The sequence below is a fragment of the Schistocerca nitens genome, chromosome 4, assembly GCF_023898315.1.
Source record: "Schistocerca nitens isolate TAMUIC-IGC-003100 chromosome 4, iqSchNite1.1, whole genome shotgun sequence".
Lineage (NCBI taxonomy): Eukaryota > Metazoa > Arthropoda > Insecta > Orthoptera > Acrididae > Schistocerca > Schistocerca nitens.
In genome coordinates, this window is record NC_064617.1 from 266810393 (window position 1) to 266954571 (window position 144179).

Here is a 144179-nt window from a genome sequence, read left to right on the forward strand (position 1 = left end):
GTCTGGTTTGAAAACGATTGTCACTGACAGGACTAGACGCTCGTGCTGGTCCGTGTCAGTTACCATCTTTTCACGAGTCCTTTTCGCACTCCGTGTTACGTGACTGAGAGGCACAACATTCCTTATAAACATGTTAGATGGGCTGCGTTGATACGCCAACAAATAGCGCAACTTCATTACGGTGTTGTCATGGCCACGTATAAACATGATAGTTCCTTTCTACCATTCTGCCACGTCTTCACGTCGAACAATCTTACTGTGCAAATAAGCACCACTTCACTGCCATGCATTACGTCGGCTGTTGGAAGTTCACATGCCAGCCTGGTACCAGTTCTACACCATCTACAGTGCTTCAAAGCGTGCTCTTTTAAGGGGATGACTCAGTATCGGTTGAAGAAATTCGGAATTTTGTTGTAGGACGTCGCGGATTATTCCCGCTTCAGCCCCTGTAGTTTCATGAAGTTCACATAGATAGCGGCGCTATACATAGATTTCAAAATGGCGTCTGTAACGGAGGTGCGTTCCAAATAGAGAGCTGTCATTGAGTTGCTTTCGAAGGAAAACCAGAGCACTGCAGATATTCCTGGGCGCTTGCAGAATGTCTACGAGGATCTTCCACTGACCAAAAGCACGGTGAGTCGTTGTGCGAGGCGTCTGTCATCATCGCAACAAGGTCGCGCAAACCTATTCGATCCCTTGCGTGGCGCCCGGTGGCACGCAGCTGTGACTCCTGCAATGTTGGAACGTGCGGACACTCTCTCTAGAGTGATCGACAGATCAGAAACAGAGACCTCGCTGCTCAACTCTGTTGGTAGTGCTGACACACTGATCCACCAGTTGGGGTACTTAAACGTGTGTATCCTCTGCGTTCCTCACGCCTAACAGAAGACCATAAAAAGCAACGAAGGTCCATCCGTGCGGAATAGCTTGCACGCTACGAGGCTTACCGTGACAATTTTTTGTCGATCATCGTCACAGGCAATGAAACATGGATTCATCTTTTCGAACGGAAAAGGAAACGGAAATACATGGAGTGGCGCCACACCACCTTTACTCCGAAGAAAAAGTTCAGAGCTGTAGCCTCAGTCGGTAAAGTCGTGGCGATGGTATTCTCGGACTCCGAAGGTGTTACTCTGTTTGATGTCCTCCATCATGGTGCAACTATAGTACTGTGTTACCCTCAGGAAATTGAAGAAACGACTTGAGCGCGTTCGTTGCCACAAATCTGCAAACGAAATTCCCGTTCTCCATGACAACACAACGCCTTACAAAAATCTAGTCACACGAGCGGAGTTCTCAAGACTTTATTGGACTGTTCGTCTTCATCCAGCCTGCAACTCTGATCTCGCAAATTCCGACTTCGCACTGTTTGGCGCAATGAAGAATTCACTTTGCGGGAAGCAGTACGTTTATGAGGGGGGAGTTATTGATGCAGTAATACATTGGTTCTGACGCCGACCAGTAGAGTGCTACCTGCACAAAGTCCGCCCTGATAGTTGAATGGGCAGCGTGACGGACTGCCGTCCTCAGGGGCCCGGGTTCGATTCCCGGCTGGGTCGGACTGGGTGTTGTGTTGTCTTCATCATGATTTCATCCCCATCCGGCGCGCAGGTCGCCCAGTGTGGTGTCGAATGTAATAAGACCTGCACCAAGGCGGCCGGACCTGCCCCGTATGAAGCCTCCCGGCCAATGACGCCAAAAATGGCTCTGAGCACTATGAGACTTAACATCTATGGTCATCAGTCCCCTAGAACTTAGAACTCCTTAAACCTAACTAACCTAAGGACATCACACATCACCCAGTCATCACCAGGCAGAGAAAATCCCTGACCCCGTGACGCCAAACGTTCATTTCCATATACTAGCACAAAGGCCCTCCCAATAAGTTGGCGTAAGTCCGTCGCACAGAACGGAGATCCTGTTGAAAAATTGGGTTTTCTATTGGAATCCTGAATAAAACCAACCTGCATTCAGAAAAAAACGTATTTCATCACATACTGAATACTACTCGTATTTCCGTCTCCATCATGATTACTGTTCGAAGGGGTTTTTAATTATTATGTAGCCGGTACAACTGACATAATCTTGTTAAGCTGACCTCCCTGGCGGCAGGCCAGACACTGCCTGTCACGACCCTTTGTGAAGGAAGAGCGATGCAAGAGTAACATCGCCTTCAAACAAGCTGTCCACCTGGCCTAGCTAGTAGCACCTCGTAAGGACTTCTTGCCAGAGCTGTGATGAACACTGCAAGACTTGTGAGTCAAACAGGACCAGGCGATCGCTGTACGGCTCATAAAGCGGAAACGTAAACCGTCTCTATCAGGGTTGTTTCACAGAGGAACTTCATCCTGGAGGAAAGTAGCAGTTCCTCCGGTAGTCAAACGTTGGCGGAATCAAGGGAATTGGTCCGAAAATTGCGATACATCCTGCAGGCGTGGTCGTGACGGTTTTAACAGCCACTATACTGTGATGTGGATTGGCTCTGAGCACTATGGGACAACATCTGAAGTCATCAGTTCCCTAGAACTTAGAACTACTTAAAAATAACTAACCTAAGGACATCACACGCATCCAGTTCACTTCAGTATAGTATAGTATATGTACGGGTACGACCCTCTGAGTAGTTATTCATTTGCGATTACATTTGGCCCAGATTGCTGCACATCTTTTTCACTGACTTAATTCTTTGATGAAGGCAAATATTAGATCATGCAGTTTTACGAAAAAAAAAACAGTGCTTGTATAGTTATCTACAAGGAGACAAGTAACTTCGAGAACAACATTTCTTGCTGGTTTCGTCCATGTGAATGTGGTGTCAACACAAACTTAGGCAGGCAGGATTCGAACCTGCGACCGTAGCGGTCGCTCGGCCACACCGGCCGTCCTGTGATGTGGAAGGCAACGGCACACCACCTTCCCCAAGTTCATACAGTAATACGATGCACTGAAGAATTGTATCAAGTTATTCTTAGGGCTGATGACCGAAACAACGAAATTACATTAGTGACGTTCACAACACTGTGGAAGAATGTACTGTTGTGTCAGCATAATGATACATGAATTTTAAGTTCAGAAAGGTTCACTTCTCTGTAGACTAATAATTTTTCAGTACATCCCACGTTAGTGAAATTTTGGATTCAACACTAACGTTTTAGTAATTTTTGACTGGTCAGAGGTATTTCTTCTCATAGAACGTTGGTAATCTTCGTCTCTGATAGGACCTGTCCTACGTTACTCATTTGTGGGCCAAGCAACAGTAATGCTGCAGTGCTTTTTTATTACTTTTTTCCTTCTGTAATTTCGTCTGCTTGCCTTTCAGTTCTTTATTAAGGTGTTGCATTCCTTTATAGTATAGTATAGTATATGAACGGGTACGTCCCTCTGACTAGTTATTCATTTGCGATTACATTTGGCCCAGTTTGATGCACATCTTTTTCACTGACTTAATTGTTTGATGAAGGCAAATATTAGATCATTGTGAAAATTGCGTTTCGTTCCAACTAATAAACACACTGTGAAATTCTCTTTGCAACTTATCTCTAAAAATAACAGATTACCATCGTATGAGGTCAGTGAGCAGTACCTCGTAATTTTTACGTGTTGAACTAGTTTTTTTAAGCCTAAGATGCCATCAGATTCGTGGAAATACGTTACCAGCCTTTTGTGAAGTGGACTTTTTTATGGATCTCTTCTACGACAGCTCAATCAACACTCTCGTGAAGCATTAATGTGGGCTCGACGTTCACGAGTCGTGTCAGCCAGCATTTCCTCTTTTGCGTCGATTTCACTCCAGACTGATTGAAACCCTGCATAAGTCAATGTTTTGCAGAAGCCTATAACGCCATGGTCTTACTCGTAGTATTTACAGTTTTGACGACATTTTCTCATTACAGGCGATGCAAGAATAATAATCAAGTGAAGAAGAGATCCACCAGTAGATGATCAGGTAAACGAAATATTCTGTGTAGTCATTTAGCAGTTTTATGAAAAAACAAAACAGTGCTTGTATAGTTATCTACAAGGAGACAAGTAACTTCGAGAACAACATTTCTTGCTGGTTTCGTCCATGTGAATGTGGTGTCAACACAAACTTAGTTTACCTAGTTCAAGTTCAGTCATAGTAACAAAGAGAATAGCGAAAGGCATCCCACGCTTAAACATGCAGTTCGCATATGTGACGGAATTCGCTGATGATGGCCATTCGACCCTATTCGGGGTACAAAGTGTAGAAAGAATGTGAGACCCATAAGCTGAAGGGCCAAAGAAACTGCTATATGCGTGCGTATTCAAATACAGAGAAATGTAAACAGGCAGAATACGGCGCTGCGGTCGACAATACCTACATAACACAACAAGTGACTGGCGCAGTTATTAGATCAGTTACTGCTGCTACAATGGCAGGTTATCAAGATTTAAGTGACTTTAAGTGTGGTGTTATAGTCGGCGCACGAGCGATGGGACACAGTATCTCCGAGGTAGCGATGAAGTGGGGATTTTCCCGTACGACCATTTCACGATTATACCGCGAATATCAGGAATCACTTAAAACATTGCATGGGGGCTTAATTAAATATTAATGCAAATATTTTTTTTATTTTTCGTAGCTGTCTGTCCGATTACGAAGTTTCGTAAACGGTTGGCCCTGACTAGTTTTAGTACGCAATCTGACTGCATAGAATAACAACAAAGAATGAAAGAAAATTTCCGTTAACACAATTAATTAATTAAGTCCCCAACAACTATAAAACGTACGAAACCAAAGCACAAGTGTAGCTGTTCTGTGTGTGGAAGTGTGATTCAACGTACACATCTGGCACGGTTCTTCTTCAATAAAACAAGAAATTTTAAATACCATTTATACTGAAGTAATTTAAAAAAACAGAAATACTATAATTGCGTAAGAAAACCAGAATTACACTCTAATACAAGAACAGAAGCCAGATGCTTTGTTGACTGAACCTGTAATGACACATTATTTAAGACATTGAAATAATAAAAAGAAGGGAATTTTTTACCTTCATATATATTGCCGAAAAGCACACTCTGATCATTAAAGCATCCCCAATCCAACAACATCTGGTGTCTAGCCCATCAAAACAATACTACAAGTTCTGAACAAGCACTCTCCATGGCGGGGTCAGGGATTTTCTCTGCCTCGTGATGGCTGGGTGTTGTGTGCTGTTCTTAGGTTAGTTAGGTTTAAGTAGTTCTAAGTTCTAGGGGACTTATGACCACAGCAGTTGAGTCCCATAGTGCTCAGAGCCATTTGAACCACTCTCCATGGGAACTTCTCAACAACGGCTCGCTACTGCAACATCTCAACAAGCACTCTCCACCACGACTTCTCGACAAGAACTGCCAGTGGAGGCGGCTCAATAATACTCTTTGGCGCAATCTCTGGCGCTGTGGCTCAGTGTAGCCACCTTTCAACATCAAATCTCCGACATCGCTGCGGCCGGACCAACGACGACTGAAGAGAATCGTTCAGCGTGACAGAAGTGCAACCCTTCCGCAAATTGCTGCAGATTTCAATGCTGGGCCATCAAGTGCCAGGTGCGAACCATTCAACGAAACATCATCGATATGGGCTTCCAGAGTCGAAGGCCCACTCGTGTACCCTTGATAACTGCACGACACAAAACTTTACACCTCGCCCGGGCCCGTCAACACCGACAGTGGTCTGCTGATGGCTGGAAACATGTTGCATGGTCGGATGAGTCTCGCTTCAAATTGTATCGACGGATGTACATGTACGGGTACTGAGACAATCTCATGAGTCCATGGACCTCGCATGTCAGTAGGGGACTCTTCAAGCAGGTGGAGGCTCTGTGAAGGTATGGGGTGGGTGCAGTTGGAGTGATATTGGACCACTGATACGTCTAGATACGGCTCTGACAGGTGACACGTGCATAGGCATCCTGTCTGATCACCTACATCCAGTCATGTCCATTGTGCATTCCGACGGGCTTAAGCAATTCCTGCAGGACAAGGTGACAAACCAAAACTGCTACAGAGTGGCTCCAGGAATACTCTTCTGAGTTTAAACACCTCCAGGGACCACCAGACTCCCAGACATGAACATTATTGAGGTTATCTGGGATGCCTTGCAACGAACTGTTCAGAAGAGATCTCCATCCCCTCATACTCTTACGGATTTATGGACTGCTCGGGACGATTCATGGTGTTAATTCCCTCCACCACTACTTGAGGCATTAGTCAAGTTGCGACACTTATGCGTGCTCGCGGGACCCTACACGCTATTAGGCAGGTGTAACAGTTTCTTTCTCTCTTCAGTGTATAATTATTGCTCAGAGTATATTCCTATCTGTTTGTGTTGTGGAGAGATAAAATAAGGAACGAATGAATGCACTAATTACTCTATTGATTAATTAATTGGTTCAAATGGCTCTGAGCACTATGGGACTTAACTTCTGAGGTCATCAATCCCCTAGAACTTAGAACTACTTAAACCTAACTAACCTAAGGAGATCACACACATCCATGTCCGAGGCAGGATTCGAACCTGCGACCGTAGCGGTCACGCGGTTCCAGACTGACGCGCCTAGAACGGCACGGCCACACCGGCAGGCGATTAATTAATTAATGGAGGAAGAAAGGAAGTACGAAAATATGGCTGATTTCTTTCTCTAACGTATTCCAAGCTTGTGCTCCATCCCTCATGTCCACATCGTCAACGAAACGTTAAAACCTTACCTTATTTCATTCATTTTCTTTCCACCGTAGTTGAATTCGCTCTTCGAAATGCTTACGTCGCGGTCTCACATGGATTTTATTAGCAGCCGCAGACAGAGATATGCTACGTTGCGAGACCTTTGCCAGCGAGGCGGAACGAGCGCCACTGCTGGACTCCCTGTTCGGAGATAAATCTTGGCACGGCGCTGTGGTCGGACCTGCACCACCACCTGGCGGTAAGCGAGCTACGTGCTGTGCTGTTTCTGTGCCGCCGCTGTAATCCTCGCCGGACGCTGTTTACTGCCGCGGAGCGCGCCGTACACCCCGCGGGCCATAAAAACTTCTTCCGTCTGCACAACGGCGCGCTGCGCTCCCGACAAGCCAAGTTATAAACTCGTTCCATTACTTGCTCAAACATTCGCTTCTGTATTTGCAGTAAAAGTAAACGCTTCCAGGAATAACTTTGCCGCCGCGGGTTCTGTCCCTGGTTTACCCATCTAACTTACCCTCATTTCTTTCGCTCGTGCTGTACGTCGCAGTATTACGCGAAAAAAAGGCGCACGGTACAGCCCCACACCCCATTATGTATCACGTCTGCAGCTCGCTTCATTTCCTAGTTGAACGTGAAAGCCGCATATTCCCAACACGTCACTTAGGAACAACATTGTATACTCGTGGAAAACTGAATCAGTGAAGCTGATATGTTCGAGACAGCTCGTTGCTATCATCACATATCACGGTGGCGTAAGAAATATCGTAAAATAGATACCGGATGATATGAGCGAAAATAATATGGAACACTCTTTTCAAACACTTTGTTGCAGAACGGCTTCCTAAAAACCACTCAGGAGAAACCCTAGTTAAAAACCCATACAGTTCAGGAAGATGGTTAAATTAAAGGGAATCCCAACAAAAGTAAAACGAGGATAATGGAATGTAGTTGAATTAAATCGGGTGATGCTGAGGGTATTAGATTCGGAAATGAGACACTTAAAGTAGTCAAGGAATTCTGCTGTTTGGGAAGCAAAATAACTGATGATGGCCGAAGTAGAGAGGCTATAAAATGTAGACTGGTAATGGCAAGGAAGGCGTTTCCGAAGAAGAGAAATTTGTTAACATCGAGTATAAATTTAAGTGTCAGGAAGTCGTTTCTGAAAGTATTTGTATGGAGTGTAGCCATCTATGGAAGTGAAACATGGATGATAAATAGTTTATACAAGAAGAGAATAGAAGCTTTCGAAATGTGGTGCTATAGAAGAATGCTGAAGATTAGATGGTAGATCACATAACTAATGAGGAGGTAATGAATAGAATTGGGGAGAAGAGGAGTTTGTGGCACAACCTGACTAGAACAAGGGACCGGTTGGTAGTACATGTTCTGGGGCATCAAGGGATCACCAATTTAGTAATGGAGGGCAGCGTGGAGGCCAAAAATCGTAAAGGAAGACCAAGAGATGAAAACACTAAGCAGATTGAGAAGGATGTAGGTTGCAGTAGGTACTGGGTGATGAAGCAGCTTGCACAGGACAGAGTCGCATGGAGAGCTGCATCAAACCAGTCTCAGGACTGAAGACCACAACAACAACAACAACAACAACCAGAAGGCGCAAAAGTAACTAGTACTTCTTATTTCATTTCTTGCTATAGGGAGGGGAAATGCGTAATTTTTCTTTTGAGTTGAGTCCGCTTGCTGATTGTGGGAACATGAAGGGCTGCAGGTAAAGAACGTCAAGCTCGTCATGAATGGGTTAGCACTGAAAGCCAGGGCCCGTGGCAGGAATGCTCTGAGCTGCATCCGCTGTTTTCGGCCAGCGTTTCACGTGACAGTGACGCTAAGAACAGCAGACAAGGAGGCGAACTCTGTAAGTTGTGGAAGTGCATCCAGAAAATCAAGGTAAGATCTGGTAAGGGGTGAGGCGACATGTCACACTCCGAGGAGCTCACTGTTTGTATCAGTGTCCTTCCAAGCATTTAATTATTGCCTAAAATTCTGTAAGTGCCAAAATAAGAAAGGAGTGGGAGAAGCAGAAATTATGTGGCTAGGTGCATGAAGTCTCATTGGCAGAGACATGAGAAGAGACAACAAGTAGTGAGGGAAATTTTATTGCTGCTTATCAGCTCCAGCAGACAACTGGTTAGCGATAAAAAACTATATGTGGATGGGTGGATGCTGGCTCACTAGGAGAGATATAATCGGTCAGTATTCATAAGATCTGCTGCCATTTGGAAATCTAAAACAATCTCAGAAAAAAAGGGGGAGAAAGGCGAGATAACCAGGAACGGTGAGATTAAGGACTTCCAGGTCCCCCGTGCCATGTCCACAGATTATTAGCGGTGCATAAATTTTCAAGTAACACTGCAGTCGTTCTCTGCCTCTGCTTGGGTAAACTATGATAAGCACACTCATAAATGGCAAGCGATGTTTCGAGGCGAAGCCAATGATTCGAAATAAGTTTTAGTATCGTAGTTTGATGCACGCACCAAACAAATTCAACTCAGTACGCTCTTAGGCATGAGAACTGATGAATGTATGTACTTTTCTGGGTGTGATCCTTCATTCTTATAGTTAATTCAGCAATCACTGACGTTTTACGTGTACATAATTAATTTACCCCTTATAATCACCTTCATTCCAAGTTGATCCACTATTAGCAAGGCATTATTTGCCAACGGCCTTGCCGCAGTGGTAACACCGCTTCCCGTCAGATCACCGAAGTTCAGCGCTGTCGGGCTGAGCTAGCACTTGGATGGGTGGCCATCCGGTCGGCCGAGCGCTGTTGGCAAGCAGGATGCACTCAGCCCTTCTGAGGCAAACTGAGGAGCTACTTGATTAGAGGTAGCCACTCTGGTCTCGTAAACTGACAAAACGGCCGGGAGGATAGTGTGCTTACCACATGCCCCTCCATATCCGCATCCTGTGGACTGAGGATGACACGGCGGTCGGTCGGTTCCGTTGGGTCTTCATGGCTTGTTCGGACGGAGTTTAGTTTTTAGCAAGGTATTATTATGTAGGTTGATATAATTCATTCGTAACCTCAGGAGAGTACCAGTTACTTGCTTTATTCATTCAATGTCCAAAAGCGAAGTCCATGCATTTCGATAATAAACAGAAATATATTGTGGCCTCTTGTTTCATTCTATAGCTATATGAAACCCAGCCTATTATATGTTCGTGTGGTTAGGTGTCTGTGTTTCATGCATTACTGGATATCCCCCGTATAGCTTCTGATGTGTCTTACAATTATAATTACCCATTGCCGAACTTTCGTTTAATAATTTGCATGGTCTTACGGGGAGATATCTGTTCACCACAAAGGTCATCGGGTTCAGGTCGTAATAGCAATAAGCGGTATGCTTAAAGCACAACAGTAACATCACACTGTCGTATATTTCACCACCAGGTTTTTATCCCTCTACCACTGACAATACAGTGACGTAAATGGAAGATGTTAGACTATAATACCTAGACCGAAAGCTACCAAGCAGATACTCCAGTATTTCAAAGTCCGTGCGATATGTTGATACAAATTCCATGCTTATACGAGATTATTTTCAGCACTGAAAAACGCCATTATTACATTTGAGGAATGGTGTGAACAGATTGTCGCTATGGGAGCATGTAACGTTAGTGGAGTTGTTTCGGTGGATATCACAACACAGTATATCCGCAAGACCTGCACTTGCAGATTCAGGCTCTTAGAAAGGTCTATTCGCTGGCACAGACACAGTGCAACGACTGCCGAAGGGGTGGTATCGAAATGCACTCAGGACAACAGTCTGGTTAGAAGACTAGACACGGCATTTCAAGGAGAAAGATAGCAGGATTGTTCGACCGACTCAAGAAAAGGTGTATGACAGCAGCTGAAACAGGGGGAGACGTTTCAGGCACAGTGTCACTACAAATCGTCGGGGACAAATTGCTGGGTTGAGATCGCTAGTTACCAAGCATCATTTACCGTTGACACTATACCACAGAGAACAGAATTAGCATGGTCTAGAACCACCCGGACATTTATTGGCCTTCTGCTATATTCAGCGAAGAGCCTCTGTTTCTGGGCGGTGAACGTGTCTGTGGATGACCTGCTGGAAGGTCACAGAAAGCAGCGATCCTCGAGTCCCATACCTCTGCAGGTCCTGTAATCTTGATGTGGGGAGCCATTTCAGTATGCCGAAAGGAATTGCTGACTGTTGATGGGTGACTGAATGCTCACCAGTATACGGCAAAAAACGGTAAATTCTCCCGTGTCGTAACCAGGGTACCAAACGGCATATTTCAGCAGAATAATGCAATATCCCACACAGCAGTTAACATCACAAACACCGTTAGGAAGGTTGGATCCTTAACTGGCCTGCCTGGTCCTCTGATATGACACACACAGAGTACGTCTGGGATGCGATGAGGAAACATATACTTTCATACCAGCCTCCAACAAGCAGTCTTCGTTTACTGACACAGCGTGCGTTTCAGACTTGAAATAAATTCCTCAAAATGACGTTCAGAGGCTGTTTGTTTCCAATCCACAGCGAAGACAGGAGTACATTGTTCTCCGTGCAGGTAAATGTAAATGTCGTGTGATTAAGGCCCACCGTCGGTTAGACCGTCCGTCGGGTGCAAGTCTTTCGATTTGACGCCACTTCGGCGACTTGGGCATCGATGGGGATGAAATGGTGATGATTAGGACAATACAACACCCAGTCCCTGAATGGAGAAAATCTCCCACCCAGCCGGGAATCGAACCCGGGCCCTTAGGATTGTTATTCTGTCGCGCTGACCTCTCAGCTACCGGAGGCGGACTGGCGGACTCGGTGGAGGTCATATCTCTTATTAATGTTGATGATTCCAAATGAAATGAAAGTGTAATCATATTCATACCCATCACACGATGAGCCTCTACAAGAAGTTTGGACGAGGGTCGTCCACAAAGTAAAGAACGATTGCGCTTCACGTCCGACACCGATCCCTCACCACTGCGATCGCAAACGTGCCAATTATTGTCTTCCCACGTCTCAATGTGAGATGAGTTTTGTTGCCGAGCCGCAACGCCTCTTTGTTCTGTAACCTTTCGAAATGGCGGCGCCCACCGAAAATCCCGCCAAATGCGAAGTGCCTATTGTCATTCGTTTTCCGAATACACAGAATGTTCAGCCTATTGAAATTTGTAGCCAAGTGAAGAATATTTACGATGATAGTGCAACGCTTAGGTGTTCAGTGAGGAAACGGTGCATTATGTTTAATCAAGTAGGAACCACTGTTCACAACGAAGATCTCTGTGGAAGGTCATCAGTCGTTAGGGATGAATTGAAGACAAAAAACCAGGAGAACTGGCGTTTCGCTTTAAGTACGTTACGTGAATCTTTTCCACAAATTTCATGTTCGCTTCCACGTGAAATGGTGACTGTGCACCTTGCTCACTGGCTGCCTCAGAATTTGACACATGTCGACAATACGAAACAGATGGAGGGAGCCCTTGACTTTTTGTCCGAATTCGACAATTTCTTAATCGCATTGTAACTGCAGATGCAACTTCAGAGCACAAGCGTCAGCCCATGGAGCGGCATCTGTTTAATTCCCCCACAGAACCCAGAAAAGAAAAATCAAATCTCAATACGAGAAAAGTGCTGCCTATAGTTTTTTGGGGTCCAAAGGTTTTGATCCGTGTGTTCATGACAAGAGGAGAAACAATCAATTCAGAAGCCTATTGTGAAACCCCTCAACGAATTCAGTGTGCCATCGTGAACAAGGGACGAAGAATCTTAGCGGAAAAGATGTTTTTGATTCATGACAGTGCGCGGCCTCATACACCAGCTCGATCACAGCAAGAACTTCACCGTCTGAAGCACGAAATGTTTGGACAACCTTGTAACAGGCCCCACTTGGCACGGATTGATTTTCGCTTGTTCCCGAAATTAAATGAATTGTCTTGTGGTTAACTGTTCGCAGAAGATTATGACCTCAAACAAGCAGTGATATCCTGGCTCAAATCTTGGCGGCAGAGGAATATAATATGGAATTTGAAAAAAATGCTGTCTTGGCATCTATGGTGTCAACGTTGTAAAACAGAACACGTTACTGTAATTTTGTAAATAAAGTTTTGTGTTCTTTTTTCGTTTTTATTTAGTTATGCAAAAAAGTTATTTACTTTCTGGACCATCCTTATTATGTGTCACTAGGGAAAACAGACAGATTAAGGTCTGAAGCCCCAATGAGAACGAGGTTATTTCAGCGGAGCGGCACTCGAATAGCACAAGGATATGGAAGAAAATATCTCCAGTAGGTCATGCTATTATAAAGGAACCTTGCTGGTATTCGCTTTAAACGTTTTAGAAGAATCACGCAAGTCGTAAAGCCTAGTGACGGGATGGAATTTACAGCCAACTGCACTGAAACGCGAGTCACGTGGTGTAACCACTGGGATACCTTGCTTGGTTAGTTAGCAAATCTGTCTATGAAAGTGGATGTTGGCAAATATAGAACTGTTAAACAGCTTAGCTTCGAACAGTCCCATTATTTCATGAGTGATGCGCTAATGGATTGCGTAGTGTTTCGCTGTCTACGTGGGTGGCGTTGAGTCTAGTTTTTCATGTATAAGGCTACAAAAAAAGCACTTTTTTATGGTATTCGTTAAAGGTGTGACCTGTTTTATGTAATATGAACCATTAGATTAGATAGGAACAGATAATCCAAACGTCAACGAGAAGTACGCTTTCCGAAACTCTTATGTTGGCGAATGGCGACGCTGGAGAACTCTACACATTAAAACAGGTCACAGTAAAAAAGAATCCCTGTAATACTTCACACGCAAGGGTGTACCCAGTGAGGCGCAGAGTTTGCAGCTACCAGACCCTAGGGGGAAAAAAATCTTCGGAAACCGTAATCGCGATCTGCCCCATGTGACAGATGGAAGTACCATCTCAGTATCAGTTTGCAGAAAGCCATGACATGTAATAAATATTAAGTAGTAGCTGGTCTACCAAGAGTCATGAATTCTCAAAACTATTCTTCGCGAAATGAGATGCCAGTATTCGGCTTACGAGGCTATCGTCAGGCAACTGAATACGGAGGTCAAGTACAATGCAGGACCCACACGGGTAGCTGAGAGCGCTGACGAGCGTGCTTTCGAGACGTGGGGAGGCGAGTCATCCCCGGACCGAATCCGTCTTGAGGAATTGAGACGAAACGAAGACAGCTCTTGAGCCAACCAGCCGGGATGCTGTTTTCAGGCTATCTCCCACTTCCAGCTCTGGAGGTTCTGGGCTAGAACCCACGTACCATCTCGGGTACTCACCACGGAGTCAAGTTGTTGTTGTTGTGCTCTTCAGTCCTGAGATTGGTTTGATGCAGCTCTCCATGCTACTCTATCCTGTGCAAGCTTCTTCATCTCCCAGTACCTACTGCAACCTACATCCTTCTGAATCTGCTTAGTGTTTTCATCTCTTGGTCTCCCTCTACGATTTTTACCCTCCACGCTGCCCTCCAATGCTAAATTTGTGATTCCTTGATGCCTCAAAACATGTCCTACCAACCGATCCCTTCTTCTAGTCAAGTTGTGCCACAAACTTCTCTTCTCCCCAATCCTATTCAATACCTCCTCATTAGTTACGTGATCAACCCACCTTATCTTCAGCATTCTTCTGTAGCACCACATTTCGAAAGCTTCTATTCTCTTCTTGTCCAAACTAGTTATCGTCCATGTTTCACTTCCATACATGGCTACACTCCATACAAATACTTTCAGAAACGACTTCCTGACACTTAAATCTATACTCGATGTTAACAAATTTTTCTTCTTCTGAAACGATTTCCTTGCCATTGCCAGTCTACATTTTATATCCTCTCTACTTCGACCATCATCAGTTATTTTACTCCCTAAATAGCAAAACTCCTTTACTACTTTAAGTGTCTCATTTCCTAATCTAATTCCCTCAGCATCACCCGATTTAATTTGACTACATTCCATTATCCTCGTTTTGCTTTTGTTGATGTTCATCTTATATCCTCCTTTCAAGACACTGTCCATTCCGTTCAACAGCTCTTCCAAGTCCTTTGCTGTCTCTGACAGAATTACAGTGTCATCGGCGAACCTCAAAGTTTTTACTTCTTCTCCATGAATTTTCATACCTACTCCGAATTTTTCTTTTGTTTCCTTTACTGCTTGCTCAATATACAGATTGAATAACATCGAGGAGAGGCTACAACCCTGTCTCACTCCTTTCCCAACCACTGCTTCCCTTTCATGCCCCTCGACTCAAGTAGAAAACGTTATTACACTAGAACGTGAGATGAACACTAGTGAGAGTTCCGTCATGGGGGCAGGCGGACCGAGGAGGGTGGGGGGGGGGGGAGGGGGTGGAGGGGCTATAGAATGGCACCAAAGTCCATTAACACTAGGAGGGCCGCAAGCAGGCTACTACCTTCATGGACTGACAGGGCCAAATTGGCCCCATGTTTATTTTTGTTTATTTTTGTTTATTTGCTCAGATTGTGATAGGTAATGGAATGTAACACACACATATATATATAGCTTTTTTGATTTTTATTAATAAAATAAATACATTACACACACACACACACACACACACACACACACACACACACACCGCCGTAGGTCACTCCTGTTTACTGCTGCACTTGTCACACCACACTCGTCTTCTCTTCTCACATTTGCCACATACTGCTTTCTCACAACCTGAACAAACAATAGCTGTATGGTTTCCTTTACATGAGGTACGAATCGAATTTGACACTTCTCTCTCTTAGTTGCCCTCTGTGGTCCGCCTTTAGTGTCTGCATGATTCTGGTCTGGCTCTTTATTTCTTGAGGATACATACTGCGCTCGAAGCTCTTCACACAAATCAAAAATGTACTTCCGCCTGCTAAGTCGCGTACCAATCTTTTCCTTATACAACACCCTGGAATTTATGGCAGCCAAATCAAGAATGTTGTAAAATACATGCATTGGCCAACGTCTTGTACCGGCTTTTGTGGAGTACATCGTTGTCATTTGATCGACAACGTCGACCCCATATTTTGTTTCATTGTAGAATTGCACTGTTTCAGGAGTCTTCTTCTGACTATCGGACAGGGATACACGAGAGTGAAGTGAACTCGGTAACAAAACATTCTTATTTGTTTTTCCTTGATAAACTGTTAGTATTATTCCATCATCATTTTTGTACACAATAGTCGAGTGGAGTGGTTGTTTTCTGGTCTTTGCAGCAGGAGGCACTTCACTTCGATTACGGTTCAAAGTACGTACTAAAGTTGTGGATTCTGCCCTCAGAGACGGTTTGCAAGGCTTAGCGAAGTAAAGTAACTGTCATTAGTGACATTCAAACTTTTGCGTAAGTATGGTCCCATAAGCCAAAGAACAACAACTTCACCTACGCCTTGGTCAGCTGCTCGAAGGGGATCAGCACCAGTGTATGGGAATCCATTCATTATGTATTTACTAGAAACACCTACAAGTAACCAGAATTTTATGCCAAACTTACCTGGCTTGCTTGCAATATATTGTGTGAACGGGCATTTTGTGTTAGACGGCAAAAGTTGTTCATCAACTGTAAGATAAGGTTCAGCTTTATCGCATGACGCACTGTTTTCTATGAAAGTATTGCAAGTATCTGAGACAAGAACAAATTTGTCAGCCTTGAGGCGTTCAGATCCAGTGGACTTGGTGTCAAACCTCGCATACTTCATTATTTCGATAACTCTGTTTCGTTCCATAGTTTGTCTGAAAAACGGAGGACCCCATACTGTTGACCATAGGCTTTTGAGAGGAAAATTCTTTGCCCCATACACTCCTCTTGCATACATTATGGCGACAAAAGCATCCAGTTCTTCTGTGTCTACAGTCCAGGAATCGTCTTGCGTTCGACTACGAGCCTCAGCTTTAGTACAGTGCTTGATGTGGCGCATCATGGAAGCACTGAAAATAACCGCCAAGCACTAAGAAGTTTCCCACTTGGAATTTTCCTTTTAGCATATGATGTTGGTCCTGAGCTCTCCCGCAAAATGTTATGACGTTGTAGACGACCTGAAAACACATGAAAAAAGAACAGCATTTTTAGAAAGTGTAATGTACTGATATTATATGAGTATATCTGTTCTTGTAATTTTACAAACTAAAACTCTACACAAAGAGCATAAATATTACTGACCAGCATTAGAACCCACTAGCACAGTTTTCCACACAGTTCCATCTTTTGCTGTTTCTTTTTCTTCAGTAGGTTGCTCAGTATCAGTTTCTGACTGACTTCCAGGGGGAAGCAAATGTTGCCGGGTTATTGATCTTATAGAGCTAGAATTTGGAACATCAGAAGGCACGCTGGATGTAGAAGCTTCATTTCCCCGTAAATTTAGCGGAAAACTGTCCTGGGCTGTGTTTACATCATCACATTCGTTGCACGAATCACATTCTTCATCTGCACACATTGGAACTACTACACTTTTTTCATTCCCCTGACCGCTGTCGGTAACTCAAATTCTCCAGCTGAACTTTCATCTTCTATTTTTCTCAGTTCTGCTAGTACTTCAGCGTTTGTTAGCCGCTTCTTGTATTCGTAGCTCATGACTGCAGGGACGACTCTCAGGTTCCGTCAGAACAGACAATAACTGAAATCCTTGCGTCAGCTAACCAACAACCAGCGCTGGATTGAATGACGTTGTTGTCGCATATTTGAATAACAAAGGGACAACAGTTGATGTGATTTCATACGCAGTATTGCAAAGAAGTAGCCTCTAAATACAGAGAAATATTGGAGGGCCAAATTGGCCGCGCCGTCCTTCTAGGTGGTAAGCTTCAAATTTCACAACCTAATAAAAATAGGACACCCCAAAACGCGGTGGTTAATATTTCATATGACTGATGAAAAGTCACAAAATATCAGGTCAGTCGAACTTACGATTGGCTCAGAAAACAAGAAAAAATATCGAAAAGGGGCCAATTTGGCTCCTCGGTCCTTCTACATTACCAAACCGATAAACAACAATGGCGACCCCGTAGGGAAGCGTCAAAAGGCAAAAGGAAAAGATGAAGATGATGACGAAGAAGAAGTTGTGAAACACGGTATAGTACTCGCAAATTATATTTATCTAAAAAAATATGCAGAACTTGTTGAATGCAATTTTCAACAGCACTTTGTAAAATAATTAAAAAGTAAATTAATATGAAAGAAACGTAGCAGAAATATTGAAATTGTAAAAGTCGCGTGAGCGTACGTCCGGGGAGAGAGAGAGAGAGAGAGAGAGAGAGAGAGAGAGAGAGAGAGAGAGAGAGAGAGAGAGAGAGGGTGATGATACAAGAGGAGGAAAATTGAAAATTTGAATGAAAGGATAAAGTACCACTTTCCTATCTACCCTTACATTCATGTGTTAGAAACTTGATCCACGAGTGAAATCAATGGACACACTGTAAAGAAAAGGACAGTGCAAAAAGAAGTAGAGGAGAGGCATGGAAAAACAGAAGTGCTGACAAGGAGAGACAGCTGGCTCTCTGCTGCATCGGGGCGGAAATTTGCAGACAGATCCGCGGAGACTTGCACACGAGAGAAAAGAAAGCAATGCAAGCATGTAGAATCCGTTCCCTCCTCACTCATACAGACTGTAAGACTGTGCTTCTAGAGCGCTGCTTTTCTTGCAGCCGGGCTTACATTAAATTTCCTTGTACAGATTGATAAACATTTGAATATTTTCTTAACAGTGTGGCCTTTATTCGCTGTGATATATTATTTGGTGTTGTAGGCCAGCGAGAGCTCTGTGCGATACGATTGCACTCTCCGGTCTGTGTGACTGGGGAGGGCAGAAATTTTGCAAATAGCATCAGCTGCAAAATATGTTGACGAGACCAAACTGGAAAACTAGCAGAAACACAATCCGAAACAAGCACGTTACCATTTATGCAGGCAAGAGATATCCTTCCGCAGAAACAGTTTTTTCTTCAAATGACTGAACTTTCCGCTAGCCACAGCCCATGACTATGCTGAAATCAGACTGACCAACGACCCCGTGTTTCTGGGATCTCCCGTATTATGAGCATTTTTTTAATCCCCCCACTCTCCCTACCCCCCTACCTCGGCTCTCTTATCACCCGCCTGTTCCTCCAGTACTATCATATATCGTATATATCACACTGCATGTGTAGGCCCCACATTTCAACGCGTGGAAGCACTTGCATAGTTACCTGGTGTGTGAATCAGATATATAGACTGTTACTTCTGAGAATGTCATTTTTTCGCAGCTCGTGGTCTAGTGGCTAGCGTTGCTGCCTCTGGATCACGGGGTCCCGGGTTCGATTCCCGGCCGGGTTGGGGATTTTGTTTGTCCGTGGACTGGGCTTTCGTCTTGTCCTCCTCATTTCATCATTATCATTCGTGACAGTGTCTAGAATGGGTTGTGAAAAAAAATGGACTTGTAAAAATTGGGAATTTGTACGGGCGCTGATGACCACGCAGTTGAGCGCCCCACAAACCAATCATCATCATCATCATTATCATCATCATCATGAGAACGTCACTTATCTAAATAATCTGGGCTATTACACTGTGATCAGATTAATTTCTTCTTTGAACCCAACTTTTCATCCCTATCTGTCGTGGACATTTTCAAGGAGGGTTGTAGCTTTTTCAGTCAGTAACGTACTACAGTGTGCTTCATATTTTTGTAGAACCTGCAATCCACAGATGAGGATGAAACATTGGTTTCCAACAAGAAATTCACCTGATCACATACAGTAGCAAGGAATATTCCAATAAGTGTGCGTCACAGATCCAAAACTTTCATATCCAGCTTATCCTATAATATTTCAGTATTCTCAAAATTGCACTCGTGAACCAATTCTAGCCTCTAAGGAGCAGTCCTCCAATGACAAGTGTCAGTTCTCCTGAGCGTCCTCCCACTTCTCAATAACTTTCCAAAACTTGTACGTCAGACCAAGCTGACCAATGAAATTTTCGCTCCCAGAGGCCTATGTCTAATGAAAGGAATTTGTTTTGGCTCTGTCCTGTCGGTGCCTGAAAGATTCATGTTATTGTGTTACAACTTGTTGTTTCCTACGACGCTTCTATGATTCCTATCTCCTTTAGATATGTGAGAGGAAGGCTACAGGTATTTTTGGCACGAGGAATTTGCAGTCTCATACTAATAGAATCCTCACACCTTGCCTGCCATGTGCTGCTGAGAGCATAGAACAATAAACACCTGCCGCATGGGATTACCCGAGCGGTTTAAGGCGCTGCAGTCATGTACTGTGCGGCTGATCCCGGCGGAGGTTCGAGTCCCCCCTCGGGCATGGGTGTGTGTGTGTGTGTCTGTCCTTAGGGTGTGTAAGCATAGGGACTGATGACCTTAGCAGTTAAGTCCCATAAGATTTCACACACACAATAAACACCTGAAGCTTCCACAGAGCCTGCATAGTGTCCGCTAGTGTATTGCTCCCCTGTCAGCAAACTGGAGACATCTTCTCTGTTTTCCCACCCAAGGATTATTGTTATCTGTCTTCTGGGACCTTTACTGTACGTTACAACACTATCAACAGAGAAAAACTCTTTAGGAACGTTCGGTGAACGTTGTTCTACCTGGAGTTGGCGTTACCTTTTAAAACCTGTGATAAGGTAATGGTAATGTTTGAACTACTTTGAGCTGGTGTCTGTGAAACTACCAGTCCAGCCAAACGTGTTACTAAGAAGTAAAACACTTAGAAGTATTTCATGTATTGGCAATGACTATTGGACAATCTTTAAGAAAAATTTCAAATGAAATTAGTTTGATCTACATATCACTTATATAATTTTTGTATCAATATCGATAATGTGAAAGTCGACGAAACAATCAGTTTCACCATATTTCAACATTGTGGAAAGAATGAGTAAATCTGCACTGGATAGGCTTGTGTCAGACCGCGCTCCATAATCACACTGGGTCACCAGAGGGCGGCCAGAAGACTAATATTGAGAATTACCCCTCATAACCCAAGACTGGTCGCTCCTGATCCTTTTCTTTTCACATAACAGAAAGAAGGCGAATATTGCAATCATTCTGAGATCCCGAAACAAGGTGTGTGCGCTTAAGAAACACGATTGCAGGATAACGACCTAATGTTGGAAACAGCATCAGACACAGAGCACTTCATTTGGAGAAAGTTTCAGAAGGAAACTGGCCATAGAGTGTTCAATTACCATTCTCGCCTTTTGACTGAAGCGATTTATGGAAACAAAGGAAAACTAAATATGAATGGTCGGAATGCATTTGGCTCATGATTCTTCCTTACTCGAGCACACTGTCTACATTTCAAAGAAGCTTTCATGAACGCTTCTTATAAGGTGGTATTGCATAAACCTCACTAACTCGCTGGAAGGGAGGATCCAGTGCAGCTAGCTTGAAGGAGAGAAACTGGGAAGATATACGAATAAGGTCTCAAAAATTCAGTAATCCGCATCAGTTTATCAAAGCTATAATATTTCATGGATTCTTATAATTGTCGAATCCTTTGGTTTATCACAATATAAGCATGTCATAGCTTTAGAAAATAACTTCGTTCAACTATTTATCATCTTCACTGGTCTTCAAATAAATGTATTGGTTATCTTCAAATAAATAAAAGAATTCCAGAATGAGATTTTCACTCTGCAGCGGAGTGTGCGCTGATATGAAACTTCCTGGCAGATTAAAACTGAGTGCCGGACCGAGACTGCCAGGAAGTTTCGTATCAGCGAGCACTCCGCTGCAGAGTGAAAATTTCGTTCTGGAAACATCCCCCACGCTGTGGCTAATCCTTTCTTTCAGGAGTGCTAGTTCTGCAAGGTTCACAGGAGAGCTTCTGTAAAGTCTGGAAGGTAGGAGACGAGGTACTGGCAGAAGTAAAGCTGTGAGGACGGGGCGTGAGTCGTGCTTGGGTAGCTCAGATGGGGCACTTGCCCGCGAAAGGCAAAGGTCCTGAGTTCGAGTCTCGGTCCGGCCCACAGTTTTAATCTGCCAGGAAGTTTCAAATAAAACAATTGTTTGCTGATATTCTATATATTTCAAATGAGTAGTGTATTGTCACAAAATATTATATATCTGAAAACCAAATGTTACAAGTATCTGTGGCTTAGTAAGCAATTTTTTTCTTTTACTTTATAGCAGACCACTGAAGATGCCTATAACCGGAAAGAGGTTTGGGCAAAAACAACAGTAATAGTTTCGTTACAATAAAGAGTAAACGTTATTCTTGTCTACAAGACAAGCAGAACAGAGAATAACTTGAATCTCACTGGCACCCAACATCATAAACTCAAAATATTCCACTACATTACTTTGGGAAAGAAACAATTTCTCCAACCTGTAATGAATAATAGAAATCAACGACATCTTAAAATGACGTTAAAAATACGATTAATGAAGCTGAAAAGGATGCGGACTCGATACCAATCCTATGCACTTAATAAACAATGGTATTCCAAATACTCTGCTAAACAGTGCACTCGCTCCATGTTTATGGAGCTTCGGTGGAGGATAGATATTCAGCCGTCGTTCTCCAGCGCCTATGGCATACTGGGCAGAAATATTTCGCAGCGCCAGAGCGCGCCGCCACTTCATTTCGCTTCGCTCACCCCCCCCCCCCCCCCTCTCTGCCCCAAGCCACCATCCAGCGAGGTTCCCCGCCTAATCGCATTTCCCCCGATGAAAGCCAGCGCCCCGCTCACTCCGGCGCGCTACCTAACATCTCAGAATAAAAATTCATGAAGAGCTACCACTCCTAATGTTACAAAAAGTTTTTTTGTAGGCCGCCCTAGGAGGAACACGATAAATCACTCACCTCGAAGTACGCAGACTCCTCTTCTAGCCTGGAATATTCTTACTTAGTAACTGGTTACCAAATAAGGACAAATATTACTATTTTCCTCCATAATGTGTTAGAGGAACTATTGTAGTAAACTCTAAAGGTAATTTTAAGAACTAACCTAAAGTCGTTAGCGATGGATGTAAAATCTGTTCCTTTGAAACTGAAAAATTTTTTGGTCCTGTATGTAAGTTAAAATGCAAAGCAAGCTTCTATCTTTATTCATGCAGATAATATAGTCTTGCGAAATGCCCTGCCTTTACTTCAATCTGACCACGAGGGCGTAGTAGGTCTAAAGATTTTAACTGTGGACTAGTTTTCCGTTTTCTGCCTTTACTTCAATCTGACCACGAGGGCGTACCAACTGTAGTCCACTAGGACCAGACAGACAGAATTCAAATGGCACGGTAATTTTAAGTTTTCATTTGACAAAATAGATCAGTATCAATTACATTTTTAATTACCTGGGATTATACTACGAGCTACGCCCGAAATTTTAAATGTTGGTAACAGCCTGGTTGTTTTGAAAACGAGAAACAACTTATGCGACCTTGAGATATTTTAAACATGGAGCTGTGAGGCCATCTGCTTCTGAACAGAAACTCGGTTGTCTAATCCTGTTGACTGATGACCTCAGAAGTTAAGTCCCATAGTGCTCAGAGCCAATCCTGTTACCTCATGTAGTATCTATTAAGAAATCCTAACTGAGTTGCACCTAGGTTACAATATGTATATCGTTGTCAAAAACTGGGGAACTGCGCTGTCAGTGACATATCAGACTATGTGTTGAGATCTCAAAGTACAGTAATCCTTTCCGTACTTAACGGACTGTGAACGTGTCAGAACCACTAAAATAACATTTATGATTATAAACACTGTCCTTGTCATTTTAATGAAAACAAAGTGGATCAGTGGCGATTACGGGAGGTTTATGAGAAACAAATAACGAAAAACCAATTTCACTTAGCCTGTGTAGCACCCATTTAGGGACCCTATTAAAGCCCACCATTATCGAATTTAAACCCTGTTATGTCGTAATTTGGTGGTACGACAGTTAACGCTTACTATTAAACTTTGTTATTTCATTGTCTTTAACAACTTTAATGAATTTCCGAGTATTGCTGTTTTGTAGCTTGCTATGAAACTTCCTTGGTACTTAAGTGAATGAAGTGCACATTTAACTACATTTATGAACGCTGAAACAGCAGACGAAGCCTTTAAACGGTTTAGAACGGCTTTTCACAGAATGCTTATTTTAGAGAGAGATTTTGTTTTAGAAATAAATCACAGCAAGTTTAATATCAGAACAATATTTTCTTATAGTACAATTAACCAGACACTGTTTCATTTATTGTTACATAGAAAAACATGTATTTCATTCTTCTTAAATTATTCCTTCTGATTTCTACGTCAGAATTAACAATATTCAAATTACATGAATTCTTTCACGTTTTCGCTACTTGTTTATGGAGATTCTATTAATTCGTTATGTGTCTGTCAGGATGAGCTCGTGTCTGCATTTTTGCAATTTTCAAGTATGATAAAATTTTGATGCTTATGTCTTAATATAGTAGAAATATGTGGCTTGCGGATATGTCAGTAGTTACCCGTATCAGCAAAAACTTCGAATAATTTATGTAATATGTCGTTCTTCGACCTCAAACGCATTGTGGGCCCGTCAGAAAGGAAACTTTTGGATTTAATATTCGTGTAAATTTAAATTTAGAAGCAACCTTTGTTCCTTTACTACCATCTAACGACTTCAGCCTCTTGTAAAACAAATTGTGCTTGTATGCTATTAAACCAAAACCAGTTTTATATATAGTAAACTATTACAAATTTAGGACGTTTTATTTACGTGCATTCAAATGACAGCAGTAGATTTTAAGCAGTTTTTCTTTTTCTGCACCATAAGACCATAAGATTTTCGTACACAGATGATCAACATGCATTCGTAAATGCAGCGATTTTCGCTTTGCTTACACAATATTCTTTGAAGATTAGACACGTCTCTATAGCGCTCAGCCCGCAGCTCGTGGTCGTGCGGTAGCGTTCTCGCTTCCCACGCCCGGGTTCCCGGGTTCGATTCCCGGCGGGGTCAGGGATTTTCTCTGCCTCGTGATGGCTGGGTGTTGTGTGCTGTCCTTAGGTTAGTTAGGTTTAAGTAGTTCTAAGTTCTAGGGGACTTATGACCACAGCAGTTGAGTCCCATAGTGCTCAGAGCCATTTTGAGCCATTATAGCGCTCAGCTAACAGCGGCCGACAGGAAGGGCGTCGAATGTAACTAGGAACAGCTCTCTCCGTCTTTTTATATGGCGCATTTGGCTAAGGTGACACAATCTGTGGAAGAGTCGTCGTGCTGTACTTGCGTAAATGTGTAATAACAAAGCGCGCAGTGCATGAAAATAACAAAATACACTCCTGGAAATGGAAAAAAGAACACATTGACACCGGTGTGTCAGACCCACCATACTTGCTCCGGACACTGCGAGAGGGCTGTACAAGCAATGATCACACGCACGGCACAGCGGACACACCAGGAACCGCGGTGTTGGCCGTCGAATGGCGCTAGCTGCGCAGCATTTGTGCACCGCCGCCGTCAGTGTCAGCCAGTTTGCCGTGGCATACGGAGCTCCATCGCAGTCTTTAACACTGGTAGCATGCCGCGACAGCGTGGACGTGAACCGTATGTGCAGTTGACGGACTTTGAGCGAGGGCGTATAATGGGCATGCGGGAGGCCGGGTGGACGTACCGCCGAATTGCTCAACACGTGGGGCGTGAGGTCTCCACAGTACATCGATGTTGTCGCCAGTGGTCGGCGGAAGGTGCACGTGCCCGTCGACCTGGGACCGGACCGCAGCGACGCACGGATGCACGCCAAGACTGTAGGATCCTACGCAGTGCCGTAGGGGACCGCACCGCCACTTCCCAGCAAATTAGGGACACTGTTGCTCCTGGGGTATCGGCGAGGACCATTCGCAACCGTCTCCATGAAGCTGGGCTACGGCCCCGCACACCGTTAGGCCGTCTTCCGCTCACGCCCCAACATCGTGCAGCCCGCCTCCAGTGGTGTCGCGACAGGTGTGAATGGGGGGACGAATGGAGACGTGTCGTCTTCAGCGATGAAAGTCGCTTCTGCCTTGGTGCCAATGATGGTCGTATGCGTGTTTGGCGCCGTGCAGGTGAGCGCCACAATCAGGACTGCATACGACCGAGGCACACAGGGCCAACACCTGGCATCATGGTGTGGGGAGCGATCTCCTACACTGGCCGTACACCACTGGTGATCGTCGAGGGGACACTGAATAGTGCACGGTACATCCAAACCGTCATCGAACCCATCGTTCTACCATTCCTAGACCGGCAAGGGAACTTGCTGTTCCAACAGGACAATGCACGTCCGCATGTATCCCTTGCCACCCAACGTACTCTAGAAGGTGTAAGTCAACTACCCTGGCCAGCAAGATCTCCGGATCTGTCCCCCATTGAGCATGTTTGGGACTGGATGAAGCGTCGTCTCACGCGGTCTGCACGTCCAGCACGAACGCTGGTCCAACTGAGGCGCCAGGTGGAAATGGCATGGCAAGCCGTTCCACAGGACTACATCCAGCATCTCTACGATCGTCTCCATGGAAGAATAGCAGCCTGCATTGCTGCGAATGGTGGATATACACTGTACTAGTGCCGACATTGTGCATGCTCTGTTGCCTGTGTCTATGTGCCTGTGGTTCTGTCAGTGTGATCATGTGATGTATCTGACCCCAGGAATGTGTCAATAAAGTTTCCCCTTCCTGGGACAATGAATTCACGGTGTTCTTATTTCAATTTCCAGGAGTGTATAACGATGTGTAGAATGTGTTTGTAGCACTCAGCTGCCTACCTACTTAGGCGTCAGCATGTCCGACATAGGATGGTGGTATTCAGAAAACGTCGTGACAACGCCTCCGTTCTCATATTCCGATCTGAATCCGTGGTCAGTGTGTTGTGACTTTCACACCCGATGAACGCTGATTATCAGTTGTACAATCCATCTCGTTTTCACATTATGCAAGTATTCTCTCTTTGTCAGATAATATCCCAGGTACACACTATCCAAGCGCGGAAAGTAATCTGCAGTTGTGCTACGTCACGGCAAATCCAACCCTGTCCCAGCTATTAAATAAGGAATGTCTTCAGGCTTAGACTGTCACAATTTCTTATCTTTGCTTAATTCGAAGTGCCTATCAGTTACACCATGCAGATGGATCGCTACTTGCGATCTAATTATTTCTAAGTCTGCTACGCTATGCTTCTGAGAGGGAGTATTATTTGCTTCTATTGTATTAATAATTATATCACAGATGTAAAAATTATACTTTTTGTGCGTTATAATAACACTGTCGATATTTCAACCCATTTCAGAAATTAACAGAAAACTGATATCAGTTACTAAACCAAAAGGAAAGTTTCTCTCGCTCATGAAACTTCCTGGCAGATTAAAACTGTGTGCCCGACCGAGACTCGAACCCGGGACCTTCGCCTTACGCGGGCAAGTGCTCTACCATCTGAGCTATCGAAGCACGACTCACGCCCGCTCCTCACAGCTTTACTTCTGCCAGTATCTCGTCTCCTACCTTCCAAACTTTACAGAAGCTCTCCTCCGAACCTTGCAGAACCTTCGCAGGAGAGCTTCTGTAAAGTTTGGAAGGTAGGAGACGAGATACTGGCAGAAGTAAAGCTGTGAGGACCGGGCATGAGTCGTGCTTCGGTAGCTCAGATGGTAGAGCACTTGCCCGCGGAAGGCAAAGGTCCCGAGTTCGAGTCTCGGTCGGGCAAACAGTTTTAATCTGCCAGGAAGTTTCATATCAGCGCACACTCCGCTGCAGAGTGAAAATCTCATTCTCTCGGTTATGTTTGTCAAATCACAAGAAATCCAAAATAGGCGGGCAGCCCTTCAATTAATGTTACTGCTACACATCAGAATACGTACGTTTTCCATTTGGTGATCGTCAACTAACAGGAGAGCTGACGAATGCGATCAGGAAAGTATCGTAGGTCACTCCACACAACAGAAGACATACGTTTTCCATTTGGTGATCGTCAACTAACAGGAGAGCTGACGAATGCGATCAGGAAAGTATCGTAGGTCACTCCAGTTCAAAAACAAAAGGGCCGACGAAGCCATTAGCTGTGCTTTATCTTATCAAGTGACACTCTTTCTTTCCACTAAAGGCCTTATAGCCAAAATTTTAGTTGTACAGTAGAAAGTTAATGTCCTCTCCAAGATTTCTAGTCTTCGCTGGCGGATTCTGAGGTGTGCTCGTCATCGTATGATGAGCCATGACGTTATGCCTCGTAAGTAGAAGCGGTATGTGGCAAACAGTCGTGCTGCACATCGTATCAAGGATCGCGTAACTTCAGTTCAAAGATTTTTGATCAAGGCTCGTTTGACGTCGTCATTTGCTAATATTTTTGAGAAGAGGCTTAAATTTTAAAATAAGAAATACGATAGATAGTCAGAAAGGCTACTTGCATTGTTGTTTTACGACATTACTGGAGGGACGACGTACTGTACTTGGCCGACCGCATTCGTCTGCATTTGACGTCACCTGATGGTCGCCAAGTGGAAGATGTAGATCTTATGTTCTGTGGGAATAACATTGATCCAAGCCCTGCAAGCTTTATTTTGGATCTCTCGTGGTTTGAGAAAGCTGACAGAGAGCAACATTTATTTTGGTTTAATAGCTCGTACAGATCCTTTGTTAACTCTCCTGATGAGATACCGGTATCTTTATCAGAACAAAATCTATATCTACCTGGTTGAAAAAAGATGTTATTTTGATGATATCGGAACTGTTGGTCTTTCACACTGCGATAAAAAATGGTTCAAATGGCTCTGAGCACTATGGGACTCAACTGCTGAGGTCATTAGTCCCCTAGAACTTAGAACTAGTTAAACCTAACTAACCTAAGGACATCACACACATCCATGCCTGAGGCAGGATTCGAACCTGCGACCGTAGCGGTCTCGCGGTTCCAGACTGTAGCGCCAGAACCGCGCGGCCACTTCGGCCGGCCACTGCGATAAGATTGCCTTCTAAGTCCAGACTAATACTGATGTTAACGACTGCTACATGTCTGTCCAAGAATCCAGGCAGCCCTCCGATACATATGTATCTCTTCCACCAACGACTTACTGAGCCAGACGCAGAAAGAATCCGCGCGGTGAATTAACGACTGATAGTGTAGTACACTGGTCTGCTTCAATGTGCCGCTTTGTGGTTTTCTACGATCAGTTAGGCATGTTTCCAGAAGCCGGGTATGCTGTCAACACGACCTCCTGTCCATCAGCTGCTCCGTGGGTATGCGGACTAGACTGATGTTGAATCTATTACCTCAGATCATATAAAATGATAGATTATCTTGATGAAGCTGACAAGCTAACTGAAAATAAACTGCTGTGCACATCTGAGAACGTTATTTGGTAATTTCCTGAACTTGCCAGAGGCTTCAACCATTGCTTGTGGTTGGTAGACCTACGCATTTAACTTCAATAAATTACTTTAATTGTTGCTCAATGATAGATTTTGATATGGTAAAATAATATTTATTTAAACAATGTGTAAAATTTACACAGGGCCCATAAACTGCGAGAGTATAAAACAGGTTGAGAATTAATTTAAAAAAGAAAGAACAATGATAAGAAAATGAATGGTTGTTATGGTCGCCACCAGGAAGATGCTGGAAAATTACGGTTAAGATGGTTCCCAGACACATAAATGACATGAATTACGCTTTCAACATTGATTCCAAAACTTCAGAATTACACAAAAAAGATGTGAATTCGAACAGAGCATACAACATATCGATGAATAATGTGTGGGATGCGATGAGTTAAGTGGATAGCAAAACCAAACATGAGAGTTTACGAGAAAAATCCTCTTCGAAGCAAGAATTTGACTACAAAAAAAATGGTTCAAATGGCTCTGAGCACTATGGGACTTAACATCTGTGGTCATCAGTCCCCTAGAACTTAGAACTACTTAAACCTAACTAACCTAAGGACATCACACACATCCATGCCCGAGGCAGGATTCGAACCTGCGACCGTAGCAGTAGCGCGGTTCCGGACTGAGCGCCTAGAACCGCTAGACCACCGCGGCCGGCAATTAGACTACAGAAAAACTTGCATATCACTGCGTGAACCGCGTAGATAAAGTTAGGAAGACTGAAATACTGAAGACAGGGATAAACTTCTCTTCACTCGTTAATTAGGTATTTCGAAATCCGGAGTGTTCACTGCAAATCCGACCCTACCGTGACTGCCACTGAGGAGATTACCGACAAGTCGGTGTGTGGCGAACTGCGGCCGCTGTTAACTGTTGCTGGGCTGAGCCGATATGATGTGATTGCGAATCGCGGATCTCATCATTCTCCTGATTAATCATCGCAGATGCGCGTAAGTGCAATGTGAACTTCGAAGACTTGGCAGAGGGCCGTAGTCAAGAGAAACATGTCGAGTGCAGAGTCCAGAGTAGCAACACCAAGTGGAAGTTCGAATCGGAATATCCATATGAATCCAAATGAGGATACTCTCTGAATTTTCGTAGCCTTCCTTCAGACCTTAGAAAGGCAATCCGCAAAACTTGTTGTAGCCAATCATAGAAAGGGCATAAGTGCTCTTCCAATCAGGGATCTGGAAGTCCGTTTCCTAGTTCCCACCATAAAGTTAAACTGTATGCTGATAAGTCGAAATATTATGACAACTGCCCTCGCGACGTTCGATGCCGCATTTTGCGTTGCGGGCACGTGGCGCAGTAACAAAAGTATGTAAGTGGAGCAGACACGGACGGGGGCTCACCATAGCGAAGATATGGGCTGCAAATGGTGAAATCCAGTGCGATAAGCGACTTTTACAAACGGCAGATTATTATGATGCAGAGCCTGTATCTAGGAAACGACGAAGCTGGTCGAATGTTCACGTGCTACTGCCGTGAGCATCTACGGAATGCTGTAAAAGGACGGTGAAACTACCACTAGGCTCTAAATGGTTGGACGTCCACGATTCAACATAGAACGTGGGTTGCGGAAGTTTGACTGCTGTGTAAAGTAAGATAGGTGTTGATCTGTGGCACCTCTGCCGAAAGAGCACAATGCTGTTGCACGCACAAGAATTTTCGAACAAACCATTTATCGCATACCGTTGAATATGGGGCTCTGCAGCGAACCACCGCTACGTGTTCACGTGTTGACCTAACGACATTGTTAATTACGATTGAAGTGGGCATTGGTCCATGGAGATTAGACCGTCGGTCAATGAAAATGTGGTGTCACCGCCAGACACCACACTTGCTAGTTGGTACCCTTTAAATCGGCCGCGCTCCGTTAGTATACATCGGACCCGCGTGTCGCCACTATCAGTGATTGCAGACCGAGCTCCGCCACACGGCAGGTCTAGTCTAGAGAGACTCCCTAGCACTCGCCCAGTTGTACAGCCGACTTTGCTAGCGATGGTTCACTGCCCACATACGCTCTCATTTACAGAGACGACAGTTTAGCATGGCCTTCAGCTGCGTCATTTGCTACGACCTAGCAAGGAGCTATATTCAGTTACTATGTCTTCTGAACAGATAATATTGTGACTCATGTACCGTCAAGAGCGACGTTCATCATTAATGGATTAAAGTTAAGTATCAAACTAATTACGTCCGCTTTCTGAATTCTAATTCCTTGTCATGTTCCAGACCTCACGTCAGTATAGGTCTTCCCTCCTCACGCCAGCCTGCGTGAGCTAAAACGCGTGCATTTCGGCCTCCTCTAGTAACACGGTGTTGGCTCTTCTGTCAACACAACATAAAACATGTCGGCTCTTCGGGGGAATCACATTTTTGCTATACCAGGTCGATAGTCATCTACACAAACGCCGTCGTCTAGGTGAACGGCAGCTCGAAACGTACAGAGCGCCATTGACGCAGGGTTGTGGGACTAGTATTATGTTATGGGAGACATTCTCCTCCAGTTGCATGAGACCGGTGGTAGCAATCAAAGACATACTGGCAGCTGCGAACCACCTGCATGCCTGCGTGCTTGATGTCCCCGCCGACTGCGATGTCATCTTTCCGCAGTATAATTGCCCGCGTCTTAGAGCCAGAACCGCGCTACAGTAGTTTGACGGGCATTATAGTGAACTCAGGTTGATCTCCCTGCTGCCAAATTAGTCTGATGTAAATCCTATGAGTCGCTATCGGGCTCCATCACCGAGTACGCATATCGGCGGTCCGCTATATACTCGAATCATATGACCTGTGCATAGACATCTAATGCCACATATCTCCACAAACCAACCAACAAACTGTCGGATCCCAGATAAGCAGAATCAGTGATGTATTTCGTTCCAAAGACGGACAAAGAAGCTATTAAGCATTTGGTCATAAACATCTCCGTATCTGCCAATGAGATACATGTTTATGGAAATGGGACACGAGTGTCACCCCGTTCTTACGTCCAGATATGTTTGTCGGAAATTTTATGGGCTCTGCACACCGTTATCACGGGAAGAGCAAAGCTTGGAAATTTGCTGACACACTAGTGGCTATATATTTTGCTTGAGGAAGCGTTTCTGGATACTACACACAGGAGCTTCACGGCAAGTGGCTGAGGACTCCATCCGAAGTTTACTAACAAAGCAGAGATATCACCTCTTCCACCAGTGATTTCCCGTTTTGCCATTGAGAACACCAGTATTTGGTCCACTCATTGCTACTGGAAGCTGAGCCAGGAGGATATTCCCTTCGAAGTCTCGTCCGACTGTCCATACGGCCCACAAGTCTGATCGCTGCACTCTAAACGACCGGCAGCTCTCCCAGAACGTGAATAAGTTCCTCTTGTTTTCGCCCCAGTGAAAAGGAGTTGCCCTGGTCAAGACCAGAAGCATTTAAGGGAAAAAAACTACCAAAAGACTGAAATATTTGAGGGGTGGTTACCTACATTGGTACACGCCCCCTTCTAGGCACTCTTCTATTCAACACGCAATACGGGTGGAAACTCGACATATAAAACTGAATCGGAGAGTAAATGAAACGCCCGCCGGTGTGGCCGAGCGGTTCTAGGCGCTTCAGTCTGGAACGGCGCGACCGCTGCGGTCGTAGGTTCGAATCCTGCCTCGGGCATGGATGTGTGTGATGTCCTTGGGTTAGTTAGGTTTGAATGGTTCTAAGTTCTAGGGGACTGATGAACTCAGATGTTAAGTCCCATAGTGCTCAGAGCCATTTGAACCATTTGAAGTAAATGAAACAAAGAGTCTCTACACAAATTCAGTATGCAAACAGTACAAAATCTGAGGAGAAAAGCTTGAAACTGGCCGCTGCTTCACAAGGTATCGTACTGGTCCCCAATCTTCGACACAGGAAACACGGTAAGACACAGAACTATACTATGGCCGATACGACTTCTCTTCCTTCAGTTATCTGGACGTTGTGGGTACAGAAGGACATCGGACCATAAAGTTAAAATTAAACGGTTTTGTCAATCCAGAAGAAGGTGAGCCTCGTGCCACGTGATAAATGTTAAGAAAGAGATAGGAAGTACCACCTTTTACTGCTAGCAGTAGTCTGACATGCTAATTGTCAAGATATTTATATAACTATAGCTTACTAGTTAAATAATATTTGATTGAAGGTTGAATAATTATCCGAAGTGGTTGTTGTTCTAGCCTCTGGTTTCCTAGTTGCACCATCGGTTTAGATAAAGCAGCGCATGTTGGACACAAATCAGTCAGTTAAGATAGTTATCCACACCGAGTCCATCGCATCCTCCAGGGAGATAGTGCACCGCATCGTGACTCCGGTTTGCCTGCAGCGACCGCGAGTAACGCCTGCTACGTGCGATAAAGCTAAACTGCTGCGGTAAGTCATTCGATAGCGGGCATGTACATGTACATTCTCATGCCGTGAATCAAATGTTTTCGCATCTGCAACGACGTGATTCGCCTGCTGGGCAGGACCGTCCGATATGCAGATAAATTGCTTCGATAAGTCATCTGCCAGCATCCGGTATTCGTGGTATCACAGAGTGCTACACGTTGCTACACGTTTGCATTCTCTGCAGTTAATGCTATCTGACAAAGAACTCATAAGCAGGAAAAATCTAGCTTCTTTCCTCAGTGGAAAATAAATTCTGCCCTAAAAAAATTATTTTTTATTTCTGGGGGCTGTAATGAAAATTTAATATCTCTCGCCTGCATTGTTAATTTCTTCTTTTATATCCCCCACACACTTAAAAAAAAAACCTAAAACTCTGTTTCCTCTGCCCACATTATTGACTGGTGAGTGATGTGATTTGTCACATAATTTATTAGAAGGAAAGGGCTTTTGAATTTATAAACAGAATATTTACACAGCTACTGTGGAAAATAGCCGCATAAACTTGCATCGTACCATTGGATTCACGTGTTTACTTACTCGCACAATCCTCCTGAATTGATGAACTGCGTTTCTCTAGAACCCTACAAATTCATGGTCCTCCTTAATATTAAAAGTAAGGCAGTTAAGACAGGCCATCCCAAAAGTATCTAGAACGAATAAAATTTAGAGGTTCGAATTTCACAAACTAAGGCGGTTTTCTAGAATAAAATTTAGAGGTTCGAATTTCACAAATCAAGGCGGTTTTCTAAAGCACGCAAGTAATTTTTTAACATCAAAGCTACCATGCAACGAAAAAAAGGAGTAATTTTTTTCCTATGGTATTGTGAAGAGTCTTCGAAGAGTACATGAACAACATTAGTTCTGTAGAACTTCATTAGATACTAACAAAATAACGGTATCAAAAACCTCTGCCTAGACGTTAGGAGGTTCCACGTATGTCTGCCCAACGGTACTAAATTCGAACAGACATCAAGTTTGGCACGGTTCATATGCGCACCTGTGCGCTTGGAGCCCGTAAGACTGGGCTCTGCTGCTGCAATGATCGTAAAAATTGATTTTGAAGCTATTCAGACTGTTGCATTGTAGACGACAGTCGAAAAAACCGATATGGTTTTCATATTTATAGCTAATGTCAGGAAACAGTTTAGCATGCGGTTGTGTGGTGAAAAATATTCTGGTTGTGATTAGTCCAAATAATCTGTCTTTGCAAACATCATAAAAGTATTTTAAAATTATAAGTGGGAAGAACAGTATACGTCACTGAACAACAACAGCAACTTGTTGATAGAAATACCATCAAATTTTAGCAGCGGTGGTACGCAATCCATATGCCACTACGAGGCAGGTTCAGTGTGCGAGTCAGTTGCTGTTCTCCGAAGGGTGCCTACGAAAAGTACAACGCGACGAGGCGTTTCCACACAAGGCTTTGTTTACGGATGAATAATCGTTAACAAGTCAAGGATAATGAAACCCTCGCAGTACGCGCTACTGTTTACTCGAAAATCCGTGCTGGGTGAGAGAAGTGGATAAACAGCGTGGTCTTTCTACGCATGGTGCGAGCTTTTCACGAACTGCACAGTCAATACCTGTTTTATTGGTACTGTAAATAGCCTTCAGAACGTACAGTTCCTAACAGATACGCTATCGTAGTTACTGGATGCCATCGCACTGGTCACAAGGAAATCCATGTGATACCAGCATCGTGGATGCTGCCCATTACACGCTGATGCTTACAGACTTAAAAAAGCATTTAGAGTTCGTAGTATCGGTCGTCTGGATACCAAAGTCGAATAGCTCGTTGAGCAGACTTTTCCCCATAGGCTTTTGTCTGTGGGGAAAATTAAGTCTTGTTAGTTCAAGGAAGCACCAATGACTCTCGAAGACATGAAATACCGTACAACAAGGGATCATCCTGTGGTAAGTCCATACAAAATCCAATACGCGGTACTGTCTGTTAGCGTTCTAACATGTACTGGTGCTCAAGGCGAACGTATTGGGCACTCGGTAAGGTAGTCAAAATAATCACCACTCAAATAGTTTCTGAGTTTCGTATTTGCTAGCATTTCGTGGAATATGGCAGATGTTTCTCAATCTCTTCTCCTGATGGATGGATGTTAGTTTTCAGCTCTGTTGGCGTGTTAGTGTTTCATGATGTAAAGCACGGTTTTCGTTGGAGTCATTTTCGAAGTCTTGATTAAAGTGGCACAGGAAGAAGTATATACTCGTAATTCCGTTGAAAAAATAAATCGGTGTCGTAACACGGTTGCCCTAAACTGTACAATCACTAGTATACATCAGAAAATTCGCCACATTGTCAGCTAAAACATACTGAAAATAACAACTCTATATTATTATTCGTTCTGGATGTATTTGGGTGGCCTTTTTTCTGATTGAGTTGAGTGTTACGATGAGGCCCGCCACGAATTCCTCTCTTGTCCTCATCTCTTTATCTCAAAGTAGCTCTTGCAACGCGCTTCCTAATTAATTCTGAAAGTACTGAAAATAACAACTCTATATTATTATTCGTTCTGGATGTATTTGGGTGGCCTTTTTTCTGATTGAGTTGAGTGTTACGATGAGGCCCGCCACGAATTCCTCTCTTGTCCTCATCTCTTTATCTCAAAGTAGCTCTTGCAACGCGCTTCCTAATTAATTCTTGGATATATTTTAGTCTTTACCTTCACCTACAATTTTAATTTCTAAAATTCCCTCTAGTAGCATAAGATTTATTCCCTGATGTCGTATCACACGTTCTACTATCCTGACATGGCGCACAACGTACGGGCATACCTAGTACGGCTAGTATGCCCGTACGGGATAACGCAAAAAATCAAAAAATGAAATATGCAAAAACTGACAACGCCCTTGCATAAACATTCACAATAACAACATAAATACCAAATATTAAATAAATCGAACAACAATTTGCAAACTTATTAAGGAACAAGTATTTCACAGACTAAGTCCCATAGGGAATTCAGTGTATAAGGACTTTAACTTTCGTCTCTTAATTGAAACGCAACTTTTCTAAGTCCAACATCTGAAAAAATGAAAATGCAAAAAACCTTAAAATAACAATACGTGCACATGTACCCTTGTCCCGGCATAGCATATACCACATTTCCATTAGATTGATCAACAACACTGATAGTAGCGTAGCCGAGAACCGGACAAGGGTACATCTAGAACCTGTCGGTCATAGAGCGAGAACAGCATGTTTAATTAAGTTATTGATCATTTAATACATTCATATAGCTTGTGGAGGGTTAAGGGGGTGCACAATATTCTCCCCCCACACTCATCGCTACACCGATGACGTCACTCGCATATACTCTGACATGGCGCACAACGTACGGGCATTCCTAGTAGCATAAGATTTATTCCCTGATGTCGTATCACACGTTCTACTATCCTGAGCCTTCTCCTTATCAGTCGTTACCATACGTTTATTCCCTCACCTATTCTGTGGAGAACCTACTCATTACTTATCAGTCCACCTAATTCTCAGCACCCTCCTATGGCACCACAATTCAAAATCTTCGATTCTCTTCTTTTATAGTCTTCCCACAGCCAATGATTCGCTTCCATAGAACGCTAAGTTCCAAACTTATATTCTCGTAAATTTCTTTCTTAGATTAAGGCTTATGTTTGATATAAGTAGGCTTCTTTTGGCAGGAACTCTATCTTCATCTGTGCTAGTCTGCTTTTCTTATACCCCTTGCTTCGTGCGTCATGTGCTACTTTGCTTTCAAGAAAGCAGAAATCCTTAACTTAGTCTACTTAGTTGTCACCAGTTTTGATGTGAAGTTTATCGGTAAAATCATATTTTGCTACAAATCATTATTTTCATGTTTATTAAATTTTTTCTCAAACCATAAGAGTGTGTTCATCCCATTTAACAGATCCTGCAACTCTTCCTCATTTTCACTGAGAATGGCGATATGATCAACGAATCCTGTCATTGATACCCTTTCGCCCTGAAATTTAATCCCACTCTTGAACCTTTCTTTTATTTTCGTCATTGCTTCATTGCTGTTTATGTCAAGCAGTATGGACGAAAGACTACTTGCATGTCTTACGCCTTTTCTTATACGAGCACATCGTTCTTGGTCTTCCAGTCTTACTGTTCCCTTTAGATTACTCAGACCTCCTTACGACCTATACCGTTCTTCCTGCGAATTTAGAAAATCTTGCTGCTTCATCACTGTTGAACAAATTTTCTAGATCTAACAAAAAACCGTGTACGTATTCTGATACTTGTATGTCTTAATAGTGTCCTTCGGGGGGTGCTTTCGTGTCGTCATTTCCATTTTATGCACAGTAGTTCGCCGACCGTGCCAGCCATCTTCTTCAGGTGGAGTCCAGGCAGCGAGTACACATACTGTAACACCTCTGCAGAACACCCGGTTCCACACTAATAATCAATCGCGCAGAGGAAACCTGAGAGATCACACTTCTGTGTCTTGGTTCTATCTTCAAGCTTAGCGGCAGAACCGCCTGTCCGGTGTCGTCATGTTTCCTAAGGCCAAACTAATCATCATATTTTAGTGTAGATGGCTCCAAATGGGTGCAAATAGTATCTTATACCATCGACCAACTATTTATGACAATTTCTTCGCCCGCATCTCGTGGTCGTGCGGTAGCGTTCTCGCTTCCCACGCCCGGGTTCCCGGGTTCGATTCCCGGCGGGGTCAGGGATTTTCTCTGCCTCGTGATGGCTGGGTGTTGTGTGCTGTCCTTAGGTTAGTTAGGTTTCAGTAGTTCTAAGTTCTAGGGGACTGATGACCATAGATGTTAAGTCCCATAGTGCTCAGAGCCATTTGAACCATTTGACAATTTCTTCACATGTCTAGCATCTCATTCAACTTCCTCTTTTACTCGCACAAACACACACATTTCGTACGAGAAATACGATAAACATGCGTGATTTCCTTGATATCCGAGCAATATTTTCGAATGTTTGCGTTTGCTTTTTTAAGTTAAATTCTGGAATTTACACTGAGGCGATGAAACCCATGGAACAGTCGTATGAACGAACCTACACAGATGGCAGTAGTAACGCGTACACAAGGTACACAAGGGCAGTACATTGGCGGAGCTCTCATTTGTATTTTGGTGATTCATGTGAAAAGGTTTACAACGTGATTATGACAGCGCGATGGGAATTAACAGACTTTTAACACGGAATGATAGTTCTAGTTAGACGCATGGGACATTCTGTTTAGGAAATCGTTAGGGAATTCAGTATTCCGCGATCCACAGTGTCCACAGTGTGCCGAGAATACAAAGTTTCAGGCGTTACTCCTCAACACGGACAAGACAGTGGCCGAGGGCCATCACTTAATGACCGAGAGCAGCGGCGTTTACGTAGAGTTGTCAGTGGTAATAGACAACCAACACTCCGTGGAATAACCGTAGAAATCAATGTGGGACCAACTTCGAAGGTATCCATTAGGACAATACGGCGGAATCTGGCATTAATGGGCTATAGCTGCAGACGACCGACGCGAGTACCTTTGCTACAGGTATGACAGGGCCTGTACCGCCTCTCCTGGGCTCTTAACAGTATCATTTGGGCGCTGGCCTACTGGAAAACCGTAGCGTGGTCAGATGAGTCCCGATTTCAGCTGGGAAAAGACGATGATAGCATTCAAGTGTGGCGCAGACCCCACGAAGCCATGGATCCAAGATGTCAACAAGGCACTGCGCTATCTAGTGATGGCTCCGTTATGGAATGGACTGTGTTTACATGGAGTAGAGCGGATCCTCTGGTGCTACTGAGCCGATCATTGAGTTGAAATGGTTATGTTCGGCTACTTGGAGAGCATTTTCGGCCATTCGTGGACTTCAAGTTCCCAAACGACAGTGGGATTTTTGTGGATAACGATGCGCCATGTTACCTAGCCACAAATGTTCTCGACTGGATTGAAGAACGTTATGGACAATTCAAGCGAATGATTTGGCCACCAGATCGCCGGACATGAATCCCATAGAATATTTATGGGTTCATGCACGTGGTTCGTGCACAAAATCCTGCACCGACAACACGTTTGAAATTATTGGCGGCTGTAGAGGCAAAGAACCTCCAGCGACTTGTAGAGTCTATGCCAAGTCGGATTATGCACTACGCCGGGAAGAAGGAGATCCGCCACCGTGTCAGGAGGCATCCCATGACTTTTGTCACCTCGTTGAATGTGCTTTCCCACGATAACCTGTCACCTCAGCGTATAAGCCCCTTCCCAAATATTCTCAATAGGGGCACGCCACAACTCCCGCCCTCGATAATTTGATTCGGCTCATAATTACCGAGCTCCTCAGAAGGCTGAATCTCAGCCAGCTCGTCCTAATGTAGGATGAAGAAATAAACGTGTAAAAGAAGTGTCTGGCAACCGCAGTCATACAGAATGTTGCCTCTTGGTACTTCTCCCGCCCTTTCTCTGGCTTACTACCGACACGTGAGACGAAGCACGCTGTTCGTCACTGCTACGGCTGTGAAGTCCGTGTCTTCTCTTTTTTGACGTCTCATTTTGTGATCCATTTCCGGGTTTACGACTCATCCGGTTCCCTTGTGCCCAGGTCTAGTACATACTCATAACTGTAGCAGCATTCTACGTAGCCCGTACGAGCAGCAGTTTCAGGATAACGACAAATGACATTCACGGCGTGATACTTCGAGGTCTCCTCGGCCATACGGCGCCCTTTGGCATTGACGAGCTCTTCCGCAAAGCATCTACCACTGGCGAACAACGATACACAATGTTTAAGGCTCTTCTACGGCTCTTTCTACACACACCCAACACGATCGGTATGACGGAGCCCACTAAGTCGTTTTTGTCCTGAAACACTACAGTCATTTTCGTGTAACTCGCAACTTCGAACGCTAGGTGACTTTTATATGCTTCGTAAGACTGGCGGATAGTACTGTAGATTACGCAGACAGTTGTCTAGTAGCATAATGTGCATGAATGAAATGCCGTTGAACAGGGTACACGCGAGGGTGTGAGGTGACAAGGTATCACTACAAGGCACACATATTAGAAAATTACCTTTTCTTTCTTGTTCCACTTCCGGAAAACTGCAAGTGATATTTTGGTTTTAGCTTAAGATCTTAACTATGCTTCTCCGCAACAATTTTTACAGAATTTAATTACTTCACAAGTTCATGCAAGTGAACTGACTCAAGAAATCATGATTACTTCACGCTCATGTGCTAATACAAATGAATATGGTAACCAGTTTCTGGTATTTCAGTACTGTATTATTTCCAAAAGATAGCCAACCAAAATATATAATACTAAGAGTAACGAAAAAGATAAACAAAATGGCGGAAAGGTCCTTAAAAATCGTTTCCATTAAAAAATATTTCGTAGTTTTTTAATATAGCTACTATGAACAATTTTATTTTATTTCATCTGTTTAGTATGTTACATTAATACGCTAATTTAAATGTATAATTTGAGTCAAGTACATACATAAATATGTTACGTTAATTGATGGATAAGCACAAATAGAAAGTTCTCTTTGGATCCAGAAGATAAGCATATCGTTTCCAATTAATGGTGGCAGCCGCGGTGGCCGAGCGGTTCTAGGCGCTTCAGTCCGTAACCGCGTGACTTCTACGGTCGCAGGTTTGAATCCTGCCTCAGGCATGGATGTGTGTGATGTCCTTACGTTAGTTAGATTTAACTAGTTCTAAACTATAGGGGACTGATGACCTCAGATGTTAAGTCCTATAGTGCTCAGAGCCACTTGAACCAATTAATGCTATTCATTAAAAGCTCTTTGTTTATTTAGTTTATCTCGTCTGCGATGTTTTTCACCCGTTTGCCACCTTGTGTGTGTTCTCCGACTCTTTTTAGTTCGCTCAACATGTGGAGCAGAAAGCTGCACGCTTCACAGGAGGCTATTCGCTGGTTATCATCAAGACTGCTCTTTCGCTAAAAACCAGCAAGTCGACGGCCAATTAGAACACCAGGGACTTACTGAGACGAAATCAGTATTGCACTGACACTCTTAGAGCGATGCACATAGGGCATTTCCGAGTTGATTTTAACGGACGTTATGTTGATGATTCTATGAAATCATCAACACGTATAACTTTTTGTATTCTACTCTCCAGATACATCAGTTTAAAGAATAATAAATATGCATGATGTATCAGACAATATAAGCTATACATAGAGGTGAAGAAAGTCATTGGGTACCTCCTAATATAGTGTCGAATTTTCTTTTTCCCCGAGTAGTGCAGCAGCTCTACGTGACGTGGACTCAACGAGTCGGATAAGTTCGTCATACCTCCCACACTGATTTCTGTGCTTATTTCACGCAGTTTTGCAGGCATATTGACTCATGCTGCCTCTACAGCCATCCAAAATTGGAACAGTGTTGCCGATGCAGGACAGGATGTTGTGCATGAACTGACCTCTCGATTCTGTCACACAAATGTTCGATGGGATTCATGTCGTGCGATATAGGTGGCCAAATCATCAGCTCAAATAGTGCAGAATTTTCTTCAAACCAGTTGCGAACAATTTTGGCCCGGAGACACGGTGCACTGTCATCCATAAGAATTCTTTCGCAAAGGCCAGCATATGGTCTCCATGTAGCCTAGCATAACCATTTACAGTCAATGATCGGATAAGTTGGAGCAGAGGACCCAGTTCACTCCATGTAAACACAGCGACCACCAGCCTGCACAATACCTTGTTGACAACTTGGGTCTTTGGCTTCGTCGGGACTGCTCCGCACTCGAACACTACCATCAGCTCTTACCAACTGAAATCGGAACTCATCTGCCGACGCCACGGTTTTCCAGTCGTATAGGCATCAACCGATATGGGCAGGATCCCAGGAGAGGCGCTAAAGGCGATGTCGTGCTGTGAGGAAAGGTACTCGCGTCAGTCGCTTGCTACCACAGCCCATTAACGCCAAATTCACCGCGCCGTCCTAAGGGATACGTTCGTCTTAGGTCCCACATTGATTTATGAGCGTATTGCATAAATGTCGCTTGTACAATAGTACTGAAAACTCTACGCAATAGATGCTGTTACCGGTCGTTAAATGAAGGCCGTCGATGACTGCGGTGTCCGTGGTAAGAAGCAGTGACTGAAATTTGGCACATTCTTGACACTGTGGTTCGTGGAATACTGGATTCGCTAACTATGTCGGAAATGGAATGTCTCATGCATCTGGCTCCAACTACCGTTCCACGGTCAAAGGCTGTTAATTCCTGCTGTACGCATTTCGCTATCTCATGGCTTTTGTGACCGCTGTGTATGTCTTCTTCTTCTTATTATTATTATTATTACTAGTATTATTACCTCTTTCATCTTTACTCATGAGACCTTGGTGGCCTGTTGAACTTTTTAGAACCAAATGGACCAGCAACGTGGAAGTTATGGTGAGGGACTCCCACCTGGGGATAATTGAGAGGGCGAAGAGCATGAACGAGCAAAATGCTGTTCTCTTGTGAAATATTTTTTTCCAACGCAAAACACATCGAATACAGTTTCAGTTAGCACTGCCGACCGATGTTTAACAAGGGTTGCTGGACGGGTGCCTGCAGTTCCATCTAAGTGAGATTAAATTTCTGTGGAATTGTGGAACACGTTTTCCACTCCTGCATCATGGCTCTTTCTGAGGCCAGAAAACTCCTGTGTGGAAATCAACACTGACTGCTCGAAACTCTACGTTCTGAGTTCGTTTCCGAACCTCACAGAGCTGTAGATGTCGAAGTCCAGGTCAGTGTTATATTTCTTAACTTACAAAGACGTCACTTGTAAACCCTTTAAAAAATGCGAGAAGACGTCAAGCTGATTACCGTTTGATGCAAGAACTAGTAGATGACTCTCAACATGAATAAATGTAATGTAACACGCCTAAATGCCCTTAAAGTCTAAACAGAATTTGGTGGCACGCTAAATATCGGTGAGTAGATTTTATTTAGGTTATGTACATCTACATCTACATTATTACTCTGCAACCTACTCTTAAATAATTTGTAGAAGGTTCATAGGACCACTATTCTCGACCTTTCCACTCTCTAATAGTAAGTGGAGAAAAGGAATACCTGTCCTGCATCTTTCCGTACAAACGCCTATTTGTCCACAGCTATTTACAGTAACAACTAGTTTAATCCACTGGTGGACAAGGCAGAGCATACACTGAGATTCGTGCACAGAAGAAGAAACTCTTTAACATGTTTGCGGAATGCAATTAATTTATTTTCTGTAGTGTCACAGTATCGATAAGCTTGATTTATCATTTTCTTTCGGAAAATTCAGACATATCACTATTCATATACTTTTGGAGCAGCGATCGAAAAATAATTGATCTGTATGTGATCCTGTCGCATACAAGGATCAGCTGCAAATAATTGTTTGTTTACTCCTGTTCTAAATGCATAATGAGAATGTTTCAGAATAATTATTTCATTTCACAAATGGGCGCGTATGACCCCAGTTGTGTTTTTCGCCCTAAAGCAAAACAAAACAAAACCATTTCACAAAATTTGTTTTCATAATTTTAAATTATTGTAACAAGGAAACAAAATTCTTAGAAGCAAGCAGTTTGATTTTATATTAACTCAAACACCTCGTTATATAATACTTTATTTTTATGTAAAATATATATATTTGTTTTACGTCGTGCCGGGAGCTAAGACGGGAGAGGAACATCTGTCCTGCATCTTTCCGTACAAGCACCTATGAGTCCACAGCTATTTACAGTAACAACTACGTGAATTCACTGGTGGACAAGGCAGAGGGCACAGAGAGATTCGTTGCAGAATAGTGAGAAACCGCTATTCGTGCATAGAAGAAGTAATTCTGTAAAATGTTTACGGTATGCAGTTACTTTAAATGACTATCGATCTCTCTGTTTTCTGTAACGACGCAGTATCGATCAGCTTCACTTATCATTTTGGTACGGAAAATTCAGACAAATCACTATTGATTTATTTTTGGAGTAACGATTGCAAAAATAATTAATATGTATGTGATCCTGTCGCATACAAGGAACAGCTGCAAGTAATTTTTTGTTTACTCCTGCTCTAAATATGTAATAAGAATGTATCAGAATAATTATCCATTCCACAAAATTCGTTTTTATAATTTAAAATTATTATAACAACTAAACAATATTCTTAGAAGCAACCAGTTTGATTTTATATCAACTCAAACACCTCGTTATATAATACTTTATTTTTATGTAAAATATATATTTGTTTTACGTTGTGCCGGGCGTTACGACGGGAGAGGTTATTGTAACACAGTGATATGATGGGAAACAATGTGAACAGTTATAATATGGGTAGAACTGGATAATAAAATTGTTGAGGAAGCAGAGTGCAAATACGTGTTCCTAAAGTTATGTGCGTAAGTTAATGTGAGTAAATGGAGATATTATTGAATCTGCCTGTTGAAAATTATTCTAAGATCACCAGTTCCACATGTTGTACGCAAAATAATAAAAATCCAGGCCGTTGATGGAATAACTACAATCGACAACTGTTGAGAGCATCGATAAAAAAGAAGAGTACAAAATATGTCTCGCTTTCTGCTTTTGTATAGTTTTATATATATTACAACACACTCTTTATATTGGAGTAAACTGCAATTAAGATTAATTCTTAATAGTGTCGTGATAAGGAGCTTTAAAACTAGCAAAACTGTGGATCGACCAATTCCTTAATACTATTTGTCGGTCTCACCCCTTTACGAGTTCCATGAACGGAATCAGAAGACAAAGAGGACATCGAGCCTCATCACGGGCCTGAGAGTGTAAGAAACAGCAAAGGTAGACGCTATTAGAAAAGTAGCGTGTATCGCGGAAAAAATTACAGTACTTCTGAGAGGCCATGCTGCAAATGATTCAAGAAATTTAGTACTTCCTAAAATTTACCTCTCGCACAACTGCTACATCTGTACTCCCAATATGTTTCTCCTCAAACACCACATGAGAATGAAAAAACAAAATTGGTATTGTTTGAAGTAACGTGAAGGGCGATGTACCGCTAACGCTTACTTGCAAGTGTGATAATAATTTATTGTGAATCAGTTAAAATTTACTCCTGTAATGAGCTTTTTGATGTGGTAATGATATTCAACGCAATTGTAGACGATGAACAGTAAGTGAACCATGAATAAAAGAAGAGTGAAGTGACATGTGAATTCTGTACGTTTCTTCTGTGTACCTATGCACGGATCATTGGTACCACCTGAGTTGCTTGGTTACAAATGTAGAAACAATCTGGACCACAATGAATAACTACAGGACTTTCATCCAACACACACAAGTGAACAGAATACTTTCTCTTAGAAGAGAACCACTTGTATGAATATCAAGAGCTCAGATGGCAACCCAGTTCTAAGCAAAGAAGGGAAGGCAGAAAGGTGGAAGGAGTATATAGAGGGTTTATACAAGGGCGATGTACTTGAGGACAATATTATGGAAATGGAAGAGGATGTAGATGAAGATGAAATGGGAGATAAGATACTGCGTGAAGAGTTTGACAGAGCACTGAAAGACCTGAGTCGAATCAAGGCCCCGGGAGTAGACAACATTCCATTAGAACTACTGATGGCCTTGGGAGACCCAGTCATGACAAAACTCTACTATCTGGTGAGCAAGATGTATGAGACAGGCGAAATACCCACAGACTTCAAGAAGAATATAATAATTCCAATCCCAAAGAAAGCAGGTGTTGACAGATGTGAAAATTACCGAACTATCAGTTTAATAAGTCACAGCTGCAAAATACTAACACGAATTCTTTACAGACGAATGGAAAAACTGGTAGAAGGGGACCTCGGGGAAGATCAGTTTGGATTCCGTAGAAATGTTGGAACACGTGATGGAACACTAACCTTACGACTTATCTTAGAAGAAAGATTAAGAAAAGGCAAACCTACGTTTCTAGCATTTGTAGACTTAGAGAAAGCTTTTGACAACGTTAACTGGAATACCCTCTTTCAAATTCTGAAGGTGGCATGGGTAAAATACAAGGAGCGAAAGGCTGTTTACGATTTGTACAGAAACCAGATGGCAGTTATAAGAGTCGAGGGGCATGAAAGGGAAACAGTGGTTGGGAAAGGAGTGAGACAGGGTTATAGCCTCTCCCCGATGTTATTAAATCTGTATATTGAGCAAGCAGTAAAGGAAACAAAAGAAAAATTCGGAGTAGGTATTCAAATTCATGGAGAAGAAGTAAAAACTTTGAGGTTCGCCGATGACATTGTAATTCTGTCAGAGACAGCAAAGGACTTGGAAGAGCAGTTGAACGGAATGGACAGTGTCTTGAAAGGAGGATATAAGATGAACATCAACAAAAGCAAAATTAGGATAATGGAATGTAGTCAAATTAAATCGGGTGATGCTGAGGGGATTAGATTAGGAAATGAGACACTTAAAGTAGTATAGGAGTTTTGCTATTTAGGGAGTAAAATAACTGATGATGGTCGAAGTAGAGAGGATATAAAATGTAGACTGGCAATGGCAAGGAAATCGTTTCTGAAGAAGAGAAATTTGTTAACATCGAGTATAGATTTAAGTGTCAGGAAGTCGTTTCTGAAAGTATTTGTATGGAGTGTAGCCATGTATGGAAGTGAAACATGGACGGTAAATAGTTTGGACAAGAAGAGAATAGAAGCTTTCGAAATGTGGTGCTACAGAAGAATGCTGAAGATAAGGTGGGTAGATCACGTAACTAATGAGGAGGTATTGAATAGGATTGGGGAGAAGAGAAGTTTGTGGCACAACTTGACTAGAAGAAGGAATCGGTTGGTAGGACATGTTTTGAGGCATCAAGGGATCACAAATTTAGCATTGGAGGGCAGCGTGGAGGGTAAAAATCGTAGAGGGAGACCAAGAGATCAATACACTAAGCAGATTCAGAAGGATGTGGGTTGCAGTAGGTACTGGGAGATGAAGAAGCTTGCACAGGATAGCGTAGCATGGAGAGCTGCATCAAACCAGTCTCAGGACTGAAGACCACAACAACAACAACAACAACAACAACAACACCTGAAAAAGAAGGAATGATATAGAAGCTGTCATCAAATGTTAATGCACTCCTTACACACACACACACACACACACAGCCACACCATCGATGCGTGTATAGAGGGTTATTCAGCTGCCCCTACCAACAGGTCTAACGCAACCCGCAACGCCTTCAAAGACTATGTGCGAGCTTTCCTTTTTTTTTCTGCCTGGCTGTGCACAAACTATTAGTCCTACAGAAAAAATTAACTGGACCTTTTTGTAGGAAAATTAATGTAATTAAATTGTTTACTGGGCTGCGTTTTCGCCGGAGGGTACGGTTTTCGAGTTATTCAAGAAAATCGCATCTGCAGGTAACTTTTGTATGGTTGTCTTGAAAAACTGGAAAACTACGGCCTCTAGTGGAAATATACCCCAGTACGAAACTTAACTATATTAAATTTCCTGCAAATAGGTCTTGTTCACAATTTATGAAGGACTAACAGTTTACATGTAGTTAGCAAGAGAATATAAGAATCTTGCTAGTGGTATCCGACGTCGTTGCGGGTTGCATAAGGTCCATGTGTAGGGGCAGCTGAACACCCTATGTAAATGGCAACAGTTCTAATTCTTTGTGACTAGTACAACGACCACCAGAGTTCGTTGGTGTAGTTGGTCTTTAATGTTGTTACCTGGCCTAGTAGGGTATATAAGGGGTGTAAACAGCATCAGATGTTGAGTGATCATTGTGAAAGACATGGAGATGTTGCTTACTCGCATCAGACAGAGTTATCAGCATCTGACAGAATTTCAAAGGAGCCTCCATTCGACAAGCTGATTGAATCGCGCCATATGCAGATTTAAGGATAGTTCAGATGTGACAGTGGCCCTATGTTGCATTCCAGCACTGTATGAGACTGCGACGGCAGGCGTACTCGTCGTTAATGTTTCGGACGACCATGTCTGACCACCAGAAGGGAGGATCGCCGTATTGTGCACCAAGAATTTCGTAACCCTTCCTCATTTCCGCGTGCCATCCGAGAATAAATAATGGACTCCAAGCAAAATTCTGTGCCATTTAGCACCATTGGCCAGAGACTAGCAGCCACCAGACTACAAAATTACTATCCCATGTGCAAATTGCTGATGACGCACAACACAAACGCCTGAGTTTGTGGTCATGCTGGAGGATGGCGGCGCATTGTGTTCATCGATGAATCGCCGTTCTCCACTACTGCAGAAACCGTCGTCGTCAAGGAAGGCGGCGACCTGCGGAGAGGTTACACTCTTCCAGTGGAAAGGCAAAGCATTGCCCTTGGCACCATGATGTGGGTTTTATGAGTTCAGGTCACGGCTGGTGGTGATTGAGAGAACCCTAAGGGCACAACAGAAACGTCACGGAGATTCTGTTCAAATGGTTCAAGTGGCTCTAAGCACTATTGGACTTAACATCTGAGGTCATCAGTCCCCTAGAACTGAGAACTACTTAAACCGAACTAACCTGAGGATATCACACACATCCATGCCCGAGGCAGGATTCGAACCTGCGACCGTAGCAGTCGCGCGGTTCCAGACTGAAGCGCCTAGAACCTCTCGGTCACACCTGCCGGCATTCTACTAAATTGTTTGTAAATGCGACTCGGGTTTGTAATCGCTGCGGTAATATCACATAGCCTGAACAGAAGAGAATCGAAGCATTTGAGATGTGGAGCTACAGGAGAAGGCAGCAAATTAGGTGGACTGATAAGGTAGAAATGAGGAGATTCTCCGGCGAATCGGCAAGGAAAGGATTATATGGATAGGAAAGAGGGACAGGATGATACGACTTCTGTTAAGACATCAGGGAATAACTTCCCTGGTACTAGAGAGAGCTGTAGAGGCAGAAACTATAGGGGAAGATAGGTATTGAAACACGTTCAGCAAATAATTGAGGACGTAGGTTGCAAGTTCTGCTCAAAGATGAAAAGTCTGGCACAGAGGAGGAATTCGCGGCGGGCCGCGTCAAACCAAACAGAAGACTGCTTGCTCAAATACAAAAAGCCTCTCAGATATTTCATTTCGTTTCCTTCTTCGCTTCTGATTGGTTCATATGGTTCATTTTTTTTTTCGGACAGTGTATTTGATAGAACACCGCAGAAACGACACTTTTCCTAACAAGGAACACACATGAACCATCCTCTCCTACAGTATCATCTATATTTCCTTAGAGATTATAACAGGAAATCAAAATTAGCTGTACTTACTAGAAAAACTCTCTCTGCCTAATATCAGCACAATTATTACGTAGCTGGATAAGTTCTGAAGCAGCTGCTAAATACTGCATTGAAGGCATATCCGCAAACTTGTAATATTCCTTGCTGCTACCACTTTAGAACTAAACATTGGCCGGCACTTGGATGGGTGACCATCCAGCCGCCATGCGCTGTTGCCATTTTTCGGCGTGCACTCAGCCTCGTGATGCCAATTGCGGAGCTACTCGACCGAATAGAAGCGGCTCCGGTCAAAGAAAACCATCATAACGACCAGGAGAGCGGTGTGCTGACCACACGCCCCTCCTATCCGCATCCTCACCTGAGGATGATACGGCGGTCGGATGGTCCCGATGGGCCGCTTGCGGCCTGAAGACGGAGTGCTTTTATTGATAAAATACGTTACTAGTATAACGACTTGCCCCAGGATAAGTAATATTGCTATAGTTCATGCGGTTCGTTAATCGAACAATGTGATAACATCTACCGACCAAATTATGTTCCTACTGTCAACATGCGTTAGTTCAAAGAGTAAGAGATTGCACGAGGGTTAGTCATAAAGTTTTAATTATTACCTCTAAAAAAAAATCAAAATGCAAACAGGCATTAGTCCTTCCCTATATATTCAACTTTTATTTTATTTAAGTTTATTTTTATTTTTTTAATTAATTAATTAATTTTTTTTGAGTCATTAGTCTTACGACTGGTTTTATGCGACCCGCCAGGAATTCCTCTCCTGTGCCAACACCTTCATTTCAGAGTAGCACTTGCAACCTATGTCCCCAATTATTTTCTGGATGTATTCCAATCTCTGTCTTCCCCTACGGTTTTTGCCCTCTACAGCTGTCTCTAGTACCATGTAAGTTATTGCCTGATGTGTTAACACATGTTCTATCTTCCTGTCCCTTCTCCTTGTCAGTGTTCTCGACATATTCCTTTCCTCTCCGATTCTGTGCAGAACCTCGTTATTCCTTACCTTATCAGTCCACCTAATTTTCAACATTCGTCTGTAGCACCACAACTCAAATGCTTCGATTCTCTTCTGTTCCGGTTTTCCCACAGTCCATGTCTCACTACTATATAATTCTATGCTCCAAACGTTCATCCTCGAGAAAATTTCTTCCTCAACTTAAAGCGTATGTTTGATGCTGGTAGACTGCCCTTTTTGCCAGTGATAGTTTTCTTATATTGTCATCCTTCCTCCGTCCGTCATTTGTTATTTTGCTGTCTAGGTAGTAGAATTGCTTAACTTCATCTACTTCGTGATCATCAATCTTGATGTTAAGTTTCTCGCTGTTCTCATTCCTGCCACTTCTTATTACTTTCGTCTTTCTTTAATTTACTCTGTCCATATTCTGTACTCATTAAACTGTTCCTTTCACTCGGTAGATCATGTAATTCTGCTTCACTTTCACTCATAATAGCAATGTCATCAGCGAATCGTGTCATTTATGTCCTTTCGCTTGGAATTTTAATTACACTCTTGAACCTTCCTTTTATTTCCATTATTGCTTCTTCGATGTACAGATTGGACAGTAGGGGCGAAAGACTACATCCCTGCCTTATACTGTTTTTAATCCGAGCACTTCGTTCTTGCCGGCCGCGGTGGTCTCGCGGTTCTAGGCGCGCAGTCCGGAACCGTGGGACTGCTACGGTCGCAGGTTCGAATCCTGCCTCGGGCATGGATGTGTGTGATGTCCTTAGGTTAGTTAGGTTTAAGTAGTTCTAAGTTCTAGGGGACTGATAACCACAGCAGTTGAGTCCCATAGTGCTCAGAGCCATTTGAACCATTTGAACTTCGTTCTTGGTCATCCACTCTTATTATTCCCTCGTCGCTCTTGCACATACTGTGTATTCTGATTCTAATCCCTTACCTCTTCTAAATTGACTCCTGTTTCTTCTTCTATCGCATCAGACAAATCTTCCCCCTCAAAGAGGCCTTCAATGTACTCTTTCCACAAATCCACTCTCTCTTCTGCACTTAGCAGTGGAATTCCTCTTGCTTTTAATTTCACCGAAGGTAATTTTGACTTTCCTAAATGCTGAGTCAATCCTTCCGACACTCATTTCTTCTGCGATTTCTTCACATTTCTCATGCAGTCATTTTGCCTTAGCTTCGCTGCACTTCCTATTTATTTCATTCCTCAGCGACTTGTATTTCCGTGTTCCTGAGCTTCCCTGAACATTTTTGTACTTCCTTCTTTCATCGATCAACTGAAGTATTTCCTCTGTTAATCATAGTTTCTTCGGAGTTACCTCCTTTGTATCTATGTTTTCCTTTCCAACTTCTGTGATTCCCCTTTTTACAGATTTCTATTCCCCTTCAACTGCACTATCTACTGAGCTATTCCTTATTGTTATTATTGTTGTATCTATAGCCTTAGAGAACCTCAAGTGTATCTCATCATCCCTTAGTAATTCCGTATCTCACTTCTTTGGGAATCGGTTCTTCCTGGCTAATCTCTTAAACTTCAGCCTACCTTCATCGCTACTACATTGTGATAGGTGTCTACATTTGCTCCTGGATACGATTTACAATCCAGTATCTGATTTCGGAATTTCTGTCTGACTGTGATGTGATCTAACTGAATTCTTCCTGTGCCATCTGACCTTTTCCACGTATACCTCCTCCTCTTGTGATTTTTGAACAGAGTATTCGTTATTACTAACTGAAATTTATGACAGAATTCTATTAGTCTTCCTCCTCTTTCTTTCTTTGGCTCAAGCCGATATTGTCCTTTTAAACTTTTCTTCTACTCCTTCCCCTACAACTGTATTCCAGTCCACCATGACTATTAGATTTTCATCTACCTTTGCATGATTTATTACCCTTTCAATATCCTCGTATATTTTCTCTCTCTCTCTCTCTCTCTCTCTCTCTCTCTCTCTCTCTCTCTCTCTTCAGCTTCACCTTACAAACTCGGCAAGTGTACCTGAACTACCGTTGTTGGTGTTGGTTTTCTGTCGATTCTGAAAAGAACAACCCTATCACTGAACTGTTCACAGTAACACACTCTCCGCCCTACCTTCCTATTCATAACGAATACTACTCCTGTTATACCATTTTATGGTGCTGTTGATATTACCCTATATTCATCTGACCAGAAATCATTGTCTTCGTTCCATTTAACGTTACTGACCCCCATATCTACCTGAGCTTTTCCATTTTCAGATTTTCTAGCTTTCCTACCACGTTCAAGTTTCTGGCATTCCATGCTCCGACTCGCAGAACATTATCCTTTCGCTGGTTATTGAATCTTTTTCTCATGGTCGCCTCCCCCTTGACAGTCCCCTCTCAGATATCCGAATGGAGGACTATCTCGGAACCTTTTGGCAATGGAGCGATCATCATGACACTTTATCAGTTACAGGCCACATGTCCTATGTATACACGTTATGTCTGTTTAGTGCAGTATTTCCATTGCCTTCGGCATCCTCATGCCGTTGATCATTGCTGAGTCTTCCGCCTTTAGGAGCAGCTTCCCACGTCCAGGACAAATGAGTGCCCTGAACCTCTGTCCGATCCTCTGCTGCTTGGTAAAGCCGTTAGCTGAATGGGGGGTGACTTCTTCAAGTGGTTGCAGGTTTCGAACCCCGGACCGAAGTCAGTCGGTTTGACTACTAATCAAAGACGCTACCCCTAGACCACGGGGTGCCCTTTTATGCAACACAATTTTCCGGGCAATGGTTGATGTGGCGGAGATCTTGATTGTATAGGCCTGCATTTTGGTTGATCAGGAAACCTTCTACATTGAAATCACCTCGTCGTCATTCTGGAGCCTCCCGAACGTAATGGCTTTTTCATCCAACTATAGAGGAAGGAGTAACTGGGGACCATGTCAGGAGAACATGTGGGTGAGACAATATGTGACTGCCTAAAGAAGCGGTATGTGTTCTGTGTACTGTGCAGAATGAGTTGGGTCATTCTCGCAGAGCAAAATCACTCCACTGGACAACCTCCTGTAACCTCATCAGAGATTTCGGCAATATGCTGCTGTGACAGTTTGCCAGTTATGAGCATAATCTGTAGTACCACGCCATGCCAGTCCGAAGAAAGAAACACGCAGCGTCACCTTATCCAATGACGGTTGTGTTCCCGCATTTTTCGACAGCCGTGAATGCGCATTTATTTTTTTTTTTTTTGTTCCTGCATTGCTTCTTGGTCTCTGAGTCTCCCTTGGAAATTAACCAGCTAAGGATGTCATATCAGTTGGTATGACACAGCTACAATGTTTTTCATGCTCGTTCTGTTCGGCGACGTTTTCAAAGGGTGTGAGCACTCGTGACGAACTTTGTCATAGGCGAACTGTCCTGCAAGATCTTAAAAACTGATCCATGACTGTTTTTCACTTATTCCACTATCACCTCGTTTGTGATACACCGATCTTCGATCACCCAAGAACCTCACTCCTCTAACTATTCCCAATTCTTCACAGACAGGTGGTCTGTCACTTGGGGCTTGTTTCGCTAACCTCAAGACGTCAGCACCACCTAACCACTGACTCTTATAACGGTGCATTGCTGTCGTTCCCTACCACCGATTCCGGATAGGTTACTGTAACGTTTTTCCCTTTCAAATGCAGTAAACTACGAGTTTCTGCACAAAAGTATCCATAAGACCACAATAAATAAAATTAAACTTTACATAGATCTTATTCATCACCATCACCTTCAAAGTAGTCCCCTCGAGAGAGTATACACCCCTCCATGGAATAAATTTTTCGTGAGACATTTTAGTACCACTTGCAATTCTGCTTGACTCTGCTCAAATAGGTGAGATCTTTGGCCTTATACTTGAGTTTGATTCTGAGGAATAAACGAAAGTCTCTTGGCGCCAGATCGGGCAAACACAGCTGGCGAGAGACAACTGAAATTTTGTTTTTCACCATGTAACTGGGTAACCTCTTTTGATGCTAGTCAATTGTCAGGATGAGCATTACTGCAAAGAGAATTTGATTCTAAAGCATAATGTCAGGGTGAAAAACACTAAAAAAATTACTTTTTCTCTCTTAACAACATGTGGGCAGGGTGGGTTCTTCCTTGGCTCGGGTATGAGGTAGAATGAAACAGCATTTTTACATAAGATAACTTTTATTGAATGATTTGTACGCTGGTTTCCTTATTGGATTGTTCTGGCTGCGAGAGCGGCAGCTGTGTCGTTTGCGAAACCTTCTGCTGCGTGAGCGGCGGCGTCTGATTACGCCTGACGGTGTGTATCTCGTGTCGCTGTTTCGTCCAGTTGACTGGAGACGCGCAACGTGAGGTGGCCCGTTTCATTATTGAGAACAAAGTCGTGAATCGCATGGTGATACCTTGGATGTGGCGTCCTAGTGTTTCTCTTCTCTATGCGGCCACGTGTGTCAGTGTTGTGCGTCAGCCAGCGGAGCGGCGCGGCGCGGCGGGGTAAGGCCAGTGTCCCGGACTCAAACAACGGACCCCAGCTTGCCAGTGTTTGGTTGTCAGATCTTCATCACCAGCTCACAGGTGACTGCTGATGTGAGGCCGTCTCCTTCCCGTCCTCACGAGCCACCCGGGTACGTAGAAATCAGTCTTCAAATATCTTCTAACTTCTGTCTTCTGGCAGCGAGGCTGCTGCTTGCTATTCCATTACAGCGGCAGACTTGGTGCTTCTGTGTACGATGTAGTAGAGACTACATGACGGTTTCCAGCACCGACTGGACTGTACTGGAACTGAACTTGAACCGAAACTGAACTGAAAACTACTGTCGGGCCCACTGCGCCTCGCATATTTATTTACTTCAGTTCACTGGAGGTGAACGACTTCACGGTCATTGCGTCTTCTGTTCTCGAAGAATCTTCTTACTGTTGGTCATTGGCTCTTGGAATGTAGGCGAGGGCCTTTGATCACATGTGACAATTGAGAAACATGTGAGCCGGTCGGGTGCGATGCCCTGGCGGCTGAATCGCCAGCTTCCGCTTATGTGGGGAGGGCGATGGCTTCTCCTGAACGTGCTGACTTGCAAGTGCCAGGTGTTGTCACTGCTCCTCTACCCGCTGTTTGCCAGCGTGTAACTCTTCTAAGCTAAGTTTTTCATGTATTTTCTAATTTCTACTTCACTTCACATTGCTTTCGCTAATTTATTTACCTATCTTAAGTACCTCTCAACAACCAGAACTCCTGTAAGACAGAGGAACTCCAGTAAGAGTCACTGCCACCACAGAGGAATAAATCGCCCATGCGCCATTGTTCGTCAGGTCGCTGATGACCATGATGTCGAGTGTCCTCTCAACCAAAATCGTCGTCATCATCATCATCGTTGGACGGACTGACACTGGACTCATCCATTGTGGCGATTGCGCTTTGGTTTCGGGATCGTACTCACAAACCCAACTTTCATCACCAGTAATAACCTTCGAAAGAAAGTCTGCCTCACTTTCCAGCCTTCCTTGAAGTTATTTGCAGACTTCCACGCGATGATGATTCTGCTCGTCGTTGAGAATAGCGGCACAACCTGTGCGGCAATCCATCGCATGAGCAGGTCATTGGATAAAATCCTCTGACATCTTCCGTAAGAGCCCGCATCTCGTGGTCGTGCGGTAGCGTTCTCGCTTCCCACGCCCGGGTTCCCGGGTTCGATTCCCGGCGGGGTCAGGGATTTTCTCTGCCTCGTGATGGCTGGGTGTTGTGTGCTGTCCTTAGGTTAGTTAGGTTTAAGTAATTCTAAGTTCTAGGGGACTTATGACCACAGCAGTTGAGTCCCATAGTGCTCAGAGCCATTTGAACCATTTTTTCTTCCGTAAGACAGCACTGCGATACTGGAATATGTCCTGGTTGGTCTGTGTATGATATTCTAGCACCGTTTTCCAAAGAGAAGTGACAGTTTCCAGGAGTAATGCAACTGATGGATGCCCTGCAGGGGAACATCATCAAACGATGTACTGCCATCTCGAAAACTTATAAACCAATTGTAAGTTTGACTGTGACCTAACACGTCCTCGCAAACGCTTGCTTCAACAAACACTGAGCTGACATGAGAGAGCGATATGCATACGTAGAGATGGATATACTAATCACATACACAAGGTATGCACTGGCGGAGCTGTCAATTGCACTCAGGTGATTCATTTAATTATTTTCTAACGTGATTATGATCGCAAGACGAGGATTAATAGACTCTGAACGCGGATTGATATTTGGAACTAGACGCATGGGACATTTCATTTCGGAAACTATAGAGAATTCAATATTTGGGGAGCTACAGTCTCAAGAGTGTGCCGAGAATACCAGATTGCAAGGCATCACCTCTCGCCGCGGACAACGTGGTTACCGACGGCCTCCACTTAAGGACCGAAAGCGGTGGTTTTTGCGTAGAGTTGTCAGTGCTAACAGACAAGCCACACCGCAGGAAATAAGTGCAGAAACCAATGTGGGATGTACGACGAATGTATCAGTTAGGACAGCGAACGAAATTCGGCGTTAATGTAATATGGGAGCTGACGACCGCCGCGAGTGCCTCTGGTAACAGCAAGACATCGCCTGCAGCGCCTCTCCTGGGATCGTAACCATGTCGGTTTGATCCTAAACGAATGGAAAACTGTTGCCTGGTCAGATGAGACTCGATTTATGTTGGTAAGAGCTATTGGTAGGGTCAGAATATCGCGCAGACCCCACGGAGCCATCGCTCCAAGTTGTCAACAGGGCACTGTGCGGTCTTGTGGTGGCTCCATAATGGTGTGGGCTGTGTTTACATGGAATGGGCTGGGTTTGCTGATCAAACTGAACCTATCATTGACCGGGAATTGTTACATTCAGCCACTTGGAGACCAATTGCAGCCATTCACAGATTTCATGCTCCCAAACAACGATACCATTTCACCGGGTCATAATTGTTGGCGATTGGTTTGAACAATTTTCTGGACAGTTCGAGGAAATGATTTGACCACCCGGAGCGCCTGACATGAATGACGTCGAACATTTACGGAACGTAATGGAAAGGTCAGCTGGTGCACAACATCCTGCACCGCCAACACTTTCACAATTACGGATGGGTATAGAGGCAGCCTGGCTGAATATTTCTGTAAGGGAGTTCAAACGACTTGTTGAGTTGATGCCACGTCGAGTTGCTGCACTACGCCGAGCAGGAGGAGGTCCGACAAGATAATAGGAGGTATCCCATAATTTTTGTCACCTCAGTGTGTTATGTAGTTCTGCAGCTGTTTTTCCGTGTCTGAAATAACAGCTGCTGTACACACGTTATCAGTATTGCATGACCCGCAGTACACGACAGTGTGGAAATGCGCATGAAATCTAAACACAACGCCTAGCACAAAGCCGCTTGTGGCACTGAGAAAGGCTGTATGAGGTACTACATACGTCGCCCTAGCTGGAAATCACTAGCTACTCATATATTTCCGGTATTTTTGAGAAGCACCTCATACTTTCCGCACAATGCGCCACTTAATCAATGGGCTGCTGTGTTTGGTTTTGTCTCCCGTGGCGGAGTGTTGCGGTGCTGTGGTGCGGAAATTTGAATGTCTATCGTAGCTGCAGACATACACCTGCAAACAAACAAAAATGAATTATGTAACCTAATTTTTCGACTTGACAATTAAATCTTTATCACTGCTCTTTTGCATCTATAGTCCAGTAGGCGTCATTTGCATACACTTCAAGAAAAAAGAAGAAGAAACTCGCTACGAAAGAATTATTTTACTCGGACAGAAATCGGTGTATGTGATGCACATACACAGGCAAACAAATGATTAAATATTCAGAAAAAATGGATAAGTTATTCAAGAGAAAGAGCTTCACAAATTCATGAAATCAATAAGGCGTTGCTTCTGCTTTGGCCTTTACTCAAGCAATTATTCGGCTTGGCATTGGTTGGTAGTGTGGTGATCGTACTGTGGTCCTTCTGACTTGCTCGTCAGCTTTGATGTTATTTCTCTCTTTACTCGGGTTCCTCTTGAAGAGTCCCTGTTACTAATCGATAAGAAATTAGATGAAGAAACCACCAAGTTATGTCGTCATGTGTTGACTTCAACGTATTTTCTTTTTAATGATGTATATTTTGAGCAAACTGACGGGGTGCCTATGGGGAGTCCACTCTCCCTCGTAGTCGCCAGCCTTTTTATGGAAGACGTTGAGGACATGGCACTCAAAACTTCGTTTCTTAAACCAAAGTGTTTTTGAGATTCGTTGATGATATTTTTATGGTTTGGCCACATGGAATTGATGCTTTGAATCGCTGTTTAGATCATTTTGACTGTCTACATCCGAGTATTCAGTTTACCATGTAAATTGAAAGTGATGGCAAACTTCAATTTCTTGATGTTTTAGTTCATAGAAAGGACGATGGGACTTTTGGACACAGTGTGTATTGGAAGCCTACTCATACTGGCCGCTATCTTCATGCGACCAGCTTTCATCCACCACACCAATATAGTGGAGTCTTGCGGACTCTGGCGAAAAGAGCTTATGCCATTTCTGACGAGGAACATTTGAAAGAAAAGCTTGATCATTTGAAGATTGTTTTTAAACAGAATCGATACAAGGAACAACAAATATGCCGTGCTCTTCAGTTTCGTCCATCACGCGAGCCAATAGAGGATACTTTTAAAGCTATTGCTTATTTACCTTTTGCGGGAAGTATATCATCCAAAATTTCTAAAATTTTAAGAAAATATGATATTAAAAGTGTTTTTACGCCGGTGGCCAAGACTAGAGCCCTTCTTGGCTCAGTTAAAGATAATTTGGGCTTGAGGAGGCCTGGGGTTTATGAAATTCCTTGTCACTGTGGAATGAAGTCTATTGGTCAAACTATTCGAACTATTCAGGACCGGTGCATGGAACATCATCGGCACACTCGGTTGTTCCAGCCTGAGAAGTCGGCAGTGGCGGGACACTGCCTTAACGAAGGAAACAGGATGATGTATGACAAGACACAATTGATCTCTCCTGCTTCTCGCTATTGAGATGTGTTCTTAAAGAATCCATTGAAATTAGATTAGCAAATAATATTATTAACACGGATAAAGGTTTTCCTCTAAGTTAGATATGGAATCCAATTTTGTCCTAGATTTAACAACAACTCTCTTCTTTTCAATCACTGGATTCTGCTAACTAGTGCTTTGCGAGTTATCGTTTCCGCCGTCTTCTCCCACCGGCGCGCTGCGTGTCTACTTGCCGCCAGGAGGCGCTGCCATCATCTCGCGCACGCGCGGTGCTCTGTCCGTGGTGTATAAAGGTTTCCGTCGTTGCGGCTGGAATTCAGTTCCGGCGAGGCAGTCCGCGAGCATTAACTCACATGCAGATCGCGACCAGCTGGTCCGCTGAAATATTGTGTCTGGACGACGACATGATCCGGCTGCAAACCCGTGAAGAATATCGGCTGGTAGTGTTATGGGACGTCCTCCACAGGGATAACATGTCAAATCTGTCCACTTGGCGCGTTATATCGCCAAAATCATAAGCTTGTTGGAGGAACCTGTCCACGTTGCTACAGACGTTTTCAGTTGGGGAGAGATCCGGCGACCTTGAGGCGTACGTATGGTTTGTCAAGACAAGCGGTAGAAACTGTCACCTTGTGCGGGCGGGAATTATCTTCCTGTAATGTGAGGCCAGGATGGCTTGCCATGAAGTGCAACAAAACATGGTGTAGAACATCGTCGATGCAAAAGCAGACATAATGTCTTATGGGATAACAGCAATCAGTGATTTTATAATGTTACTTAAAATCCGTCTTGATTGCAAATTTTTTATTCATATGACCGGTAAGTAACATTAGAACATCTTCGACATACCGCTGTCCGGCAAGAGTGCCGGAGATGACACCCAATGGTGTCCTGCTATGAAATGGCACCCAGACCATCGTCCTTGGTTCTCAGTCAGGTTGGTATTCTACTTCTGTTCGGAGCGCCACCAGACCAGTCGTTGGCCTGGAACCTCATTGACTGGAGTACAGTTGTCTTCAGTGATGAGTCCCGCCTCATACTAAGCCCCGATGACCAGCGACAAAACCGAATAACTACTTGCATAACTGCCGGCCGGGATGGCCGAGCGGTTCTACGCGCTACAGTCTGGAACCACGCGACCACTATGGTCGGAGGTTCGAATCATGCCTCGGGCATGGATGTGTGTGATGTCCTTAGGTTAGTTATGTTTAAGTAGTTCTAGGTTCTAGGGGACTGATGACCTCAGATGTTAAGTCCAATAGTGCTCAGAGCCATTTGAAGCATTTTTGAACTTGCATAAGTACCGGACGTTGACCAACGCATCACTCACTTTCTCCATTTGTCAAGCTCTTTCTCGTAAATAAATCATCAAATTTTTCTGAAATTGTAATCATTTATTTTTTTGCACATGTGTATCACATCTGCAGATTTCAATCCCATTCGGTTCAAAAATGGTTCAAATGGCTCTAACAAGGGAACCTCCCCATCGCACCCCCCTCAGATTTAGTTATAAGTTGGCAGAGTGGACAGGCCTTGAAAAACTGAACACAGATCAATCGAGGAAACAGGAAGAAGTTGTGTGGAACAATGAAAAAAATAAGCAAAATATACAAACTGAGTAGTCCATATGCAATATATACAATATCAACGATAGCTTGAGCTCAGGAGCGCCGTGGCCCTGTGGTTAGCGTGAACAACTGCGGAAGGAGAGGTCCTTGGTTCAAGTCTTCCCTCAGGTGAAAATTTTACTTTATTTATTTTCGCAAAGTTATGATCTGTCAGTTCGTTCATTGACGTCTCTGTTCACTGTAATAAGTTTAGTGTCTGTGTTGTGCGACCGCACCGCAAAACCGTGCGATTAGTAGACGAAAGTACGTTCCTCTCCAATGGGAACCGAAAACATTTGATCGCAAGGTCATAGGTCAACCGATTCCTCCACAGGAAAACACGTCTGATATATTCTATACGACACTGGTGACGGCATGTGCGTCACATGACAGGAATATGTTGTCGACCCACCTAACTTGTACACTTGGCGAATGGGTAAAAATATTCTTCTACCTTGCCCGATTTAGGTTTTCTTGTGGATGTGATAACTCCCAAAAAAGTGATGAAAACATAAGAGTTTGTCACATAAACTGCAACAAATGAATGCAACAGTTTCACAGTCACACAGTTTTCCCTGTGCTCTGTCAAAACATATGTTTTTAACGTTTTCCAATTTTTTCCGTGTAGACCGTCAAATCCTGCATATGTCCAAGCAAATCTGAACATGTCCTGGAAGTTTCGAGAGCGAAGTTGACCGTGTGAGTGCCTGAACTTTGATAATTGACACACGTCAATTGCTAGAAAAGAAAAAAGTTAAAATTTTTACTGTAGGGAAGACTTGAACCGAGGTCCTCTCGTACCGCAGTCGCTCACGCTAACCACGAGACCACGGCTCTCGTCATATAACATGGTCCTTGATGTGACTTATGTTACACATCGACTATTCAATTTGTATATTTTGCTTATTTTTTTCACAGTTCGACAAAACTTCTTCCTGTTTTCTCGATTGATCTGTGTTCAGTTTTTCAAGGTCTATCCACTGTGCCAACTTATAACTAAATCTGAGGGGGGTGCGATGGGGAGGTTCCCTTGTAAGCACTATGGGACTTAACATCTGAGGTCATCAGTCCCCTAGACTTAGAAACTACTTAAACCTAACTAACCTAAGGACATCACACACATCCATGCCCGAGGCAGGATTCGAACCTGCGACCGTAGCAGCAGTGCGGTTCCGGACTAAAGCGCCTCGAACCGCTCGGACACTCCGGCCGGCAATCCCATTCGGATAACTCCTTCTTTTGTGCACACTTCTCGATAAGTGTGATAGTAGCTGCCAATCCTGCTGTGTTTGTACTGCCAACCTGATATCAAAGAGTACAAACTTATACTCTTGGTGGCTCCGTTGGTAGGTCTTCGCGCGTCAAAGAACTGCTGCTGTAAGTGTCCGTGAACTTTAGAAGCTGCGCGGGTTGTAAAAAATTGAGTTATGGAAAGTTGCCGTCTCGCCTGGCCAGCGCGAGTGGACGGCGGGAAATTTATTTTGCTTGTGCTCGCTTCCAGAGCTCCTGCGCTCCTCCCTGCCCGCCGGCCGGTTTATGCCTCCCGGCCGGCTGCAGCGTTATTCCGCGGGGATCCCCGGGAGCGGCGCAGCGTCACGGCACGGCGGGCGGCTGCTTGTTTGCGGAGGAGCCGAGACGGATACCTGCCGACGCGGAAAACTTTCTGGCCGGAATTCCGCTCGCCTCTATCCGCGAAATCTGTTTTCCTTCGGCTGGTGCGAGAAAAGAAACATCCCGAAAGGCCAATATACGTCAACAACGAATCCCATCAAAAGCTGGAGCGATGGGGCGATAGCCCTGTGTAAATAAACAAAGGTGAGTGGCCTCAGCCAGCTTGAATAGGAGAAGAGTGCAGAAACTGTTGATGAGAACAGTCGGCGAAACGTGTCAGCAGAAATTCCTTCACGCAACGCTCACTGCTTTTAATAGGAAATTAAATAACAGCAAGACGTTCGGAAGTAAAATGTCTGCGCAGTGTTACACTAATACAGGTATAAAAGAAAGTAAACAGGAAATAATCCTGGTAAACGTAGGTATGGAATCCTGTGGTTGCTCCGAGACGGCCACAATTTCCTTATTGGCTGAACTTATTGGTCTTCCACATTCATTTCCTGCAACTCAAGCTAATTGGCTATTAGGATGATGTTCCCTATGGTGAAAGGATGCGTAAGTGGTACATGCAAGATAGTGAACCGGCCACTTTCGTGTGCCCGTTCGGGAATACGTAGCATGGATCCTCTATAACAAGGGTGTCGGTGTGGTTAGCAACACCATCGCTTTCCAGCTTACTCAAATTGAACCCGCTATTTTTGGTGTGGGTATATTTAAAATTTGTAGTGCATTCCAGCACAGATGAGCCTTGACTAATTCCTGGAACAAATTGTGGATGGCAGTCAGTGGATTCGGCACACGGCAAAGATTTTTGAACGTGTGCGGGCATTGAAAAGGAGTACTGAAGAGTGCTCTCATATGAACGGTGTCTATGTGGAACACTTGATGTAATGTGTTTGTCCTCAAACGCATGTTTGCAGGTTGGAGTAAACCAGTGGTTTCCCGACCTTTGTTAATTAGAATTATTTTCTTGTTTCATTCTTTCTACACGTCCATTTTGTTTGTACCTATAATAGTAAAACACCCTGTATATCATGATTAATAGCGAAATTTGTCACAGCTGAAAATGCATGGTAATGGAAGAAAATACGTTTCGGTAAACATGGGTCCGCAAGAGAGCCGTTTGCGTTATAACGCTCAATGGGTGATTATTAGACACCACTGAATTCGGTGTGAAATGTGTCCTCGTTAGTTCAAATGTATGGACGACATAAAAGTTTTCTGGGTATAGTACCGCGTCATAATGTAAAACCTGCTGCTGCTGGAGAAGAAACCAACGTTTCGGCCACGATTGCAGCGGCCTTCTTCTGGGTCTATGTATGGACTTAATTTTCACCACTGTCCAACATTAACAAGAAATACAATACTGCTTCAAGACGTTACGTTTTTCAATTTACTGTTCACTCACAGTTGTTAGAGGAGGTGTTCCACGTGTTGCCTTCGTATTTGGATTCGATGCTGCGCTCTCCTGTTTCGATTTCTGTGAAACAACACCGTAGCCTCTCTTAAATATTTACAATAATGTACATTTCACCGCCTTAATTCTTCAGCCGTTTTAATGAGAGTGATGTATTCTTTATGTTTGAGATGTCCCGACAGAAAAATTCAGACGGTTAAAGTCACGTGATCTTGGAGCCCAGTCTACAAGCCTTGCCGACCTATCCATTATAGACCACAGTGTCTGCGGTTGCAGCAAAATATATCTGTGTGTCATCATGCTTCTACCACATTGAACAACTGCGGCCCATGAGTGATATTTACGCCCACTTAGATGGGGATTTAACTGAAAACTCTGCGTCTGAAATACGTTTTTGGTAACTAGGACAATATTCCATTCTTCAGTCATAGGCAGCTCATAATGACACGTTCGTTTTCGGACCATGTTTACTGGAATGTGTTTGCTTCTGTTATCGTACAGCTTCAGCTGTGTTGGTTTTCGCTATTATTTATGGTACAAAGGTCTTAAGTGACTGTTCTAATACGTGTCTACCATGTACAAACTATAGAAATTGATCGATGAGAGGATACGGATCAAAAAAGATCTAATGAACTTATGTCCGGAAATGCATGGTTTCCATGCTGGAGACCATATATTCAACCAAACATTGTTACAGAGAACGTGGTCTACGAAGCGCAGTACCATGCAGCCACAGTTACAGTATGTGTTGAAAATGGTTTCCATGTGCATCAACGCATGCGTGTACGCGCCGTTGCATTTCCTGTCTGAGGCGTTCACATCGGCCAGACTGCATCCGAACAGCGTCAGAGGCAGCATGAATACGCTGGTCCAGTGTCTACACATCTGGAAAGGGCTTTGCATAGATCAGAAACCGCACGAGTTGGGATCCGGTGAACGAGCAGGCTACGCAACTGGACTCCCTCGCCCGATCCATCGACAAGGGAAGACATGATTGAGATGCGTTCGGACGTTAACAGCGAAGTGGGCTGGAGCACCATCGTGTAGCAGCCGCATAGCCCTTCGAATAATCGACAACACTTCTTCCAGCAGGGGAGGCAAAGTCACCCTCAAGAAACGCCGATAGTTGCGGCCTGTTTGGCGACATGGAAGCAAGACTGGTCCCAAAATACGGTCGCCATTTATCCCGGCCCACACATTCCAGCTGCACAGATGCTGACAGTTCGCTGTCACCATACCATGGGGGCTATGCATACTATCCCTGAGATGACTGTTATGAAAGATGAAGATACCACTACGCGTAAATGATAGCTCGTCTGTGAAAGGGACGGAAGACACAAATCCTGGAATTGCGGTTGCCGAGTGAAGAAACCGGCGACAAAACTGCTCCAGTTTGGAAAGTCTGTCGCTAGTAAGCCCGTGCACACACTGTAAGTGATAAGGATAGTAACAATTGTGATAGAGAATGTTCCACACGGTCATCTGGCTTACCCTGTATTGCCGGGTCAACGGTTTGGTAATGACACGGAGGTTGCCTTCCACAGTGTTAATCATATTTTCCTCCAAGTCTGGTGTCCGACCATTTTGGGTACGTCCTTCATGATTTCCTGCTTCCTGAAACGATTCCTTCTCAGAAAAACGGCTAAACATTGTTGCAAATATTGAATGTTGTGGTTATGTGGGCGAGGCTAGGTCTCCTGATACAACCTTGCTCCCCACCGCCCGTTGCCATTTGCCTTTCCATAAGCGCATACCAAGTCGCCAAGCTCTTGATTCGAATAAGGAATCATTGTGCACAACGCTGTATCACATCCACTACAAAGTGAGTCAGCAAGATAAGTGAATCGGACACAACATTACCAATTATTATGACAGGAGAGCGCGCTAGGGCATGACGTATGAGGTACATTACCGCCCTCTAGGAAGAAATCATGCATAGTGTAACCGTGGCTGCATAGTACAACGCATAATACACCGCAGTCTCTGTTACAAATTGCGATGGAATAAATGGTCTCTAGCATGCACTTCCGGACATAACTTCATTAGGCTTTCTTTGTTCCGTATCCTCTCACCGATCAGTCCCTGGAGTTTGTACACGGTGTAAAAAATCACCCTGTAGAAATCTGTAACAAAATAGAACCTTTTCAATTAAATGTGAGTAGCTGAATCAAGTTTTATTTTCAGTTTTTATTATTAGGAGTATACAAACGATTCTTTTTTCTGATTGAGCTCGATTAAGGAAAGCGACTCGAATGGACATCAATCAAAATGTATAATTCGACACGGGTTTGTTTAGTCGCAGTGGGAGTGTCACAGGCATCATCATGAGACTGCGATGAGAGAAGGTTCAAGAAACTAGTTACATATCGCGGAAGCCTTACTAACAAAATCTACAGATCCCATGGGGAGTAACCTTACTTCGGTGTCGATCGATGTGGCATCTGTGACTTCTGTACGTTGACTACAGCCCACGAGGTACCGCTGGTACTTCGAACACGGGTGCTATTCTCAGCTAACGATATCAGGCACGGATACACATAGTGAATAACTACTGTTACACTTGAAACGCATATGTACAAACAGTGATTGATGCAGTAACCAAACACTGGATTCTCATGTGATCATTGTACATATCCTCCCAGTCTGTGTCAGCCCCTTTTAGGCAGTATGTCGAAATCGGTGAACACTGCTGTCTTCTTCCCTGCGTGCCCAATGCTTCGCGGCTGTGTCCCACTTCGTCGCTGGGCTTCTGATTTCACGTCGGACTCGTCGGTGAGCGTGATGGTTCAATCAGCGAATGGGCCGATGCTCCTTGGCAGATAAGAAATTATCGTCTCGACCTGCAATTGCTACCGCCTGTTAAGCCGCCGAGCTCGGCTTATGTCCTGGTTTACGCAATGATAAGAAAAAGCGCGCTATTTGTGCCATGTGCCTGTTAGCGTGCAGCCGGTCGGAGTGGCCGAGCGGTTCTAGGCGCTACAGTCTGGAGCCGCGCGACCGCTACGGTCGCAGGTTCGAATCCTGCCTCGGGCATGGATGTGTGTGATGTCCTTAGCTTAGTTAGGTTTAAGTAGTTCTAACAAGGGAACCTCCCCATCACACCCCCCTCAGATTTAGTTATACACTCCTGGAAATTGAAATAAGAACACCGTGAATTCATTGTCCCAGGAAGGGGAAACTTTATTGACACATTCCTGGGGTCAGATACATCACATGATCACACTGACAGAACCACAGGCACATAGACACAGGCAACAGAGCATGCACAATGTCGGCACTAGTACAGTGTATATCCACCTTTCGCAGCAATGCAGGCTGCTATTCTCCCATGGAGACGATCGTAGAGATGCTGGATGTAGTCCTGTGGAACGGCTTGCCATGCCATTTCCACCTGGCGCCTCAGTTGGACCAGCGTTCGTGCTGGACGTGCAGACCGCGTGAGACGACGCTTCATCCAGTCCCAAACATGCTCAATGGGGGACAGATCCGGAGATCTTGCTGGCCAGGGTAGTTGACTTACACCTTCTAGAGCACGTTGGGTGGCACGGGATACATGCGGACGTGCATTGTCCTGTTGGAACAGCAAGTTCCCTTGCCGGTCTAGGAATGGTAGAACGATGGCTTCGATGACGGTTTGGATGTACCGTGCACTATTCAGTGTCCCCTCGACGATCACCAATGGTGTACGGCCAGTGTAGGAGATCGCTCCCCACACCATGATGCCGGGTGTTGGCCCTGTGTGCCTCGGTCGTATGCAGTCCTGATTGTGGCGCTCACCTGCACGGCGCCAAACACGCATACGACCATCATTGGCACCAAGGCAGAAGCGACTCTAATCGCTGAAGACGACACGTCTCCATTCGTCCCTCCATTCACGCCTGTCGCGACACCATTGGAGGCGGGCTGCACGATGTTGGGGCGTGAGCGGAAGACGGCCTAACGGTGTGCGGGACCGTAGCCCAGCTTCATGGAGACGGTTGCGAATGGTCCTCACCGATACCCCAGGAGCAACAGTGTCCCTGATTTGCTGGGAAGTGGCGGTGCGGTCCCCTACAGCACTGCGTAGGGTCCTACGGTCTTGGCGTGCATCCGTGCGTCGCTGCGGTCCGGTCCCAGGTCGACGGGCACGTGCACCTTCCGCCGACCACTGGCGACAACATCGATGTACTGTGGAGACCTCACGCCCCACGTGTTGAGCAATTTGGCGGTACGTCCACCCGGCCTCCCGCATGCCCACTATACGCCCTCGCTCAAAGTCCGTCAACTGCACATACGGTTCACGTCCACGCTGTCGCGGCATGCTACCAGTGTTAAAGACTGCGATGGAGCTCCGTATGCCACGGCAAACTGGCTGACACTGACGGCGGCGGTGCACAAATGCTGCGCAGCTAGCGCCATTCGACGGCCAACACCGCGGTTCCTGGTGTGTCCGCTGTGCCGTGCGTGTGATCATTGCTTGTACAGCTCTCTCGCAGTGTCCGGAGCAAGTATGGTGGGTCTGACACACCGGTGTCAATGTGTTCTTTTTTCCATTTCCAGGAGGGTACGTTGGCTCAGTGGATAGGCCTTGAAAAACTGAACACAGATCAATCGAGAAAACAGGAAGAAGTTGTGTGGAACTACGAAAAAATAAGCAAAATATACAAACTGAGTAGTCCATGTGCAAGATAGGCAACATCAGGGGTGATGTTAGCTCAGGAGCGCTGTGGTCCCGTGGTTAGCGTGAGCAGCTGCGGAGCGAGAGGTCCTTGGTTCAGGTCTTCCCTCCAACGAAAAGTTTAATTTTTTTTTCAGTTTATGTGACAAACTCTTATGTTTTCATCACTTTTTTTGGAGTTATTATCACATCCACAAGAAAACCGAAATCGGGTAAGGTAGAAGAATATTTTTACCCGTTCGCCAAGTGTACTAGTTAGGTGGGTCGACAACATATTCCTGTCATGTGACGCACATGCCATCACCAGTGTCGTATAGAATATATCAGACGTGTTTTCCTGTCGAGGAATCGGTTGACCTATGACCTTGCGATCAAATGTTTTCGGTTCCCATTGGAGAGGCACGTCATTTCGTCTACTAATCGCACGGTTTACCGGTGCGGTCGCAAAACAAAGACACTAAACTTATTACAGTGAACAGAGACGTTAATGAACGAACGGACAGATCATAACTTTGCGAAAATAAAGAAATTAAAATTTTCAATGGAGGTAAGAATTGAACCGAGGATCTCTTGTTCCGCAGCTGCTCACGCTAACCACGGGACCAGGGCGCTCCTGATCTCGCTTTAGCCTTGATGTTGCTTATCTTACGCTTGGACTACTCAGTTTGTATATTTTGCTTATTTTTTCATAGTTCCACATAACTTCTTCCTGTTTTCTCGATTGATCTGTGTTCAGTTTTTCAAGGCCTATCCACTGTGCCAACATATCTATAACTGAGGGGGGTGCGATGGGGAGGTTCCCTTGTAAGTTCTAGGGGACTGATGACCTCAGAAGTTAAGTCCCATAGTGCTCAGAGCCATTTGAACCATTCTTCGTTAACGTGCATCATCAATTCCGTTGTTCTGGCTAACTGTATGGCAAGCAGCTCGAGTTGCTAGCGGTCTCACTCAGCCCGCCTAGTAAGCTATCTCTGCAACCAGCGTTGCTAGAGGGAAGGCTATGTTGCAGCGGAGTTTCACCGAGCTGCCCATGCTTGCATGTTAGTCAAGCAGCCATCCTGCCGCACGTTACTAGCAGAACGGGCAGACTGATTTATTCCCATCCAGGCCACGCTATACCCAACCCAAGCGGGCTAATGGAATATTGTGTGCCTGTCCACATTCCCGCTGTGCTACGCTGCGGAGCAGTTAATTCTGTACGTTTTCACTGTAGTTTTATTACTAGGCTTTGGAAACTGATGAAAAGTTTCTAATACTCTAGTATCACAAGACGAGGCTCAAACAAACATATATTCATTTGGGGTCATTGTATGCTGGAAAATGGTGGATTTTTGTCCTCCTTCCTTTACTGCGTATTTCGGGCTTATTTATTTATTTTGTTTATTAGGTATGAAAGGCTTTGTCTGCAACTTCAGCCTCTTTCGTCTACTGCTGGGTATTATTAATCCGAGCCTTCACCAGGTCACCTCTAAAGGTGCTTTCTGTAGTAAGCAGAACCTGAAGATGTGTATTATATGGCGATGCCAACCAAAGTAAGGTTTTCGAAGTTTAGTTTCTGCAACTTTGGAGTGAATCCTCCAAAGATGACCCATTCATACCAGTTTTACTTACTTTTTTCAGGATTGTGTTACAGGTTCGGTGAATTCATTCCAAGGGACAAAATAGTTCATCCAAATTCCCCTCCCCCCCCCACAAAAAAATGTTCAAATGTGTGTGAAATCTTGTGGGACGTAACTGCTAAGGTCATCAGTCCGTAGGCTTACACACTACTTAACCTAAATTATCCTAAGGACAAACACACACACACACACACACCCATGCCCGAGGGAGGACTCGAACCTCCGCCGGGACCAGCCGCACAGTCATTGACTGCAGCGCCCTAGACCGCTCGGCTAATCCCGCGCGGCTTAAATTCCCCAAAATGCGTTTTAGAAAACACGAAGTTCCTTCTTCGTATTACATTAATCGAAAAAGTACATGTCTGAAAGAAGAAGCTTTTCCTTCATACAGAGCTTTCTTCACACTACGTGCACAACACCAGAATGTGCTTTTTAATATGCACTAAGCCACAAATTTTTCCTATTTCGGTCAGTGTTTGGCCTAAATTTAGAAAGGCCATATACAGCTGAAAGGCCTCAACCTCTTTGCACATATTTCCGAACACTATGTCTTTGTCTGGAATCCCTGGGCTAGCAGGACAGAGCGGATGAGGTTATATTTGTGGAAAGGGACCAAAATAAATTACTGTCAGTTTTGCACACAACATATAAAGTTTATTTCTTAAAACACAATCACACAAGGAAGAATCAAAAACTCTTAATGTTTTAATGAAAGACGTCCTTTGATTTAATTTAGAACGGCTGAAGACCACATCGAAAATCCAAAGCACAAGGCCTAAGCAAGGAATTGAGGTACAGGAGTTCCTCTGGAGGTTTCACTTTTTAGAAAACAATTTTTTACCTTCAATATAAATAGGCTGAAATCCTTAGCATAATTTTTTCCCATAGAACTCGGCTGAAGGCCTCAGGAACAGTGTTACGGCTTAATGCCAAGACAAAGATGTTCAATGTTTAATCTAAATAGACTGAAAACTCGTTTGAAGGCCGCACATCAACAAACCAATTTAATGGCTTAGGGCCTAGGAAGAAGAGCTTTCAATTTGAAAATGCTGAAGCCCTTATCTTAAAATATTTCCTGTAAAACTCGACTGAAGGCCTCATACTAAAGAGTAAGAATCTTATGACTTCAGGACAAGACAAGGTATTTGAATTTTTAACTAAAGAGTGTAAAACTCGGCTGAAGGCCACACACCATGCAGAAAAAATTTTACGGCTTAAGGCCTAAAGGGAAAAGCTTCTAAATTTCAACTAAAGTAGGCTAAAGGCTTTATCCTGAAATGCTTCACATAACTCTCGGCTGAAGGCCACACATGAAAACCAAACAATCTCACGTTTAAAGCCCAGACAAAGAAATTTCCAATTCTTAATTTAAGATGGAAAACTCGGCTGAAGGCCACTTAAAAACTAGAAAATATTTCTTACAGCTTATGGCCTAGACAAAAATTTTCAACTTTTGATTTGAAAAGGCTGAAAACTTGGCTGAAGGTCACATACTAACTTGGAACCAATTTATGGCTAAAGCCTATGCACAAGGAATTTTCAATTTTAATTTTGAAAGCTTGAAACTCGGCTGAAGGCCCCACAAAGTACTTAAGACTAAAAGGAAATCACTATGTAAAACTCAAGGAGCGGCGTTCAGAAGGTTCCAAGGATCGGCCTGGGAAGTTAACACTAACGCACGTTTAGGTGAGACAAGGAGCCAGACCATCAACCTCTTAATCGGAAGGCAACTCAACCGAAAGCCAGCTGACGAACCAACCAACAAGATCAGTTCTGCTCGACCCGACCAGCAAAACGACAACAAGATGTGAATAGCACAACGTTCTGGATACTGGTGCCCAATCCAGCCAAGTCATAATAAACGCCCAAAACTACCAACAACACCTCGGCTGTCGAACTGCACGCAATGCTGGACAGCATCAACACGACGAGGAAAATACACTGCCGAAAACTACGTCAACGATCAGGGCAGGTCACCGAAACGTCAATGGCCACAAGGCAGAAGATACCGCTGGTACATTTCATTAATGAAGGAATGAATTAAATTCAGTTAAACACCACACAGGAAGACGGCTGCAATTCTAGCCGACTTCAATGCACACACGTTGTTGCTCACAGGAATCACCCAGAAAGTGACAACCAGGATCAAACGAAGAGATACGATAGCAGTTGAGGCTTGATAGTAGGTTAAGTGAACACTCATTTTTAGTGTCCAGGATCGGTGGGCGACAAACTTCGTAACCCTTTCAAGAAGCGCCTCACAACTCCAACCGCTCGCGCACGCCGTCTGCGGCTCCGGCCTGACTTCACGCCACGGAGACTTCCTCGCTGCTCTGCCCCAACCGACCGACTGCCACACACAGCACACCCGGAAAATATGTCCGCCACACGAAAGATAGTACAGCAGTACTAGCATCGATAGACGCTGCTGCTGCCATTCACGGAGAGACAGCAATGTTATGGCGGTAACTAAAGAAGAAATGAGACACCACTGGAATTCAACCAATGATAAAAAAACAAGGCATGACGCGAGCTAGCCACGGCTCAACCTCTCCCCCTCAAACACGATGCCCTGGGGGGGGGGGGGGGGGGTGACAACCATCAGACTAACTGAATTTAACCTGGCTAAGGTGAACCCGGTACTGCTTACCAGAGCAGTTATCCTTAATCAGCAGATTTACCGGACCGGGCCTAAAATGCGCACAATGGTGCAAGGCCCCAGAAAACGAGGACTAAATTTACTCAGATTTCTGACACGCACCTGCCTACCGGTGAAATTACAGACATAGACCTGATCTCTTCATCTCCTTCTAAAGGTTCACCGATTACGATTGTAACGCTCAGCTTCTTTATTATGGGCCCTGAGTACATTACGTCTGGCACGATTCCAGTTTTCCTTGATGACTTGAGGAGTAATATCCGCCGGAGCTAGATCCTGAATTCCCCACTAGTTCGAAAGAGGGGAATTAACAGGATACTAAAGGATCAAAGAGGCGGGAATAGCCCTAAAGGCTTCGTGATTGGCGGTATTAAAAGCAAAACTAAGCCAAGGAAGACTAGAGTCCCACTTACTAGGCGTTTTCTGATGATAAATAATCAAAGCGTGTTTAAGATTTTGGTTAACCCTCTCTGCAAAGGATCCCTGCGGATAATACGGCATAGTCCTGATATGCTTGACACCGTTCTGGAAACAGAACGCCTTGAAAGGAGCCGAAAGGAAGCCAGCCGCAATGTCACTAACAATTAGCTTAGGTGGCCCAAAAACACTGAAAACATTAGTTAAATCAGAAATAGTGGTGGTAGCAGTGACGTTACGGCTCGGAAGGAGTCAAGTGAATCTGGAGAACGCATCAATAATGACTAACACGTATCGGTGACTTTTCTTACTACGAGGTAAGGGTCCTAGATAATCGATATAGAGTTTGCTCATAGGACAGGACTCGCGCTCACAGCTCAACAAACCCTGTTGAAGAGCATTCTTGGGTTTGGCTACATTTCACAACCGACATTGGGATACCATCCCTCTGACATCCTGGTCCATGGAGGGCCAAGTCAAATGCTCCTTGGTCTTTTGGCAGAGTCTTATAGTTCCTAAGTGGCCAACCACCAACGAGTCATGAAAGTACGAAAAATCAGGCGCACCAGAACTACTAACAACAACTGAGAACATTGTGCAAAGTTGATAACCTAACATTTTTCAAAACATTCTTCAGCATGTATAGAAATGGAAATATCGTGTGGCTAGGGCCTCCCGTCGGGTAGACCGTTCGCCTGGTGCAGGTCTTTCGATTTGACGCCACTTCGGCGACCTGCGCGTCGATGGGGATGAAATGATGATGATTAGGACAACACAACACCCAGTCCCTGAGCGGAGAAAATTTCCGACCCAGCCGGGAATCGAACCCGGGCCCTTAGGATTGACAGTCTGTCGCGCTGACCACTCAGCTACTGGGGCGGACCGGCATGTATGGAATTTGACTGAAGCAGAGCTGGAAAAGGAACACAATAAAAAAATAGCAAGATTAGCTTGTTTCATTGACTGCAGCGTTAGTCTTGCAGTCGCACCTGTGTGTGTGGGAGAGACAGGAGGAAGAAGTGAATATGGCACCAATGTCGTAGTTTATTAACGTAGTAGCATAGAATGTACCAGCAAATCTCCAACCTTCAGTCGTTAAAGAAGCGAACTCCTTTTGCATCAGACGGCTAAAACGTCTGATTAATTTACAAAAGAGTTAGAGTGTTAAATATTTGACATCAGGCATGTATGCGAGAAAATCTTCAGCAAAGGTTTGAAATTATGCTTAAAGTTTGTTGGAAGTGTCTTAGTGTTCTCATTCTCAAATACTGGATGAATATTGTCTAGGTAATTTGCGTTCCATGACTTACACTGTGTAGTGTCCCTTTTGCAATATTCACCATTATCGAGGTGAAACATAAATAACTGTATGTGACTCAAAATGAACTGCAAACATCGATTTATCTGCGAAAGGTAATAACACTAACTGTAAAAATTTACAATATAGATCGATGGATGCAGAAAAGACATTTTTTTTAATTGTATGAGATTATAATGTGTAAGTAATTAAAAGTAGTATTATTATCTTTGTAAAAGTATAAAACACAATGCAATCCTCATTCTTCTGTCTAGTCTGTTTTGTTCTGTTCGTTCTCGTGTTAGCTGGAATAAGGTACGCAAGTTGTTGTGCTGCGCTAGCATTTGTTTCTGTCGTAACGTGTAAACTGTGTCCTAGTAAGAATATATTAGTATAAAGTGATCTCCGTGTGTTATTTCAAGAACCTACGCCACATTTATCTTATGAAAAGAATATTTAATGAAAATTATTTAGCATGTTTCCAGCTGCTGCGGAGCGCGTAACAGTGATCTCTGACTGTTGACAATTAGTCGCCATTACGCGGTACATTTAAAAATATTTTTTCACAGCACAATGTCTGATAGCCGGAGCGGAAGAAATTATGTAAAATATTCAGTGGGATTAATTGAAGGAATCCAGTGAAATAATTTTATTAAAACTTGTCTATTTTCTGTGATAGTAATAATTTCAGATCAGTGAACTGGAGCTGAGTAATACTACGCTATTGCATTTACAGTAATTTGTAGGGAGCCTGGCGCTCGATAAAACCAGATATAATACGTAATTGGCATCCGACGAAATTCATTGTTTTGCTTATTATATCTCTTTTGTAGTTTTTGAAAGCTAAACGTAAAAAACTAACTTCACTAAAAAATCAGTAACAGATCACGATAAATCAAAGGACAAACAAATTTACTAGGAGAGTGTTTCCTCCAAATAAATAGTTACATTATTTTTTAAGAGATATAATAACTGCCTCAAGAAATATACACAATTCGTAACCATAATACTTTTCTTACTGTGTCAAACCTTTAACGTAAGATTATACCTCTTAATGAGTATATCACGACTACGTTTCTAATTTTTAAATTCCATCAGTAACCACAATACTGAAAATCAATTTTCTGTTACCCCTGGAAGGCGTTAGATTGGCAACCTGCAAGTGGTATCATGCTGCACGCACCATGTTGCCAACAGTAATACACACTCTTTACACATAAAATGCTTGACAAATGAATTATTGGAATGGGGCGGAAATCGGTAGATGTCAAGCACATGTATGGACAATCAAATTATTACGATTTCAGAAAAGAAAACGATCTTAACAAATCCCCCAGGGGCTCCACAACTCTTTTGTGGATACGTGCGTAGCGAGCACGGGACCCCGAGCTAATGTGGCCTTCCTTCCTTTCCGGGCTGCATACCTTCCCCATCCCCCGTCTTCGCCCCTCCCCCCTCACCCCCGCCTCTTTCCTTCCCTTTCTCCCCCTCTGGGAGTATGTTTTGTGCCTACGTCTGGAGACGGGCGCTCGAAACTGTAACGAATTCTTTGGTTTCTCCGCTTGCAGGTCTTCGGCCTTGTCCTTCTCTTTTCCTTACCTTTTCTCTTTGCCCTTTTCTCCGCTATGGTGTTTGAGACCTCTCTCCTTTCCTTTCCCTTTCTCTTTTTTCCTCCCTGTGCGTGTCTGAAGGCCGACCCACGCATTTCCATGCGTAGCCGGTGACGGGGTAACGCGTAATTCCCCGCCCCAGGTAGACAGGTAGGACACCTATGTACCCCCTGGTAACGGCCAGGCCCAGGGAGGGGTGATTACCCGAGCTGATACCTTCCGAAAGTGCCGATTGGTCCCTACGTCCGTTTGCCGGGAGGTGAACAATCACCTAAGGTGGGAGTGCCCTCAGAGAGGGCCCCCACAAGGAAGGAGCGCGCCATCGGGGATTCTTCCGCAATGGTTTCCTCATCTTCCACTATGTCTGCTCACAAGCGTAAGTTCACTGAGTCTCAGCCACAGACAGTCCTTCCATCGTTGCCACAGTTCCTTGTTGTTTCTTGGTCTGACGAAGGTCACGACTTCTCCACTGTCAACCCTTTCATTATTCAGAAAGATGTCGACGCAATTGCAGGTCCTGTAAAGTCTTATTCCAGATTACGAAATGGCACCTTGTTGTTAGAAACAGTCAGTGCCCTCCAGGCACAAAAATTGCTGCATACTTCACTGCTACACACCTTCCCTGCCCGGGTGGAACCGCACCGTACTTTAAATACATCCCGTGGGGTCGTTTATACACGCTCCCTCGACGGATTGTCCGACGAAGAAATTCAACACTACCTGTCTGACCAGGGCGTAACGGCTGTTCATAGAGTCATGAAAAGGGTTGACACGAACATCATTCCAACCCGTACTGTCTTCTTGACATTTGACAAAGTTCAACTCCCACCGAAAATCAAAGCAGGCTATGAGATAATTTCCGTTCGCCCTTACATCCCAAACCCTACGCATTGCTATCGGTGTCAGCGGTTCAATCTCACCAGCCAGTCCTGTTCCAATCCGGCCAAATGTGTTAGTGTGGCAAGGATGCCCATGAGGGTGCTTGTCCACCTCCATCCCCTCGTTGCATCAACTGTATGGGTGACCACGCTGCTTCCTCTCGAGATTGCCCTATTTTTAAAGACGAAAAGCTCATTCAGGAAATCAGAGTGAAGGAAAAGGTGTCGACCTTTGCTGCTCGAAAATTATTCGCCAGTCGACAGCCCACTGTGCCTCAGACAAGAAAATACAGCACTGTCCTTACCACTCCTTGGCTAACAAAGGAGGCGGCCACACAGACTTGTGACCTTACCTTTAGTGCCACGGTCGTCAGATCGGCCAGCACAAAGATCGCCTGTTCAACCTCCCCACTTTCGCCTGCCCACTCTATGGCTCACCCTTCATCGGGTTCTGCTAAATCTCGAGCCCAAAAGTCAGACACCAAGACTTCGAAACAAGAGCATACTCGTGAAGATTTTTACGTATCCCAACTTCCGAACCATCGGTACCTCCTTCATCTAAACATCATGTTTCCAAGAAGGCTAGTAAGAAACCCATTCATCTCCTTCTCCGCCAAGGCGTGTCTTATCTACAGCACCACCTGGCGGTAATCGCCCTCGGCCGCCTTCTGTGTCGCCGAGGCGCACTGCTGGCGGCCGATCAACTGGCCGATCGCTGGTGGCAGGAGCTGCTCCTGAACAACCTATGGATCAGGATCTTCTGCCTTCGGCTGAATGCCATTCCATGCTGTCGGTCGCAAGCTCTGAGCAGTCGCTGAGTTGACGGCAACCTTGGTCACATTCCTCCATTTTCTGTTCAGCCTATGTCCATTATCCACTGGAATATCTGCGGCCTTCGAGCCAATCGGGATGAATTGTCGATCCTCTTACGATCCTACTCGCCCGTCATCTTCTGTCTTCAGGAAACAAAGCTGCGTCCCCATGACCGCTTTGTTCTCCCCCATTTTCAGTCTGTCCGATTTGATCTCCCCTCTGTTGAAGGCACTCCAGCACATGGAGGACTCAAGATTCTTCTCCATGATACTCTCCATTATCACCCAATCCCCTTAAACACTTCCTTCCAAGCTGTCGCTGTCCGTCTTTCCCTTTCTGGATATACCTTTTCTCTTTGTACTGTATACATTCCATCGTCCACGCCAATGGCACGAGCTGATCTCCTTCATCTTCTTGGTCAGCTTCCACCCCCCTATTTGCTGGTTGGGGACGTCAATGCCCACCACCCGCTTTGGGGATCTCCACATCCTTGTCCGCGTGGCTCACTATTGCTAGAAGTCTTCCACCAAGCGGATCTAGTTTGCCTCAACACTGGGGACCCTACATTTTTGTCTGCCTCCACGACAAATTTCTCTCATTTGGACCTCTCGGTCGGTACTGTTCCGCTAGCTCGGCGCTTCGAACGGTTCGCCCTTGATGATACACACTCGAGTGACCACTTTCCATGTGTCCTTAGACTGCAGCCTCAACAGCCATATATGCGCCCGCGACGCTGGAAGTTTGGCGAAGCCGATTGGACACTTTTTTCGTCTCTAGCGACATTCGATGACCGTCACTTTCCTAGCGTCGACGATGACGTCACACATATTACTGACGTTATTCTTACAGCTGCGGAACGTTCAATACCACGCATCTCCGCATTGCCCCGGCGCCCCCCAGTTCCTTGGTGGAACGCGGCATGCCGTGACGCAATACATGAGCGGCGACGTGCTCTTCGCGTTTTCCGCCACCATCCTACTTTGGACAACTGTATCCGCTATAAGGAGTTCCGAGCGCTATGCCGTCGCGTCATCCGCGATAGCAAGAAGGAAAGCTGGAAATTCTTTACTAGCTCATTTAACACCTTCACTCCCTCCTCGGAAGTTTGGAGTCGGATTCGACGGTTCTCAGGCGCGCCTAGTTTCTCCCCGGTCTCTGGGCTCACTGTCGCGCATGATACATTAGTGGACCCCGTCGCAATTTCTAACTCATTGGGTCAACACTTTGCTGAGATTTAGAGCTCTTCAAATTACCCGCCAGCGTTTCTCCCGAAGAAATGTGCAGCGGAAGTGCGACCTCTTGCTTTCTCCTCTCAAAATCGCGAAAGCAACAATTCTGTTTTCTCCATGCGGGAACTCCAACATGCACTCTCTTCTTCTCGCTCCTCCGCCCCAGGACCGGATGGTATCCAAATCCAAATGTTGCTGCATTTATCATACCATAGTCTGCGTTACCTCCTTCGCCTTTGTAATCGAATTTGGACCGATAGTACTTTTCCCAGACGATGGCGGGAAGCTATCGTCGTTCCTGTTCCGAAACCTGGAAAGGACAAACATCTCCCCTCTAGCTATCGCCCCATTTCTCTCACGAGTAGTGTATCTAAGGTTTTGGAGCGTATGGTGAATTGCCGTTTAGCTTGGTGGCTGGAGTCCCGCAGTCTTTTAACACCTGCCCAATGCGGTTTCCGAAAGCACCGTTCTGCAGTTGACCATCTTGTTGCTCTCTCCACTTATATCATGAACAATTTTCTCCGGAAACGCCAAACAGTAGCAATATTTTTTGATCTGGAGAGAGAATACGATACCTGTTGGAGGACAGGCATCCTCCGCATACTGTTGTCTTGGGGCTTTCGAGGTCGGCTGCCCCTTTTTTTTCATGAATTTATGGCAGAGCGCACATTTAGAGTGCGGGTGAACACCACTCTCTCCCGTACTTTCTCCCAAGAAAACGGGGTACCCCAGGGCTCCGTGCTGAGTGTTGTACTGTTTGCCATTGCCATAAATCCGATTATGGATTGTCTCCTTCGTGATGTCTCGGGCTCCCTCTTTGTGGACGATTTTACGATGTACTACAGCTCTCAACGGACCAGCCTTCTTGAACGACGTCTTCAAGGATGTCTCGATCGCCTCCACTCTTGGAGCATCGAAACCGGCTTCCGTTTTTCTCCCAGTAAGACCGTTTGTGTTAATTTTTGGCGACGTAAGGAGTTTCTTCCACCCTCCTTACATCTAGGACCTGTCAACCTTCCGTTTTCGAACGTCGCTAAATTCTTGGGTCTTATGTTTGACAAAAAACTCTGCTGGTCCTCTCACGTTTCCTATCTTTCGGCTCGCTGTCTGCGATCCCTCAACATCCTCCGTGTCCTGAATGGTACCTCCTGGGGAGCGGACCGAGTGGTCCTTCTCCGCCTCTATCGCGCCTTAGTGCCCTCGAAATTGGACCATGGAAGCATAGTTTACTCCTCTGCTCGGCCGTCTATTCTTCGGCGTCTCGACTCTATCCACCACCGTGGATTACGTTTAGTGTCTGGAGCTTTTTACACCAGCCCTGTGGAAAGCCTCTATGCTGAGACTGCTGAACCTACGCTGTCCAATCGGCGAGCTGTCCTTCTGAGTCGTTATGATCGCCATCTGTCTTCCATGCCTGCTAATCCGGCCCATGACATTTTTTTCGACGCCTCCTTGTATGTATGGTATGCAGGCCGCCCTTCCTCCCTACTACCACCGGGAGTCCGCTTCCGTCAACTGCTCCATTCTCTTTCCTTCCGCTTTCCTAAAACCTTCTTGACAACTTGGGGCACAGCACCGCCTTGGCTCCGTCCCCGGATCTGCCTGCTCCGTGACCTTTGTCAATTCCCCAAGGATGGTACCCCTTCACTTGTTTATCGTCGGGCATTTGCTGCTCTATGTGCAAAAATGAAGGAAGCCACATTTATTTACACTGATGACTCGAAATCATCGTTAGGTGTAGGGAGTGCCTATATTGATTGGCGACACCCCAAATCGATTTCGGCTTCCCGACGAGTGTTTGGTTTATACTGCGGAGCTTTACGCTGTTCTCCAGGCTGTCCACTACATCCGCCGCCATCAGCGGATACAGTATGTTATCTGTTCAGATTCTCTCAGTTCTCTCCTCAGTCTCCCTCTCTACCCTGTTCACCCTCTAGTCCACCGGATTCAGGTCTGCTTCCACTTGGTTGGCGTCTCTGTGGCGTTCCTCTGGCTCCCAGGACACGTTGGTATCTATGGAAATGAGGCGGCCGATATAGCGGCCAAGGCTGCAGTCTCTCTTCTTCAGCCAGATATTCGCATGATTCCCTTCGCCGATCTATGAAGTGTTGCTCTTTTATGGCACGCACATTGGTCGACACTTCGCAATAATAAATTGCGGGACGTGAAAGCTCTTCCTGTGCTTGGACCTCTTCCTCCCGAACGCGTCGTCGGGAGAAGGTAATTTTAACTAGACTCCGGATAGGGCACTGTCTTTTTAGCCATCGACATCTTTTAAGCGGTGATCCTCCCCCACTCTGTCCCCACTGCTCTCAGCTGTGGACGGTAAGACACCTTTTAATTGAGTGCCCCTATTTTACTCCGTTACGCGCCCGTCTACAGCTGTCGCCTGATATATCGTCCATTTTAGCAGATGACACGCGCTCGGCCGATCGCGTTCTCGAGTTCATTAGTGCCAGTGAGATGACGTCAGTCATTTTAAGCTCTTTTTTGGGGACAACCAACCCCTTTCTGTAGTGGATTTTTAAGCTTTCCTTCTGCTTTTAGTTTCTCCAAGTTTTTGAGTTTCGTTCCCATTGCTGCTGCCTTCCATTTTCGTTTTTTACCGTTTCCTAAGTCACAGACCGGGCGCTAATGACCATAGCAGTTTTGCGCCCTAAAACCAAAACAAAACAAAAAAAAAGATCTTGACAAATTGAGTAAGTCAGTAATGCGTTGGTCCGTGTCTTGTCCTTAGGCAGGCAGTTACTCGGCTTGGCATTGACAGTGTTGTTGGGTTTCCTACTGAGGGATATCTCGCTAGATTGTGTCCAACTGGCGCATTAGAGCGTCAGAATTCCGAGCTTCTTGGAGGGCCCTGCCAATAACGCAGCAATTGTTCTCAATTTTTGAGAGATGTGGCGACCTTACTGGTCAAGGTAGGGTTTGGCATGAACTAAAAGCAAGCAGTAGAACGTCTCAGCGTGTTCGGGCGGGCATTATCTTGCTGAAATGCATGCCCAGGATGGCTTGCCATGACGGGTAACTACACGGGCCGTGGAATATCGTCGACTTACCGCTGTGCTCTAAGGGTGCAGCGAATTACAACCAAAGGCGAGCTGCTACGAAATGAAACGAAACACGAGACCATCACTCCTGATTTTAGGGCCGTGTGCCGGGTGACAGCGACGCTGGTATCCACACAGGACTTCACTGGTCATCGTGAAACAGTTCGAAGTGGGACTCCACACAGTTGTGCTCCATTCAGTGTCATTCCAGTTCCAATGACCAGCGATGACGAGACTGGAGACGCTCGGGACACGGAAGACTCAAGTTTCACACGGAATTTGCAGTCTCCTCTCCACAACGGCCGAAGGTCGGTCACGTGATTACACTTCCACACGGACAGGAGGCGGGGCGTGACTGCCAGCGCTCCTGGTTTTACTTGAGTGTACTATGTTGCCTTTCCCGCCAGAAAACAAAAACACTCTCGCTTGCTTTGTGTCTAAGCAAAACCAGCAAAGTGCGCTACAGCCAGATTGCACAAATTCTTTTCAGGTTTTTACTAAGAGTTTTTTAAAAACGTACAGCCCAAAAAGAGCCTAGAAGATTAAGCGACTTAACAAAAGTTTGCACTCTTTTTCCCTTTTGTTTCTCAAAATAAATATTTTTCTTATTACCTTTCGTGTGCAGCAAACATGAGTTTCAACTGTGATGTTTTTATTGCTCAAAATAAAATGTCTGTTACGAAATTGCCGAAGAAGTTGGCTTTAATTTCGTGTACGGCAATTAAAAAGGCTTAAGTTCGTGAAATTTCCACTTTAACGTGCTGTAACGAGTTGTACATAAACATTTAGCAGATGCAAACGGTTCATTGTTCGTTTCGTTTCTTTATTAAAGTTACTGTCTGCTGGTGTTCTTGTGAGATTTTATTCCGCATACTTCAAGCATTATGTTCATAATATATCCGTGTCTTAGGCTGATATAACATATAATGCATAGTTTGGTAATACATGGGATATGACTTTTCAGAATTTTACAGTCGGCTGAAGAATGAGTTTCCAACATTTTGTCCATTTTCTTTTCAAATAGGATACAATAATTATTGAACTGTCAATATTTTCCATACAGTCGTCCTCAGCAAACTGCTGAATGGTTCTAAAGCTTCGTACAGTAACCACATATATTTGCTGCCATGACAAACTCTGTTGCCATTATTATGAATATCCAAAATATGTGTGTGTCATTAGTTTCCGAAACTTGTTCTTTTGAATAACATTGCACAGAAGGTATGTTTCTAGTACACACTTATATTTATCTAAAGACATTGAAAATGCCTTGTAAGCAACATGTTCAAAAATTGTTGACTTTGACAATTTTAATTTCAGTTATTAAAGCCCAGGTAAAATCATGATGGAGGCAAATAACATCTGTTTGTAGTAGGTCTACTGTGCGCTGGCAGTCACGCCCCGCCCCATGTCCCTGTGAAGGTGGAATCACGTGACCGGCCTTTGGACGTTGTGGAGGGGAGACTGCAAATTCCGTGTGAAACTTGAGTCTTGCCTCCGGACAGCGGTGAGAAACCAACCTGTCACTCGTTATACGGCCCGACAACCAGGAGAGATTCTCTGGGATGACATTTTATTTCATAGCAGGACCCCATTGGTTGTCATCCATGACACTATCACAGCACAGCGCTACGTCGCCGATATTCGACGCCCCGTTTTGTTGCCCTTCATGGCAAGCTATCCTGGGCATACATTTCAGCAACACAATGCCCGCCTGCAAATGGCAGAGATCCTACTGCTTCTCTTCGTGCTTACCGAACCGTACCTAGTCCAGCAAGCTCACCGGTTCTCTCCCCAATTGAGAACGTTTGGACTATGGGTAGGGCACTTCGGGATTTTGATAATCTAACGAGCCAGTTGGAAAAAAATTCGTCTAGAGGACATCCAGCAATTCTATCAGTCAATGCCAAGTCTAATAACTGCTTGTATCAGGGTCATAGGTGACTTGCTCAGTTTGTAATGCTCTTTCTTTTGAACAAATCAACCAGTTTTGCTGAAATTGTAATCATTTGTTCCTCTGCTCATTTCTGTCCCATTGTCCCACCGAGGTAATTCGTTCGTGGTGGTTCGTTCTTTTTTTTGTCTTATTTGAATGGATGTTATAATTTAACAGTATTTTCGTTTTCGGTCAGTTTAGTAACCATGATCGAAATAATGCTTTTACGTGTTTCTTGCAGGCTATTATATCAAAACCAGTTTCTAGCACATTGCTTCAACAGCTCGCCTTCTTTCTGTCTGCCTTTCTTTTTTCCGTCTGGAACGCTTGACACATCATTTCTGTAGTTCTCTTTTACTTAACCCTCTTCCAGACGCCTCCGTGTAGAAACAGAAACAAACCATTTTTCTCTTGCGCGAGGCGTGAGAGATTCTGCGTGTCTTCTCCCTCGTTCTGCTGTATGAGCAGGATTAATGGTTTCAATCCAGAAGCGTCAGCCAAGCCACTCCGCACCGCTCGCATCCTCGTGCGCTTAGGACGTGGATGGAAGAGCTCTCCATCCATTAAACATTCGCTCCTCCTTTCAGGCCTGACATGCCAGAACTTTTTTTTTTCTACTTACTATCGACAGCTAGTTCATAAATTCAGCGTACCGACGGCCTAAAAGTGAAAGCTATTAAGAAATGGTAGCGTTATTCTACAGTCCTAATGAAAGCGAACCCAAAGTATTATTATAATTCTAACGGCGCTTTCAAATAAATTCAGCGTAAATGTCACTTGTGAAAAAGTGAAAATATTTATAGTTCTAACTTCATTAATAAGGTACTTCGTTTTGGGTCATATACTGTCTGACCAAATGTATCAGGACGCTCCTATGTAATGTGGTATTGACCATTATATATCACGAGGCCTACTATTATGAAAGGGGGGCTGGCCTTATTGTGCTGTCAGCAGAGAACCAGTAACAGCAGAAGCAGTCGGTAAGGAAAGCACAGTAACTTTGAACGTGGACCAGTCATTGGATGTCATTACAGTTACAAATCCATCAGGGACATTTCAACCATTAAAAAGCTGCACAAGTTGTTTGTTGGTGTGTGATTGTGAAGTGGAAACGAGAAGGAACAACTATAGCTTAACAAATACCAGGCAGACCCCATATACTGACGGAGAAGGATCGTCGAACATTGCGGAGGTTGGCTGTAAAAAATTGCACGAAATGAGCTTCGGAATCACTCAAGAATTCCAAAGTACTACCTGCAGTCCCATTAGCACAACGACTTAGCGTAGCAAGTTGAAAGGAATAGTGTACAATGATCGATCATCTTATCGGTAGTCAGTGCTAAGTGGAACCTGAGGTGATGTTGAGAACGACCCCACTGGACAGTGGATAACTGGAAAAGAATGATATGGAGTGATGAATCACGCCATACTTTGTGGTGTTGGGATGCAAGTGTTTGGGTTTAGCGAATTTCTGGAGAACGCTACCCCTTCCATTATGTGTGGTGGCAGAGTGAAATACGGCGGAGGTTCAGATACGGTATTTTTTTTTTATGGATGGGATATGTTTGTCTTACTGCGCTTAAGAAACTCAATACTGGGAAGATTCAAAATCAAATGGCTCTGAGCACTATGGGACTTGACATCTGAGGTCTTCAGTGCCCTAGAATTTAAAACTACTTAAACCTAACTAACCTAAGGACATCACACACATCCATGCCCAAGGCAGAATTCGATCCTGCGACCGTAGCGGTCGCGCAGTTCCAGACTGAAGCGCCTAGAGCCGCTCGGCCACAGCGGCCGGCTTGGTAAGACTGTTTTCAACACATAGTACAGTACTGGGTAGTGCGTGGAATTCGGGAACAATTCGGAGACAATAATTAATTGTCCCAACATGTCGAAACAGCCTGCCACTAAGCGGCATCCATGAGGCAGCGGATTGTGGAGAGTAAAAATCCTGAAGTGGTATAGTTGTCCAGACTCCCGTCCTGAAGCTAATGGAACACGTTTGGGTTGCGTTAGAATGTGCTCTCCAGATCCCAGGGTTCAATTCACAACCTTCTATAGTTTTGTGCTGTTGAGGAAGAATAGCCAGTCATTCCTCTAAAGCCATTCAGACATGTATGCGAAGGTGTCGCCGACTGATTTTCAACCGTCATAAAAGCGGGGGATGGGTACACCATCTTATTAATGTCCACTAATAGGCGTCCACGTAATTTTAACTAGATAGTATTTACGAGTATCACGGCGGACATAGACATAGGTGATATAGGAAACTTTACATTATTTTGACGGACCGTCTACGGTCGCAGGGTCGAATTCTGCCTTGGGCATGGATGTGTGTGATGTCCTTAGGTTAGTTAGGTTTATGTAGTTTTAAGTTCTAGCTTGCTCGCCAGGTTTCGAGAGGGTGCGTTTCTGGATGAAGTATCGAATATATTGCTTCCCCCTACTTATACCTCCCGAGGAGATCACGAATGTAAAATTAGAGAGATTAGAGCGCGCACGGAGGCTTTCACACAGTCGTTCTTCCCGCGAACCATACGCGACTGGAACAGAAAAGGGAGGTAATGGCAGTGGCACGTAAAGTGCCCTCCGCCACACACCGTTGGGTGGCTTGCGGAGTATAAATGTAGATGTAGATAACCTTCAGCAAGAACCATCAGTTTGCAACTAAGATTCAGAGCAACACACTGGTTTGACCCATCCTATAAACCGAGCGAGGTGGCACAATGGTAGCACACTGGACTCCCATTCGGGAGGATGACGGTTCCTTTGAAAGGGCACGGCCGACCTCCTTCCCCATCCTTCCCTAATGCTGTAGGACTGATGACCTCGCTGTTTGCTCCCTCCCCTAAATGAATCAACCAATCAACCTAGAATATCGTAGAAGTGTGTGGGACCCTTACGAACCATGAATACAGAACGAACACAAAGAGTGGCGCCACGAACTGTCACAGGTTTACGTGATTCACAGACGAGCGTCACGAAAATTCCGAACAACCTGACCTCGTAGACATTTTAAAACGGAGTGCATCTGTCTCGCGAGCTCCTACTTATTAAGTTTCGAGAACCAGTTTGAAGTAAAGAATCTAGGAATATACTATAGTCGTCTACGGATCGCTGCCGCACGCACTAATTTTAGCTCGCGATGAGGCATTTAAGCGGTCATTCTTTCCGCATTTCATACCCGATTGGAGCATACGAAAAAAAAAAAATTGGGTCAATGGTAAGTTCACCCCGCCATGCACTTCAGTTTCATTTGCAGAGATTGTTAAAAGTTGATGCAGACTATACGATGAAACGCCTGAGAGCATCATCAATGTTTATTGTATCAAAAAAGCCTTAATTAGAAAATGGTGGAACTTAATTTCATGTTAAGCTGAATGTGCATGGCTCTCATTTGCCTGAGCAGAGTTTTCTTGTGCCCAAGCAACCATATGCCGCTGAAAGGGTTTGGGTGGTAAATTCATATAAAATTCTTCACATGGGTTTCTTCATAAAATGTTATTTAATAATCAATGTGCTTGTTTTAATCTTTCCCAAAATGATATTTGACGATTTCGTATTAGATTCAACATGTATTGTATACCTGCTTACAGAGTAGTATATCGAGCGAATTCTGAGCTCACAGTAACTCAGACTTTTCAAGATTTACAATATCATCTTTAATGGCATTCCTGTCTTTAGTTTTCATTAACGACTCTTCGTTTAATACTTTTCCTAGATGACCGTGCATTGTTGGTAACACCATGCAACACAAGTTACGACTCAGGGAGATTTGCTGACTAAGTCCAACCTCTGTATGCGACCAAGGAGAACCTCAGCAAAAAATTAAACACAAAATAGTATTTAAACAGCGTTACCTTTACAATAAAATTAATTATCTACACGTGTGCGCTTTTACACACAACGGGGGTACAGAAAACTTCGCACCTCTGGCGCTTATGGGAAAAATCTCGAATTTCAGTCAGCAAAAATTCTGTAGCCCCATACACTTTACAATTCCTTCCTCCCTCTTCCATCATCTATTTCCCACGCCACTTGTGTTAATGACGAGCTTTTATTTGTCCACTTCTTCTGTTTCGACACTTGGTTTTGGTAGGCCCACGGATTTTCTTAATAACTGTCCGTCGACTTTCAACGCAACATCCCAACGCCAACATGCCATCTGGCTATGATAGACAACTTCTGTAACTGCAGTACGCAGTCAGATGAGCGCCAGTGCTGCAATAGATATCACTTCGCACGATACTCTGTATTAAGTTCTTTACTCCAGTGTATGAACTTGTTTTCCAATGTATATGTTGAGTATAAAGTCTTTACCCGATTACAAATTTTTTTTCTCAAGAACTACGCAAGCTACAACTATAGAATTTGTTACAAATGATAGCTTAACTCCTAAAAATTTTATTACTACTTTTTTAACCCTCGAGACTAGCGTCAGTTTTTGTAACAACATTGGTCGCGTGGTTGACTCTGTTAACCAGTCATCGCATTCTGTAGAGGCACGAAAAATACTACCTTTATATACTTTGTATTTTTACGTACATAATCATATATCTAAATGTTTGAATTTTATTTCTTCTTATTAGGTAGTTACAAAGTCTAACAAAAGTATCCTATTCTTTCATTTAACAATAAATTTCTAACACATATGATAATCTCACATCACACATGGCATATATTTCGCACTGCATATTACTTCTACAGCAGTTATTGCATCATATTCGAATTATTTATTAAATGTGTTATTACTGTCATTATGTATACACAAATTTTACCCATCCTGTTCCTCCAGCTCGTCCACAGTTTTACATCCACACTTTCCACAGACAATTGGGGAATGCTTTTTGCACACAAACATCTTACACTGACAGCAACGAATTATAGTAACAACATCATTTTTCTGCCACACATAATGCAGAGACTCTTCCAGTTGTCGAGATTCTCCCAATTAATTCGGTGCCTAAAATATTCTGAGGTCATTTGCAGGCATAGGAATGTAGACTCTTGTAACTAAATGAGCTTTCATGACTAGTTGATACAGCTGTTTCAAAAATATACCCCTTTGTTTTCTTGGGTTTTCTGCAGTGGATTGAAGCAATATTTGGGAATTGATTCCATCGACATTTAGTAAAGCAAACTATACGGCCATTGTCCATCTTCTAGTCACACGAGACACAGAGTATTCACTCCACATCTGGTCGAGTGTGTCAACCCCTCCCTTTGTCATGTTGTAGTGCAAGATGATGTGCGGTTTGTTGATTCCTTTATCAATTGTGCCTTCAATGTGCATGGTGCTAAGTAGAACAACACATTTATTTTCTTTAGCCACACTTGTGACCATAGTGATATGTTTTTGGTATCTAAACTGTGAAGACCCAATTTTTTTTTTCAGAGTTTGATGTGTGTCTGCAAAACTGAGATTGATAATGGAGAAGTAGTATATCGATAATCGAAAGTAATATTCCGATTGAATCCATTCATTGTTTCGGCCAATCGACGTATAACATCCTTTGGTTTATTTGATACCTTGAAGGGGCCATCTGGTTATGTTACACACTATAACTCAACTGATGTTGTGCAGAAACGTTTTGGCATCGCAAATAGCAAAGAATTTCAAGCTATACTTGACTGGTTTGTTTGGTTTATAATGAACGAACGAATATCTTCCTCATAAAGCTGTTAGCTACTCCTCTGTGACTACAGACTCTATCAAACTATGGCTTACTTCACAATTTGTAACAAATGTATCGAAATATGACCTGATCGCTGCTTACTTATCTCCTCACGCTTTTGTGTTCTTGTCACTTTATCATCAAATCTCTTATTTCTGAGGAGAAATAAGAACCGTCTGTATAACATGCAAGCTCTGAGAATCATTATAGTTTCAATAAGAGCACAGATCTCTTCCCTCGAAGTCTCATTTAGAATAGTTATTCCGTGATATCAGGTTTCTAATATGCAAGTTTGTATATTCTCCATGTGAATCAATCATGTCCTCATTAATAATCTTGTTCAACGTCTTCAAGACTTCTGTAATACCATTAGCGGACCTCTCTGGACCAGCAAGGATTTTTTCTATATTGCTTGAGGTCGTTTCTGCTGTTTTAGTTATAACAATTTCCTTAGGCCACTTAGTTTTACCAACAAAAAACTCACAAATAAAATCAAAATAGTCGTCACCAACATCTCTCTCATGATACTGCATCTCCTTTTCTTCAAATTTACACGTTCATTTCCCTGTAAAGGATCCGCTGCCATTTATAATTCAATTTTGTGATCGCTAACTCGAATTTGTTCTTCCCCTCTCCCCGTCAACCAGTCAAATTCAGAATACTCGCTGTTGCCGGAATCGTCATTTAGATGCTTTTCAATTTCCTCCCCTGACAATCCTTTTTTGAAAGAGCACTAAAGTAGAAACGAAAATGGAACTTATTTGACAATGAAAGATTTAAACCCATAAAAACGAAGTTGTGAACAATTAATATGAAAAAATTACTTACATTACTGATCGTGTCGTTGACTCGGTACAACAAACAGAGGGCAGACAAAACTGAGCTGCAACTGTCAGCAACGCCCCCTTCCTACAACTCCAATAGGAGTACAGTTGGCTAACAGAGCTCCAAATTGAAGATAGGTGGAGTTGTCAGCAGTTCAACAAGGAACAGTTACAGTTCAGAGCAAAACAATGGATCCTGGTTGACTCGTTCAGCCAAGGTGATCGCTCGAGGATTATATGGTTAGTCTTCCACATATGCTACGTTCGTTGCCGATTTAACGACTAGTCAGTACCAAGTTCTTCTCCAAGTGTTTCCCAACATCTCTTCTGCCACCGTCTCTATAGAATCTCGTGCCATAAAGAACTGTTTGCACATCGGGAACTGGAGAACTGAACACTTCATCCTTAAAGTAACCAAACAAAAAAAATCGTGAAAGATTATGTCTGGTGAAAGTGATGGATATGACGTTCGAGAGTCTCTATCTGTCCATCTATCTGGAAGGCTTAATCTAAGAATTGGAGAACAAATAACACTGCACGTGGTTGAAATTCCTTTAACTATCATAAACGTAATGTCCCAAAGATCGAGGTAAAAACTTCATGAGTTAAGCTAGATTTATGAAAGAAGCTGCACAGACATGTGAAAGTGTTTCAATAAAAAACAGTCTGGCTTAAGCTACCATTTTCAACAGACCACAAGCTGTATCTACGAGGTGTGATAAAAAAATTCGGCGAATGAATTTCTAGGAGCAACTTCAGACGGTAGAACCATTTGATGTAATTTTCCCGTAATCACTGAGACAGGCAGCGTCAAGTTGGAACACATTCTGATTTCCAAAATTTCACATTCTGATTTGTCAGTAAACGTCCACAGACGCTTGAGTGAGGTTGTGTGTCCAACGTGTGAACATTAAGTTCTGTTTCAAATTGCAAGAAAGTGCCAAAGAAACTCATGAACTGTTGAAACTGTTGTACAGCGATAACACTGTTACTCTGAACACTTTTTACAAGTGGTATGAGTGGTATGAGTGATTTGAAAGCGGAAATAAGTTAATAGAAGGCAAGCAACATTCGCGCCGTGCATTACCCTCATGAACAGAAGAAAACGTGCAAAGTGTAGTACAAATTCTTCGTTCAAATAGTCGAATAACTATTCGAGGGGCTATCTAAGAACTTGACGTCTTTTACGGGTCCTAGCAAAGCCTTTTAACCGTAATTTGCAGATTAGACAAGTAAGTGCAAAAATTTACTTCCAGGCTTTTGAGTGATGAACAGAAGGAAAATCGTGTGTCAATTCGCACGGAATTGAAGGAATGTCTTCATTCGGATCCGGACTTCATGCCAATAATTGTAGCAGGAGAAGAAACGTGAGTCTATGAGTATGACACTGCTCGAAAATTCAGAGTCCCCACTGAAAAATAAGTTAATCTCCTCGCCCTAAAAAGGCATGTCACTCAAATTCGAATGTCAAAGTCATGCTCATTGTTCTTTTTCTCGATTTTCGGGGTATAGTGCGATCAGAGTTCTTTCCAAGGGGAACAGCTGGAAACACTGAATTTTACAACGGTATACTGCAACGTTTGCGAAACGATGTACGAAGAAAGAGACCGGAAAAATGGACCAACGGCTTCCTTCTTCATCACAACAATGCGCAGTGCCACAGCTCGCTATTGATTCGCGAGTTTTTGGTAGGAGAAACTGTTCCTGTGTGTCCACATCCACTTTACTCACCTCATGCAGCACAATGAGACTTTTGGCTGTTCTCAAATATTAAAACTGTGTCTAAAGGAAAACGTTTTGACATTCCAGAAATGTTTCCAGTCACGGGTTCAGCGTTGGGATAAGTGCATTGCTAGTCAAGAACAGTACTTTGAACGAAATCAAATCAAATTCCATGTAAGCATATTACCTTGTTTATAATAGAATTATTCACCATTTTTTGATCACACCTTGTATCATAGTTACTTAGAAATAAATTTTTATAATGAGGTAAAGACTTTATGCTCACCCCGTGCGTATTTAAGTACGAGTATGTTTGCTTTTACTCAGTATTCATCCAGTGGTTGCAGGCCTCCTGTGCTAGTATGTGTCACAGTTTGAACTACATGTTTAGCTATTGTCTGGTGCGTACATCTATAGTGATATTTTCAGAGTGACAAGTACCTCTCCTTCTAGAGGAAAAGATGCTTCTGCGGCTGATTATGCGGCCAAGCCTGTATGAAGGCAACATGTAAGGACAAAAAATGCGGTCCCAATTTGTGGAGTAATGGCGATGTCGGTGCTGAGGGTCGTTTACCTGCAGAGGAGCTCCGTCCGTCCGTCCTAGGGCGCTGGATTTCCAGGAAAGAACTGTCAGGCCGGGCTCTCCAGGGTGGCTCACCAGCGGACAGGCAATCTGCCTGCGCGTGGGATCGGCTGTACCTGGCGGCTCGCCACGGGGGGCTGTGGGGAGCGACGGCCGGAATGAAAGGGGGAGAGCGACAGAGCCGCACCGACGCGAACAGCACAGCAGGAAGGATGTGTTCGGGGGCGTAGAAGCAACAGACTACGTACTGCTCCACTTGTTATAGGTCTTTGTCTTATTAATAAGTGTGAACATGACACTTTTCAGCGATGTATCACCTACATGTGGAGAGGCCTCAGCAGCGTTATAGTCCAGTCTACTGGTCCTTAAACTGCATTCCGCCAGACCGTGTAATGTACGAGGAATGTGAGAAAAGCAATCAGACTGACAACACTGCGAGGGATCAGGCAAACCTGTGTTTTTCTTCTTGTGTACACCGGTGTGGTCTTCCCTTTCAGATGCGCTGTATGAGTCTCAGCTCCGTAGAGCCATCATGTCATTTCTGAGAGCACCATCAGTCGTGTTTTTGTTGTGTGTTACGAAAATCGAACAGTGGAATTTAGAGCAACCTTATGGGATCAAGTTTCGTGTTAAACTTGGGAGATCCGCGAATGCGACCTTTGAAAAGCTGAAGCAGGCCTACGGCGAACATTTATTAGCATTTTTTTCCCTGACCTTAATCATTTTTTGGAAGGCCGAGAACACGTTGACGATGAACCTCGCTCAGGAAGACCTTCAACTTCAAAACACAACTAAAACGTCGAATTTGTGCGTTTCCTTGTGTGATCACACCGATGTTTAACAATATGGAAGATGAGTGACCTGTAAAACTTAAACACTTTACCCGTAAATCAAATTTTGTCCGAAGTTTTGCACGTGCGAAACGGTTGTGCCAAAAACCTCACAACTGAGCAGAAGGACAATTGAAGAAACGTGTGCGTTGATTTTCTCGAGAGGATTGCCAATGACCACGAATAGTTCAGCAGGGTGCCGGCCGAAGTGGCCGTGCGGTTCTGGGCGCTGCAGTCTGGAACCGAGCGACCGCTACGGTCGCAGGTTCGAATCTTGCCTCGGGCATGGATGTGTGTGATGTCCTTAGTTTGGTTTAATTCTAAGTTCTAGGCGACTGATGACCTCAGAAGTTAAGTCGCATAGTGCTCAGAGCCATTTGAACCATTTTTTTAGTTCAGCTGGGTGATCGCAGGTGATGAATTCTGGATTTTTGAGTACGATCCTGAGACATAGCGGCAAAGTTAGCAGTGGAACACAGAGACATCTCCTCGAACGAAACAAGCTGGAATGAGCAATCCAAAGTTCAAAACAAGGCTGATGGGCTGCTTGACAGCAGGGATTCTTGCTACAGGATAAACTGTCAAACAAGTGGACACTGAATCATGACAACGCCCCATGTAAACGGCCACTTCCGTCCCGGGATTTTTTTACCTCAAAAGACATTCCTATTGTTCTACAGCCACCTGATCCGTGTCCTTGTAACTTATTTTCTTTTCCCGAAATCGAAAACTGTCTGAAAAGGACGTCATTCTAGGACTCTGGAGAACATTAAAAAGAGTATGACCAACGTGATAAAGGCCCTCCCATCTACCAAGATGGAACAATGACTCCACCCGCCTATCTCTGTCACAGGGAACTATTTTGAAGGGAAGGGACAGTATTGTTGTTTGGAAAATAAACTTTGGTAGATAAAAAATCGGACTCACCACTTCTCTCAAGCACCTCACTTTCGTGTGGCCCGCTTTTCTCAGTTGCATTTTATAACAATGTGCATGTAGCAACTAACAGCCGAATCCAACAACGTAAACTAACGTTGTAAACTTCTTAAGAGAATAGTTTTCCTGTTCGGTAACAAACACAAACACTTACAAGAGACAGTAATGTTTTAAGATCTGATGAATTTTAAACGGTACGTAGCATGGTCACTGCAGATTTAGAGGATGTGGGAGTGGAACGTTTTACTGTTTGTCTTCTAATACCGACGATTCTGGGGTGTGTGACACTCGTACCGATCAGCTGCTGCAACATAAATTTCAAACAGAAGTAACATCGATTTATGAATGCACTTTATAAAGACGGGCTTCTTAAAATGCGGTATATATTTAAAGCAAGGAATATGAAGGTAATTTAAGGCTATTTCAGTGTAACCCAAAGAGTAGAAGAAAAATGACATTCAAAACATTCAGTATGTATTTATGGTAGTGTCCCACCTTGTGTAATCCATTTAAATATAAGTACAATACCATTATTAATCAGTTACTTGCTCACAGATACAGTACAAAAATACTTCGCCAGGCGATTACAGAGTCACAACTTCGTGCTCGAAGAGGGTGGCAGCAATCTGACACAGAGAACTATCGAAACATAGAGTTCCTAACGGTGCCGCCTTTAAACGATCGTTGCTTGAGGACTGGCAGCCAACGTATCGCTCACTGACTATAGCTAATCTACTTGAGCTCACATCATACTAATTTATGTAGGTTACCAGTTATTAGTAAGATCGCCGGCCATTGTGGCCATGCGGTTCTAGGCGCTTCAGTCTGGAGCCGCGCAACTACTACGGTCGCAGGTTCGAATCCTGCCTCGGGCATGGATGTGTGTGATGTCCTTAGGTTAGTTAGGTTTAAGTAGTTCTAAGTTGTAGGGGACTGATGACCTCAGATGTTGAGTCCCATAGTGCTCAGAGCCATTTGAACCAGCCAATAGTAAGATCGGTACAAGTGCGGCACGAGATGCCACCCCAAAGTGTCAGTCTTGGCTTGACGACCACTGGTGCAGTCCCTTTCGTAGGAAAAATATTTACTTAATTGTGTAATCATATTTTCAATCATGGATTCATACAAGAGGCAAAATTACGAATTCAGTGACAATATTCAGAAACTAATTAAGTGCATATTGAGCAAGTCAGAAACATTAATAAGCTACAATCGGTAATGATATTATTTTTTGTCGCCTTTCTGCACCTTGCATAGACGCTGGACCACACGAAGTTTGAAGCGAATCAGTTTTCATATTCCAGACTGAGATTTTCACTCTGCAGCGGAGTGTGCCCTGGTATGAGACTTCCTGGCAGATTAAAACTCTATGCCGGACCGAGACTCGAACTCGGGACCTTGGTTCGCAGAAGAGCTTCTGTGAAGTCTGGAAGGAAGGAGATGAGGTACTGGCAGAATTGAAGCTGTGAGGACGGGTCGTGAGTTGTGCTTGGGTAGCTCAGATGGTAGAGCACTTGCCCGCGAAAGGCAAAGGTCCTAAGTTCGAGTCTCGGTCCGGCATATAGTTGTAATGTGCCAGGAAGTTTCAGTTTTCATATTAGCCGAATAGTTAATCTGAAAAAGCTAAAAGATGGTATAAAATCGTAAAAGACAGAGCCGTTACATTCAAACTTACAACTCAGACATGCCAGTGCAGCAGGAGACGGTTCATTCACGTAAGTCACTGTCCTGCTGCCACCGCAGAATGGCCGACTTAAACGCCAGGGAGTCTTTCTTCGCTGCCCAAGGGCAAAAGCCGCTGGACACGTTAGTACTGCCACATTCCCATCCCTCCTCCCATCTCTGAAATTACGGCTGTAGGAATTACCTTTTTATAGAGTAGGTACTCTACTGTCTTTGGCACAAGACCTTATGACCACGGAGATCTGCTGTCCAAGCCAACTCTTAACGCAGACTTCATGCGGAACCCTTTCCATTCCACAGACACGACGATGGTGTCGATTCATTAGCTTGGCAGTCGCATTCTTTTCTGTTACTTTATAATCAGTCATGCGTAAAATCACATAAATAAGATTCTGCTCACGCCGCGGTAGTATGCACGTGCCTGTTGCAACCGATGAAATCATGTATGCTCACAGCTTGCCTCATGAGTTGCATGCACATCATTCGGCTATATCGATGGGGTAAGATTTTCTGCACTTACCGTCATTTCTACCGGAATCTCATGGTTTCGCTAAACCGCATAGGCAAGCCTTCCATTCTGCACAGAGACAAATCTTCAACCATTATGGTCAATCACAGTCTCTCTGCAAATATTTTGTGGTGGTTTTTCACACGTCAGCAGTTAGGAATCTGGAGGGACTGGACGCACTTCCATTTTTTTTTTTTCAGTTGTCTTTCTCACGCTACCTTTTTCCCCTCCTGAGGTTAGTTGACGAGAAAACCATGTTTGTGAACTGGCGTTGTCCCATGCTGTAAAAAGGCTATCTCGCATTTAAACTAGTTTTTCAAACTTAAGTGTATTATATTCCAGTTCTATATCGCTTGCCTGTAATGAGTTTGTGGCCTTGCCACTGTCTCTTTCTATCTAACATTTTCTGGTGAAAACACCTGCTGGAGGGTCGAACTCCGATGTTGCCACGGTCGAGGAGCGGAAGGTGTGTAGGTAACACTCCTTTTATCTGATGATAGGGAAGTGTAACACATACGACAGCTAAATCCATTTAATTATTTCACGTCGACATTATCAACGAAAGAAGTCTGGAACTTCACTGGAGGATATCGTCAACGTGGATCAAAGTGATATAAAACTACAGAATTGGTTCCAATATTAGTTACACACCAAATATTGTATTAAAATAATACCACCAAACGAGATGGTGCAGTAGTAGAACACGGGACTAGTAATTCGAGGGCTGCATTCCAGATCACTGTCCGACGATCGAATCAACATAATTTCCCAAAATCGCTTAGGTAAGAATTTCATTATGAGCAGAGACAAATCTTCAGTCTTGAAAATACTGAAAATAACTTCGATATATTACGGATACTGTGCCAATAGATAAAAATGACCTATTGGATAACGTCATAAGTGGCATTGTACTGTTCGTAATTGTCGGTGTTTTATTACAAAAAATGGCTCTGAGCACTATGCGACTTAACTTCTGAGGTCATCAGTCCCTTAGAACTACTTAAACCGAACTAACCTAAGGACATCACACACATCCATGCCCGAGGCAGGATTCGAATCTGCGACCGTAGCGGTCGCGCGGTTTCAGACTGAAACGCCTAGAACCGCTCGACCACTCCAGCCGGCTGCTGTATTAGAGGGTTTATAATAAAAGTGACACTTATTCGTACAGGAGATAGTGTTCGTCAAGTTTAGAAGAATTTTTTTTTATAATTACGCGTGTATTTCCATGATGATGATACAAACATTTCTGGATGATTGAGAAGGGTAAATGTATCAATTTGACGTAAAGGACGCTACTGTTGCTCAGATTTAGGGTATGCAACCCAGACGAGCACTTAGATGCAGAGGTTTCGCTACTAAATGGACTAATCAAATGTAGGTGACGTACTTTGCACTGATACGAGCTATTCTGGTGTACAACGTCTGTGCTGTAGTACACATCAGTCTGTTTACAAGTTGTGCTACCGTCGATCAGCTCTAACCCAGTGGAGTTGTACCCGCTGACGGAACTTGCAGTTACGATTGTAATGTATGAGCAAGAAAATGGAAGTAGCAGGGAAGCGGAAAGGTTGTATGTGACCAAATATCCGTGTAGAAGACCCGTTTCGCACTATATTAAGTGAAAGAGGGCAATTGCTACCACAGTACGACGATGAGACAATGGTTCTTGCAGCGGATGTACTTCTCACGTATGAAACCTGTTTCCAGAAGCAGAATGCTAAATAGTTGTAATAGTCATGCGTGGGCCGATAACAATCCCCCCACTACAGTTGTCAACACGAATTGTCGGTCGATGTGTGGTCAGGCATAGTGAAAGATTACATACAAGCTCCAATTCTTCTTCCTCTCCGCTTAGATGCAGCACTGTGCACAGTACGTATCAGAGCCCTACCCGGGTTCCTGGAATATCCCATATTTGTCAAAGGATTTGATCCCAACTTTGGATTGAGGGTTCGCAAATAGTCGGATGAGACATTCCCTGAAATGTGGACAGGCAGAGGAGGTCCTTTTTCGTTCCCAGCACGTTCACCTGATCTTACCCAACTTGTTTTCTTTTTGTCGATCCATGTGAAAAGTATTCTATACGAGACGCATGTCGAGACTGAAGAGGGCCTCTTGGCAAGAATTCTCGCGCATGTGACACTCTTGTATGCACTGACGCTGGTTGACTCCATTTTGAACAACTTTTGTAATTGTAGCAGCTCGTAAAACTTGTAGACAGGGTTCTCGGTCTCTCTGACATCAAGTTACGTGTGCCGTTACTTGTCCGTCAACAGGGGAAATTATCTGGGGTATTGGGGAATACGCAATGAGAATTCTACACACACCAAAAAAAAGTTTTGCATCACCCCGGTTCCCAGAACTCATAAAGATAGACGTTAACTGTGGATATTGTATCACAGACGCAGTCCCTTTGGCTGTTCAGAGATGTCACTAAACCCGCCAAAAGATGTAAACAACCATGCATGAGCAGGGGTTATTAGACGGAGGGGGTCCGACAGCCGATCAGTTCCAGTCATTCCACCAGGAAGGAGGTACACGGGTCGTGTCATGCCTAGACGGTCAATACCGCGATTCGATCGCGTCCGCATTGTTTCTTTGTGCCAGGAGGGGATCTCAACAAGGGAAGTGTCTAGGTGTCTCGGAGTGAACTAAAGCGATGCTGTTCGGACATGGAGGAGATACAGAGAGACAGAAACTGTCAATGACATGCCTCGCTCAGGCCGCCCAAGAGCTACTACTGCAGGGGGTGACTGTTACCTACGGATTATGGCTCGGCAGAGCCCTGACACCAACGCCATAATGTTGAATAATACTTTCCGTGCAGCCACAGGACGTCGTGTTACGACTCAAACGCTTCGCAATAGGCTGCATGATGCGCAACTTCACACCTGACGTTCATGGCGAGGTCCATCGTTGCAACCACGACACCATACGTTGCCATCGCGTTCTCTTCACTGATGAGTGTCGCCTATGCCTTCAACTAGACAATCGTCAGGGACATGTTTGAAGGCAACCCGGTCAGGCTGAATGCCTTAGACACACTGCCCAGCGAGTGCAGCAAGGTGGAGGTTCCCTGATGTTTTGGGGTGGTATTATGTGGGGCCAACGTACGCCGCTGGTGGTCATGGAAGCCGCCGTAACGGCTGTACGATACGTGTATGCCATCCTCCGACCGACAGTCCAATCATATCGGCAGCATATTGACGAGGCATTCGTCTTCACGGATGACAATTCGCTGCCCCATAGTGCAGATCTTGTGAATGACTCCTTCAGGATAACGACATCGCTCGACTAATGTGGCCAGCATGTTCTGCAGACATGAACCCTATCGAACATGCCTGGGATAGATCGAAAAGGGCTGTTTAAGAACAACGTGACCCATCAACCATCTGAGGGATCCAAGCCGAATCGCCGTTGAGGAGTGGGAGGTTCCGGAACTCTCGGAACCGAGGTGATGCAAAACGTTTTTTGATGTGTGTATAATTCATGATCACGGTTAGAAAGTTGGTGCCCTTATTTGAGTGCAGCGTGAGGCTACGGCGGAAATCGAGTAGACTTTCGCTGATATATTTCCTCTCAGTCCTGCCTTACCGCAGATTGATACATATGCTATTCTACATGACCCCTGAAAGTTTTTAACATCATCTCAGAATCACACTGTATGTCCAGAAACCAGTAAATGTTGAGATACAGGCCGTTTTACTTGTATCATACGGTGGTGTAGACAGGATTCACAAGAGGTGGCGTAGAAAACTGCCACAATACGCACGATTGGACAGAGGAAAGCTCTCGGGCAGTCATGGAGGTCAGGCATCAGGATATGTTGAGTATCAATGTATGATCGGCAGTTGCAGGTGACAGACTCAAAGGCCCATACATATTACGAAACAGATTAACAGGTGCCAAGCAGTAACTTTTTCTGCGCGATGCTATTAGAGAAAGCTAGCCTTGCATAAGTTCAACGATTGTGGTTTATGCACCTAATTTTCTATCGATTGTGTGATTTCCCTATGTCGCTGAAGACAAATGCCAGGATGGTTCCTTTGAAAGGGTACAACCGATTTTTTTCCTCTTCTTTTTCTAGTCAGAGGTTGTGCTCCATCTCTAATGACCTCGTTGTCGACGGGATGTTAAACGTTAATCGTCTTTCCTTTATTCGGACTGTGGGACAGTACCTCACACCAACGTTTCATGAGCGATGGATTGGTAGCATGGCCTCCCTATTCACCGGACCTGAAAGTGTTGGATTTCTGTCTATGGGAACATTTAAAGTCATTGGTTTATGCCTAACCGATCAAAAATGTGTAGGCGTTACATGGGCCTATGGCTTATGCCCATGACGCAAACCAAATGGAGCCAAATGTATTAAAAATGTACGTGATCCACTATAAAAACGTTATGAAGGATGTTTCAGGTTGCTTGGAAACCACATGCAGCACTGCCTATAACATCCACTTCTACTTAAAAAGATGGATGGGGATGAGGGTACATGTTGGCCCATATTTAACAGGTAGTGGTTACTAGACGTATCATTGAAGTTTCCTTGGCTGAGTGGTGTGCCATGCATTGAAATAACAACTATTGTTGAAACTTCCTGACAGATTAAAACTGTGTGCCGGACCGAGACTCGAACTCGGGATCTTTGCCTTTGGCGGGAAAGTGCTCTATCGTCTGATTTACCCAAGCACGACTCACGCCCCGTCCTCACAGCTGTACTTCCGCCAGTACCTCGTCTCCTACCTTCAGCGCACACCCCGCTGCAGAGTGGAAATCTCATTCTGGAAACAACTATTGTTATTCGCCATGGACTAAACTGAGCTTTTAAAGGACGAATATCCACACTTGAATACAACTTAAATGTCTTTCTGTAAGATACAGAGAGGTGGGCACTATGACGAAGCCCACAGTCGTCAGTAGTGGCGATGATGTGAGGAAGTCGAACCTTCTGGAACGGCTGACGTACTGGCAGCGGCTGTGATCGTAGCGAAGGCGCGACACGTCAGTGTCGAGTGGGTGGCAGCAGCGGCAGACGTTGTGGTCCATAGCGTAGGCTCGAGCGCGGCAGGTGGTTCGTCTGGAGCCCAGAGCTCAACTGGCTGTCGAGGGGCTGAGCGGAAACCTGAGTGCCGGCCCCGGAGGAATATCGGCGCGGTGTGACGTGAACACGTGAACACGTGAACACGTGACCGCGTGTACGCGTATAGGCGCGCAGGCGACTGCAGTGGTGTTCACCGTCACCTGCACGCCCCCTACCGACGCAGCTTGCAACACCGACCGCTGTGGTTCTACATCTACATTTATACTCCGCAAGCCATCGAACGGTGTGTGGCGGAGGGCACATTACGTGCCACTGTCATTACCTCCCTTTCCTGTTCCAGTCGCGTATGGTTCGCGGGAAGAACGACTGTCTGAAAGCCTCCGTGCGCGCTTTAATCTCTCTAATTTTACATTCGTGATCTCCTCTGGAGGTATAAGTAGGGGGAAGCAATATGTTCGATACCTCATCCAGAAACGCACCCTCTCGAAACCTGGCGAGCAAGCTACACCGCGATGCAGAGCGCCTCTCTTGCAGTGTCTGCCACTTGAGTTTATTAAACATCTCCGTAACGCTATCACGGTTACCAAATAACTCTGTGACGAAACGCGCCCCTCTTCTTTGGATCTTCTCTATCTCCTCCGTCAACCCGATCTGGTACGGATCCCACACTGATGAGCAATACTCAAGTATAGGTCGAACGAGTGTTTTGTAAGCCACCTCCTTTGTTGATGGACTACATTTTCTAAGCACTCTCCCAACGAATCTCAACCTGGTACCCGCCTTACCAACAATTAATTTTATGTGATCATTCCACTTCAAATCGTTCCGCACGCATACTCCCAGATATTTTACAGACGCTTGGTAGTGAACAGCGTAGGAACTGTTCTGTCTGGCCCGCGAAGGATGTCAGCGAGAGTAATGGCCGAATATGCAGAGACCTAGTCCTGCATGTACTGAAATCATAATAGTAACTTTTCTTCTAGTTTCGGCCAGTACTGACTCCCGTAGGAATGTGTGGCATTTTTTTTAAATAACGTGTACAGAGAAGGCGCAACAATAAAAACTGTAGCGAAATGCAGGATCTGCAGAGGATGCAGGGACTGGCAGTGACCTTCAACATTAAGAAATAGGTAGAAAGAGTCATCACTGTGTGATTACACGATGGCCTAATAGTAAATGGAAATAGTGACGTCAACTAACCCTCGCAATACAGGATGGCGGCGGCTACTTTATGCCCACCTATTGAAAATGTTGTAATCTAGTAAGTTGCTTTACATTTTAAAATTTTGAAAAAATATCCTTTTTAATGAACTGCATATATACTTAAGTCTCAGTTGCAGATGTCGCTTTCTCCAATAAATGTCGTATTCAATATTTCCATGTTGAGGGCCTTACTTACACATACTTACATACCAGTATCTCTGAGAAACGCATGCTGAAATTAAAATTCAACAACTATTAAATAAATTTGCATTTATATTTTTTTGTGGTGGTAACAAAGTCGGTAGTACATATTATTGAAAGTATGTTGATATTGCTAAAAGTGTGCTAAAACATATTTTCAGGTTCTGGATCCTACTTACACTTCAGCATCTCTTTAAAATGTATGTTATGAATACAATTCAACAACAATTATCGATTTTTAAAATTTTTTAGGGTGGGCGTAAAGTTAACGAACCTCCCCCCTGCCCCCCTCCCCCCCCCCCCATGGCGTTGCACGTTATCGAAAATGTCTTCGTATTGCTAGGATTAAGTATCTTGGAGTATCCACACGGAGTGACTCACAGTATACCGACCGCATGAACACAATGCCAAGGAAAACTGAAAAAATCTGTTTATTAGCTTTCGGGCCGTGTCCATTCAACCGTATCAAGAGTGTAATGTGGGTTATGACGATACGAACGTAATGTCAACACGACACCCAACCTCCGAGCGGAGAAAAATCTCCGCCCCGGCCAGGAATCGAACACGGGCCTCTCGGCTTAGCAGTCCGTCGCGCTCAAAACGCAGCTGCCGAGGTTGACTAGGAATATAGATACCGGACTAAGCTTTTTTGAGAGAATCCTCAGGAAGTGTAGTCGACCCACGGAGGAGTTTGCCTACAAAACACAGGGTCGATCGATACTTGACTATTGCTCCTAAGTCTGGGATCATTACCAGATGGGACTGACAGACTACATAGCGAGCCGGCCGAAGTGGCCGTGCGGTTAAAGGCGCTGCAGTCTGGAACCGCAAGACCGCTACGGTCGCAGGTTCGAATCCTGCCTCGGGCATGGATGTTTGTGATGTCCTTCGGTTAGTTAGGTTTAAATAGTTCTAAGTTCTAGGGGACTAATGACCTCAGCAGTTGAGTCCCATAGTGCTCAGAGCCATTTGAACCATTTACATAGCGAGTATCCGAAGAAGAGCAGGGCATTTTGTTCAAAATGATTGAAATACGGCTCAAAGCACTATGGGACTTAACATCTGAGGTCATCAGTCCCTTAGACTTAGAACTACTTAAACCTAACTAACCTAAAGACCGTAGCAGCAGCGCGGTTCCGGACTGAAGCGCCTAGAACCGCTCGCCCACAGCGGCCGGCAGCCCATTTTGCCACAGCTTTGTTTAATAAGCATACAGCTCCAGTGAAAGACGCTACAAGAGGGGCGACGTGCGTCATAGAGTGGTTTACTATTAAAATTCTGAAATCATTTCCTCCTTAGAAGCGTCGACCAATAAGTTGATTCCTTCTTCGTGCGTCTCGTGGAAGACCACGAAACAAAGAGAATTTCGGGCTCACGCAGAGGCATACCGGCATCGCTGTCCCGCGACATTTGCCACTGGAACAGGAAACGGAGGAAGTAATATTGGTACACAATGTATTCTCCGTCGTAAACGTAAAGCTGGCTGTGGAATACAGATATTGATAGAGACGTTGCAGGCAAATGACGGAATGGTTCCTTTGAACAAGAGACTGCCGATGCCTTCCTTCGGTCCGAGCTTGTACTCTGTCACTAGTGAATTAGTTGTCGAAGGGACGTCATACCTTAATCTTCCTTCCTTCCTTCCTTAAAACTATAGCAACCAGTATAACGCTGGGTTCCGTGTGGGGCGGCGGTGGGGTGGGTGGACTGCTGTGGCCTGTTGTGGGGTTGTGAACCACTGATGGCTATGGCGGGACGAAGCCTCTCCGTCGTTTCTAAGTCCGCGGTTTAATACAATACAATAGCAACCAGTCCCATGTGTTGACAAAACATTATTCATTTAATCATCGATCTTTTTTTACGAAAATTTGTGAATTGAGAGCTGTGTATAGTATTATAGTCCTTACTATGAATGACTCATAGAGATCCGAAGCAAAAGACGCGATGAACCTTGAAAGACTGCCAATAAAGCCTGCGCCACAATCTTCAGGTAGTAGAAGCGGTAGTAAGCCGATCACGGATAGTGGTGGTGGTAAGTTCCTATGGGACCAAACTGCTGAGGTCATCGGTACCTAGATCACCGATAGTATTCGGTTAGAAGAACAATGGTAAACATAACAGGGGGAGGTTAATTACTTGCTTTTTCCTAGCTTGGCTACGTATAAATAAAGTAAATAACAGTGTGTAAATTTCATTCATGCAGCTGTACGTCCTTGTAATATAAAGACTGCGAAATTTGGTTCGCAGAACTGTCACGCATGGCGGCAACAATGACGCTAATTCAGCTGCCTATAGAGTTGAACAGAGCTTGAATGACAGATACGGATATTTCATTCTATGCTGCTTCAGCTCCTCGCCGGAATTCTTCAACCACATGAACCAGCAAGGTACAAGTGACACCAATGTAAATTTTCAGTGTCGATGTATAAGTTAAGACTTTACTAAAGTTTCTATCGTCATTTCCATATAAAATATAGTCCTGTGAAATCTGATCGATCTGTTTTGAAACAGCCTGTAGTTTGAGCTCAAAAATGGCTCTGAGCACTATGGGACTTAACTTCTGAGGTCATCAGTCCCCTAGAACTTAGAACTACTTAAACCTAACTAACCTAAGGACATCACACACACCCATGCCCGAGGCAGGATTCGAACCTGCGACCGTAGCGGTCGCGCGGTTCCAGACTGTAGCGCCTAGAACCGCTCGGCCACCCCGGCCGGCCTGTAGTATGAGCAGTGGAAGGAACAAATAATCATGTCGAGTCTAAAGTAAGTCCCATTTTCTAAAAGCTCACCACATAATTCCGCATAGTCAGTAAGCAGACAAATTTGCAGTACGAGGTGCGCCTGTATTGTTTTGTGGCATCTGTTCTGTTCATGACATGTTTTTCAGAATTCTGCCCCGATTTCCTTTGTTTAGGTGGCTCTGTTACCTTGTGTCCTTTATACAGTTTTGAAAGAATTTTGTAGTAAGATGCCAACAGGTAAATCCTCATTTAGTTATCTGTGTTTGTTTTATTCCCCTACTTTGGCAGCGGGTAATTGGGGCACATGGTCCGTATTCTTCTCTGATATCGGATATCTGCAAGAAACGCATCGACTTTCTCAGCGACGTTTCATTCATTATGCTACACACTCTGTCACCTCGTGGTATAAGCACTTCAACCTTGACCTGTTCATTGACTAGGGAGATCAGAATTTGACATATCGGCGGTTAAATGCACTGCAGCGTTTGGATTTCTGCAGTTCAGTTGTATTTAACAGTCGCTACTTTTACTCTAGCCTAAGTGATATGCTCTCCCAATCTCTCTTGCTATTCTGCAGTCATAATGATGTAATAAAAGCGAACGACGGGTCGAGTCGTTATGGCTGTCGTTAACGTCGTCCTATCAGGCTGCCCCGTAGTCATATTAAAGATGCCGTCTGGACGTGGGACGACGTAGTGCTGTGAAATGGCAGTTTCCAGTAAGGGTCGATGGACAAATAGTTCCCAAGCAACCCAGGGCCCTGAGTTACAGCCCATGAGGAATCCCTGTACGTCCGTGTAACGGGCCATTAAAATACATTCCCCGTAATACTACTCACGTTCTTCAGCAGTATGTGTAGATGCCTTAAACGAATTTACGGCTGCCAAAGTTTAATTATTTCTGTGGCTGTTATAAGCGAAGTAAATTTGAAAACATATTTTGTAATTTATTGAATAGGGAATGTTATTTGCACAGGACCGATAGAAACAGTCTTTCGAATTCTTTGATGCTCTCTCTTCAATGCCTTCTTGTCCTATAGCTATCTTCGAACACATTATACAAACGTCGCCTGGAGCCTGTTTGGTGCATTGAGCATATTGTCATTTAACGTAGTTGTACTGGCTATCTGTATGTGCATTCTTAACAGAACCCACTCCTGCGCACATTTTACCAGCTTCCTCTACATTATTTCCCACATCGTACGGTAGTCCACACATCTCGATTTAATTACACTACCCTACATTTCATTATACAATGTTTTCGCACAGTTTACAATATTTTGATAATCTTCCATAACATATTTTAAATAATTGGCTTTTATCAGTTTATCCAGTATCATCACGTGCAATTGCATAGTTTTATGGTGTACATCAAGAACCAGAGTACATATTTTCTTTCAGAAGTATTTTACGGCCTTATTGGGTTTCACTTCCCACATGCTTCTCACATTCAAATCACGCCTTAAGCGTTGATGGATAGCGAATATTTCCTCTGTAAAATTTAATATGTGTTCCACAATCAGAGATCTTGCAAAACTCAGCTCGCTATGTTCGTTCATGATTTCCAAAGCACCGTAGACAAACAAATCTAATTCGATGCCATAGCCCTCACTACTGGAAGGTATTCGATACAGTTCCACAGTGTCATTTTGCGAACAAAACTCGAGCTTACCAAATATTACACGAAATTTGTGATTGGATTCAGAACTTCCTTGGAGATAGAACGCAACACGTAGTTCTTAACATTTTCGGTATCCCCTCCCCACCAGGCGTGGTAGGTCGGGGAACCGCAGGTGGCCGAGACCACGTCTAGCATCTTGTGACTGTCGGCGCTGACTAGCCTGTGATTTGTTTGCTGTCCGGGTCGAATTTGCCCCAGTCCGTGCCCGGGCACACTGCAATGAACATCAGTCAAAAAGTAGCCCAAGTTGTACATTTTACCTTCATTTTCGGTCTAACCGGTGGAACGAGAAGGTCCTGGTAAATCACAAGAAGAAATTTCATCCTCTCATTCAACTGAAAAAAGGTTAATTGTCAGAGATGAAGTGGAGAACAAAGAATGCTCATAACATTGCATACATTCCTTGTCATCTAATCTCAGAATATTTCACTAAGCAAAAACAAAAAAAGAGGAATTCATTCAACTTGTAGTGAAAATTCTATAGTAAAGTTACAATATCGGATATTAGATATTTATGCGAAGCATGCAGTGAGCAAAGATAATAAAAGACAAAACAAAATACAAAAGGTACATATTTTAATTTATACTCATTACAAATTAACTTTCAAGACAATATGATTCCCTCTTACGTCCGTGCTTAATTTGAGACGTATGTATAAAAATAAAAATTGTAAGAAGTTACGCCGAAAATAATTCTTTTGTGGATAAATAACGATAAATTGAAAACAAATGCACTTACCTACACAATCCTCTCCACAGAATGGTAGAAAGATAAGCCAATAGCTAAATCGCAACCGCCGGTCACTGCAGTGCGCCCGGGCACGGACTGGGACAAAGCAGACCCGCACCGGAAAAATAAGCACAAAGTAGACGGCGCCGGTAGTCGTAGATGCTATGCGGGGCATCGACCACCTGCCGTCCACCGAGCTACTGCGTCTGGCGCGGCGGGGTCACCGAACGTGTTGGAAGAACAAAACCGACAGATGTAATTTCGGGACTACGCCGTAGTACGTGATACATGGCTACTACACTACTGGCCATTAAAATTGCTACACCACGAAGATGACGTGCTAAGGACGCGAAATTTAACCGACAGGAAGAAGATGCTGTGATATGCAAATTATTAGCTTTTCAGAGCATTCACGTAAGGTTGGCTTCGGTGGCGACACCTACAACGTGCTGACATGAGGAAAGTTTCCAACCGATTTCTCATACACAAGCAGCAGTTGACCGGCGTTGCCTAGTGAAACGTTACTGTGATGCCTCGTGTAAGAAGGAGAAATGCGTACCATAACGTTTCCGACTTTGATAAAGGTCGGATTGTAGCCTATTACGATTGCTGTTTATCGTATCGCGATATTGCTGGTCGCCTTGGTCGAGATCCAATGACTGTTAGCAGAATATGGAATCGCTGGGTTCAGGAGAGTAACACGGAACGCCGTGCTGGATCCGAACGGCCTCTTATCACTAGCAGTCGAGATGACAGGCATCTTATCCGCATGGCTGTGACGGATCGTGCAGCCACGTCTCGATCCCTGAGTCAACAGATCGGGATGTTTGCAAGACAACAACCAACTGCACGAACAGTTCGACGACGTTTGCTGCAGCATGCACTATGAGCTCGGAGACCACGGCTACGGTTACCCTTGATGCTGCCTGCGATGGTGTACTCAACGACGAACCTGGGTGCACGAATGGCAAAACGTCATTTTTTCGGACGAATCCAGGTTCTGTTTACAGCATCATGATGGTCGCATCCGTGTTTGGCGACATCGCGGTGAATGCACATTGGAAGTGTGTATTCGTCATCGACAACATATAGTGAGCTGGCAAAAGTCATGGGAAAGCAATATGCACATATAAAAATGGCGGTAGTATCGCGTACACAAGGTATAAAAGGGCGGTGCACTGGCGGGACTGTCATTTGCACTCAGGTGATTCATGTGGAAAAACTTTCTGACGTGATTGTAGCCACACGACTGGATTTAACACACTCTGAACGCGGAATGGTAGTTGGAGCTAGACGTGTGGTACATTCCATTTCGGAAGTCGTTAAGGAATTCAATATTCCTTTATCTACAGTTTCATGAGTGTTCCGAGAATATAAAATTTCAGGCATTACCTCTCATCGCAGACAATGCTGTGACCGACGACCTTCACTTAAGGACCGAGGGCAGTGGCGTTTGCATAAAGTTGTTAGTGCTAACGGCCAACTAGCACCGTTAGAAATAACAGCAGAATTCAGTGTAGGACGTACGACGAACATTTTCGTTAAGACAATGCGGCGAAGTATGGCGTTAATGGGCCATGGCAGCGGACGACCGACGCGAGTGCCTTTACTAACAGCACGACATCGCCTGCAGCTCCTCTCCTGGGCACGTGACCATATCAGTTGGATCCTAGTCGACTGGAAAACCGTGACGTGGTCAGATGAGCACCGATTTCAGTCGGTAAGAGCTGATTGCAGGGATCGAGTGTTGCGCGGACACCACGAAGCCATGGGCCCAGGTTGTCACTAAGGCACTGTGCAAGCTGGTAGTGGCTCCTTAATGGTGTGGACTGTGTTTACATGGAATGCATTGGGTCCTCTGGTCCAACTGAACCGATCGTTGGTTGGAAATGATTATTTTCGGCTCCTTGGACACGATTGGCAACCATTCACGGTCTTCGTGTTCCACTGACAAAGCGCCATTTCATCAGGTCACAACTGCTCGTGATCGGTTTGAAGAATATGCTGTACAGTTCGAGTGAATCATTTGGCCACCCAGGTCGCCTGACTTGAATCTCGTCGAACATTCACAGCGACAGAATGTAGAGATCAATTCGTGCACAACATCCTGCATCGGCAACGCTTTCGGAATTATGGACGGCTATAGAGGCGGCACGGCTGAATATTTCAGCAAGGGACATCCACCTACTTGCGGAGTCCATACCTCGTCGCTGCATTATGCCGGGAAAAAGGAGAGCTAACACGATATTAGGAGGTCACCTCCGTGTATGAGAAATGGATCTATACCGGAAAGCTTATCTGAAAGTTCAAAGTGGTCAAATTGCAATAAGTGGCCTTAAAGCGACAGAGATTTGACCTCTGGGCAAGCAGTTCTTCACTGACGCTGATTTTCTGGCTGCTCAGCAGTAAGCCCAAAACTCTTCTAACAGCACACCTCTTCACTTCCAGGCAAGTCTTTAGACTTTGTGCTGCGCACCCGCCCTCACCAAAGGCCCATCTATGAACTTCGGTTTTTGTCGGTCCTTTCGACATTTCTCAACACCCACAGTCGGAAATAAAACATCCAACAGAAGTCGGAAACCTACAAAAGCTTTCTTAATTACAGGATAACTGTGCACACAAGAACTCGCACATTCATTGAAATTATCAGTGAAGAGCAAGAAAGACTGCTTTTTTGTGATCCAAAATTGAAGCAGAATAAAAAAATAAATAAGGAAGACAACAGAAAAAAAATCTACGGAAACAGAAGAATGTATCGTCGTCTGATGAATCATGTACTGAACGTAAAATGGAAGAAATTCAGAATGAGACGAAGAGAAATGACACTTTCATTCAAAGGTAGTAATTACGCTGATGTCACTGAAATTTTTGATGGCCCCGGGCATTACAAAAATGCGGCCTTATGGTACTTAATAAGGTATGTGATCCCCGCAGCAGGCAATGAGTGCTTTGCAAAGTTCTTTCTTGTTGCACACAACTTTGACCCAAGTACTAGAAAGTTCCATTCCTCCAACAGCGCAGTTGACAACTGCTGTACGGCAGTTGGTGCATGTGCACGTGCTACAATATATCTACCCACTGCACTCCACACGTTATCGATGGGATTTAAAGCAGAAGAGCGGGCAGGCCATTCCATTCGGTGAATAATCTGTCGTTCTAAGAGCCCCTCCACTACGCAGTTCTGTGCTGTCTCGTGTTATCATCCATGATAATAAAGTCAGGGTCGAATGTACCCATGAATATACGCACATGGGGAATCAGTACAGTGTTACAATAATGTTTTGTGGTTGAGTGTATTGTGTTCAAAGATTTGGAGTGAGTATGCCCGTGTACCACAATGCCTCTTCGGTAATTATTGCACATACATTCACACATATCGGAAAAATCAGTATACAAATGGAGAACACAGGATGTACACATTTACTATAAATACTAGTGGAAAGTGGTCACTCGTTGGTTTATTTGAAGAAAATGACAGATTCGTAGGTGTTTATTATATTAGGGATACACAAAAGATCTGTTTATAAATTGCCATTCCCATTTTGATTTGATTTAAACCGTACAGCATGTAGTGGACAGGACATTGAGCGTCTTGTTATTCGATATGTCTTCAGAATAAAGTTATATAAACTGCTCCCACAAAGAACGTTATTCCACAAGTCTTAACAAAAAGAAGCATGTATCGAATATGCTTAAGCTGATCTGTACTAAGAAATTATTCCTGTAAGTACAGTTAATCTCGAAAACGCGAAATGGAAGAAATTGAGGTCAAGAAAACGAAAACTTGAGTATTTTGGGGAAATAATTCCCATCAAGGAAAGCTATAAACTGCTATCTGAAAAAGAACAGGTCACTGCCAGTGTGCAAATAAGTATTAAAAATTACTATAAATACAGCACATATGACAAAAAAATCTGGGTAAAAATGTTGGATACAAGATTTATACATTTACTGTAAATAATAATGAAGAGTGATCACACGATTAAGTACTTGCCAACTGGACGGTGTCTACTAGGTTAGAGGATATTCAAAAAATATGTTTATAAACTTCCACTCCCATTTGGAAGAGCTTAAAAATGCAGTAAATAATAGATAAAGTTAGAATCCCAAAATACTTTCAGTTAATGGCAGGCATAATGTATGCAATCTCCCTCGTGGATTTGTTACATCTTCTAAGTGTCCCAGAAATAAAACGCTTTACTGTGACGTATAGCAACAGACTTTGGTTTATATGATATTTCGAACATGACAGACATGGAAGATAAGTAGACACTTTAGATATCCTCTATAGTTTACATTGCACTATAAAAAAATACGGCCACAGATAGTACAGAAGTGTTAGAGAAATACTGCACAGCCATATATGCTCAAAAAATGTAACTGTTCTGTTAAGGGGCTCCGGAAAGGCTCAAAATCATGAAAAGTTCAATTTTTACTTTTTTGCGTTTTCTGAATCTGCAGACTATTACCTTTTAATAGATATATAATTTATTCAATTCCGAAGACTACAACTATTTTTAAATTTTTTTTGAAATGTGTTCTACATGGGCGTGACCCACCGTGGCGCTGTTAAACTGCTGTCAAATGGTGTTATTATTAACGTCCGTGTTCATCAGGTACATTTTAGTGATGTGAGATAAAGTATGTGTTGTGGCTAACCTGTGATGGTTCAATATATATCGCTGGTGTGATTGTCGATTGTTTCATGTCTACTTACTCTGTCGTTATCTCGAAAATATTCGTAATTAATTCTGTTTCTTGAGTCTCTGTTTTGTTGAAGTATAATAATGAGTGAAAGTAAAGTTATTAGAAATCCTCTGAAGCCTTTTAAGAAAAGGAGAAATGTTGGAAAGCCAAAGGTATTTAGAAATATGGGAATGAAGATAGGTTCTAACATGGTACGAGCGATGCTTGCTTTAGACAAGGAACGCCTTCGGGCTGCAGACAGGGCTGTAAAGAGTCTAGAAATACAAGCAAGAGTAAACAGGAGGAGGAACAAGAGGAAGCTGGAGGAGGAGTTTGCAGAGGATGAAGATAATCCATCCTATGGACCTGGAATGCACTAAAAAGTTAATCCAATCTTTGTCGCTCGATTCCCAAAACTTTTATTTTCTCATACTAATTACATGTTTTCTAAGGATCTTCCAAACATATTTGTTTCAAACTTTCAGTAAATGTTACACAGTACCTTCTGCATAATTTAACACGGCCTTTTTCCAAAAAACTATATTTTTGAATATATAAATAAAAAATTGCAAAAAAATGTTGTGAATTTTCATTACAATTGAAAAAAAATCATCTTTAATACCTGGACTAAAATTTTGTAAAATCCCTGTGTTAAGTTGTAGCCCATATTCCAATAAATAATCTGTAAAAAGTTCAACTTCCTACCTCAAATACTTTGTGAGGAAAGATGTAATTTATAAGCGTTATTTTAACATTGCAAGTACAGGGCGTTCCGGAGCCCCTTAAAGTAAGATACTACACATTAACATATTATAGCGAGATAGATAGTGCCTAGATATGTCAAATCTTAATATGGTAACTATGCATACTTCTTGATCGTGTGACTTCCTTTGAAGTCCTCGTCTGACCGTCTGGTCTATACGGTAGTTTCTCACGGTTATCCTCGGACACCGGTTGTGTTGCACAGTGACACCATCCCTGGTTTGGAAGTATTTTAAGAAGTGTGGTAACAATCAAGTACAAAGCTCCATTTGCTTTTAAAGATTGAAAACAGGAGGAGATACAACAAACTTGCGACATTGTATAAGATGAAAACATCATCAGTGTTCCTTAGAAGAGAAGGTAATAACTGAACCCTTATTTTGTGTCGCCGCGACCATCTCCTTCACCTTCCCCGTCTTTGCACGAGACACTGAGATCGACTTCTGCCACAGCTTCAACCTTGCATCGATGGAAATGCCCTACTCTTTCACCTTCATTAAATTTTTCAGTCTTCGTTCGAATTCTACATTCATTACTCATAATGAAAGCAATGAAAAACTGGAAGTCTGTTAATTCAGAAACCGGTTATTTTGAGCGCTCTTAACATTGAGATTAAACTGGAGAAAAAAAAACTATATAACCGAAAACCGGTTGTTTCAGCGATAACGGCCCATACCAAAGCGAAATTTATAGTGTATCCCGGCTTCGGGCACTTTCACAGTAAGTCAGTTGATTACTTTCAAAAATCAATTTATTGACAGTCAGTTGATATTCACAAATAAAAGTTCTGCGATCCGTTAGCAGTTGAAAACAAATAAGAAAAGTTCTTCGTGAAAATAAAGGAATTAATTTGCTGACAGCTTAAAGTTCTTGGAAAACAACACAAGTAAATCCAGAATGTAATCGTCACTGTGCACTTCCTGGCAGATTAGAACTGTGTGCCGGGCTGAAAATTGGAAGGTAGGAGACGAGATACTGGCAGAATTAGAGCTTTTAAAGCTGTCTTGCTTGGGTAGCTCAATAAGTAGAGCACTTGCTCACGAAAGACAAATGTCCCGAGTTAGAGACTCGGTCCGGCACGTAGTTTTAATCTGCCATGAAGTTTCAACGCAGGTAAATCTCTGCGTGAGACTTCTGAAAATTTCTCTTGCGAACGAAACAGACTATCTTCTTTGACATCAACAACAGACAGAAAATCAATGTCCTATCTCACGAGCAGTACAAGGAGTTCCAGCATCAGAGTCCACAGCCAGAGCAGCGGGTCGCGTTTGAGTGGCAGTCCCGTCTGCCGAGGGCGACATCGAGTCCGGGCGGCGGCGTGGTGCTAGCGATCTTTAATTCTGCTCGCGGAGACGGAATTCCTGCTGCTCGCCGGGCGAGGACAGTTATACCCGCAGAGCGGATGACTAATTGGTAGCTACTGGGTACAGTGACGTGAGTTCGGATTCGCTGAAGAAAATGGAACGACGGATTCAGCAGAAGGTACGTGGAGGTGGCGGCCTCTTCTGCCCTATTAACTAGCCTGCCTCCTGCTGGTCTGGCTAAGTTCGGCTGCCTTCGGCCTGTGCGCCTGTGGAGGTGGAGTGACGTCCCGCATAGCGGTGATAAGTTGCGGGTTGCCGGCATTGCAGGAGACCCCGCAAACACACCAATTTCGTTTGTCGCTAGCCACCCTTGTGGTGTCCGGCCCCGGTAGCTGAGTGGAACCGGCACGGTAGCTCACCTTGTGTGGTCAGAGGGTTAGCTGCCTTCCATACTAAAAAAAAAACCTGAGTAAATGTATCAATAACGAACTTCAACTGGCGTCAGGGGATGTCTGCCACGAACAATTGCAACGAACTATATCGAAAAAAAAAAAGTGGTCAGCGCGACAGAATGTCAATCCTAAAGCCCGGATTCGATTCCCGGCTGGGTGGGAGATTTTCTTCGCTCACGGACTGAGTGCTGTGTTGTCCTAATCATCGTCATTTCATCCCCATCGACCCGCAAGTCGCCGAATTGGTGTCAAATCGAAAGACTTGCGCCCAGCGAACTGTCTACCCGACGGGAGGCCCTAGTCACACGACATATCGACCTTTATAGTCTGGAAATTTTTACAGCCAACAACTTGTTATCTTCATCAGTGTGACTCCTCACCTTTTTTCTGTCTATGTCAATAAAAACCTCCGCAAGTACAGTTAAAACACGTTTACAACTGGATTCGTTCAATGAACACTATTAGGCGACAATAAAAATTCACCAACAGTCTTCTCCAAAAAATATGCCAATATCGTAGTTCACGAAGTCAAATCGTCTTAAGGAACGATAAAGGCACTTTCTGGAACATGATGAGCACACAAACACACCGTCGACTGCATAGCACAAGCGCAGCCAGCAGTAAGTGTACGAGACTACACAAAAGTGGCCTACCTTGGCATCTATCCCGTCCATTCATTTTCCTGTTGTCAATAAATTTGTTGATTAAGTAAAGACATTCTTTGTCTAAAGACGTTGTCGTTGACAGGAAGTTAAACCTAAATTTTTTATATATTTATTTATTTTTATTTTTATTATTATTATTATTTTTTTTTAGCGCTTGGAGAGGCTCCGCAGTAACTGAGTTACTCGACTGCTATTCCTATAAGTTCAGGTCTCTATGACGATTTTCGAACGAAACTTTTACACGGTTTGTGTGAAACACGCCACACGAAAACGGGGCAAATATTTCCAAGTTTTCTCGGTACCTGCAGCAGTACGTTTCGGGCGTGCATTCATAGAAACTACATCTCTAATACTCAATTTCCGGCCGTATTGTTTTCGCCATCTTCCCAGTGAGACGACCGATTAAAATAGCAGCACCTGATTCTACCGACATACCCAGTACAATTAAGTACAGCTAAGGATACCCAACGATTATCGTTATTTACTTGAGTAAAAACAAGGAAGACAAAGCCATGGGATAGCGATATGCACATGATTAGATGACGGTAGTATCGCGTACACCAAGCATAAAGGGCATTTCATTGCGGATCTGTCATTTGTTCTCAGGTTATTCATGTGAAAAGGTTTCCGACGTGATTATGGCGACACGACGGGAATTAACAGACACTGAACCTGGAATGGTGGTAGAAGTTAGACGCATGGGACATCCCATTTCGGAAATCGTTAGGGAATTCAATATTCCGAGATCCACAGTGTCAAGAATGTCCGTAAAATAACAAATTTCAAGCATTACCTCCCACTTCGGACAACGCAGTGGCTGACGGCCTCCAGTTAATGACCGAGAACAGCGACGTTTGCGTAGAGTTGTCAGTGCCAACAGACAACCAGCACTGCGTGAAATAAACGCAGATATCAATGCAGGACTTACGACATCAGTTAGGACAGTGCGGCGAAATTTTGCGTCAATGGGCTATGGGAGCAGACGAGCGACGCGAGTGCTTTTGCTAAAAGCACGACATTGTCTGTAACGCCTTTTCTGAGCTCGTGACCATATCAGTTGGACCATAGACATCTGGGAAAATGTGACCTGGTCAGATGAGTCCCTATTTCAAGTGGTAAGAGCTGATGGTAGGCGTTAGAGTGTAGTGTAGACCCCCGGAACCCATGGACCCAAGTTGTCAACAAGGCACTGTGCAAGCCGGTGGTGGCTCCATAATGGTGTGGACTATGCTTACGTGGAATTGGTCCAACTGAACTGATCATTGACTGGGAATGGTTGTCTTCGGCTACTTGTAGAACTTTAGCAGTCCTTCATGGACTTCATGTTCTCAAACAACGATAGAATTTATACGGATGATAATGCGCCATGTCACCGGGCCACAAGTGTTCGTGATTGGTTTGAAGAAAACCATGAGCTCCAAGAAAGGCGTGGATATCATCCTGTGTTCCTCATCTTTCTCGATTCTCGTACTCTAAGAACTCGTCCTTCTCCCACATCTTCTTATCTTCCTGTACATTAACGCAGCACATTAACTGAAAAAACCCAGTACCATAACTGATAAACTTAATTCCAAAACAATCTCACACACCAATTATCTACGAAGTACCTAACACTGTTTCTGTTCTCATTTTTCATCTCCATGCACCTTCATGTATTATCCGTCTTCTTTTATCGAAAACTATGCTAACTCCCACCGCCCAATAAGTAAATCCGTTCTGCAATATATCGTTCCCATCAGGTGTAACCAGCGATGTACTATTCTAGCCTCATGTCAGACTTTCCTCTCGTTTCTCATTTCTCCATTTCCTCCACGTTCATTTGCTTCCTGTTGTTCTAAAGAACTTACATTTTTATAAAATATCTGTATGTGAAGCAGGCTACGTTCGGTGTAGAATCCATTAGATCTAGCTTTCACAGTACTTAAAAAATACGCTCCACAAAGGCTGTGAGCATTCGTCAAGTAATGTGTGCCCAGATCCTCCTCTGCCGCAGACTTAACGAGTTCGATTACTGGTATCACCAAGGAGTTTTCCATATCAGGTTCAAAGGGTTCAAATGGCTCTGAGCACTATGGGACTTAACTTTTGAGATCATCAATCCCCTAGAACTTAGAACTACTTAAACCGAACTAACCTAAGGACATCACACACATCCATGCCCAACGCAGAATTCAAACCTGTGACAGTAGCGGTCACGCGGATCCAGACTGTAGCGCCTAGAACCGCTCGGCCACACCGGCCGACCCCATAGCAGGGAGCTAGTCACTAGGTAAGTTTAACTACATCTTGTTAATTGTTGAACTACTTGGAAAAGACATGTCTCCTCTGTGTTCTTAAGAGGGTAGTAACTAGTGAGGGCTGATCACTTTCCATTTCACTACTCCACACAAATTGATGTCTAAGGGAAATAATGAAGCAGCGAACCGTCTCCAAATCTTATAACCGCGCGACCTGAGGCGTCTTGTCACAGTTCGTGCGGCTCCCCCTGTCGGAGGTTCGAGTCATCCCGGGCATGTGTGTGTGTGTGTGTGTGTGTGTGTGTGTGTGTGTGTGTCGTCCTTAGCGCAAGTTAGCTTAAGTTAGATTAAGTAGTGTGTAAGCCTAGGGACCGATGACCTCAGTAGTTTGGTCCCATAGGAACTTAACACCACCAAATCGTGGATCAGCTGTTAACCAAGGAGTATAATTTTGATATAACTTTTCCAAAAGCTTCACACATTAAGTCATATACGGAGAGACCCACTTACCTTGACCACTCCAGATAACTTTTTGTTCCAAAGCAAAATAAAAGAAAGGTATACAGTAAAATGATGTTTAGTTACCACGGGACTTCCTTCTTGTAACTTCGTTTGTTACGACGATATGAACAGCAGTAAATTTATTCCAAATAGCACTTAGTAATTTTTATTTGGTAATCCACTTCCTGTCCACGAGACCTGTTCAAAAACGTGCCACAGTGTACTATTCACATAACTATGACGGTATTAAAAATGTAACACAAAATGTACTTTCACTCTGCTGTACTAGCAAAGAGAGCACATTGCGGCTTAATGTAAGTCGTCCACTTGGTGGAGTTCACAGTAAACAAATGGAAACGCGAAGAAAATATTCACCGGTGATTCAGTCAACCGTCTTCAGCTGAAGCGTTGAGTATAATGTACACCAACAAACAGAATCTAACACTACCACTCACCTATGGAGAACGAAAGCAGATCATCGACTTCAATAATGTTGCCTTGTTTAAAATATGAGTATATGTAGCTCAGAACTGTGCTCCATTTAAACGTTATGTTGTACACAGTGAAGTGAGTCCTTGATTAAACATTCTCTACAGATGAGCAGCAGCTATACTTTCTCTTCCTTCGTAAACCGTACTCGGAAAAACCTTCCAATGAAGGCTGTTGACTGAATGACCATCGTGCACTGCGCTTGTTTTTCCATTTGCTTACTGTCAGTTCCGGCAAGTGGGCGAGTTAGGTTATCCCAGGTATCTGGACTATGTCCTTGTACAGGAGGGTCAAAGTCAGTTTACTGTTACGTTCTTAATAACGCCATATTTACGTGAGTGGCACACTGTGATACATTTCTGAACAGGTCTTGACGAGAGGAAGTGAATCACCCAATAAAACATATAATGTGCTAATAATAAAAAGACATATTGCTGTTTGTGTATTCGCAACAAACAAAGCTACAAGAAAGGCAGTGATGCTGGTTAATGTCTCTTTCCTTGTAGCTAAACGAAATCTGCTTGATAAATGTTTTAGTTTGCTTCTGTAGTAAAAGTTACTTGGGATGACCAAATTAATGGAACACGATGTATGTACTCCTTAAATACTTCGTGCAGTCCTTAATTAAAAGATGTGCAACAGTAAGCCAGAGGAAAGCTTTATTCTTCATTTTAGAATCGTTACAGTAATAAAGAACTGCCTAAGTTTTAATAACGTCAGTCTTCCAATAGAACATCAAAAGAAGCAATGTATCTAATAAAATGTTTCGCCGAAGGGAGGAAAGGTTTTTATTACTTATCCGTCAGAAACGCCAATTAATTTGGAAGTGTAGGAAGAGAATTCTTACAAATCGAATAGCGGCAACGAAACTACTTAGACTTCATTACCGCTATGAATTTTTTATGAATTTGAAATTAAATCATTTATTTGCAAAAATTTATCGTGAAATTCCCTGGCTGTAACGTTGGCGTACAACTCGAGTTTAAAAAATTTCTGTTTCAGATAATGCATTTATTGTTCAGTGTTCTTGGAGTATATGGAAATAAATGCGAGTAGAAATGAACTGTTCATTGTTGTTGCTGTTGTGATTTTCAATGAAAATTGGTACAGTGCAATACTCTATGCTGATCTATTCAGTATAAGAGTCATATTTGCATAACTACAGCAAACTACATCTGTTTGAACCTTCTTACTGTATTCATCTGTTCATCTTCCACTACAAATTGAAATGGCCCTCTCTTCCCTTCACTACCAAACTGATGATTCATGTACGGCTTAGAATATGATCTATCAATCGATCCTTTCTTTCAGTCAGGTTGTGTCATAAATTTCTTTTTTCGCACAATTCGATTCAGTACCTCTCGATTAGTTACCCCGTCTACAAGTCTAACCGTCAGCATTCTTCCATAGCAACACATTTTAAAACCCTCTATTTTCTTCTTGTCTGAACAGTTTGTGATCTACAATTCACTTAAACACACGGTTGCTCTCTTGCCTTCAGAAAAAAGCTGCCTAATACTTAAATTTTGTAGTTGACGTAATAACTTTCTCTTTTTTTGTTGCTATTGCCAATCTTCATTTTATATTCTCCCTAATTTAGACATGGTCAGTTATTTTGCCCCTCAAATAGCAAGAATAATCTACTTTTTAGTGTCTTAAAAAAGAAAAACGGTTCAAATGGCTGTGAGCACTATGGGACTTAACAACTGAGGTCATAAGTCCCCAAGAACTTAGAACTACTTAACCCTAACCAACTTAAGGACATCAAACACATCTATGACCGAGGCAGAATTCGAACCTGCGACCGTAGCCGTCGCGCGGTTCCGGACTGAAGCCCATACAACAGCTCGGCTACCGTGTCTCCTTTCGTGTTTTCCGTCGACCCTTGATTTACTTTGGTTGATATTCATCTTTAACCACTGTTTAAGACGCTGTCCATTCCCATCAACTACGCTTGCAAATGCTTTGCCGTCTTCTGTAACTTCCTGAATCTGTTTGCATCCGTCAGTCTTTGCCAAATATGTTCTTTTGTAAAGTTTGCATGGAGTAGAGTAGGAACATTTACACATCACGACAAAGAGTCAAAGAGGATGATAAGCTCTTCGGACACCTACCTGCCGTAAACCCCGTGATTGCTTTGGTTGCTATTAACTTACATAGACCACTGAGTTGCGAGATGCACTGTACCACTAAATATCATATATGGAACTGTGAAGGAATGAACATTAAAACTTAACGCTTCGTCGAATTCGAGTGAGGGTCGCGTTGGACCTTAGCGAGGAGGGGAATCGGCTGTGTGCCTCCTGGAGGAACATCTTGATTTGAGCCTTGAAGGATTTACAACAGCGGAATATCTCCAGGATCGCCGGACGGTGGTTGCGACTTCTGTTGCGCCGAATGGCAGTCCACTACCCCCCAGCCACCGTGCAGTCGCACTTTATTTATGGCGCTGAGAGGCGCATGCACTACCTCATCAAAATTATACAGACTGCTATTAGCAGACATCACTGTAGCGTGTGTCCACCCTTCGCCTTTATGAAGACTTGAACGCTGCTGGGGACACGCTGAATGAGCTGTCTGAATGTACGAGGTGTGGCTAGAAAAAAAAGGGACTAGTACTGGTGAAGCAATAAAACGAATGCAATAAGGCTGAAAGTCGCGTGGCCTGTCACGTGACTCTCGCTCCGCCTACTGCTCGAGTTTCATCTGCCTCCTGCACTCAGTCTGCCCGTGGCGTCTGTTTTAAGTAGTTGACGTTTTGTCTGTGCGTCGGAAAATGTTGAGTGTACAGAAAGAACAGCGTGTTAACATCAAATTTTGTTTCAAACTAGGAAAATCTGCAAGTGAAACGTTTGTAATGTTACAACAAGTGTACGGCGATGATTGTTTATCGCGAACACAAGTGTTTGAGTGGTTTAAACGATTTAAAGATGGCCGCGAAGACACCAGTGATGACACTCGCACTGGCAGACCATTGTCAGCAAAAACTGATGCAAACATTGAAAAAATCGGTAAAATTGTTCGACAAGATCGCCGTTTAACAATCAGAGCAGTGTCTGAGTTAACAGGAGTTGACAAGGAAAGTGTTAGGCAGATTCTTCATGAAAGTTTCAACATGAACAAAGTGTGTTCAAAAATGGTTCCAAAGTGTCTCACAATTGAACAGAAGGAACGCCGAAGAATGATTTGTTCTGACATCCTGGAAAACATTGAAAGTGATCCCACCTTCTTACAAAATGTTATTACTTGCGATGAATCGTGGTTTTTTACTTACGATCCCGAAACTAAACGCCAATCGATGCATTGGAAAACTCCTGGTTCTCCACGACAAAAAAAAGCACGAATGTCAAAATCGAAATTCAAGGCAATGATGATCGTTTTTTTTTTTTGACATCAAAGGGATTGTGCACATTGATTGGGTACCAGAGGGACAAACAGTGAATCAGCATTACTACATTAGCGTCCTGGCTACCCTACGTGAGCGAGTACGGAGAAAACGGAACGATTTGTGGAGAAAAAAGTCATGGATCCTTCACCAAGACAATGCCCCAGCTCACAGTGCGTTGTCAGTGAAGACGTTTTTGGCAAAACACAACATTCCCATCTTAGATCATCCACCCTACTCACCTGATTTGGCCCCCTGTGACTTTTTTCTTTTCCCTAAAGTCAAGTCAGCTTTGAAAGGAACTAGATTTGAGACTGTTGAAGCAGTAAAAGAAAAAGCGACGGAAGTAATGTATGGACTTACCGAAAATGATCTACAGCATTGCTATGAACAGTGGAAAATTCGTATGGAGCGGTGTAGAGACCGAGGAGGAGAGTACATTGAAGGAGATAACATGAAATTGTAAATAATTGTAAATAAATGTTTTTTCCAGCATCAGTCCGGTTTTTTTCTAGCCGCACCTCGTATGTTTAGGAAAGGCAGTCCATTCTTCCTCAGAAACATAAACCAAAGAAAGTAATATTTGATATTGGGATCTGGAGCGAAATAGACGTTATAACTACGCTGTAAGTTTGTATTTGGTTCAGGTTGAGACTCTGGGCAGCCCAGTCCATTTCAGGAATGTTATTGTCCACAAAACATTACTTCACACTGCATTTTCATGCTAATACAAACTTCCACCGTTTCCGAACTGTTCCTCTCCTGTATGCAGTACACTGTGTTATAAAATATGGTCGTGTCCTTCCGCATTTTTCTTAAGCTCGGTTAGGCGACCACACCTAACCACAAGAGACACACCCCTACCGTAACACCATCCCATCCGTGCATCCCCGTCAGTATTACACGTGATGGCTACGTACATTCTCCAGGCATTCGACAAAACCAAACTTTTTCACCAGGTTGCCACATGATATAGCGTGATTCACCACTTCAGATCACTCGTTTCCAGTTATCCACTGTACAGTGGCGTCGCTCTTTACATCACCTCAAACGCCGCTTACCACTGACTACAGAAATGTTTGGATTACGAAGAGCTGCTCGACCATTTTGAATTCCCTAGGCATACTCATTGTGCTAAATAGACTGCTGGTAGCATTTTCGAACTCACGAGTGGTTTCTTCCACTGCTTTCATGATATTTTTTACTATCGTTCGCAGTGCGCAACGGTCCCTGTCCATCCGTTCATGAGGTCTACCTGGTGTTGCATTAGCTGTGGTTCTCCCACCCCGTTTTCACTGCACAACCGCAGCACCAACAGTCGACTTGGCCAGCTTTAGGATCATTGCAATGTTCCTGCTCGATTATACATGAGTAGTCCACATTCGATTATGTAGATTGAAGGTGGAGCTGGTAGAAAGGAAATGAAAGGGACTGCGCTGATTATATCAGCTGCATTGTAACTTCATACGGAATCGGTGGAAATGAGTAACATGTGTGCCAGACAGGGACTCGAACCCGGGGTCTCTTGCTTATTACGCAGTTGCGCTACCACTGTGCCCCCCCCCCCCCCCGAAGACAGTGTTAATCTCAAATGCATGCCCTATCTCGGCACGCACCTCGGACGACGCACAATCCCAACTAGTGCAACCAGTTATCCACGATCCCTGTCCATGTCCTGCGTGCTCGCTAATTTTGCGAGGGCTGTTCGGAAAGTAAGGTCCGATCGACCGCGAAATGGAAACCACTGCGAAAATCATAAAAGTTTTACACTACTGGCCATTAAAATTGCTACACCACGAAGATGACGTGCTAAGGACGCGAAATTTAACCGACAGGAAGAAGATGCTGTGATATGCAAATTATTAGCTTTTCGGGGCATTCACATAAGGCTGGCGCCGGTGGTGACACCTACAACTCGCTGATATGAGCAAAGTTTCCAACCGATTTCTCATACACAAACAGCAGTAGACCGCCGTTGCCTGGTTAAACGTTGTTGTGATGCCTCGTGTAAGGAGGAGAAATGCGTACCATCACGTTTCCGACTTTGGTAAAGGTCGGATTGTAGCCTATCGCGATTGCGGTTTATCGTATCGCGACATTGCTGCTCGCGTTGGTCGAGATCCAATGACTGTTTGCAGAATATGGAATCGGTGGGTTCAGGCGGGTAATACGGAACGCCGTGCTGGATCCCAACGGCCTCGCATCACTAGCAGTCGAGATGAGAGGCAACTTATCCGCATGGCTGTAACGGATCGTGCAGCCACAGCTCGATCCCCGAGTCAACAGATGGGGACCTTTGCAAGACAACAACCATCTGCACGAGCTGTTCGACGACGTTTGCAGCAGCATGGACTATCAGCTCGGAGACCATGGCTGCGGTTACCCTTGACGCTGCATCACAGACAGGAGCGCCCGCGATGCTGTACTCAACGACGAACCTGGGTGGACGAATGGCAAAACGTCAGTTTTTCGAATGAATCCAGGTTTTGTTTACAGCATCATGATGGTCGCATCCGTGTTTGGCGACATCGCGGTGAACACACATTGGAAGTGTGTATTCATCATCGCCATACTGGCACCTGGTGTGATGGTATGGGGTGCCATTGGTTACACGTCTCGGCCACCTCTTGTTTGCACTGACTGCACTTTGAACAGTGGACGTTACATTTTAAATGTGTTACGACCCGTGGTTCTACCCTTCATTCGATCCATGCGGAACCCTACATTTCAGCAGGATAGTGCACGACCGCATGTTGCAGGTCCTGTACGGGCCTTTCTGGATACAGAAAATGTTCGACTGCTGCCCTGGCTGGCACATTCTCCAGATCTCTCACCAATTGAAAACGTGTGGTCAATGGTGGCCGAGAAACTGGCTCGTCACAGTACGCCAGTCACTACTCTTGATGAAGTGTGGTATTGTGTTGAAGCTGCATGGGCAGTTGTACCTGTACACGCCATCCAAGCTCTGTTTGACTCAGTGCCTAGGCGTATCAAGGCTTTTATTACGGCCAGAGGTGGTTGTTCTTGGTACTGATTTCTCGGGATCTATGTACCCAAATTGCGTGAAAATGTAATCACATGTCAGTTCTAGTATAATATATTTGTCCAATGAATACCCGTTTATCATCTGCATTTCTTCTTGGTGTAGCAATTTTAATGGCCAGTAGTGTATTTGCAACATTTAGCTGCACCTGCCAGCTACTTCTCTGCATTGTTGGCGCTCCGACTTAGACATTCGTCGTACCAACTTTCAAATACCGTCGTCATAGAAGGCAGTCGCCTGTGCTCCTTGTCAGTTCTCTACACTGGTCTGCAGCTCGTTGTCTGTCCCTAAACGTTGTCTTCATAGCCAGCTGGTGATGTGAGCAGAGGTGATAGAGGTAGCCACATCCGGGCTGTATAGTGGGCGATCAAAGACTTTCCACCGAAAACGCTGCTGGAGCGTCCTCGTTGCCCTTGCAATGTGCGGCCGAGAAGGAGGAAATGAATGACTCTCACATTATATGGACTGCATCAAATCAGGCATAATCTCGCGGCAAGCGCTCGTACTCGGCGGGAGACTCTATTGTTCTAGGCATCTTGTAACACGCCCGGGAGTACAAACGGGTGGGGTGGTACCTTTAAACTGTTTGCCGTTGCTTGACCGTGCGCCCTGTCCACACCACGCACCTGATAATCCCGCGGCGGTCGCATTGTTCTGCTCCTCACTGCTGCTGGCTTGCCTGAAATTATCTATCGAAATATGCAAGCGAGTAAGGGGAGCCACTCAACGTCAAAACGCAACACTGTTCTACGTCTGGTATGAACAACTACACTCCTGGAAATGGAAAAAAGAACACATTGACACCGGTGTGTCAGACCCACCATACTTGCTCCGGACACTGCGAGAGGGCTGTACAAGCAATGATCACACGCACGGCACAGCGGACACACCAGGAACCGCGGTGTTGGCCGTCGAATGGCGCTAGCTGCGCAGCATTTGTGCACCGCCGCCGTCAGTGTCAGCCAGTTTGCCGTGGCATACGGAGCTCCATCGCAGTCTTTAACACTGGTAGCATGCCGCGACAGCGTGGACGTGAACCGTATGTGCAGTTGACGGACTTTGAGCGAGGGCGTATAGTGGGCATGCGGGAGGCCGGGTGGACGTACCGCCGAATTGCTCAACACGTGGGGCGTGAGGTCTCCACAGTACATCGATGTTGTCGCCAGTGGTCGGCGGAAGGTGCACGTGCCCGTCGATCTGGGACCGGACCGCAGCGACGCACGGATGCACGCCAAGACCGTAGGATCCTACGCAGTGCTGTAGGGGACCGCACCGCCACTTCCCAGCAAATTAGGGACACTGTTGCTCCTGGGGTATCGGCGAGGACCATTCGCAACCGTCTCCATGAAGCTGGGCTACGGTCCCGCACACCGTTAGGCCGTCTTCCGCTCACGCCCCAACATCGTGCAGCCCGCCTCCAGTGGTGTCGCGACAGGCGTGAATGGAGGGACGAATGGAGACGTGTCGTCTTCAGCGATGAGAGTCGCTTCTGCCTTGGTGCCAATGATGGTCGTATGCGTGTTTGGCGCCGTGCAGGTGAGCGCCACAATCAGGACTGCATACGACCGAGGCACACAGGGCCAACACCCGGCATCATGGTGTGGGGAGGGATCTCCTACACTGGCCGTACACCACTGGTGATCGTCGAGGGGACACTGAATAGTGCACGGTACATCCAAACCGTCATCGAACCCATCGTTCTACCATTCCTAGACCGGCAAGGGAACTTGCTGTTCCAACAGGACAATGCACGTCCGCATGTATCCCGTGCCACCCAACGTGCTCTAGAAGGTGTAAGTCAACTACCCTGCCGGCCGAAGTGGGCGCGCGGTTCTGGCGCTGCAGTCTGGAGCCGCGAGACCGCTACGGTCGCAGGTTCGAATCCTGCCTCGGGCATGGATGTGTGTGATGTCCTTAGGTTAGTTAGGTTTAACTAGTTCTAAGTTCTAGGGGACTAATGACCTCAGCAGTTGAGTCCCATAGTGCTCAGAGCCATTTTTCAACTACCCTGGCCAGCAAGATCTCCGGATCTGTCCCCCATTGAGCATGTTTGGGACTGGATGAAGCGTCGTCTCACGCGGTCTGCACGTCCAGCACGAACGCTGGTCCAACTGAGGCGCCAGGTGGAAATGGCATGGCAAGCCGTTCCACAGGACTACATCCAGCATCTGAACGATCGTCTCCATGGGAGAATAGCAGCCTGCATTGCTGCGAAAGGTGGGTATACACTGTACTAGTGCCGACATTGTGCATGCTCTGTTGCCTGTGTCTATGTGCCTGTGGTTCTCTCAGTGTGATCATGTGATGTATCTGACCCCAGGAATGTGTCAATAAAGTTTCCCCTTCCTGGGACAATGAATTCACGGTGTTCTTATTTCAATTTCCAGGAGTGTATATTCTGAGACGATAAAAGAAAGTCGCGGGTTGCACTGTTTACATTCTAATTCAGAAGTGTTATCCCAATTAATGGATGATTAACAGTCCACAATATCATTCGGACGAGCGAACGCGTAACCGAACACGGCGCGGATGATTGTTGATGATGCGAAAGCCGAATGAGCGCACGAAAGTTCTTACGCTCGTCACGCATACACAGATATTTGGTACCAGTCCTCCTTGACACTAGTAATGATATAGCACTGTTCACAAGGTTAAATTTACAGTTCACAGTTCTCAGTTGTACGAGCGTGCGTGTAACCGTCGCGGCGCGGCTGATTGTTGATGATGCGGAACACGATGATCGAACGCACGTTATCACGCTCGCTAAAAGACACTGGCACTTCAATGCTCTCTTTTGTAAAAAAGAAAAAAAATAGTATTACTGATTCACATCAGTTCATTCTGGGAGAGCGAACACGGCGCGGATGATTGATACAGTACGGTACGACACGCATCGAGAGGATACACAAATACGTTATCAGCAGCACTGCTCATTTTTAAATTACTTCTTGAAGCACTTCCCTCTGAATCACTTGCATATTTTATCACTTTACTGTAATAACACTTGTAGCAACACTTCAACTTCAATACTAACAATGCCTCTCGTATGCAGAGCTACCCACTACACAACATAATAGTTCCGTCTCCCGTGTACGACTCCCAGACGCGGCTGGCGGCAAAGATACTCCACAACTAAGCCAGCGATATGACTATGCGCTTACAGTCTTTACGTGCTCACTGTGCGCTTAGAAAAGAAAAGAAAAAAAAGCGAAGATGCGCCTTCGACAGGCATACTGGAGACACTGTCCAACACACCTGTGTAAAGTTTCTTCGGATTTTCACTGTCGTTTCCATTTTGCGCCCAATCGGACCCTACTTTCCAAATACCCCCCATAGATAACTGATGCTTGTGGATTGGTAGTCCATAGAGGCGATCACTTATATAAAGGCATGGTGTGGTTCTTTCATATGTAGTCCACATAGAAGTCACTGAGATCTCCTTGATACGTCGTGACGTTACATCTGCAAGATCCACAACATATCATACATCTCAGTCTTGGGGTTGCCCGGCTGTCAGTCAACCACTTTTCGCTAAAAAGGTGATTTCCCGGTTTTCCACTAGGCCGCCCTAGCAACGCCGCCAGAGGTCGCAGGAACCTACTATCTTAAACAGCGCGCGTGGCCGAGAATTGATCCAAAAGTAGCCTACTGTTGGGAAGTAGTTAACTCCGAACCGGCACTTCATTTCAGACGTCCAGCCCAAATAGCTCCTGAAAACACTATACTCTTTGCCTCCTTTTATACACGCTCCACATCTAGTGGTAAGTACCGCATTAATAGGGGAATTCCTTTACTTTTGATCAGTTAGTGTACGTGGCCGCTTGCGGTCGCCTATCCTGTGATGTTTACCTGACTTTCAGCTGACTACGTTGTAATGACAGTGAAATGTAATAGGGACATTTTTACGTTGTGTAGTTATTTCTTTTCTGATCTGAGTTGATGTCATTAGTCTCTCTGTCTGGCAAAAGGAACACAGGTGTTTCTGAAAATAAACAACATCTTATTCCAGTGTGAAAAGAAGCTGGAATAGGACGTTTATTGCATGTACTTGGTAATTCTAGTTTTCACAAAATAAGGCCCGTTGCAGCCTGGCTTCGAGGAAATCTAAGTTTCCTTAAGTAGACTGCTGAAAGACTTAAGACTCGGAGGGAGCATCAGTGAGAGGAACAAGATCGTCATACCTAAACACCCATCAAAAAAATACTGAGCGTCGTATTCGTGGAAGGTGTCTTTTCCATACATACAGAAAATCAAATCATACTGCGGTAAAACTGAAAACGAATCGGCGGATATGTACCCTACTATTTCTTACTCAGACCAGTATTTACATAGCTAACGTCACTTTTCTTCTGCATCCAAACGACATATCGAAAAAACATCAAACTAACTAATCCATGCGGAGAATTACCAAATTATCAAGATTTAATGCAGGTGCTTCGTCTAAATGATTTCAGTAGAGAACCACGTGGTAGAGGATCTCGTAAAACTTTGGAAAACCTGTATTTGCTATGGAGCTAGTCGGCAAACGTCGTGACGCAAATATGGCTTCGAATTCCTTGTATGTATTCACCGCATCCTGTCAGTACGAACCAAGTCTTCTGCGTTACTGCTTGTCCCGATACCTGTGTGCTGGTGCCGGTTCAGTCATAGGCTGTTTCAGAAGATGGGTCGGATAAACAAAACACTTTGCCTTTAGTTAATGACTAAGCCATTCGCTCAACAAGAAACGGAAGAGAAATTTTAATGTGCAAGCTATCTGCAGGCAATTTTTCCGTATGCATCGAAAAGTCAGCACGTATATTCGCGATTACTCTGTACAAACCAGGACTTAACAAAAAACTGATTTTGAGCGTGAGAACACCGGCCGGTTTAGGCTCTTGCTCGCGAGTAAGGCAATTGCGGTGTGGAGGGGGGGGTGAAGGTAATGCCCGCGGACCGTGTTGCCCCTACAATATGGGAGAAGGGCCAACTGTGAAATATGGGACGATCGGTTTTGTCAGAAGTGTCACCTAACAGCGGCAATGGCAAAACGGCGTTGTATAACATCCGCAATGTCTTCCCATTTCAATCCGCAGCTACCCAAAAAGATGGTTTGACAAAATGCTTAGTCTGTCATAACACGTAAGACATTGAATATTTCCGGAATGTTCAGTTCACAAAGGTACTACACGTCTTACCACATCAAAAAATACGGAAACGCAAAATGTGAAGAAGCTGAGGGTGTACTAGAGGTCTTAAAAATTAAAAAAGTTCTCTGAAAGAGGAAGAAAAAAAGGAAGAGAAATCATGTAGGAGTGCCATTTAGATGAGCTATAATGAAAAATGCTATTGGCTACTTGCACACTTTTACGGATGGTGAGTAAATGAAAGAGTACTTGCTAACTGCAAGTTTGACATCTGTGTCCACTTCAGTTATAACTTTTTCATGTGATGCCAGTATCATATATGATAATGGTGTTTTATACACAAGTTATGGCCTATGACGAACAGAGTCACCTTGCAAAATCTTTGGAAAGAGTTTGTTGCATTTTCCTTAGCACTCCGTGAAAGTGTAGATATCAGATACACACAAATGTATGTTACGCTCTTAGCAGCATTGAAGAAGTGTAGAAATTGTAAGTTTCTCATGGAATGTGTTAGTTTATATGTCTACGGACAGAGGGCCAGGAATTTTTGGGTAAAAATCAGCATTCGCTGTGAAACTGAATGGGAAAATGAAAAATCTCACATTACTTTACTTTTGATGGTCCGTAGTTTGATGTAATTCATTTGTAAATCAATAAGGAACATAAGAACAATCTATATTTCTCCCAGCGTTTCCCTCAGGATCGATTTCCTCGTTTTCACAAGTTCTCAAAAAAAAAATGGCTCTGAGCACTATGGGACTTAACATCGGTGGTCATCAGTCCCCTAGAACTTAGAACTACTTAAACCTAACTAACCTAAGGACATCACACACATCCATGCCAGAGGCAGGATTCGAACCTGCGACCGTAGCAGTCGCGCGGTTCCGGACTGAGCGCCTGAACCGCTAGACCACCGCGGCCGGCTTTCACAAGTTCTCAATACCCTATTCCCTGAGATGATAGAGGGGATACAGTACTCGCTGCTTGCAGGCGTGTGCCCATAGCCTGCTCGTGGAGCATGTTTCCTTATGAATCCATGGTCTAGAGGCTAATTAACAGCTTTGTTAATGGTGTTGCTTGCAGCGTTTCTCTATCCCATTTCTGATTACTTCTTTACGTAACAATCAAACAACGAGAAATCAAAGAGTAAATATGAGGAAGTGAAGCTTCGCTTGAAGTCCCACAGTGTACGTACACTGTATCGCCAAAGAACCTGGTACAGGCATGAATATTTAAACACGGAGATATGTAAACACGCAGAATACGGTGCTGCGGTCGGCAACGCATGTATAAGACAAGTGTCTGGCGCAGTTGTTAGATCGGTTACTGCCGCTACAATGGCAGGTTATCAAGATTTAAGTGAGTTTTAACGTGGTGTTATAGTCGGCGCACGAGCGATGGTACACACAATCTCCGACATAGCGATGAAGTGGGGATTTTCCCATACGACCATTTGACTAGTGTACCGTGAAAAAGATCCTGCAAGAATGGGCCAACGATGACTGAAAAGAATCGTTCCACAAGGCTCAAGGGCAATCCTTCCACAAATTGCTGCAGATTTCAGTGATAAGCCACCAATAAGTGACAGTGTGCGACCCATTCAACGATACGTCATCGATATGGACTTTCGGTGCCTTGTTCCCACTCCTGCGCCCTTGATGGCTGCGTGACACAAAGTTTAACGCCTCGCCTGGGCCAGTCAACACTGACATTGGACTGTTGATAACTGGAAACATGTTGCCTGGTCGGAGGAATCGCGTTTCAAATTGTATCGAGCAGATGTACATGTATATGTGTGGAGACAACCTCATGAATGCACGGTCCCCGCATGTGAACAGGATACTGTTCAAGATGGTGGAGGCTCTGTTGTAGTGTGTGCGTGTGCCGTTGAAATGATATGGGAGCCCTGATACGCCTAGATACGACTGTGACGGGTGACACGTACGTAAGGATCCTGTCTGATCACCTGCATCCGTTCATATCCATTGTTCATTCCGACGGACTTGCGCAATTCCAGCAGGAAAGTGCGACACGCCTCACGTTCACAATTCCTACAGAGTGGCGCCAGGAACACTCCTCAGCGCTTAAACACTTCCGCTCACCACCAAACTCATCAGACATGAACATTATTGAGCATACCTGCGGATACCTTGCAACGTGCTGTACAGAAGAGATCTCAACCCCCTCGTACTCTTACGGATTTACGGACAACCTTGCAGAATTTATGGTGTCATTTCCATCCAGCACTACTTCAGACATTAGTCGAGTCCATGCCACGTCGTGATGCAGCACTTCTGCGTTCTCGTGGGGGCCGTAAACGATATTAGGCAGGTGTACCAGTTTCTTTGGCTCTTCAGTGAAAATTGGTTTATAGTATTTTTCTGCTGTGGAATAAATGCTTTATTGTAATTACATCACGGAAAAAATAAAGGTGTTTCTGCTGATTAAAGTCACAGTAAACTCACACCCTTTACGATCTTACACCTTCGGAGTTACTATTCAAAGACAATGAGTGCGAGATAGTGATGCTATGTATTTGCTTCATCGAGGTACCTGAAAGTCCGAAATTCTTTATCGACAAGTCATTCCTAAACATTTGTAATGTAGTAGAAGTTATAGACATTGTCAAAAATGGTTCAAATGGCTCTGAGCACTATGGGACTCAACTTCTGAGGTCATTAGTCCCTAGAACTTAGAACTAGTTAAACCTAACTGGCCGAAGTGGCCGCGCGGTTGTGGCGCTGCAGTCTGGAACCGCGAGACCGCTACGGTCGCAGGTTCGAATCCTGCCTCGGGCATGGATGTGTGTGATGTCCTTAGGTTAGTTAGGTTTAACTCAGCAGTTGAGTCCCATAGTGCTCAGAGCCATTTGAACCAAACCTAACTAACCTAAGGACATCACACACATCCATGCCCAAGGCAGGATTCTAACCTGCGACCGTAGCGATCACGCGATTCCAGACTGCAGCGCCTAGAACCGCACGGCCACAGACATTATCACAAAATAATATAATACGATCAGTTTCATGTTTTTTTGTTTTTTTTTCTTCAGTAACAGTATTACCCGATAGGGAAACTTGACACGAAAAGGAGATAACAGTACACACAATTATATTGCAAATTAAATGGCTGACGTTCACTAAAGGCAGTGGGTGGTAAGGTACACATTCGCTTGTAATAACAATAAAGCTCTTCAGGTTTTTAAAGAGTCATTGTCCATACTTTCGTTTGGTGATTCAACATTATAGCACCCGTTCTACCGTTGGGGAACACCGTTTTTGTCTGATCTGTGTTCTGTCATGAGTGCCATCTCCAGGGAAGAGAAGAGGTCCTTAAACCGTGTAGACGGTATGCACGGCCAGAGTTACTGGGCCTCCCGCCTCTCTCTCGCGCCTGAGCTACTGGCTTCTTGTCTCTCTCTAGCTGTAGAATTTGACAGGTGGTGCACTAGACAGGGGCACGCAGCACCAGCAGGTGCGAGGAGGGCGCCGAAATCTAATCTGCGATACGCCGCACAGCGTCGCAGTACGGCAGCATTTCTGCACCTACTGTGCCTCCAGTCTGCGAGACAGACATCGCCTCACTCGTGTTACGCAGTCTGACGTGCAGCCGACGTTTTAATTTATCAGGCGAGTTCTCTTAGTCTCTTAACAGTACAGGGTGTTCAAAAAAGAGTGCCGATATTTTGAAAGAGTGCTACAGAAAGGCTGTTCAAGATAAAGAAACGATCTGAATGTCACATTGAAGTAAAGTTACGATTTGAACTCCATTTGTTGCTTTGCAGAAACAAAAACGACATTCGATTTCACGCCATATGTTTTGTAGCATCTCACAAGGAACCCCTTGTGTGCGAGGTAGCAAAAGTTTAATGATGTTTACGGCGTTCGACGCCCCAATGTTCTCTACCGTGCAGCCACAATACTGGTTGCTAATGGCAACAGGGGCCGGGACTGCAGGTACCCAATTGTGAGCACAGCTTGAGGCTGCGGAGCGTAGTTGAACTCCTTAGTCATCGAATAACTCACAACAGAGCTACAGTGCTAGAGGTGTTGATGCAAAGCAGAACAATGCCAGCGATTAACAAAGACAAGATTGCATTATATCTATAACTACAGGTGCCACAGCTGACACGTCGTCAGAAAGAAACCCAAGGGGTTTCGCAGAGTGAGAAGCAAGTGGCAGATGAAATTTTAAGAGTTTCTCCAAGGTTAGTCAGTGGAGTGTGTAGTGTCGTATACGCTCGACTGTGCGGACAATGTACATGAGGTATACGATATGTGCTTAACAAGTGAAAGTGGTACTGAAAAGGTATCGAACCGTGTAGTTCGTCATCCTTGTCAGACAGGGAGCTACAAATCGTGTCTCCAGTGAGACGTAGTGAAGGACAATGGTACAGGGAAGATCATCAGCAGCATAGTAAAAAGAATCAGTTATGAGCAGATTTCTAATAATTCCGCAGCAATATGACCGTGTAATGCAAAAAAAGAACTACGAATATACAAGGCAGGACAAGGCGTACTTGTTAACAAAAATTGGTGTTTGCGCTTTCAAGTATACTCGATACAATTTACGGAATGTGCATGATTGTGACCTACTACGTTATGCACATCAACTGCCCGCGACGTAGATTACAATGATTTCAAGGGAAGCAGTAGATGGTTGAATAGCTTCAAATAGTGCTATAGAATTGTAAGACGTAAGGTAACAAAATTTCAATCAAGGTGTCAACTTGACGACGCACAGAAAACTGTAGAATCGGCAGGAAAAATTATAGATGAGATAAACACACTTACCTGATCCTTCAGTGAGGTATTTATTTTCAACTCCGACCAACCCAAATTTCAAGAAAAAATGCATACGAAAGAAAGCCTGGAAATTTGGGGTACCAAGGAAATTGTATCAAGAAAGACATAAATCCCTTAACACATTCGTATACGACTATACAGGCTGTTAATATGGATGGTAAATTGGCTGCAAACATTTATTGTGCTGCGAGAAGTAGGAAGTGCACTGTACCCTACGATCTTTTCTTGTTTCCATGGTCTTGCAAGGGCTATAGGGAATATTTACTTCGCGGCAAACAAGACGGGGAAAATGGACGTGAGAGAATTACAATTACGGATAAGCATTGCTTTTGGCCAATAGCTCGCCACATTAACTTACTTTTCCTTGACTGCTGGTCTGCGTTTAAAAAAGTCCGTGACATTGCAGTTCACATGATCTAGAACCACTGGACAAATTCAGCGTCTGGATGATAGTTTTTTGCGTGCCCATAAAACATTATCAGACTATCTGCAGCTACGCATTAAACGATAGTTGGTTTCGCGAAAGGCTCCACGACAGACTGTTTCGCATTCTATTGCGTGCAGTCAAATTCCATTAGTTCTCATCACCCCGTTGCACCAGTATGACTTTATATACATTCTTTAAGAGTGATTACCTAGCTGAACGTACTGCACAGTTTTTAACTCTCAAGGCATTCGCCGGCCGCTGTGGACGAGCGGTTATGGGCACTACAGTTTGGAACCGCGTGACCGCTACGGTCGCAAGTTCGAATCCTGCCTCGGGCATGGATATGTGTGATGTTCTTAGGTTAGTTAGGTTTAAGAAGTTCTGAGTTCTAGGAGACTGATGACATCAGAAGTTAAGTCCCATAGTGCTCAGAGCCATTTGAACCATTTCTCAAGGCATTCGCCTTTGGTCTTTATGATGCGAATCTTTGAGATCATTGTTTTTCACCTAGTGTTCATGGTGCAAGTTAACAGTTTGTTTTGAACATTTCTTGAACGTCAACGACGCCCATTTTGTGTTACGTAATACATCAATCCTGTAGGAGGTTGCTCTCTGCAGCACCCTTACACTCATTTTCTGTAGTCTTCCTGATGCACGTGGATAGTCATTAGCAGCTAATATTTTTCCTGTAATAATTGGTAACACAACACTTTCAAACAGGTCTTACTAAAAGATTGAACTTGCAACGTCGCATTCAAGGGATTCCTTGTCAGTCGCGATAGCTATCGAAATTCACTCTCACAGATAGCTCAAATTTCGAATCTTTTCTTTACAGACGATGTGAAAGGTATGTACATAGGGTAAATTAATTAAAGTTTTGTAAGAAAATATTATATTGAACCAGAGATGGTCAAATGTAGTATTGATTGAGTAGTAGCGTCGCTGCTCAACAGCTATCGCTGATTCAAGGTGTTGTCGGTGATGCGTTAGAGTAACTTTCGATCGAGAGATGTACGGAGGACTGTGAAGTGTAAAGACGTGTTGTATGTGATATGAGCTGGATATATGCTTACTCACTACGGGCAGTAACGATTTCTTTTATCTACGAGATACTATGATGTTTGCTGACTGTAAAAGGAATATCAACAGAAGTTGGAAATAATTAAGGTAAAGAAAGTGCTTTGTAACTAGTGCAGTGCACGTATTCATAAGTGATAAGTGAGACAATGTATATCACTCATATCCAATGATTTTGTAAAGTTAATTGTTAACGTATAATCAGTGTATTGAGTGTGTTAATTGTGACCATAATTAATTTTCAAAGAGTCAAAATACAAGTTTTAAAGTTGGTGCCATATTGTTACTTGTCTCAAGTCAGTACTAGTTCCCAGATCCACTATTTTCTCAAGAAGTTATTGTCTCAGTCATATTCGATTTAATTAAAATGTATGCTAGCAACAGCCGAGCACGATAACTGTTTGCTAACTATACAATTTAAACTACTATCAGAGTGTGCGAAGGGCGTCACCACTGTGCAGATGGATATAAGAAATTTTGTTATTTCAGGGATAACATTCATTAAGCACAGGGACCATTATTTTCAAATTGATGAAGTTTTGTTTTATTACCAGGGCCAATTTCAAATCAATAGTGTTGCATCAGATACAGTTTTTGTGTTAGGTAAATTCATGCAGTTTTGGTTTAATATCAAGTTATTGACAGTTTACATTCTCGCAGTTAAATTAAATCTATATTCTCGCAGCTAAATTAAATTTACATTCTCGTAGTCAGAAAAGTTCAGTGCAGGGCAAAGCACATAAGCGATGAGAAAAATACATTTTCACATCCCATTTCCATTCTAACAGTTGTGTTTTAGACTGCTGTCAGTTAAGTAATTCCAGTTTTATTTTAAACGTATATGTTTCAAATGTTCTTTATGTAGGATTAGAAAAAGTAATCCAAAGGCGTAAGGTCAGGACTTCTGGGAGGCCAAGCAGTAGTCACATCCCTGGCCGTCCAATCAGTTGGATGTCCGCAGCTCGTGGTCGTGCGGTAGCGTTCTCGCTTCCCACACCCGGGTTCCCGGGTTCGATTCCCGGCGGGGTCAGGGATTTTCTCTGCCTCGTGATGACTGGGTGTTGTGTGATGTCCTTAGGTTAGTTAGGTTTAAGTAGTTCTAAGTTCTGGGGACTGATGACCATAGATGTTAAGTCCCATAGTGCTCAGAGCCATTCTTTTTCTTTTTTTTTTTTTTCTTTTTGTAGGCTGTGAGCATCACCATCAAAAGTGTTACATTCTGTTATTGTTTGCGCCAATCGGGAGCAGTTTGAGTTTTAAGACAGAATACCGATACACTGTGTGTAATCAGACCGATTAGTCACAAAATCTCTACTTGCAAGCCAAATTGTGGCGAATAAACTTACTGTCATTCCAGTTGTAACGAAATAGGGAAGGAAGGGAGGAATGTCGAAGCTCAATGTCACATCGCAACTTATAACAGTTGGACAAGGATGGGGCACGTTACGTGGAAACATCCCGGAATTTACCTGAAATGATTCACGAAGTCATGGAGAACCCAAAACTATCGCTTGTACTAACTGCGGAGTCGACCCTTGGACCTTTTTACATCTGAACAAACACTTCATCAGGAACAAGACAAAATACACTCCTGGAAATTGAAATAAGAACACCGTGAATTCATTGTCCCAGGAAGGGGAAACTTTATTGACACATTCCTGGGGTCAGATACATCACATGATCACACTGACAGAACCACAGGCACATAGACACAGGCAACAGAGCATGCACAATGTCGGCACTAGTACAGTGTATATCCACCTTTCGCAGCAATGCAGGCTGCTATTCTCCCATGGAGACGATCGTAGAGATGCTGGATGTAGTCCTGTGGAACGGCTTGCCATGCCATTTCCACCTGGCGCCTCAGTTGGACCAGCGTTCGTGCTGGACGTGCAGACCGCGTGAGACGACGCTTCATCCAGTCCCAAACATGCTCAATGGGGGACAGATCCGGAGATCTTGCTGGCCAGGGTAGTTGACTTACACCTTCTAGAGCACGTTGGGTGGCACGGGATACATGCGGACGTGCATTGTCCTGTTGGAACAGCAAGTTCCCTTGCCGGTCTAGGAATGGTAGAACGATGGGTTCGATGACGGTTTGGATGTACCGTGCACTATTCAGTGTCCCCTCGACGATCACCAGTGGTGTACGGCCAGTGTAGGAGATCGCTCCCCACACCATGACGCCGGGTGTTGGCCCTGTGTGCCTCGGTCGTATGCAGTCCTGATTGTGGCGCTCACCTGCACGGCGCCAAACACGCATACGACCATCATTGGCACCAAGGCAGAAGCGACTCTCGTCGCTGAAGACGACACGTCTCCATTCGTCCCTCCATTCACGCCTGTCGCGACACCACTGGAGGCGGGCTGCACGATGTTGGGGCGTGAGCGGAAGACGGCCTAACGGTGTGCGGGACCGTAGCCCAGCTTCATGGAGACGGTTGCGAATGGTCCTCGCCGATACCCCAGGAGCAACAGTGTCCCTAATTTGCTGGGAAGTGGCGGTGCGGTCCCCTACAGCACTGCGTAGGATCCTACGGTCTTGGCGTGCATCCGTGCGTCGCTGCGGTCCGGTCCCAGGTCGACGGGCACGTGCACCTTCCGCCGACCACTGGCGACAACATCGATATACTGTGGAGACCTCACGCCCCACGTGTTGAGCAATTCGGCGGTACGTCCACCCGGCCTCCCGCATGCCCACTATACGCCCTCGCTCAAAGTCCGTCAACTGCACATACGGTTCACGTCCACGCTGTCGCGGCATGCTACCAGTGTTAAAGACTGCGATGGAGCTCCGTATGCCACGGCAAACTGGCTGACACTGACGGCGGCGGTGCACAAATGCTGCGCAGCTAGCGCCATTCGACGGCCAACACCGCGGTTCCTGGTGTGTCCGCTGTGCCGTGCGTGTGATCATTGCTTGTACAGCCCTCTCGCAGTGTCCGGAGCAAGTATGGTGGGTCCGACACACCGGTGTCAATGTGTTCTTTTTTCCATTTCCAGGAGTGTATGTTTGCATGTTGTGTGTCTCCACTTGTACGTTATGACTGAAATTTCTAGACCGTATGAAACCGGCAGCTCAGTGTATTTGTGAAAGCTATATTAAAACTACACCAGATCTGTTACGCAAACGGAATCGGGAATTCCTCCACTCGCTACGAGACGGACAATGTATGTTGAGGATCATCTGTCAGTTATCGAATACACTGGAAATTATCTCTAAATGCGAATTCTTCTGTGCGCGAGTCTAGATCGTGTGCCAAATTTGTTATATAGACTGCCTTTGCATTGTAAATACGGAAGCAGCCCACAGCGAGCCGTTTGCTATTTCGTAACACTCGCGAAAGGTCTTGACTGCTCAACAGACATATGTGTAATTAGCGTTAGCCAATAGTTTTTCATTAACTATGTGAACTCCGTTTGGTTGATGCTGTCAAGATCAACAGTCAGCTGTACGTCTCGTTTGCATTACGATATTTTATTTGTTTCTGTTTTCTACGCTTTTGTATTGTCTTTCCGTCTATATGTTGGTGTTTGTTTTGCTATTTGTACTACTGCCAAATAGTGCTAGGCGGTATCAGATTGTCTAGTTGACGAACACGTGGCGGATTTACTTCGTTACTCCTGTAGCGTCCTGTTAGTACAGTCAAATGTCCTACTATTAATCTGGAACGATATTAAAGGGGGACATACGCAAAGTTGCGATACTTTGGAAGAAAACCTTAAAAAACACAAAGTTTTCAAAGCAATGTAACTTAATTTGGCACAGTTATTAAGGAATGTCATATGCATTCACACATATGGTTTCATCTTTATTGAAATAATGTTTTTAATTATAAACAGTTGAAATTTTTTCAATAAATGTTCTTTTTTGAGAAATATGTCAGAACGAAATTCGTATATTTTTGAACAAAGTTTAATATTTTGTCGCAGAAGTAATTTAGTAACACAGTCACCAAAGGTATAGTGGTTATGATATTAGACTGTTGCATGGAAGGTAGTGAGTTCAAAACTCACCTGAATTTTATTTTCTATGTTCGGTTCGAGTACATTCTAGAAGTATCCACAAATATCTAAAATCGTTGTACTGGAATGTTCTGTAACTGTAAATATACAGTATGTGTGCTGGCAGGAGGCGGTTCGTTCCGCGCTCTTGTATGTGCAAGCGCTGAATAAACTTTCGTTAAGTGAAATTGGTGTTCGTCATTCATCTAATTATACCTTCATCTACGTGACAGTAAAGTTATTAAAATATCTATGGACAAGAACGTTCGTGTCATCTTTTGCTAGATTTTTACAGCTCTCCTGATTTCGGTGAAAAATATATCTTAATCTTAGGGTTTTTCTGTTACATAAGTGCCTTGCTACTTCAGTAAATGAAAATTCGTTCTACAGAATGTTTTACTATAGTATTGACTATTTGTATGCCAAATTTGAGTACTGTAATATCAGTGGTTTGTGAGGAACTGGTACATAATGTTGCCAAAATGTAAGTAACGGGAAACCTGGGGCAAATAGTTGGCAGTGTTTGTATTAGGCTTTAGCTTACCTGGGTGAACTAATGCAATTTGTATGCATTCTCCTTCAGCCTCAAGCAGTCCTTTTTTTGTTTTCTTGTTCTTTTAGGTTAACCTGATTTTGAATCTGATTAACAATTGTAAGGCAAATCAGCATTGGCCGTATTTTATTGTTTTATTGTCAGCAAAATCGATTTTCGGTCACTTAGTGACCATCCTCAGTGCTGTAATATACAATTAAAATTGGTAGGCTCTGGTATCAAGCTATAACCACAAGCTTAGAGCGATCACATAAACAATAATGTCAGCTGCACCAATTCTCGTGTTACCGATTACCTTCAATATCGACAGTGTGAAAGCTCCTGGATCAAATCCTAGCCTCTGTGGAGTCCGTAGTCTGCCAAGATTAGCACAGTTAAAAACAAAACAAGCATCATACGCTGCAACTCCAGCAGCAGATGTGGAAACAAATGTTGTCCTGTGTCATGGTTTAACGATCAGAGAGTTATAACTTTCATTACGATTTTTAGTTTTTCTATACACATACTTTTGTAGAAGTTGTGCATCTGCTAAACACCGAAATATTCCCCACATTGCGACTGCAGAAATCTGGTAGAACGAGAATAAATACACTACTGGCCATTAAAATTGCTACACCAAGAAGAAATGCAGATGATAAACTGGTATTCATTGGACAATTACTAGAACTGACATGTGATTACATTTTCACGCAATTTGGGTGCATAGATCCTGAGAAATCAGTACCCAGAACAACCACCTCTGGTCGTAATAACGGCCCTGATACGCCTGGGTATTGAGTCAAACAGAGCTTGGATGGCGTGTACAGGTACAACTGCCCATGCAGCTTCAACACAATACCACACTTCATCAAGAGTAGTGACTGGCGTATTGTGACGAGCCAGTTTCTCGGCCACCATTGACCAGACGTTTTCAATTGGTGAGAGATCTGGAGAATGTGCTGGCCAGGGCAGCAGTCAAACTTTTTCTGTATCCAGAAAGGCACGTACAGGACCTGCAACATGCGCTCGTGCATTGTCCTGCTGAAATGTATGGTTTCGCAGGGATCGAACGAAGGGTAGAGCCACGGGTCGTAACACATCTGAAATGTAACGTCCACTGTTCGAAGTGCCGTCAGTGCGAACAAGAGTTGACCGAGACGTGTAACCAATGGCACCCCATACCATCACGCCGGGTGATACACCAGGATGGCGGTGATGAATACACGCTTCCAATATGCGTTCACCACGATGTCGCCAAACACGGATGCGACCATCATGATGCTGTAAACAGAACCTGGATTCATCCGAAAAAATGACGTTTTGCCATTCGTGCACCCAGGTTCGTCGTTGAGTACACCATTGCAGACGCTCCTGCCTGTGATGCAGCGTCAAGGGTAACCGCACCCATGGTCTCCGAGCTGATTGTCCATGCTGCTACAAACGTCGTCGAACTGTTCGTGCAGATGGTTGTTGTCTTGCAAACGTCCCTATCTGTTGACTCAGGGATCGAGACGTGGCTGCACGATCCGTTACAGCCATGCGTATAAGATGCCTGTCACCTCGACTGCATACGAGGCAATTGGGATCTAGCACGGCGTTCCGTATTACCCGCCTGAACCCACCGATTCCATATTCTGCTAACAGTCATTGGATCTCGAGCAACGCGAGCAGCAATGTTGCGATACGATAAACCGCAATCGCGATAGGCTACAATCCGAACTTTGTCAAAGTCGGAAACGTGATGGTACGCATTTCTCCTCCTTACACGAGGCATCACAACAACGTTTCACCAGACAACGCCGGTCGACTGCTGATTGTGTACGAGAAATCGGTTGGAAACTTTCCTCATGTCAGCACGTTGTAGGTGTCGCCTCCGGCGCCAACCTTGTGTGAATGCCCTGAAAAGCTAATAATTTGCATGTCACAGCATCTTCTTCCTGTCGGTTAAATTTCGCGTCTGTAGCAC